This window comes from Giraffa tippelskirchi, chromosome 9 (assembly GCF_054371585.1).
Source record: "Giraffa tippelskirchi isolate mGirTip1 chromosome 9, T2T-mGirTip1v1.2.pri, whole genome shotgun sequence".
NCBI lineage: Eukaryota > Metazoa > Chordata > Mammalia > Artiodactyla > Giraffidae > Giraffa > Giraffa tippelskirchi.
Window position 1 is genome coordinate 15,127,286 of NC_137283.1, and position 144,179 is coordinate 15,271,464.

Here is a 144,179-nt window from a genome sequence, read left to right on the forward strand (position 1 = left end):
GGGTCTCTGGCATAGCAGGTGGATTCTTTACCGCTGAGCCACCGGAGTAGCCTGTTGATCTGCACTGTAATCTAGTTTATCCTGACTGACAAACCTCCAGATGGAACTGCCAGGTAGGTAACTGCATAAGGAAATCCTGTTGGGCTCCACGTAGGTGGCACTGAAATCTCTGGGATTAGACAAGGTTGGCAAGGGAATGAGCATGCATAGAAAAGAAAAGAAGTCCAAAGACTGAGCCCTAGGGGCTCACCAGTGTGTAGATGTTAGAAGAAGGAGCAGGACCTGGGGAGGTAGGGGGAAGCCAAGAGAATGTGTGATCCTGGAAGGCAAGTGTATAGGGCAGAAGAGGGACAAATCCGTCAGGCTCAGCCCAGAGCTGTTCTGACGCCAGCAAGGGTGGGGATGCTCTGGTGACCTGTGGTGGGTGAAGTGAGAGGCTGATTGGCACCAGCTCACAGCAGACAGCTGGGAGGCAAGCAGGAGACCGGAACTGTTGCAAGAAGGAGGGTGTACTTTTAGGGCCCTAGAGTGGGCTCCTAACACGCAGAAATGAATTGTCCCGGAGACACGTGGTGACAAAGCGAAAGACTATTGGGAAGGGGTGCTCGGGCGGGGAGCAGCAGGGGAAAGGAACACAGGAGAACTGCTCTGCCACATGGCTCTGGTCTCAGGGTTTATGGTAGTAGGGTTCGTTTTCGAGTTGTCTCTGGCCAGTCATTCTGACTCAGGGTCCTTCCTGGACGCCCCGTCATCTCTCACCTAAGGTGGATTCCAGCCGGAAGACTTCTGGGAGGGGCCAAAAGAGGGCGGAGTCGACCAACCGCCCAGAACCCTTTGCGCTGGAATCCATCTTGACTGAGAGAGAGACCGGACGGCAGCGTTGGGTTCCTTTCCAGGACTTCCTGTTGTGAGATAGCTCAGGCAAGTGGTTATCCTCCTGTCTGGCCAAGGTGGGAGGATTTCCGTCAACGGTACCCTGACAGAATTACATACCATGACAGAATTACAAGGACTAGTCTGCTTAAGGGAAGGAGAAATTGGACAACACTTGGGAGGGAAGTGGGGCTAAGAGGGTTATTGTTTTTTAAAGACAGAAGTAAGATGGTGTTTGTATGATGGCGAAAGGAATGGAGAAGGGAGAGTTACTGATGTGTTGAGTACTGAGAGAGGAAAGTTGGACCCAGTCAGTATGTCCCGCTCTAGTACCAGAGGGACGGGGACCAAGGCAGAGCTCAGAGGAGGGGTTGGGGAGGGGCCGCTGAGGGAGTTTCCCTCAGTGGCTTCTGCCTCCCCCGGGCAGTAGGAAACTGGTCAGAGGCAGGGAAGGGACTCGAGCCCGAGGTTGGAGGGACAGGAGAACCAGAAAAGGCAGAAAGCCCTGGAACAAAGTCAGGCCTGAGGTGGGGACGGGGCTGCTGCTTGGCACAGGGAATTCGTGCACCTGCTGCATTTCCTCCAGCCACTCGCCCTGCACGGTGAGGAACACATGTTCCTCAAAGTGAGGAACACGCTGGTGTCTTGGCTGCTCTCTCTGTTGTTCAGTCACTACGTGAGACCCCATGAACTGCAGCACGCCGGGAGGGGACATCCCTGTCGTGGAAATAGCGTATCAGAAGGGAAAATATCTAGAGCAAAGAGTGAAGCTAGAACCGGAAAACATTGCTCTTATGCCATCTGCAGTCAGATGAAAGTTGCCTGCCATCCAGTGCTCAGTCAACAAACATTCATCTTATTTACTAAGCACCTACTAAGCTGCAGACCCTGAGCGGTTGCTGAGGATATTAAAGTACGGTCTTTCCTTGTTGTTGTTGTTCAGTTGCTCAGTTGTGTCCGACTGTTTGTAACCCCATGGACTGCAGCACACCAGGCTTCCCTGCCCTTCACCATTTCCTGGAGCTTGCTCAAACTCGTGTCCATTGAATTAGTGATGCCATCCAACGATCTCATCCTCTGTCATCCCCTTCTCCTCCTGCCTTCAGCCTTTCCCAGAAACCAGGGTGTTTTCTAATGAGTCAGCTCTTTGCATCGGGTGGCCAAAGTGTTGAAGCTTCAGCTTTAGCATCAGTCCTTCCAATGGATATTCAGAGTTGATTTCCTTTAGGATTGACTGGTTTGATCTCCTTGCAGTCCAGGGGACTCTCAAGAGTCTTATCCAGCACTACCATTTGAAAACATCCATTCTTTGGAGCTCAACCTTCTTTATGGTTCAATTCTCACATTCGTACACAACTACTGGAAAAACCATAGCTTTGACTATACTGTCTTTCCTACTAGGCTGACGTGGCTGGAACTCATTCAGCGATGAAGAGGGAGCTTATCTTTCTGCCCAAAGGGAGAGGACAGACAGCCTCAGGAAGGGGCCTTAAAAACAAGCGGTCTCTTTTTTTTTTTTGAAGAAGGTGGAAAAGGCTTTCCTACGGAGGGAACAGCATCTGTCAAGGCTCCAAGATGTGATGTACTTGGCCTGCCAGCCATGCTTGCCATAGAGGAAGGTCCCACAAGAACTGCCAACTCTGCTCTCCTGCTCAGACCCTCTCAGTTCCTTGAATACACCTCACCTTGTTCCCTCTGCCCTACTAGCTCTTTGCAAGACTTGATTCCTTATCCCTTAGATCTTATCTCAAAACCCTGTAGGCCTCTACCTAGAGCACCTTTGGACTCTGTCTAGAAGGCCTCTTTCCTACTCACCTGTGCTCCCTCCTCCTGTTTGTTTGTCGGTTCTTCATCTGTCCCCTGCCCCGCCTCTAGCCTTTATTGAAGTCTAATTGATAAATAAAATCATAAGATATTTAAAGCATATAACGTACTGATTTGATATACATCCATGTTGTGAAATAATTCCCCCAGTGAGTTAATCACAACATCCATCACCTCAAATGTTTGATTTTTCATGGAAGAACATTTGAGCTCTACTCTTAGCAAATTTCAGTTCTACTCTACAGTGCTGTTAACCAGAGTCACCGTGTTTTACATTACATCCTCAAACCTTATTCATCTATAGCTGAAAATCTATACCTTTTTAACTTTTACCAGCCTCTCCCTATTTCCCCCACCCCCAGCCCCCAGCAACCACTTTTCTACTCTTGGTTTCTATGACTCACCTTCCTTTCTTCCTTTTTTTTTTTTTTAGATTCAACATATAAGTCATACCATGTAGTATTTGCCTTTCTCTTTCTGGCTTACTAGACTTAGCACACTATCTGCTAAATTCATCATGTTGTTGCCAGTGGCAGGATTTCCTTTCTTTTAAGGCTGAATGATTAACATGCCATTTTATGTAGGTACCATGTTTTCTTTATCTGTTTATCCACCAGTGGACACTTTGTTCAGTTGTTACCTGGTGAAGTCTCTGGCCAGGCCCAGCACACCTGCTCCCATTCCTTCCTGCGTTGTCCTTCACTACACTTCACCCGCAAAATTGTTGTTGTTGTTCAGTCACTGAGTTGTGTCCGATTCTTTGTGACCGCATGGACTGCAGCATGCCAGACTTCCCTGTCCTTCACTGAGTTTTCTCAGACTCATGTCTGTTGAGTCGATGATGCCACCCAACCATCTCATTTGCTGTTGTCCCTTTCTCCTCCTGCCCTCAGTCTTTCCCAGCATCAGGATCTTTTCCAATGAGATGGCTCTTTGCATCAGGTGGCCAAAGTATTGGAGCTTCAGCTTCAGTATCAGTCCTTCCAATGGATGTTCAGGGTTGATTTCCTTTAGGATTGACTGGTTTGATCTCCTCTCAAGAGTCTTTGCCAGCACCACAGTTCGAAAGCATCAGTTGTTTGGTGCTTAGCCTTCTTTATGATCCAAACTCACATCCATATATGACTACTGGAAAAGCCATTCAGTTCAGTTCAGTTCAGTTGCTTAGTTGTGTCTGACTCTTTGTGACCCCATGGACTACAGCACGCCAGGCTTCCCTGTCCATCACCAATTCCCAGAGTTTACTCAAACTCATGTCCACTGAGTTGGATGCCATCCAACCATTTCATCCTCTGTCGTCCCCTTCTCCTCCCACCTTCAATCTTTCCCAGCATCAGGGTCTCTTCAGATGAGTCAGTTCTTCATATCAGGTGGCTACAGTATTGGAGTTTCAGCTTCAACATCAGTCCTTCCAATGAATATTCAGGACTGATTTCCTTTAGGATGGACTGGTTGGATCTCCTTGCTGTCCAAGGGACTCTCAAGAGTCTTCTCCAACACCACAGTTTAAAAGCATCAGTTCTTTGGCCCTCAGCCTTCTTTATAGTCCAACTCTCACATCCATACATGACTACTGGAGAAGACTCTTGAGAGTCCTTTTGACTGCAAGGAGATCCAACCAGTCCATCCTAAAGCAGATCAGTCCTGGGTGTTCATTGGAAGGACTTAACGTTGAAGCTGAAACTCCAATACTTTGGCCACCTGATGCAAAGAGCTGACTCATTGGAAAAGACCCTGATGCTGGGAAAGATTGAGGGCAGAAGGAAAGGGGAACGACAGGATGAGATGGCTGGATGGCGTCACCGACTCGATGGACATGGGTTTGGGTGGACTCAGGGAGTTGGTGATTTACAGGGAGGCCTGGCGTGCTGCGGTTCATGGGGTCGCAGAGAGTCGGACACAACTGAGCGACTGAACTGAACTGACTAGACGGACCTTTTTTGGCAAATTAATGTCTCTGCTTTTTAATATGCTGTCTAGGTTAGCAATAGCTTTTCTTCCAAGGAGCAAGTGTCTTTTAATTTCATAGCTACAGTCACCATCTGCAGTGATTTTGGAGCCCAAGAAAATAAAGTCTGTCACTGTTTCCCCATCTATTTGCCATGAAGTGTTGGGACCCGATGCCATAATCTTAGTTTTCTGAATGTTGAGTTTTAAGCCAACTTTTCTACTCTCCTCTTTCACTTTCATCAAGAGGCTCTTTAGTTCTTCTTCACTTTCTGCCATAAGGGTGGTGTCATCTGCATATGTGAGGTTATTGTGTTTCTTCCAGCAATCTTGATTCCAGCTTGTGCTTCATCCAGTCCAGTGTTTCTCATGATGTACTCTGCATATAAGTTAAATAAGCAGGGTGACGATATACAACCTTTATGTACTCCTTTCCCCATTTGGAACCAGTCTGTTGTTCAGTGTCCAGTTCTAACTGTTGCTTCTTGACCTGCATACAAATTTCTCAGGAGACAGGTCAGGTGATCTGGTATTCCCATCTCTTGAAGAATTTTCAGTTTGTTGTGATCCACGCAGTCAAAGTCTTTGGCATAGTCAATAAAGCAGAAGTAGATGTTTTTCTGGAACTCTCTTGCTTTTTTGATGATCCAACAGATGTTAGCAATTTGATCTCTGGTTCCTCGGCCTTTTCTAAATCCAGCTTGAACATCTGGAAATTCATATACTGTTGAAGCCTGGCTTGGAGAATTTTGAGCATTATTTTGCTAGTATGTGCTTCTGCTGCTGCTAAGTCGCTTCAGTCGTGTCCAACTCTGTGCGACCCCATAGACAGCAGCCCGCCAGGCTCCCCCATCCCTGGGATTCTCCAGGCAAGAACACTGGAGTCGGTTGCCATTTCCTTTTCCAATGCATGAAAGTGAAAAGGGAAAGTGAAGTCGCTCAGTCATGTCTGACTCTTAGCGACCCCATGGACTGCAGCCTACCAGGCTCCTCTGTCCATGGGATTTTCCAGGCAAGAGTACTGGAGAGGGGTGCCGCTAGTATGTGAGATGAATGCAATTGTGGGGTAGTTCGAGCATTCTTTGGTGTTGCCTTTCTTTGGGATTGGAATGAAAACTGACCTTTTCCAGTCCTGTGGCCACTGCTGAGTATTCCAGATTTACTGGCATATTGAGTGCAGCACTTTCACAGCATCATCTTTTAGGATTTGAAGTAGTTCAACTGAAATTCCATCACCTTCACTAGCTTTGTTCATAATGATGCTTCCTAAGGCCCGCTTGACTTCGCATTTCGGGATGTCTGGCTCTAGGTGAGTGATCACACCATCGCAATTATCTGGGTTGTGAAGATCTTTTTTGTATAGTTCTTCTGTGTGTTCTTGCCACCTCTTCTTAATATCTTCTGCTTCTGTATCTTTGACCTACGGACCTTTGTTGGCAAAGTGATGTCTCTACTTTTTAATATGTTGTCTAGATTTGTCATAGATAGCTCCTTCTTCCAAGGAGCAAACATCTTTTAATTCCATGGTTGCAGTCGCCACAAAGTTGTTATTTTACTCATTTTCCTGCCTCTCCTACCAGAATGCAAGTACCACAAGGTCAGGTATTCTGGTCTCTTTTATTCATCGTGTAGCCCCAAGGCCAAACGTCCAGCATAGGGTTTTGTGCTCCAGAAATCTTTCTTGCTTCAGGGAATGAGGGAAGGAGACAGCATCTTGAAGAGATCCACTTCAAGGTCAGAGAGACACTTCTCCCCGCTCCCTCCACAGTTCCTCCTGCCCCTGCTTGTTTCCTTTATAGCCCTCATCCACTCTGAGGTTCTTTATTTTTTTCTCTTCATGAGAGGGGTTGAAGATCCATGGGGCTAGTTTTTCTGGTGTTCTTGTTCATAGTGGTTTCCTCCAACACCTGGAAAATGTTCATCACAGAGTAGGAAGTTAGTGAGCAGTGAAGAAATGAAAGAATGAATGGGTGTGTGTGACTGTCTCGCACACCTGGAGGTGGCAGGGGTCACACTGAGCATTGTGTTGGTGTGTGGGTGGGAGGAGCCAGCCCTTCCTATTGTGAGAAGTTAGGAGAAGTGCTTAGAAATTTTGAGTTATGTATGAGGAAATGTGTGTAGATATTTTCACACACACACAAAAATTCTGTAAATGGTGGTCAACATGTTTATTTTCAGTTTTATCTATCTATGTATCTTACGTAAGTGGGGGTTTCATAGAGAAACTTTATAATTCCTGGCTACAGCAATAGGCAGTACAGAGGGTCTCCAGGGAAACTTAGATATTTATTATACAGAGCATTAGATTTCTTAGGGTTTATGGCTAGTTAGTAACTGGCCTAAATCTCTTTCCAGAGCCTTCAGTGAGATCTATAAATTGCCTGGTTCTCCACAGGGCAGGAGCCCGATGTCTGTGAGAAATCACAGTTGCTGATTGCCTCCTCCCTGGGACTCAGAGAAATGAATTGTGTGCAAGGGGGATGATTTCCCTGCCACCTCCACCTCCAGGAATGCGACTGGTGGATTGGTCTGAAATCCGGATTTTTGGTCTTGCTGATATCAGATTGAGGCAGTCCTGAGGCCCCTCTCCTGTCCAGGTGGGCACCCTGGGCAATTGGGCTTGGGGGCCCTCAGTGGAAACATGGTTCCCAAGTCCATCCATTAGTGGGATTTTCTGGCTCTGTGAGTGTGAGCACTTGCCCCATGGTTCTGTTAAAGTGCACATATGTCTCTGCAGCTGTAGAGAAGGTTTCTGTGGACACGAGCAGCAAGGCGACATCAGGAGTGTGTCTAGTCGAAGTTCGCTTGTATCACTCGTGCAGCAGCCTCCACCAGTGAAACAGATCTGTGCCAGTAACTGCTCTTGCAGGAAGCCCTGTCCCTCTGAGAGATGCTTGCTTCTGAGTGGGCCAAGCAAAGAGGAACCTAGAGCCTGGCTTTAGCGCTGCACAGTAGAATCTCCCACAAATAAAATAAAGAATGTTCTAAGTTCTTTACTTCAGCCAGTCTCTGAGGTCCCCTTCCCTCACAGAATCCCTGTATCATCTCACTCAGGAACCACTTTCAGACACTTTCCACACAGAGTTATCTGGCTGAGCCTGAGGAGTGCAGTGGGGAGGGGTGTAGGCTGGGGTTGCTGGGGGCAGGGCACCAGAAAGTGAGGGCTGTTTCTGAAATTCATGGATCTGGGATTGCTTTTTTTTTTTTTTTTCTCCATTTTTTAATTGTTTTAAATGTTCATTCAACTGAATATGTTCCTTTTTTTTTTTTGAGAAGTATAGAACAAAATTATTTATTGGAGGACAGTTGCTTTACAAAAAATTGTGTTCGTCTCTGCCACACATTGCCACAAATCAGCCACAGGTATAGACATGTCCCCTCTCTCCTGAGCCTCTCTCCCATTTCCCTCCCATCCCACCCCTCTAGGTTGTCCTCCCTCTTTTACACAGCAAATTCTCACTTACTACCTGTTTTACATATGGTCCACAAGTCTGTTCTCCATGTCCGCGTCTCCATTGCTGCCCTGCAAATAGGTTTGTCAGTACTATCTTTCTAGATTCTACATGTATACATTTATAAACAATATTTGTCTTTCTCTTTCTGACTTACTTCACTTTGTTTAATAGGCTCTGGGTTCATTCATCTCATTAGGACTGACTTGATTGCATTCTTTTTTATAGCTGAGTAATATTCCATATACATTAATTGTGTATATGTATACCACAATTTCTATATCACTCATCTGTCAGTGGACATATAGCTGGCTTCCATGTCCGAGCTATTGTGAAAAGTGCTGCAATGAACACTGGGGTACACATTCTTTTTCACTTATGGTTTTCTCATGATATATGCCCAGTAGTGGGATTGTCAGGTCATATGGTAGTTCTATTCCTAGTTTTTAAAGGATTCTCCATACTGTTCTCCACAGTGGCTGTTTCAATTTACATTCCCACCAACAATGCAAGATGGTTCTGTTTTCTCCATATCCTCTCCAGCATTTATTGTTTGTAGATTTTTTAGTATTGGCCATTCTGACCTGTGTGTGGTGATACCTCATTGTAGTTTTGATTTGCAGTTCTCTAATAATGAGCAATGTTGAGCATCTTTTCATGTGTTTGTTGGCCATCTGTATGTCTTCTTTGGAGAAGTGTCTATTTAGGTCTTCTGCCCATTTTTTGATTGGGTTGTTTGCTTTTCTGGTATTGAGTTGTATGAGCTACTTGTATATTTTGGAAATTAATCCTTTGTCAGTTGTTTCAGATCCAACATTTCTAAGGAAGCCTGGGTGGGTGGATTTTCAAGTCCATGGTGACAGTCACCAGACACATTTCTTTTCTTTCATAAGGTCATGTTAACAAGGAGGCTATTTTGTTTTCTCTATTCTGGTATAATTTCCCCACAATGGTGAGACAGGGAAAAAGCCTTCTCTCTCTCACTCTGGCCTTTGCTTCAACACCACTTTGGTATAAGAAGGTGTGAACTGTAAGCGCCTGGCGGGTATCATTTTCCTTCTCTCTGTGAGTGGGAGGAGCTGCAGAAGATGTTAATTCACACACATCAAAAATGCACACTTTCCTTTGGCTGCCAAAGAGAGAGCAATGGAAGCTAGCACAGCGCTTCAGGCTAATCAGTTAACTCTTTGCAAGAGAGATTTGAAAGAAAAAAAAATCTCCAGGCTAAGGAAAGCCACCCCAGCTTCCAAAAACTCTAGCAACTTTTCTCTACTGTAATGATGTCAGAAATACTCTCAGAGGACACACCAGTGTCTGTCTGCAGGACCCTGGGAGGGGTATTAAAACTCCAGCTCACCCCTAGGCAGAGGCTGTCGCAACCAGTGTTGGTGAGAATTCTAGTTTAGATCTCCCATCAATCTGGGGGTTTGCTGTTATATTGTTGTCATTGTTTCTGCTGGGGTGGTACCTTGATTGAGACAGTGAACAGACAGTTTACACAGTGAACAGTTGAACCTGAATTTGAACTTGGACTTTGTCTCTTACAACCAAGGGATGTCCCGAGACTGGTTCTTCAGAAGCAGAGGCCTTACATGCATTGTTTAACTGGTAAATACTCCCAGAAAAACCCAGGAGAGACTGGGGAAGTGGGACCTTGCGGGGAGGGAGCTGGGCAGGGATGAAATATGCAGCATCAGCTAATATCCCACAGAAGGAAGGCTCTCACTTGGCTCCATTCCCTGGGAGCTCTGGGGTCAGTGTCCCATTGGGAGTAAGGGCCCTAGTTATTTATCCATTTCCCGGGGTCACAGTCTACCCACCTGCCTCCAGCTCCCCAACATAACACACCATCATAAACCACCTGGTATTTTGTGAGAATGTCCACAGGACTTGTGTACACAGGAAGGGGCTTGCTGGTGATGGAGATTTTACTAACTGCTGCCTGAAAGCTGTCCAGAGAGGTGGTCGCATCTTTCCCCTCCCAGCTGTGCAGGGTTCCTACGTCCCCACATTTCTAGCTTTGCCTTTCTAGTGGGTGTGAGCACACCTCTTGTTTGAATCTGAATTCCTCCGGTCACTGCTGCCCTAGAACTACTCTTCACGTATTCATTGGGCATCTGTTCTCCCCACCTGTGTGTTGCTTGATTAACCCTTTGTTTCCTCCTAAAATTGGTGGCATTAGAGTTGTTGATTTGTAACCGAAGATATATTTGAGAGTTTGGATACGTGTCTTTGGATTTTCGACACTGCAAATACCTTTTCAGTTTGTCATTGGTGTGGAAATGTTCTCTCATGTCCTTTAACCAGCCAGTCATGCATCTGTTTAGTCAAAAGTGTTAACTGAACATGTACTATGTGCCAAGCCTGTGTGAGGTACTTGTCCTAGTTTCCCTCTCCTTGGAGCAGACCTCAAGACTGGGAGGTGGGTGGAAGTAGTTCATTTGGGCTGTGAAGACAACACTTGTAGGGGTGTGATCTGGGGGAAGGGGAGGCAGCCAGTAAACAGTGTGTCATCCAGCAAGTTACCATGTCACGCGAGGGGGACTTCATCCTGCAGGAGACATCAGGGGCTTAGAGCCGCCCTCCTGGAGAGGCGAGGGAGCCAGGTTGTTTATACACCAGTCAGTTGTTAATTGTGGAGGGCGGGGAGAGTGTGAAGTCCCCAGCACTTCAGGCTTGCTGCCGAGGCAGTCAAATGAGCTCTAGCAGCAAGAGAAAGGTCTCCCACAAAGCAGTGCAGGGACTTGGAATCCTCTACCTCCTGCCAAGTGTGCGCTGAAACGGTGAGGGTATGTAGACAGGGCACCAGAGGGCCTGCCACCCTGCTGTGTCATAGCATCCCTAACCCAAACATCAGACAGAACCAAAACAGAAACTCTCATAAGCAGGCATGATTATAGACTTTTTTTTTAAAGATTGGCACCAAGGGTGAAGTAAGCGGCATGGAGTAAGTGGCAGAGCAGTGATTCAAAAAGAGAATTGACTGAGGAGTTTATAAAAGGCAAGTTCTAGGCCTGGGGTGAGGCTCAGAGATCTGCATTTTTAACAAGGGTCTGATGTAGGTAATTTGTATTAGTTATTGTTTTGTAAAACAAATGAGCTCAATACTTAGCTGAAAGCAACAAAACATTTTCTCCCTCAGTTTCTGAGGGTCGGAAATCCAGGGTGGCCTGCTGGGGGGTTCTGGCTCAGGGTCTCTTACAAAATTGCTGTCAACGTGCGATTCACTGTCAAGTTTGCTCATGTGTTCCTCGTGGGCTATTGGTGATGGAACTGTTCAGTGTCTACACCTACATGCATGATAAAAGTGCGTAGAACTTGGGAATTCCCTGGTGGTACAATTGTTAGGATTTGATACTCTCACTGCAGTGGCCCGGGTTCAATCCCTGGCCCGGGAACTAAGATTCCAAAAGTCACGGGGCGTGGCCAAAAAAAAAGTATGTAGAACTCAGTACACATGTGCACACGTGCGCACGCACACACACACTTGTACAAATAAAACTGGGGACAACTGAACCAGGTCCACAATGGGTTATATCAAAGCCAATGTCTTGGTTGTGATAATGCAGTGTGGTTTTGTGAGATGTTCCCATGAGGGACCCTGGGTAAAACGCACATCAGGTCTCTCTGTATAATTTCATACAACTGCATGTGGATATACAATGATCTCAAAAAGTTTAAAAAAAACCTCAGGCAAGAATATCCATAGCAACCTTATTCATAATCACCTTCAACTTAAAACTACCTCAAAGCACATAAAACCAAAGTACGGGTAACCAGCCTGAGTTAGATTGACCCAGTGGGACAGTGTAGAACAATAAACATAAAGTACAGCTAGCTATACAGAATGCCAATGAGTGGCACATGATGTGGAGTGAAAGAAGCCAGGCACAGAAAATACACACAGCGTGAGTCCTGAATGAATGAAATGGCATTCATATACATGAAAACCCTGGCAAAACCCAGTCTACATTATGAGAAGTCAGGAGAGTATTCCTTTTGTGGTTGGCTGTACTAACAGAGGAGAAGGCAATGGCAGCCCACTCCAGTACTCTTGCCTGGAAAATCCCATGGATGGAGGAGCCTGGTAGGCTGCAGTCGATGGGGTCGCCCGGAGTCGGACACGACTGAAGCGACTTAGCAGCAGCAGCAGCAGTACTAACAGAAGGGATGCCCGAAGGGTCCTCTCAGTCCTGGTAATGGTCCCTCAGTCATCTGCATGCTGGTTACATGAGTGGGTCCTGTCTGGGGAGATTCATCAAATCATACATTTATGATATGTGTGCTTCTCTATACGGGTACATCAATAAAAGTTTCAGAAATATTTAACTTATGAAATCAGTCCTAAATATTCATTGGAAGGACTGATGTTGAAGCTCCAATACTTCAGCCACCTGATGCAAAGAACTGACTCATTGGAAAAACCCTGATGCTGGGAAAGGTTGAAGGCAGGAGAAGGGGACGACAGAGGATGAGATGGTTGGATGGCATCACTGACTTGATGGACATGAGTTTGAGCAAGCTCTGGGAGTTGGTGATGGACAAGGAAGCCTGGTGTGCTGCAGTCCATGGGGTCACAAAGAGTCAGACACAACTGAGTGACTAAACTGAATATATGAACTTGAAGGGCATTATGCTAAGTAAAATAAGTCAGACAGAGAAAAGCAGATACTGTTTGGTATCAGTTATAAGTGGAATCTAAAAAATACAACAAACTAGTGAATATAATAAAAAGGAAACAAACAGATATAGAGAACAAACTAGTGAATATAATAAAAATGAAACAGACTCACAGTTACAGAGAACAAACTAGTGGTTACCTGTGAGGAGAGAGAAGGGGGTAGAGGATTAAGAGGTACAAACTATTACGTATAAAATAAATAAGCTACAAAAATATATTGAATTACACAGGGATTATAGCCAATATTTTATAATAACTGTAAATGGAGTGTAACTGTAAAAATTGTGAGGGACTATGTTGTACACCAATAACATATAATATTGTATAGCAGCTATATTTCTAAAAAAACAAAAAAAAATACTAAGTTATTTTAATATCTAGTATTAATTGAGTGCTACATGCCAGGTCCTTTCCTAGCCACTTTGTGTATTTTGTCATTTCAGTTTTTGAGGAAGTTTCCATTATTATCCCCATTATACAAATGAGAAAACTGAGGTGAAAGAAAGTCATTTTCTAGGGCTTCCCAGCTGTCCTGTGAAGGACATGGAAATCCCCGATGTTTATAATGACTTTGGATTCATAGACAAGGCCAAGCCATTAGCAACATCACTGAAAATCGTCCTGTTCACTCAGTAACACACGATTGCCCTGGTAACACTGAATGTGGCCCTTTGCCCAAAGGAGGAGGACCCCTATAAAGAACACTTGTGAAATACAAGCAGTTTATCTTTCACTGAAAGCCAGGTTAAGCCCAGGAAAAGGGATGAACTGTTAATTAATAAACACTATAATTAAGTAGGGAGGCCTCCATTCAAACCACCAGGATTGTAGTTGACCGTGGAAGTGTGAAAATGATCATGATTAATGAACTAGCTAATAGCATTGTCGCATTAATGACATTCTTTCATGTTTTAGCAGGACCACATGTGGTGATGGCAGATCTGCCAGTGGGCAAACCAATGTAACTTTCTTTAACTGTTTCTGATTTCTACCCTGGAGTCCCATTCAGGTGGTGAGACATTTTTAGTCACTTCAGGGCTTTTTCCCTTCCCCTTGTCCCCGGGGGAGAGTCCCGGGGTGACGGTATATGGTGTCCAGGCCTTGGCGGTGGTGAGGGGGCCCTCTGGTTCCGATTGTCATGTGTCCACCCCAGCAGCCCTGGATGACAAACTCCAGATATGACAACACACACTGACATTCTGTCACACTGGCTTCTGCCATGACATCCTTGTCCCTCCATGGCGGGCTGTCCTCACTCCTGATCTACTGCTGTGTTCTCCTTGTCTTGGCCACAGGCTTTGCCGAATTCCTCTTGTCACTTCCTTCAGGGCCTTCTCAGAGGGGGAACTGGCAATACTGACTATACTGGATGCTGTTGGTGCTGAGGTGGAAAACTCGGCCTCTGCACCAATGCGGAATCGAATCTTGGAGGCAGAGTTTGGAGTGAAGTAGAAAAGAATACTTTTATTTCTTTGCCAGGCAAAGGGGGACAAAGCACGCTCCTGCCTCAAAAACTGTGTCTCAACCTGGGAGGATTTAGTGAGGAATTTTATACAATGGTTTAAGGGTAGGATTGCTAATAAGGATTAGGGTGTGTGCAGGGTCAGCCCTCCTTTAATCTGAGCTCAGGTAATCTCGTTCTCTCTGTCTCTCTTTAAATATTTATTTATTTGGCTGCACCAGGTCTTAGTGGCAGCACACAGGATCTTTGTTGCAGCATGTGGGATCCAGCTCCCCAACCAGGGGTTGAACCCGGGCCCCCTGCATTGGGAGAGTGGAGTCTCAGCCACAGGACCACCAGGGAAGTTCTTCAGGGTAATCCCTTAATGAGCCTCTCTGGTTCCTTTAGTCTGGCATCAGGTAGTCTTCTCTGGAATGAAGAAGGCTGACATCTTCTATTTGTTGGGGATTTTAGTTCTGTAAAGAGCTCAAAGATACTGTTATGTGTATCCGTTGAGGTGGGACCAGGACCCTGCCCGAAGCCTGCACTGTTGCTTCTTGGCTGCTCCTCCCTTGTCTCTGTGTCCCCTCTCTTCCCTGATTACCAGCTGTTTGAATTTTGGCCTTTGGAACTCAAGGAACATCCGGGAGATTGCAGTCTGTTCCCTCCAAACAAGAAACGGGGGACACGGAAAGGCTTCTGTGTCCAGGAACCCCACAGGGTCCTGCTCGGTTCCAGTGCCCCATTCAGAACCTTTGCTCTGGGGCTGTGCATTCATCCCCAGGTGCTTGTGCACTGGAAGCTAAGACTTCACAGTCACCTCCTCCAGAATTGTCCTCGGATGATGGGAACACCTCACCTGGGGAGGGGACAGTTAGTTTTTCTCCTCAGGGCAGCCCACAAGCACGACTGATTGATGAGTGTGCAAAGCCCACTCCCTTGGTTGAAGATGGTGTGATTTCTTTTTCATGACATCAAATACACTGTTTTTTCCGACACCAATTCTGCAATTTACCAACAGTTTACCAACAATTGGTTGTCCAGCAATTCATTCAATAATGACGTTAACTCCCCAGAGTCAGACTCCAGGCTTAAGGGTTCAGTTCTACAAGATTGCCCATACTTCAGAGGCCAGCTTCAAGTGGGGTGTCCCGGCCACCCACACTTCTGCCTGGCCTCCTACAAATAGAGGGGATGCCCTGATCCCCTCAGGTTGCCAGTGTGTTAGAATCATGCACAGGAGAGTGCTTAACTTACTATTACTGCTTTATGGTAAAGGCTACATCTCAGGAATAGCCAAATAGAAAAGATGCAAAGGGAGAAGGAGGTGAAGGAGAATGTAGTTCCCATGCCCTCTCTGGGCCACCACCCTCTTAGGACCTCACTGTTTACCCACCTGGAAGTTCTCCACCCCATCACTTGGGGGTTTTGTAGAGGTACATGGCATGATTGAGTCAGTCATTGGCCATTGGTCAATCATTGGCCATTTGAATTTAATCTCAAGCTCTTCTCTCCTCTCCAGAGGTCAGGGAGTGGGGTTAAACATTCCAACCCTCTGACAATGGCTTAATCTTTTTGGCTACCAACTCCTATTCTGAAGCTCTCTAGAGTCCCCTAGTCACCAAAGATGCTCTTACACTCCCTTGCCTCTCCAGTCTCTACAACTCTCAGATCATTTCCATTGGTTAGGATGCCTTGAGATACAAGTAAGAAAACCTAACACAAACCAGCTTAAAAGATTTCTAGAAGCCCAGGGGATGGGTGGGCTTTAGGGTTAACTTAGTCTAAGCCCCAAGTCCCCAAGTATTGGCATCATCTTCTGTTTAAGGACAGGTAAAGCCCAGGCAACCCATCTACAGCTCACATTCAAGGGAAGAGAGTGATACAGAACCAATTCAGGAAGTCTCTTCATCAGAGTGAGGGAAACTTCCCCCAAACCTGCTGGCAAACTTTGCTTGGAATCTCAGTGGTCTGAATTTGGCCATGTGCTCATTTCTGAACCCATCTAGCCCAGCCCTGGAGCTGAGGATGGGATCTGCTTCCCTCCCAACTCAGGCTGTTTGTAAAAGGAGAATTCATGAATAACACATCAGGGCACTCCCCCCTCCCTGAGAAATGAGGGAGGGGGGACTTCATGCAGGGTGGACAGACAGTAATGTTCACACATGGTATTACTATCCAGTGGTTGGGATGGGGACAGGGCTCAGGGGGCTTTCCTGGGAACTCCTCAGGTTCAATATCAGCAATTTTACCTTGCTCAACCTGATACAACAGTCAGATGCTCTGTGAATGGTTACACAAGTTTACATTCTGAACGAATGGCTGGAGGGTTCTCATTTTTTGACATCTTCACCGGTACTTAGTATTACCTCCCTTTCTAATCTCATTATTACTTTAATTTTCACTCTCTTGAATTCTGGAGAGAAGGCTCATTTTATCATGTATGGGCAGACAGTTCATTTCTTCCGCAGTAAATCACCTATTTATAGATTTTCCTGGTATATCTCTTGCCCATTCTCTACATATCCTAGATCAGGGTCAACAACCTTTCTCTGTAAAGGGCTGGATGTGAAATATGTCAGACTTTGTGGGCTGCACAGTCTGTCACAACTACTCAGCTCTGATGATACAGCACAGAGCAGCCACAGAAAAAAACAGGCATAGCTGTGTTCCAATAACAGCTCATTTACAAAAACAGGCAACATATACTGAATATAATTCCCTGTGCTCTACAGCAGGACATTGTTGTTTATCTATTTTGTATGTAATAGTTTGTTTTTGCTCATTCCAAACTGCTAATTTATCCCTTTCCTGTCCCCTTCCCTCTTTGGCAACCATAAGCTTGTTATCTATGTCTGTGAGTATCATATTTTAGATTCCGCATACAAGTGATATCATATATTTGTCTTTCTCTGTCCGACTTACTTCACTTGGTATGATCATCTCTAGTTCCATCAATGTTGCTGCAAGTGGCATTATTTCATTCTTTTTATGGCCAAATAGTATTCCATTCTGTATGTATACCACATCTTTATCCATTCATTTGTCGATGGAGATTTAGGTTGCTTCCATGTCTTGGCTATCATAAATAGGGATGCAATGAATACTGGGATGCATGTGTCTTTTTGAATTATGCTTCTCTGGGGGTATAAGCCCAGGAGTGGGATTGCCGGATCTTATGGTAGCTCTATTTTTTCATTTTTTTAAGGAACCTCCATACTGTTCTCCATAATTTACACTCCCACCAACATTACAAGAGGGTTCCCTTTTCTCCAGGTCCTCTCCAACTTTTGTTATTTGTAGTTTTTGATAATGGCCATTCTGACCAGTATGAGGTGGTACCTCATTGTAGTTTTGATTTGCGTTTCTCTAATAATTAGCAACGGTGAGCATCTTTTCATGTGTCTGTCTGCCATCTGTATATTTTCTTTGGAGAGAAATGTCTATTTAGAGCTTCTTATTTTTTGATTGTTTTTTGGTTATTAAGTTGTATCAGCTCTTTGTATATTTTGGAAGTTAGGCCCTTGTCAGTCATATCATTTGCAGATATTTTCTCTGAGTTTGTAGGTTGTCTTTTCATTTTGTTTATGGTTTCCTTTGCTGTAGAAAACCTTCTAAGTTTGGTTAGGTCCCATTTGTTTATTTTTGCATTTGTTTCTATTGCCCTGGGAGACTGACCTAAGAAAACACTGGTATGATTTATGTCAGAGAATGTTTTGCCTATGTTTTCTTCTAGGAGTTTTATGGTGTCATGTATTAAAGTTTTTAAGCCATTTTGAGTGTTTGTACTTAATCTCCTTCACCCGTTTCACCCAGCTCCCAGCCCCAGTCCCTCTATGTGAGTCAGCTTCTGGTTTGTTTTCTTTTGTTTGTTCACTTGTTTTGTTTTTTAGATTCTGCATGTGAAATATGCAGTATTTTTATTTCTCTGTCTGACATATTCACTTGGCATAATATATTCTAGGTCTATCTGTGTTTTGCAAATAGCAAAGTTTTATTTTTGATGGTTGAGTAATATTCCATTGTGTGTGAGTGTGTGTGTGTATATATATATGTCACACATATATATATACATCTTCTTAATCCATTCATTTTCGATGGACATTTAGGTTGCTTCCATATCTTGGCGATTATAAATAATACTGCAATGAACATAGAAGTGCCTATATCTTTTTTGAATTAATGTTTTCATTTTCTTTGGATAAATACCCAGAAATGGAATTGCTGGATCATAGGGTAGTTCTTCCCCCAGTGGCTCAGCAGTGAAGAATCCACATGTAATACAGGAGATGTAGGTTTGATCCCTGGGCTGGGAAGATACTCTGAAGGAGGAAATGGCAACCCACTCCAGTATACTTGCTGGGAAAATCCCATGGACAGTGGAGCCTGGCAGACTGTAGTCCATATGACTGCAGAGTCAGACATGACTGAGCACGTACACACTTGGTAGTTCTTTTTAAGTATTTTTAGGAACCTCCATACTGTTTTCCATACTGGCTGCACCAATTTACATTCCTACAAACAGTGCACAAGGATTCCCTTTTTTCTGCATCCTCACCAACACTTGTTATTGTCTTTTTGAGACTATCCATTGTAGCATGTGTGAAGAAATGTATCATTGTGGTTCTGATTTGCATTTCCGTGATTAATCCCTTCATTTTAGACAATGCAAAATCTTCTCCAAGTTTTCACCCAGCTGCTAGCTTTGTCTGAAATGTTCTCTTTCTTTCTTTCTTTGAACAAAATCCTTAATTTCGATGTAGTCTAATGCTTCCCATTTTCGTCTGAAGGTTGTGCTTTTGGGATTATGTTAAAAGACCCATCCTTGTTGTCCCAACAACACAAAGATATTCTGTTCCTTTCTTTCCTAATAACTCCTTATTTCTGCAAGCTTTCACACTGAGTGTAGCCTTGGACATGTCAGGTATTTCCTTTTGTGTATGATGTGGGGTGTAGCTTTATCTTTCTTCCTGTGATGAACTACTCTCCTCACACACATAGCCAAACCATCCATCCTTTCCCCACTCACCTTTTCTTGGAAAGAAGAAAGGAGAAGCTGAAAGGCTTCCTCTCCAACCAAATACCGGTCCTCAGCGCTTACCCTGCTCACCATGCCCAGGCCTAATGGCCTCTTTCTGTTCCTCATTCACACTCAGGGCCTCTGGCCTCAGTAAACATTGGACAAGCTTTGCATGGACTGTTCCTTTGAAACTGTGTGTAATTATCAGTCAAATCCATTTCATTCACCTTCATGAATCAAGATCATTTTAAAACTTGCATGTCCTCTGAGTGGCTGTAGCCTAAACAATAAGATGTTTGCCCGAGTTGTTTTCCTTGGAGTCACTTGTGTGTAGTTTGAACTGGTTAAGACTGGATGGGACCATCGACCCTCTAACTGGGCATGTGCGAGTGTCCTCGATGACCCTTTGAACATGCAGAGACCGATAGGTTAGTTATGCCTGTGCAGAAGGATGACCACACCTTTCTCCAATCACCTGGCCCCATATTCCCCACCATCCCCAGGCTCCCTACGCCTCAGGCCGCCCTGTGTCTTCATTCGTTATCCCATAAATACCCCCAACCTCTTGGTTTTAGAGAGGGGGGTCTGAGATTTTTTTCCCAGATCCTCAGTTGGCTACTTTGGGAATAAACTATCTCTTTGCTGCAAACCTTGGCATCTCAGTGTTCTGCCTTGCTGAGAGTCTCTCAAAACGAACCTTCTTTGCCGGGGCTGCTCCCTTTCTGCACAAAGGGTCCTTCCTCATGCTTCAGACCTTATGTCAAATAACAGCTCACAGATGTCTTACCTGAATACCAGCTCGTCTGCTCTGCTGTTTAACCCAATTGGAAATTCCCACTTTCACTTGCTTACCTGTTTATTGTCTGGCTCTCCCTATCACAGTGTGAGTTCCAAGCAGGCAGGGGCCGGAACTGCATCACTCGCCAGTCACTGCCTCCACTGTGCCTGACACTTAGCAGACCTGAATTAGAGTTCTCAGAAAAACAGAACAAATGAGCAAGCGTAATTGATTTTTCAGAGGCAATGGGTCATTAGATTGCACCAGCGTTGTCCAGTAAATTCTCTTACCCTCTTTGACAATATACAGAATTAGAATTAAGGTTTGTCCTTCAGTCCCACCCTCCCGTGCACTTTCATCATTTAATGAAACGTCTCAGGAGCTGGAGTGTATTTATCACACCTGCATTTATTCACAGTTCGATGAGAGCCCTTGTTAACTCCCTTAAAATGTCTGATTGAATTTCATGTGGAAGCGAATGCCACAGATTAAATATATGTTGTGTGAAGCAGCTTCCCGTTTTATCACAGTCTGTGTGCTGCCAGAAAAGCATTCTGCATGTTAATTAAGATAGCTGGGGAATTTTTAAAAGATTTCTTTTTCTCTCTTTAACTTTCTAATGCATTCAGAGAAAGGGAACTAAGGCAACTCTTTGCAAAGCTGTAAAAAATCAGTGTCAAGTCGGTGGCTTGCGGGGTCCGGGGAAGGTTCAGTGACAGGCCTGGGCCCTGTCGGCGGGTGTCAGTGGCAGGTGGATCTTGAGAGCTGGCTGCAGAGGAGCTGGGGACACTGCAGGGAGGAGGTTCTGACCTCTGGCTTCAGTAGGAACAGTGCCCTTTTGGCTAAGATGGGAATTTCACCCAGGGATCAGTTAAGCAAGAGGGATGAGGTATGGGAAGTGATCAAATCCAAGAATCCAAGTGGACAAGATGAATTGGGATACTGGGAAAGTGGAAAAGCCCTACCTTCCTCCCAATTAGAATATCAGCAGAGCCAGGACAGTGTGGCAAGACTGAAGGGGTGCTGCCTACACCTACTTTGGATGCAGAGGAACAAGGGCACGTTGGTCTCCCTAAGGGGCCCAAATTCAGAAGGTGCGTAGTGATGTGAAAACAGCAGCGGCTTGGGAGCATGGGTCAAAATCCTGGCTCAGCCCCTTGCTTGGACAAGTCACTAACTGGTCCCCAGTATCTCCATCCCTGAAATGAGCATGGGGTCACTCCTGGGTCTAGGAAGCTTGGGTGCTGCTGGCACCTGGCCAGCCGACAGCAAACGGCACTCGCTGCCATTAGGCAAGAACCTGAGCTCACTTCTTGCTGGAGGACCCAGTGCCCTGACGAGTGTCTGATCCCCCTTTCACCTTTCTGCTCCTCCCATCCAGCCCTTGCTCACCATTAAAACACAGCTGGCCGTTTAGTGGCAGAAAAGATGTTGAGGATGACGTGGGGAGTAGTTCTAACTGAATGATCCCAGTGAGCTCTGGTGAGGGGGAAAACACTCTCACAAATAGTTCTAGAATACTGCTGCTTATTGAAGAACACCTGACCCGGAGCTTAGGAGCCAGGCTTCACCAAAATAGTGCTCCAGGTGGGGTGACACTGAAAGCCACAAGCAAATGTCTGCCTAAAACCAACGCCAAGTTTCTCCTCCTGCCTGACACCCTGTCCTGGGCCCTGTGTATTGCTCTGCCTTTCCCAGTTGTGACCAGCAGGGGGCGGCACCTCTCTCATGGCCATGTGCACAGTCCTCTGGGTAGGGTTCCCTGCCTCCCAGCCAGATCTGACTCCCTCCCAGTCTCAGCTTCCCGCCTCCCAGCCCCTCTGAGATGGGACCCTGGTGCCTTCTTCCTGTGTCTGGTAGACTGCAGGGAGGGGCCGTGGCTGAGAGCTGAGCTGGGATCTGCCCCGCCTCTGCCCCCCAGGCTGGGGAACAGGTGCCCTGGCATTCTTGGCACTGGGTAAACTGCTTGCTCTCTTTCCCAGTTCATTCCCCATAGGACAAGCCCTGTGAGAGACCCAGTCCCAGGCGGGTCCTGTCTCAAGCGGGGACAGAAAGGCCTTAAGGGACCCTCAGTCATGAGACAGCCCCATCAGAGACGAGACAGCCCTCTGAGGGCTGTGTGAGACCAGGGCTGACACGCACCCTGAAGATGTAATATGCTCTGAAGAGGTGACATGCCTCTCACCCCACAGAGGAGATACAGCCCCTGGAGTTCAGCACACCCCTGCCACTTCAGGCGTCAGAACCACGTCTGTGACCCAGCATGCCCCGCAGTGTCCGCCCCACAAGCCCTGCTCCTCGGTTCCAAGATCACAGTCCAGAGAGCAGCCGACAGACAGCCCACAGCAGAGGCCTGGAGCAGCTCAGCTCTAGGGCCCCAGCCTGAAGGTGGCTGCTACCCTGGGTGGGGTCCCTGCTCAGGAGGAAGGGGGCCTCCAAGCCCCAGCTCTCCTGCCCATCAGAATCTGTTGCAGTTTCAAGTCTGACAGACAGAGATAAGAGACAAGAACTGGTGAGAGGGAGAGTCATTTCTGATGCATGAATAATGAACTCATTTAATCCTGGGTTCCTCGTACGTCTCCCATTTAGTCATTTGTTCCATGTATTAATGGCTTGAGTTCTTTATCAGGCTGTGACAGAGGGGAGCGGTGAGTCACCACACCAGCGATGTGACGGTGACCTATATACCGGGACCCAGGAAGCAGGTCCTAATAGTCGGGTGTCAGCTCCACCCTCCATGTCCTCCTGTCTCTGCACTCAAGTGTGGGCAGGAGGCAGGCTTGGTGGCCTCTGGGCACAGTTGCCCATGCAGAACTTGTCAGCTGGGTCATAGGCAAGCCCTCCGATTATCTTAAGATCATTATTGGGGGGAAGATGGGATGATAGAAGTCTAGCCCCTGCCACGCAGGCCCCCTTCAGCTGCTCTGCGAGTGGGATAAGGCCTGGACGTCAGGCTGCCTCAGTCCTGCTCACATCCCAGCTTTCTGCCACTCTCTGTCTCTGTGACCCGGTGCAGCGCTTCACTGCTGGGCGTCAGAAAAAATGCTCCAAACAGTGAAGGCTCTCACCTCCGCCTGGCGGCCTGAATCTGTTCTTTGAATCAGAATCTGTTACCTTCAGCCTGTGTATTTTTCACACAAGGATACTGAGACTAGGGAGAGGTGAAGCGCCTTCAGGAAGAGGGTGAGAGAGTGATTGGTGAAGAGGGAAGGGGAGATGAGAGCTGAGAAGGCCGGGAATCGGGACACAGGACAGGCTCTGCTAGGTCAGCCCCTGACCTCCTCCTCGGGCATCTGGTCCTAAAGATGGCCTCACGCAGCATGAGCAGGCAGGGGGTGGGTGGCTGGGCAGACTGCAGTGGCCACTGAGAGGCAAGGAAGGAAATCATGGGGGTGGGGGGGATCTACTTCTGTGGACAGGACATTGGAGAGGGTGGGGAGAGGAGAAGAGAGGTGTGGGCAGTGGTATTTGCATAGTTAGTACCCCTGTTGGCATTTAACCTGCGAAACAAAGACTATTGGGTCCATTTTACAGGCAGATAAACTCAGGGCGGAAAAGTTATTAATATATGACTGACTAAGCAGCAGAGCTGGTGCTGGCCACCTGCTCTCTGATGATGGCTGTCCTCCATGGTGGTCTGGAGGTCACTGGGCATTGCCATGTGCATCACCCTCTTTGAGTCTCCTCCCACTCCTGGGAGAAAGGCCGGAACAAGGACCAACTACACACACACACACACACGCGCGCACACACACACACACACACAGACGGAATGCCTTATTAAAGCATAACATACAGACAACTGTGCATATTGTAAGTGCACAAGCCCTCTGAATAGTCATAAGAACTACAATTTTAACCTCATTTCGCCCAAAGAAAACTAGAGCTGAGGGAAGTTAGGTGATATCCTCAAGTCTGCTCATGTACTGAGCAGTGGGGGCAGCACTCCAGCCTACATCTCTCTTTTAAAAAGTTTTATTGGAGTATAGTTGCTTTACAGTGTTGTGTTAGTTTCTGCTATGCAGCAAAGTGAATCAGCTATATGAATACATATATCCTCTCTTCATCACCACAGAGCATTGAATAGAGTTCCCTGTGCTGTAGAGTAGGTTCTCATTAGTTATTTATTTTATACATAGTAATGTATATAGGCTTCCCTGGGGCCTCAGACGGTAGAGAATCGGCCTGCAATGTAGGTGACCCAGGTTCGATCCCTGGGTCAGGAAGATCCCCTGAAGAAGGGAATGAAAGGGAATGGCTACCCACTCCAGTATTCCTGCCTGGAGAATCCCATGGACAGAGAAGCCTAGCAGGCTACAGTCCATAGGATTGCTGTATGTCAATCTCAATTCATCCCCTCCCCTCCCCCCCTTCTACCTTTGGTGTCCATGCGTTTGTTCTGTATGCGTGTGTCTCTATTTCTGCTTTGTGAATAGGATCATCTGTACCATTTTTCTAGATCCCACATATATGCATTAATATACAATATTTGTTTTTCTCTTTCTAACTTATTTCACTCTGTATGACAGGCTCCGGGTCCATCCACGTCTCTACAGATGGCATAGTTTTGTTTGTCTTGGAATGGATTTTTATATTTAAAGTTTTGATTTTGATTTCTTTGGAGAGCAATGCAATTTAATGGAAAACAGCAATGCTTTTATCTTACTAACTTCATTACCACAAGTGGTTACATGAGAAGGAAGTTGGGCGCTGTAAGTCATGCACTCTTCTGGATTCAAACTCTTTATTTGGGGGATGAGACTTCTGTTGAAGTGTCTTAAGGAGAATTTGTTAAAAACTTGCAGGGTAGACTTCAGGGTGAAGTCTAAAGTTTGCAAAATCAGAACGGCTCCAGGAAGGAACGTGTCCTTGAATCGTTTATTTTTGCAACATTTAATTTAGCAGCCATTATTTACATCAACACTTTGGAGTATTTTGGAGAATCAACAAAGCCTTCTTAAGAGCGGACTGATCCTCTGCTTGCAAGTCTGTTTTCTAGCTGCGAAATGGCTTTTTTAATCCTACTTTTCAGAGGGAGGAAAACATTTCTGTTCAGTTAAGTGAAGGAAGAGGGGAGCTGTCTTCATGGTGTGCAAGGGCAGAGACCTCGCTGAGGATGATCTGGCCCCGCCACCGCGCCCCCCCCCCTTTAGAGGAGGAAAACAGGGAGAGGGTCTTTCTCTCGAGGCTGGGGGAATCGGGTCAATTTCCACTTGTCTATGTTTTCACGGGACCCCTGGGTAAAAGCAGGGGTGGGGGGTGCATTAGAAAGCCCCTTCCGGTTTCACAAGAGCATGATTTGGGACAACTAGAAACTATAACGTTTGAGTCATCTTTTCTCTCCAAAGAGACAGCTGGGGACTTTCCCACCTGCCTTTGGAGCAGAAGCAACAAAACCCCAGTTAATTAGCCAATATCCATCGACTGAGGAGGATCGCGTCTCGGTGTGGGAATGGCTGGGGAAGCACAGCCTGAAAGGAGATCCATCTGGCAGGGAAGGGAAGATGAATCCAAAGACCGGGAGATCGGGACCGGCTGGGCCACACTGGGCTTTGCAGACAGGGGGCACAGAGGGCCGGGATGAGCAGGCGGCAGATGTCACTCCTGCTTCACAGTCCTGCCCTCAGGTCCAGCAGCCTCAGGCAGACGGACAGCGGCTGGAGGAGCTGCTCTGTGCCCCAGGCAGGAGGGAGTGTGCTTTGCCAGCAAAACCTGCAAGTCATCCTGCGCAGCTGTAGGGCTATGGGGGCGGGAGGAGGGGAGCATCTCATCCGTTTTTGTTTCCCCGTAGAACTCCCTGCAAGGTTTCAGTGCAGTCTGAGCCACAGGCTGACTTTCTCTCGCCATCACACTCACAGACACACAGACGTTCTGTTCCCACCCAGAGGGTTCACTCTTCTGCAGTCACAAGCACTTAGAGAGGATGCATTTGGTTGGGTCCATGAAATGATGGCTGGATAGATTTCACTGTTTTAATGAAGCTAGTTGCAAACCTCTAAGAGTTAGGAAATTTCACATATAAGCCCAGTCTTCCTGCTTCTCTTGAAAGCGAGAAGCTCTGGGACTCTGGGCCAAGTCCCTGCATGGTCTTGGAGAGAGTGTGTCATCTCCAGGGACCGCGGTCCCTACTTCTCCCATTTTCCACACACCATGTATATATCTGGCTGTCCAGGGCCACTGAGTTCACGAGCACTCAGCTTGCACCTGCAGAGGTGGATGGCAAGTGGGTGGCCCTCTGCCTCCTGGACCACCTCCCCAGGGAGGGGTGACTCCTCTGCCTCCAGCATCCCAGCCTGAGGCCATCATGGCCCTTCCCACCCTATGTTGAAGTGATCCGTTCACACCACAAAGATTGTGATCATTTATGGGTGTTGGTTTAAATCTCCTTCCTCTTGTGTGGGCTCAGAGGATTTGATCTTCTTTGGAGACACATACTGAGACATGATTCCCCTCTTCTGTGACCCAAGGAAGGCTGAGTGGACCCAGTGATTTATCTTGTTTTGGAGATGAAGAAGCCAGGTCTCAGAACGGTCTCCCAGGGTGACACAGCTCACAGGCACACAGGGAGATCCTTCAGGCACAGCCTCGTTCCGGAGCACCATCCCCCGTGGGAATGGCCCCCGCAGCTCCTGCTGGCAGGTAATCAGGTGGTGGAGCAGCAGGGACAGTGACCCTGGGAGCTGATCTTACGCACAGCACAGGCACACCCGACCCCCAGATCGCCCTTCCAGAGGGTTCCCGTGCAGGTGGCTGCCCCCAAAACCTGGTGGCGAGCAGCTCAGTCAGCCCATGCCCTGCTTGGCCTCCACATTCAGCTCTCTCAGCACTCCACGTTCAGAGCACTGGATCGGGACTCAGCCGGAGAGGGAGTCAGTTACACTCACCCTCATTTCCAGCTCAAGGCCACCATCCAGGAGCCGCTTCCTCCGCAGGATGGGAAGTGGGCCAGGAAGACAGAGTAGGTAGAGGAGAGGGAAGGACTGTGAGAAAAAGCTTCTTTCTTTCTCCAACTCCCTTTCCAGTCTATTCAGGGGCATCCTCAATGTCCCATGGCCAGAAGGCAGGCCCTGCAGCTCTGGGTGGGTGTGGAGGCTCTGGGCTGACGTGGATGACAGCTTTGAAAGGGTGTCATGGAAGAACTCCTGAAGACTGTGATCTTTCTTTTTTTAATTTTTAAAATTTTTATTATTTTTTGTTGAAATATAGTTGATGTACAATTTTATATGTTTCAAGTATACAGTACAGTGATTCACAGTCAGTTATGCTTACACTGCATTTATCATTATTATAAAATATTTTCTAGAGTCCCTGTGTTGTGCAGTGTATCCCTGCACCTTATTTTATACCTAATTGTTTGTACCTCTTCATCCTTTACTGCCCCTCCCTCCTTCCCTCTCTTCACTGGTAACCACCAATTTGCTCTCTCTGAGTCAGCTTCTTTTCTATTATATTCATTAGTTGGTCATATTTTTTAGATTTCACATATAAGTGATATCAGACAGTATTTGTCTTCCTCTGTCTGACTCAGTTCACTTAGCATAATACCCTCTGGTTCCATCCATGTTGCTGCAAATGAAAAGATTTCATTCTTTTTATATGGTTGAGTATGTACTCCATTGTGTATGTGTATCACATCTTCTTTATCTGTTCATCTGTTGATGGACACTTGGGTTGCTTCTGAAGGGCCCACATAGGGTCTTATTAATAAGATGGCTAGTTACGTCAACCTCGAAAACAGGATAAATCAGGTGATCTGTGAGACTGACCAAACTGCCCAAATGGCATCCTGTTATCTCACTCACTGGCGCCTATCTTCTCAAAGCTGTGAGACCACCAGATTCCAGACCTCCAGCTCCATGACCATCCCTTCAGAGAATTTTTCATTGGTGGGGTATAAGAAGGACTCGGTCAGAAAGGGAGGACGCTGGTTCTCCTTAAGGGCCAGTCACCCTCTCTTTTCCCTCTAATAAATTTCCCTTTTCTTGCCTGACTGGCCGGTTCATTCTCTTTTTCTCTGCACTTGCCTTACAGCTTCCATATCTTGGCAGTTGTAAATAATGCTGCTATGAAAATTGGGGTGCACATCTCTTTTTGAAATAGTGTTTTTGTGGGTTTTATGTATATATACCCAGAACTGAAGACTGTGATCTTGAAGCACAAGTTGGCAAGCCCAAGGGGTGGTGTACGGTGTACGTGTGTTTGTGTATGGGTGTCAGGGGATAGGGTCCCCTTGTAAGGGCTCCAAGTGATGTCACGTGTCCTCAGTGAAGGGTAGATGCTTTGGGCAGTGCTGGTTGACCAGTTATCCTGATAACAGGATGCTTCATGTATTAGAAAAATAAGAAAGGGTTTGTTTTGTTTTTGCTCTGCCTGTACCCTTTTCTAGTTGCTGGGCTTCAAGTAGCCCAGAACCTCTCTGTCAAATGGGCGGACTACCTCCTGCCCTCCCTGCCCTTCCATTTCACTGTGACCTCAATATGACAGCATTCATGTTGTGAAGATATTTTGCAAGCTATCCAGGGCTTTGCCAAAAATGAAGTACATGATTAAAACCCAAATCCTTCATCATGATCATCCGAAGCCCAGCTGGCTGTGTGGGAAGCCGGCCTTCTCTGGGCACTGTCTGTCCAGTCCTATTTCATTTCCTCAACAATTGGCATCTCAGCCTTAGCTTTCTCCTTTGGGTTAACTGGAAGTGGCATACCTTCTCAGTATCAAGTGGGCTAGAAGACTGGGATGGGGGAGATCATGACTTTTCTGTTAAATACTTACACATGATTGTGTGGAATGCAGAAGTTCATGAATTTTAATGTTAAAAAAAGAGCAAAGAAATGTCCCTGTAGAGAGATGGGAAGTTGAGGCTGCATGGCGCTGCTTCCTGAGTGGACTTGGGGACTTCAACATTGTCCTCTGCTGTTAAAGATGTTTTAGTGGAAAGTGTGAGACACGCTGTCAAGTGGAGGAGGCTCTGTGCTATGCTGGGCTCTGCAAGAGGAGCAGCTTCCTTCCTAGGCTATATGGGAGTGCAGACAGAGGCATCAGAGGAAAGAGAGCTCTGGTCTGGTTGGAATGATGGGGAGCTTCCATCTGAGGAGGCTTCCTGGAGGAGGAGGAAGGGCAGGAGGTGAGATTTTAGGACCCCAGGAACACATACTCAGAAGTGCAAGTCAAGCTTAGTCACTGGCAGGAGAATCAGACCTGGGCCAAGGGTTTGGAGAGAGGGGATGTGGCAGATGCAAATAGGACCCCTGGTGAGGAATTTGGGATGAATATAACAGGTCTTGGAAGTCCCGGAAATTGTTTGAGCAGCAAAATGACAGTGTTGAAATTTGCTCTAGGGTGATTAATTTCGTGATGAAGATGGATTTCTAGTTGTTTCTTTTGCTCAGATAGTTGGCCAGACTGGGGTGGGGGAGGGGAGGTGGTCCCTGTATGGGTCTCTCCTTCCAGAAGAGAAGAAATCTCTTGGAGAGAAATATTCTCTTAGTTCAAACACAGCCAATATTTCACAACAACCTTTTATTTCTTCTTGTACTCAGATGGAACTGTGGCCCAGAGGGGCCAAGGACCTCGCCTCCTGTTGCCCAGCAAATTTGAGATGATGTTGAACAGCAAGAGTCACAGATCATTGGGGTAGATGGGTCCTGGCAGGTCCTCCAGAAAGGCGGGCGCCATGTGCATCACACAATATTGCCATGGAACTTGATGCTTTTCTTTATGCATGAACTCTCCACAGGAGCCCCCAGCCTACAGGCTGAGCAGATGGGAATGGCAGCAACCCTCTTCGTAACTGCTTGTGGGGGGATTTGGCCCCTCAGATCCTGTAGACCAGTAAGACTTCACAGTAGACTTCAAGTCTTGCTGAAGAATAAGATCCATCCCGCACCTGGACACATATCTAGTCTTTCCACCTGGAATGGAACACGTAAAATACCTCGAGGCTGTAGCTAGAGGCTGGTGGCTGAGACCCCCATGCTGGGCAGGGCACATAGCGACTGAACAAGTCTCAACCTCTGCCCCAACTGCATGCTCCCTGACCCACATCTTTTATTTATTTATTCGTTTGGCTGCCCTGGGTCTTAATTGTGGCATGCAGGATCTTAAGTTACAGCATGTGAGATCTCGTTCCCTGACCAGGGATCGAACCTGAGCCCCCTGCATTGGGGGCGTGGAGTCTTACTCACTGGACCACCAGGGAAGTCCCACCCTGCCCCTCATCTTATCCTGTTCTCTCCTTACCACTTCCTGGGCTGTCATCAAGAGTATGAATGGCAATATGATCAATACTCCAGCTCCATGTATATCTGTTAATTGACTCGTCAAACATGTATGAAGTGCCAGCTGGATTTCCAGCACCCTCTAAATGCTTGGGTAGAGGGAGGAACATCGCAGAGGCAATGCCCACTCTCCCTGAGGGAACTGGGAGTGTGGAAACAACCTTAGCGCACACACACGCACCCACCCACCAGGGCAGGCTGAGATCTGTGTGCACCACAGAGGAAAAGCCCAAATACTTCAGGAGAGGATTCCAGGCCATCAGTTTCAGCTCCAAGGGGTGGGCGACAGGGGAGAGCTCTCTGAGGATGGGACCTTTGTTCTCAGACCTAGAGGAAGAGACATTGGCTGTTGGCCGAGGGAAGGCAGAGGCTTTGAGGGGAGAGGGAGGATTAGGTGTGAAAGCCCCAAAATGAAATCCCAAGCTCAGGAGGAGGAAGAAACCCTCAGAGGCGGGTGTGGGTGGAGCTGGGACCAACTGGAACAGTATGGGGGTGTGTGTGACAGTATCCCAGCCTGGCCTCACTGCCATGGGCCTGGCAGATACTCAGAGCCCAAGGCCTGCCTTTCCTGACCTTGCTTAGATAAACCCCGATGTCGGCTGGGGCGGCCCAGCTCTGCTGTGATCAGGGCCTGGTTTAAGATTCTGGGGATTTCTTCTCCGTCTTCTCTGCTCTGTCTCTGTGACTCTTCTGATACCTTCACTTTTATTTTTATCCATCACAGAGCACACTTCTTTCTTGGTTCTACTCCCTAAGCAACCACAAGCACAAGACAGTCACTTCTAACAGAATCTTTATTAACGATCTGGGATTGTGAAGAGTCTTGTCAAACATGCTCCCAGACAAGTTAGAATTGAGGGCTCAGGCGCCCTGTTCTTAACCCTTGGCTGCTCACCAGCTACCTGGCCCCACTTGGCACCAGCCATGTGTCACCTTCGGCTCTCCTCTGCCTCCTCCCCATCGTCCTCCTCCGGAGAGCACCAGAGTCCTCTCTCTCTCTTGCTGTCCCTTCACTCCTGACTCCCAAAGGCAGCTCTCTGACTACCCAGGAGCTTCCCTCCTTAGCAGACAGTTGTGGCTCTAGGCAGCACACCCTCTCCCAAGCTCACCACACACATCTGCAGAGAAGAGACTTTGGAGGACATCCCCGCCACATCTGTCATTGTACGACCGAGGCCCAGAGCCCAAGGAGAAGGGGTGACTTGCCGAGACCCCAGCTGTGATCAGATCAGGGCCTGGAAGGCAGAAGCCTCTCCACACCATGTGAATTGTGTGTGTGTGCGTGTGTGTGTGTGTATGTGTGTGTCAGGGTGGGGGGTGGGGGGTGGGAGTGGGGTGGCACCAGGGCAGAAGTCCTGGGCTTGCTGTCCCCAGCTTGGTGTGGACCCCCAAGCAAGGCGAGGGAAGGCAGCAGACTTGCTGACCTGCGCTGTTCTCCTCCCCAGCCCCACGATCCCCGCAGCCATGCACACATGCCCAGCCCATAAATATCTTATTTTGTGTTCCTGCCAGCCCCCACTAATAGGGATAATGCTTCCTGAGGAGCAGCCCAGAGCTGCATTAGTCGCAGATGTTTGATTGATTTAAAACAAAGAGCCTGACCACCAACCTCTCTCTACGGTTTCTCTTCCTGCCACTTTGCTTGCAGGGTTATCTCTGAAATGCAATTAAGGGGCTTAAAAGTACATTTTCAGGAAGATGCAGAATTGATGAGGGGAGCTGGCCCCTGTGGGTGCCTCGGATTGTTCCAGCTCCAGGGAAGGGAGTGGGGACCCTGCCCGGAGCTGTGACCACGCCCACCAAAGTCGTGGGTCTCCAGGGTAAAATCCACAGGCAGCAGCCTGGGACGCTTGGTGGAAGGGGCTGCCTTTCCAGGGAGCTGCTGCCCCTTCTGGGATCCTGTGCTTTTCAGCTCTTTAGGGGAGGCCTCTGGGAGGGAGCCTGGGCCACAGGCCCACAGACTGTTCTGAGGGCTGCTAGCTACGGAACTTCCGGCGAACATCCTATGGGTGTCAGGTTTGACCAGGACCAAGCCTAGGGAGCTTGGGGCTGGAAAAAATGGTGTTTACCAGAATGTCTTTTAAGAAATTTTGCAGGGTTGACAGGAAATGTCCGAGATGGCGAGCATGTGGGTTGGAGAATGCCCAAGGGTGGCCCAGGTCACAGAGAGCGGCGCTGAAGGGCATCTGCTTGGCAAGTGGTGTGTGGAGTCGGGAACAGAGGCTGACCCTTCCCCTGTCCTCTGCTTCTCTGCTCCTTCCGAGACATCCCCCTGCATTGAACACACTGCTTGAAAATGGGAGGTTTAAAGGGATGCTTAGCCTGCGCAGCCTGGAAACTCTCCCCAGCCCTGTTTACTAGCACCTTCTGCCAAGGTCGCTGGAGAAAGATTCACCCTGGCCATTTCATTCCAGCCAGACCAGGAAGAATGGGCCAGGCATTGACAGTTGGAGGTGCAGAGAAAGGGCCTTTCTGCTAACGGTGCACAGGAAGAAGTGAGAATTTGTGGCGTAGATATGGAAAGTAGCAAACATTTGGTTTGCTGAAGCATCATGGTGAGTGAGAAGAATAGAGACAGCCGTGGTTAATTTCAGTGTCGTGCTCAGAAGTTTGGGATCTAGTTGCTTGACAATGGTGAGCCATAGATGGCTCTAGGGAGGGGAGAGGAGGGGCGAGGCAGAGTTAGAAAGCGGCTTCTCAAAAGACTTCCCCAGTGGCTCTGATGGCAAAGAATCTGCCTGCAATGTGGGAGACCCAGGTTTGATCCCTGGCTCAGGAAGATGCCCTGGAGAAGGGAATGGCTATCCACTCCATTTATTCTTGCCTGGAGAATCCCATGGTCAGAGGAGCCTGGCAGGCTATAGTGCATGGGGTCGTAAAGAGTCGGACATGACTCAGTGAGTCACACTTTGACTTTTCTCTCAAAGACTAATCTGGTTGGGAATGGGGAGAGAAGGCGAATGCATTTGTGATAATTATCAGCATCACTGAGTCTCTGAGGGGGAAATTTATCCCAAACTATAGAACACACAGCTTTGATGTTCAATGGGACAATTCCCTCAGTCACCTTACCTGCTGCCAACATGTCCTCCACCGTGTCTGTTTCTCCACCCTTCTGGAAACTTCCAGACAATTCCAGCTTTCCCTGGTTACCCACTCTGCTTCTTTGAGGAGCTCATGGCACTCAGTCACCCCATTCCACCATTATCTGCTGAACTTTCAGACCTTCCCCTCATTCATCCAAGACTTGGGCAACAGGATTGCTCTCTTCCTCTGGCCTTTGTCCTAGGAGATGTCAGCCTCTGGCTTCCAGGCCTCTCAGCCTCTCAACCTCCTCAGCAACTGTCTCCTTCATTCTTCTCAGCCCCCTCCCAGCTGCACCCTGGACCTCATCCTCACTGTGACTGCATGGCTTCCAAAGCTACCAAATCAAACCCTTCTTCTTATGTTAATCCAGGGTGTGGCACACACTGTGGCCCACTGACTGTTTTTGTGAATAAAGTTTTATTGGCACACAGCCCTCCCCATTCATGTACTTACTGTGGATGCTTTCAAGTTACCAGGGTGGAGTTCAATAGTTATAACTGAGACTGTATGGCCCACGAAGCCTGAAATGTTCACTGTGTGGCCCTTTACAGGAAGGACCTTGATCCATCTTAATACCTTCAGCCCACATTTCTCTCCTTTCTTCCTTGCCTTCCTGATCCAGGCCAGGTTCACAATGTTGATGCCTCTTTCTGCCATTATCCCCATTCTGTGGTCCCCTCTGGGTAAGCCCAACTACCCACTTCCTCTTTCCCTGCTGCAAGCTGAGAGCTACCGCAGAAACTTCCCCCACAGGGCAGACTGATTCCATCCTACATTTTTTTCTTTAATTTTATTTATTAATTATTTACTGTGCCGTGTGGCTTGCAGGATCCTATTTCCCTGAGGTGAACTCCCTTGGTTTCGTGGAGGTGATTTTCCTTCTTTCTTTTTTAAATATTTATTTATTTGGCTGTGTGAGGTCTTAGTTGCAACATGTGGGATCTTTAGCTGTGGCATGTGTGATCTGGTTCCCTGACCGGGGATTGAACGTGGGGGCCCTGCTTTGGGAGTGTGGAGTCAGCCACTGAACCACCAGGGAAATCTCTAGAGATGATTTTCTATCTGATTTCTGCTTACTCCTGGGACTTAGACTGGGAGCAGAGGCTGTGTCTGGTTTGGATCCCCACTGGGCCTCCCCCCTGCCCAGCTCAGTATTTGGCTCACTGTGGACACTAAATCAATATCCATTGAATGAGGGACTCCATGTGAGAAATATCTAACCCAATAGCATTGGGATTGGGTCAGTTCACTGAGCACAAAAGCAGTGATTCTTAATGAGAAGATGGGAACAGATGTCAGAATCTCCTTGAGAGGATTTCTAAAGCGAACCTTGTCAATGGTTTTATCTCCATCCTCAAGATTCCTTCTTGAGGGGAAAAGGGTGATGTGTGAATATTTTATTCCTTTCTCTCACAGGAAGATGAGTTATATGAATTTTATGGCTATTTGGTCGGCAGTAAAGAGTCCTTGGATGATGAAGGCTCTGGCATCACACCACCACGGGTTCACATTTTAGTTTTGCCATTGCACAGGCCTGTTTTTTGTTTTTAATTGAAGAATAATTGCTTTACAATATTGCATTGGTTTCTGCCATAGATGAACATGAGTCAGTCATAGGTACATATATTTCCCCTCCCTCTTGAAGCTTCCACCCCTTCCCACCCCTCTAGATTGTTACAGAGCCCTGGTTTGAGTTCCTTGAATCATACAGCAAATTGCCATTAGTTGTCTATTTTTCACATGTTAGTGTATATGTTTCCATGCTACTCTCTCCATTCGTCCCACCCTCTGCATCCTCCCCACCCCCTGCATCCTCCCCACCCCACTCCCATGTTCATAAGTCTGTCCTCTATGTCTGTGTCTCCAATGTTTCCCTGCAAATAGGTTCATCAGTACTATCTTTCTAGATTCTGTATATATGTGTTAATGTATGATATTTGTTTTTCTCTTTCTGACTTCCTTCAGTCTGTATAATAATCTTTAGGGTCGTGGATAGACAGACTTCTTTGAGTCTCAGTTTTCTACTTTGTTAATTAGGGATCAGAAGATCTATTTCTTAGGGAGATCTGGGGAAATGCTGGGTATCTGATAGTGAACAGAAGCCATGTGAGACTGACTGCCCTTCCCTTCCTGACTCACAGTCAGAAAGTTAACTTGTTTCAATGCCTTTTCATCCTGTTTGTTATTCCTTGAACAATGTTGCTGAAGACCCACCCAGGAAGCTTTATTTCGACTTCCCCCTCTTGCCTTCCTGAGTCTTGCTTTGGTTTGTCTTCCATTCTACAGAGATTCCTGAGAGGGAGGCTGAAAAGATGAAGTTGTTTGTCAGAGATTTTTGCTAACCATACAATTGGGTTTTCTGCAGAATGATTCATGGAACTGAATTTACAGCTGAAGTTGTAGATCTGTTTTTAGAAATTATTAGCAGGCATTAAACAAAAGCAGGCTTTATTAATAATTCACCAGAATAAAAAGATATGGCGTAATATCTCACAACAGTAACCTCTAATGTTGGAATAAGTATTCCGTTTATTTGTGGGTTTTTTTTCTGTTTTTTCTTTCCTTTGACACAAGAAAGACCCAAATCCTCTGTAAACTAAAAGAAAGAAAGGTCTAAACAGGGGTATATTTATCAGATGACCAGAGCATGATTCTGCCTCTAGAGTCAGAGACACAGGACACATTCTGGGTGCCTGTGCTGTGCTATGCTTAGTTGCTCAGCCATGTCCAGCTCTTTGCAACCCCATGGACTGTAGCCTGCCAGGCTCCTCTGTCCATGTGGATTCTCCAGGCAAGATTACTGGTGTGGATTGCCAGGCCCTCCTCAAGGGGATCTTCCCAACCTAGGGATTGAACCCAGGTCTCCCGTATTGCAGGCGGATTCTTTACTGTCTGAGCTACCAGGGAAGCCCAGAAATAAAGTGGAATCATCTGAAGCAAAAATAGGGAATGGCGGTCTATGTTAGGGGTGTAATGTTCTGCTTCTCAGGCCCCTGGTGTTTTTTGTTTTTCTTTTCTTTTTTCTCTGCTTTGCTTTAGCTTCAAGGCCTCATTAGTTCATGGATGTAGCAAACCCCACAGCCACACCCATACCTTTCGCTCTCCACAAGAGCACAGAGGAAAGGCCATGTTTTGAGGACCCAGAGAGAAAGTGGCTGACTGCCAGCCGGGAAGGGAGGTCTCACCAGAAACCAAGCCTGGCACATCAGTCTTAGATATCTAACCTTCAGAAATACGAGAAAAAAATGTCTGTTGTTTAAGCTACCCAGTCTGTAGCATCTTGTTATGGCAGTCCAAGCAGACTAGTACAACAGATGTATTAATCTTCACCAGTATCCCATAGCCCTTCTGACCTTAGATATGACCAGAGGTTTGATCTATGAAGCAGGAGCAGGAGGAACATCTGTGAGCCGTGGTTATAGAACATTATTAATCAGGACATCTTGCACTTTTACTGGTGTCAATGCTGTGAAGACTCAACTCTTATTTCAGTAAAACAGCTGAAGCCATCTCCAGCTTGCTGAAGTCAACCTTCATAACACAATGGCCTTAAAGTGTGTACAGGAGGATATATACCCAAGGATAACCAGGAATCACTTGGAAATGAAAGACAGTAACAGTGTACTTGCCTCCGTTGATGATAAAATATGACTCCTGTTGTCCGAACTTATAGTAATAATAAGGAAATAGGTGAAACAGAATAAGGAAGCGAAAAACATATCCCAGTGTGCGTGCGTATGTGCTAGGTCGCCTCAGTCATGTCTGACTCTTGTGACGCTATGGACTGTAGCCTGCCAGGCTCCTCTGTCCATGGAATTCTCCAGGCAAGAATACTGGAGTGGGTTGTCATGCCTTTCTCCAGGGGATCTTCCCATCTCAGGGACCAAACCTGTGTCTCTTAAGTCTCCTGCATTGACAGCCAGTTTCTTTACCACTAGCACCCCCTGGAAAGCCCACATCCCACATCCAGTATTTTTATATTTTAATGTATAAAACAATTGTTATCTAGTAATTCCCTAGTAGTCCAGTGGTTAGGGCTCTGCGTTTGCACTGCAGGGGGCATGGGTTTGATCCCTGGTCAGGGAACTAAGATTCAGCATGCCACATGCCTTGAGGTGAGGACAAAACAAAGAAAAAAGTAAAAAAAACAAAACAAAACAAAATCCCACAAAAATCAGAACAGCTGGTATTTACATGAAACGAGATCATGATATTTTATTTGATAAATAAGAGTGACATCACTGATTATCCATCAGTAGGAGATAAAGTTGGATTCTTATGTTACACTTCAGACAAAAATAAATTCCAGATGTATTAAAGACTTTAGCGTAAAAAATAAAATTGTTCCATATATATGCATTAGTATACTGTATTGTTGTTTTTCTTTCTGGCTTACTTCACTCTGTATAATGGGCTCCAGTTTCATCCATCTCAGTAGAACCGATTCAAATGTATTTTTTTAATGGCTGAGTAATATTCCATTGTGTATATGTACCACAGCTTCCTTATCCATTCGTCTGCTGATGGACATCTAGGTTGCTTCCATGTCCTGGCTATTGTAAACAGTGCTGCGATGAACATTGGGGTACACGCGTCTCTTTCAATTCTGGTTTCCTCGGTGTATATGCCCAGCAGTGGGATTGCTGGGTCATATGGCAGTTCTATTCGCAGTTTTTTAAGGAATCTCCACACTGTTCTCCATAGTGGCTGTACTAGTTTGCATTCCCACCAACAGTGTAAGAGGGTTCCCTTTTCTCCACACCCTCTCCAGCATTTATTGCTTGTAGACTTTTGGATAGCAGCCATTCTGACTGGTGTGAAATGATACCTCATTGTGGTTTTGATTTGCATTTCTCTAATAATGAGTGATGTTGAGCATCTTTTCATGTGTTTGTTAGCCATCTGTATGTCTTCTTTGGAGAAATGTGTTTAGTTCTTTGGCCCATTTTTTGATTGGGTCGTTTATTTTTCGGGAATTCAGCTGCAGAAGTTGCTTGTATATTTTTGAGATTAATTGTTTGTCTGTTGCTTCGTTTGCTATTATTTTCTCCCATTCTTAAGGCTGTCTTTTCACCTTGCTTATAGTTTCCTTTGTTGTGCAAAAGCTTTTAATTTTAATTAGGTCCCATTTGTTTATTTTTGCTTTTATTTCCAATATTCTGGGAGGTGGGTCATGGAGGATCCTGCTGTGATTTATGTCGGAGAGTGTTTTGCCTATGTTTTCCTCTAGGAGTTTTATAGTTTCTGGTCTTACGTTTAGATCTTTAATCCATTTTGAGTTTATTTTTGTGTATGGTGTTAGGAAGTGTTCTAGTTTCATTCTTTTACAAGTGGTTGACCAGTTTTCCCAGCACCACTTGTTAAAGAGGTTGTCTTTTCTCCATTGTATATTCTTGCCTCCTTTGTCGAAGATAAGGTGTCCATATGTGCGTGGGTTTATCTCTGGGCTTTCTATTTTGTTCCATTGATTTATATTTCTATCTTTGTGCCAGTACCATACTGTCTTGATGACTGTGGCTTTGTAGTAGAGCCTGAAGTCAGGCAGGTTGATTCCTCCAGTTCCATTCTTCTTCCTCAAGATTGCTTTGGCTATTCGAGGTTTCTTATATTTCCATACAAATTGTGAGAGATGGTAACGATAACCCTATATGCGAGACAGAATAAGAGACACAGATGCATAGAACAATCTTATGGACTCTGAGGGAGAAGGTGAGGGTGGGACGTTCTGGGAGAATAGCATTGAAACATGTATATTATCATATGTGAAACAGAACACCATTCCATGTTCGATGCATGAGACAAGGGCTCAGGGCCGGGGCAATGGGATGACCCAGAGGGATGGGATGGGGAGGGAGGTGGGTGGGGGGTCCAGGAAGGGGAACACATGTAAACCCATGGCTGATTCATGTCAATGTATGGCAAAAGCTATTACAATATTGTAAAGTAATTAGCCCCCAACTAAAATAAATAAATTTATATAAAAAAATAAATAAATGCACTATAATATCACCACAAAAAAAAATAAAATAAAATAAAATTGTGAACGAACCTTCCATTTCCCGCCAAGATAGCATAACTCTGTTTCTCCCATTTCCTCTTACAACTAAAAATCACAACACATTTGTGTAGGAAGACTGTGAAAGGTGGAAAAAAGAAGGGCTGCCTAAGAACCTCTGTGCTCTGATTCCACCTTTGCGTGCTCTGGTGGTGTCAGAGACTGGGGCCGACAGGGAAGTAATGTTCCTTCCCGCACTGTGTGGAAGCAGGGGTTCCCCACATGGTTCATTTCCCCTGCAGGGAGAGCACTGCGGGGAGCCGGTGGGGAGCCGACTTCCATCCCCCGCCAGTAGAGGGAGGCGGTGCTCCAGTCCTCTGCCTTGGCAGTATCAGGCTGTCCCGGGTGCCTGATCCTCTAGACCCACCCCGCAGTACAGGGCTTCCCGGTGGTGCCAGGCTTGTCCCTCCACCCTTCACCCTCTGCTCTGGGTGTCCGCAGGCCCCAAGGAAGGCTGGGCCACTGCGCCCACCTGGCATTATGAAATGGAGTGAACGATGAGTGGGAGGTGGGAATTGGCACTCTGCCTGCCACCCCCGCCCCCCCATCCCCGCAGGGCTCAGTGGGGAGCTGGACTTGCACATTTATTGGAGGCAAAGAGGCGGTGCAGGTCAGTCTCCCGGTTCTGACCAGGAAGCCCTCCCCGGGGCCAGGAGGCGGCTGAGCCCCCACCACATCTGTCTGCAAGGAGGCAGTAAGAATCGGTGTGCTCCTTTGGCTGGGGTCATTTCCCTAGAGCCCAGAGGGGAGACACACATGCCACACCTCCACATCAGATCTGCCTACTGAGAAACAAGATCAACTATGGTCCAGAGTCTCATAATATAATACCCAGAATGTCCAGAACACAATAGAACAGTCACTCATCACACCAAGAACCAGGAAATTGACAACTTGAATGAGAAAAGACATTTCAGTTCAGTCGCTCAGTCGTGTCTGACTCTTTGCAACCCCATGGACTGCAGCACACCAGGCCTCCCTGTCCGTCACCAACTCCTGGAGTTTACTCAAACTGATGCCCATTGAGTCAGTGATGCCATCCAACCATCTCATCCTCTGTTGTCCCCTTTTCCTGTGGCCCTCAATCTTTCCCAGAATCAGGATCTTTTCAAATGAGTCAGCTCTTCACATCAGATGGTCAAAGTATTGGAGTTTCAGCTTCAACATCAGTCCTTCCAATGAATAGTCAGGACTGATTTCCTTTAGGATGAACAGATTGGATCTCCTTGCAGTCCAGACACTGAGATAAATCAGATGTTCAGATGTTGAAATTATCCGATAAAGAGGTTAAAGCAGCCATCATGAAAATACATCAACAAGTACTGAAACATTCTCGTGAAGCAAATTTAAAATAGAAAATCTCGGGAAATAAAAAAGTTATTAAAAAAAGAAGAGCTAACAGAGGATTATAGAAGTGAAGAATACTAAGTGAAATAAAAAATAAAATTATAAAAATCCTAGAGAAAAAATTAGGTGACTATATTTCTAACTGTGAGGAGTCTGTTTTTAAAAATACATTAATTTTCTTATTTTGGCTGCGTCGGGTCATAGCTGTGGCATGTGGGATCTTCACTGCTTCATGCAGGATCTTTCATTGTGGCTTAGCTCCCCCCGAAGCATGTAGGATCTTAGTGCCCTGACCAGGGGTCTAACCTGTGTCCCCTGCATTGCAAGGTGGATTCTTAACCACTGGACCACCAGGGAAATCCCAGGAGTCTCTTCTAACTAGACAGAAAGGTGAGAAACTAAGCCTTTTGGTTAAGTTTGCCTGGTGCCCACAGGTAGTATCACATTTAAAGGTGAAAGATGGAAAGCTTTCTCCCTAAGATCAGGAACAAGACAAGATGTCTGATCTCACCATTTCTTTTTGACACTATACTGGAGATTCTAGACAAGGCAATTAGGCAAGTGAAATAATTAAAAGGCATTCAGATTGGAAAGAAGTAAAGCTGTCTCTATTTGCAGATGTTATGATCTTATATGTAGAAAATCCTAGAGAATAAAAAAAATACTAGAACTAATACATGAGTTCAACAAGGTTTCAAGATACAAAAATAATATATAACAATTGTGTTTCTAATGGACTGGCAATGAACAATCCAAAAATAAAATTAATTTAATAAAATTTAATAACAAGTTTACATGAGTATTAACAAGAATAAATACTTGGGAGTAAATTTAACAACAGAAGTACAAGACTTGTACACTAAAAAAAACTGCAAAACATTGTTGCAAATAATGAACGAAAAATGCTGTGAATGATAAAATCTCGTGTTATGGATCAGAAGACTTAATAAGGCTGGTAATAATGCCCTAGTGGATATGTAGACTCAATACAGTCCTCATCAAAATTCATGGTGTTTTATTTGCAGAAATTGACAAGCTGATCTTAAAATTCATATGGAAATACAAAGCACTCAAAATAGCCAATGCAACCTTGAAAAAGAACAAAGTTCTCAGTTTCAAAACATCCTGCCTTGTTGCAGTAATCCAGACAGCATAATACTGACATAAGGATAGACATGCAGATCGACAGAATCAAATCGAGACTTGAGAAATAAGTCCCTGCATTTATGGTCAATTGATTTACCACATAACTACTCTTTATAACTACTCTTTCCTTGTGGCTCAGACTGTAAAGAATCTGCCTGCAATGAGGGAGACCTGGGTTCAATCCCTGGGTTGGGGAGATCCCCTGGAGGAGGGTTAGGCTACCCACTCCAGTATCTTGGGCTTCCATGGTGGCTCAGAAAGAATCCACCTGCAATGTGGGAGACTTGGGTTTGATCCCTACGTTGGGAAGATCCTCTGGAGAAGGGAATGGCTACCCACTCCAGTATTCTTGCCTGGAGAATCCCATGGACAGAGGAGCTTGGCGGGCTTCATTCAGTCCATGGAGTCACAAAGAGTCATACACTGAGTGACTAACACTTTCACTTTTTTCACTCTTCAGTCTCTCTCTTCCCTCCCTCAACCAGTTCTCCTGCCCAGTGGTAAACTGAGCCCCTCTCCCTACCTGGCCTCAATGAGGCAAAAATGTAAGGCAATTAAACCGAAAAAGGATCGTCTTTTCAACAAGTGGAGCTGGGACCACTGAATATCCACATGCCAAAGAATTAATTTGAGCATCTAACTTATCCCATTTACAAAACTTAAAATAGATCATAAGGCTACATAGAAGAGCAAAACTATAAACCTTTTAGAAACAAAAAGTAGGAGCAAATCTTCATGACCTTGGATTATGCAATGATTTCTTAGACATGACACTAAACCATGTAAGTGACCAAAAAAAGGGGGGAAATTGGACTTCATCAAAATTAAAAATTTTGTGCTTCCAAGGACACCATTAAGAAAGTGAAAAGAGGGACTTTCTTGGTGGTGCAGAGGTTAAGACTCTGAGCTTCCATTGCAAGGGGCGAGGATTTTATCCCTGGTCAGGGTTTGCCAGGTGGTTCATGGTGAAGAATCTGCCTGCAATGCAGGAGAACTGGGTTTGATCCCTAGGTCAGGAAGATACCCTGGAGAAAGGAATGGCTACCATTCCAGTATTTTTGCCTGGAGAATTCCATGGACTGAAGAGCCTCATGGGCAACAGTCCATGGGGTTGCAAAGAGTCAGACACGACTGAATGACTATCACTTTTTAGGGAACCAAGGACCCACACGCTGCAGCACAGCCACACACACACACACACACACACACACACACACAGTGAAAAGACAAGCCTACAGAATGGGAGAAAATATTTGCAAATCATATACCCGATAAGAGACCTGTATAATGAATAAAAAAAAAAAAAAACTCATGCAACTCAACAATAAAAAGACAACCCAATTTAAAGGTGGGCAGAGATTTTTCTACAAGATGTAGCAATGAACAAAAAGCATATGAAAAGATGTTCACCATTATTAGTCATGCTGCTGCTGCTGCTGCTGCTAAGTCCCGTCAGTCGTGTCCGACTCTGCGACCCCATAGACAGCAGCCCACCAGGCTCCTCTGTCCCTGGGATTCTCCAGGCAAGAATACTGGAGTGGGTTGCCATTTCCTCCTCTAGTGCATGAAAGTGAAAAGTGAAAGTGAAGTCGCTCAGTCGTGTCCGACTCTTCTCGACCCCATGGGCTGCAGTCTACCAGGCTCCTCCGTCCATGGGGTTTCCCAGGCAAGAGTACTGGAGTGGAGTGCCATTGCCTTCTCCTTTATTAGTCATGACAGAAATGTAAATCAAAACTTCAGTGAGATACCACTTCATGCCCCCCAGGATGGCTATAATAAAAAAGATAGTTAATAACAAGTATTGTTGAGGCTATGAAGAAATTGGAACTCATACCCTGGCAAGGTAAAATGGTGCAGCTGCTTTGAAAAATAGTTTGTCAGTTCCTCAGAGTATTAAACATGGGGTTACCATATGGCCTAACAATTCTACTCCTAGGTTATATACCCTAGAGAAATGAAAACTTCTACACAAGTTAGACATGAATGTCCATACCAGTATTCTTTGTAATAGCCAAAATGTGAAAACAGTTGAACTTGTATCTTTGGGCTTCCTGGGTGACTCAGTGATAAAGAATCTACCGGTCAAACAGGAGACGTGGGTTGGATCCCTGGGTTGGGAAGTCCCTCTCCCTCTGCCTCCGTCGTGCTGGCTGTGCCTGAGGATCTCTATTGGGTTTTGAGGTAAGAAAACTTACTGGTTTTCCTCATGTAACCTCTCATATCTGTCCTTCATGTTTTGTTTTCAATTAGCAATAATCGCGCCTCGGATAAACCTCATTGGCTACGATACTGCCACTGCGCAAAGCTGTCCTTCATGTTTTGATTCTTTTTCCCCAACTTACCATATATTGACAAATAATTTAAATAAAATTGACACCCACTGAGAAAGTAGACCGGCTAGCCCCCAGTGGCCAATAAAACATGGATGTGGGGACTTCCTTGGTAGTCCAGTGGTTAAGACTCTGTGCTTCCACTGAAGAGGGCCTTGGGTGTGATCCTTGATCAGGGAACTAGGATCCCACATTCCTTGTGGCCAATAAAAGCAAATATCATCATGATAAATGTTAAAAAAAAAAATGCACGTGGCTGGATCTAGCTTATGAGCCACCACTGAGACTTCAGGTATCCCACACTGCTGGATGTATTAGCCTGGGATTCTCAGAAGCCCACCTTGAAATGGGGATTTCTGCACAAGGGATTTATAGGCAGTGTTCCCAGGAAATTTTGATGGGAGAGTAAGGAAGCAGGATGGAGAAGGGAAGGGGCCCAGGTAAAGGTGCTGGAACAAGCAGAATCCTGGCAAGGGTAGCTTTGCCTTGTCCTGCAGGAGACTCTGCTTCAGGGCAGGTCTTGCCAACTGTGGGCAAAATAGCTGTATGCTCTCTACTCCCATACTCATGGGCCATTGGCTAAGGGCTGACTCTGCGGTAAGGCAAATATCCAGGGACCTCCTTTTTTCCGTTGCACACAGACAATGAGACTCTAGAAGCCTGAGGGCAGTGTTCCAAGAAAAACTGGCAGGTTCTGGCTGTTGGGAGTGAAAGTACCCAGAGGAACCAGTGTGGGGGTCACTGAGGAAGCCACTCAAGGAGCGTCCTCTGCCCATGAAAATACCTGGGCTTGTGGTCACAGCAGTAATTTGGAAGAAACTGATCTTGAAAAGAGTGAGCTCTAGGGATTGACTTTCCCCAAATCACTTACAAAAAATGTCATACGGCCGGCAATACTAGTAACTAGAAGCTGGTTCCCTCATGGCTAATCTTGGCAGCCAGTACATTAGGAAGTACTTATAAGTTCATGACAGTTGACCCAAATGCAAATAGACCCGTGAAACTCAGAACAAATGATAAAGTCTGAAAATCCGAGCCAAGGATGTAAAGGCCATTGCAGATTGGAGGAGATTAAAGAGAAAGACACAAACTATGAGAAATGTGCTAGACCTGTCCTTGTTATAAGAATGAGGCCTAACTCTCAGCTAACATTTCTAGAAAAGAGTGGGAGAGAGGTGTAACTCCCAGCTGCTGGGAGAGCTGCAACTCCCAGTTGCTGCCCCAGATTCCATGAGGGCTCAGGCGTGGATGCCCCCAGCACCCTCGAAGGTGAACGTCTCCACTGTATTTCTGCATCAGGCCTTGGGAGGTCTTCTGCCATCTTGAGACCAGAGATTTTTAGATTTTCCATCAGGAAATATAATGGCTTTCTTGACAGTCCAACAGACAGTATGGGACCCTCTTTTATTTTCTGTTTTTTTGTTGTTGTTAATCACTCTAGCCTGACTCATGTGTTCTCAAAGTCCAGTTTCCTGGACTAAATAAATATTCTCAGTCTGCCCTTGAGAGTGACATAGTAATGAACTCAGGATTTTGGAATTCAACTCCACAAATGTTTATTAAGCATCTACTATGTGCCTGGCATTGTGATAGATCTTTGTCATTGTTGTTTAGTCACTAAATCATCTCTGACACTTTTGCGACCTCATGGACTGCAGCCTGCCAGGCTCCTCTGTCCATGGGATTTCCCAGGCAATAATACTGGAGTGCGCCGTCATTGCCTTCTCCAGGGGATCTTCCCACCCAGGTCTCTTGTGTCTCCTGTACTGGCACGGGATTCTTAACCAATGAGCCACAAGGGAAGCCTATGATAGATCTCAGGGGTATAATATTAATAAGATTTGGGGAGCTCTTTGTTTTGGAATTCCAGTAGAAAAACAACGACCAACAACTTGCTGGTGGTTTAGTCACTAAGTCGTGTCTGACTCTTGCGATCCCATGGTCCATTGCCCTCCAGGCTCCTCTGTCAGTGGGATTTTCCAGGCAAGAATGGAGTGGGTTGCCATTTCCTTCTTCAACAACCAACAATTTAGTGGTGACTTAATTCCCCTCCCCACTCTATAGAGAAATTTTTGGACCAAGGCTGAGTTTGATGTGAGTCAAAAGTTTTGTATCCATCCGTGTGTGTGTGTATACATATATGTTCAAGAAAGGTTGGTGAGGCAATTGTGAGCTCAGGGCCATTTGCAAGACTGTAAAACTAGAATGCAAGTGAAGCCCTTAGGTCAGAGAAGGGGAGGAGGATTTTATTGAACTGAAAGAACAAGAACTAATCTGAAAATACTTGTGTGTGTGAGATCAGAAGCAATTTGAGGAATTAACTGACAGATATATACTACAATGTTATTAGTGGTGTTTTCCAGGGGATAGGATTTTGGTTGAGTTTAGTTTTCTTTTACTTTTTTCTCTCTTTTCCTTAGTGTCTCCCTCTCTCCCTTCCTCCCTCCTTCCCTGCCATCCTTTCTGCCTTCCTTCCTCTTTCTTTTTTCTTATGCTTTGTTGGTATTGGATACATTTTCTATGCTATGCCTCTCTCAACTTTTGAAATCAAAAGGCTTTATTTTAAAAATCAAATCAAAACTGGGAGAGAATATAAGGTATGTTGTATCTGAGGCTAAAGGTCGGGCCAGATTGATGCCAAACATAAGCTAACTCTGCAATGTTCCCCTTTGTGGAGACTCCCATTTCTCCACATCTCTCCTCTAGACTCCCAGCACTTTGCTGTATTTAGATTGGTGACATCAGCTCAGGATAACCAGTATCTGCTTTAACAGATCCAATTTTAAAATGTCTATTTATTAAAAGGCTTTCCTGGTGGCTCAGTGGTAAAGAATCTGCCTGCCAAGTAGGACTCTCAGGTTCTATCCCTGGGTTAGGAAGATCCCCTAGAGAAGGAAATGGCAACCCACTCCAGTATTCTTATTTGGGAAATCCCATGGACAGAGGAGCCTGGTGGGCTACAGTCTATGGGATCTCAAAAGAGATGGACATGACTCTTTATTAAACTAATGATTGAAATAGTTTTTGAACCCCAATCCATATTCTTACCATTTCCCCCTCTTTAGAGAGTCACAAAAGATTTTTTTTTGTGAGAATGAAAATAATTAGGAAACCAGGAGATCACCCGACCAATTATTTTTTACGTTAAATAAAAACCTTTATTTAACCATCCCCTCTTTTCCATTATGATTTGTCATAGGATGTTAAAAATAGTTCCCTGTGCTATACATCAGAACCTTGTTGCTTCTCTCTTCTATTTGTATGAGGTTATATCTACTAACCCCAGCCTCCCACTCCATCTCTTCCCCCAAACCCCTCCCCCTTGGCAACTACCAGTCTGTTTTCTACCTCCGTGAGTCTAATTCTATTTCATAGATAAATTCATTTGTGTTATATTTTAGATTCCACATAAAAGTGATAACATATGGTCTTTGTCTATCTCTGTCTGACTTAGTTCGTATAGTATGATAATCTCTAATTTCATGCATGTTTCTGCAAATGACATTATTTCCTCCTTTTTAATGGCTGAGTAATATTCCATTGTATATATGTTGCTGCTGCTCAGTCACTACTAAGTTGTGTCTGACTCTTTTCAACCCTTTGGACTGTAGCCCACCAGGATCCTCTCTCCTTGGGATTTTTCAGGCAGTACTCAATTGGTTTGCCATTTCCTCTGCCAGGGGATCTTCCTGACCCAGGAATCAAACCCACATCTCCTCTGTCTCCTGCATTGCAGGCTGATTCTTTACTCAGTGAGCCATCAGGGAAGCCTGTCCATTCATCTGTCAGTAGACATTTTGGTTGCTCCCATGTCTTGACTATTGTGAATAGTGCTGCTATGAAAATGGGGGTGCACGTTATCTTTTTGAATTACAGTTTGGTCAGTAGGATGTGGTTGTACAAGTTTTTAAAAGCAGGCTATGTAAATAAATGTTCAAAATCATGGCCCCATAATGAGCCCGGCAGTGATTCAGGATTCTACCAAATGTTTTGGGGGTGACCACAGAGGATATGAATATATTTTTACAAAGCTCAGTCCCATCCAGCCTCTCCTTCCATTTACTGATTTGTGACAGGGTTTGAAGCCCTGGCACTGGCAGGGCTGTCCCCTCAACACCACTCAGCCCACCCACTCTAGCAGGGCGATGTGGGAGCCAGGGAGCTGGTGGACAAGCCAATCACTGAGTCTGCAGAAATGGGTCAGTCTCTTCTTTGAAAGAGTGCGTCTTGGCTGCACAGAGGAGAACTTGTGGGCTTCCAGGGTTGGGAAAGAAGCTTTTTTCTCTTCTTCAACCCTTCAGTCTTCCCACTTTCAGGAAATGACACCTCCACTAGAGATCCCAGAGCCTTCTCCTTGGCCCTTCCCTTCCCACGGCCATCCCATCACCAAGTCCTGCCCACACGCTTCAAGCTAGACCCCCAGTCTCTCCCTGTCTTTCATTCTCACCTTGGGCACAGCTACCATCGTAGTTTGCCCGGATGACCAAAATCACCTTCTAACTGGCTCTTCCAATTCTCTAGCTTCTCTCCAACCCAGTTTGCACTCTATGGCCTGAGAGTTATTTTTTGAAGAGCAAATCACAACATACCATACTGTTAATTTATTTTTTAATTTTATATTAGAGTATGTTGGGTTAGTTTCAGGTGTACAGCAAAGGGATTCAGTTATACATATATCTACTCTTTTCCTGAATTTTTTCCATTTAGGTTACTGAGTAGAATTCCTGTGCTATACAGTAGGTCCTTGTGGATTATCTATTTTATATATAGTAGTGTGTATATGTTAATCCCAACCTCCTGAATTATCCCTCCCCCTATCTTTCCCCTTTGTTAACCACAAGTTTGTTTTCTAAGTCTGTAAGTCTGTTTCTGTTTTGTAAATAAGTTCATTTGTATCATTTTTTAATATTTCACATATAAATGATATCATTTATTTGTCTTTGTCTAACTTTCTTCATTTAGTATGATAATCTCTAAGTCCATTCATGCTGCTGCAAATGGCACTATTTCATTAATTTTCATGGCTGAGCAGTATTCCATTATGTATATATACCACATCTTCATTATCCATGCATCTGTCCATGGACACTTGGGTTGCTTTTATGTCTTGACTGTTGTAAATAGTGTTGCTATGAATATTGGTGTGCATGTATCTTTTTTTTTCTTTTTTAGTACAAAAGACTTTTAATGAAACATCAAAGTCTTCCTCTCCATCCCATTTTCATTCCCCAGAGGCAGCTACCTTTAGTTATAATTGGGGTTACATGCAAAACTTTGAATAGTATGCATGTATCTCTGGCTTTTATTTTACTAACTTCAGATAGTATGTGCATCCTATATAGACTTAACTCACTCATATTACCCACACTTCTTTTCTTACCAGTTTTTGATAAATTATTTTTTAATTCTTCTGTTGGTTACTTTTATACTTTAAATTGTTTATTTAAGGCTCCAGTTCTTATTGTCAGTTTCAACATCAACTCTTAACTTCCTGATATGTTAGATAAGGGTGTTACCATCTCAACTCTTCTCTTCATCCTCCTTGTCCACCTCCCAGCTTTCTTTGTTTTACTTTTTGTTTTAAAAGCTTGGTTGAGATATAATTTACAGTCCATAGGGTTTACCCATTCAAAGTGTACAACACAATGTTTAAAGTGTACAACTCAATGGTTTTTTGTAGATTTACAGTTGTGCAACCGTCACCATAATCTTAACTTTAGAACATTTTCATGATCCCTCAAAACAAACCCCATTTCCATTAGCCATCCCTCCCTATTACTGTACAACCTTAAGCATCACTAACTTGCTTTCTGTCTTCACAGATTGACCTGTTCTGGACACTTCATGGACATGAAATCATACAATATGTGTCTTTTGTGACTAGCTTCTTTCACTTTGCAAAATGCTTTGAAAGCCTGTACCTTATTCTTTTTTATTGCCGAATAATACCTCATTGTGTAGATATACCACATTTTGTTTTTCTATTTTAGTTGATACATATTTTGGTCATTTGCTCTTTTGTTTTGCTATTGTGACATTATGACAACATTTTGCTATAAACTGTTAGATTTATTTTTCATTTTATTCTGTAACCGTATTCTGTAATCATCTCATATGTCTTTAACCATATTTTATAATCATCTTGTCTGTCTTGACTATGGTTTGATTCTAAAAGTTGGAAAACAACAAATATGATTATGCTGTTTTGTGCATGTTTCTTACTACAGGAGCCAAATAGTGCACTAGAATTATATTAACTTCTCTACAAAACTGACATCACAATGTCTTTTCTCCCTGAGGCATCTCTTCTAGAGCCTTCCACTTTCTCCCCCAATGTAGACTCACTGCAAGAGGTAATCTGGGGATTGATAATTCCTGGGTGGATCCCACATCTTTCTCTTTTTTGTTCATTCCTTTTGTTTTAAGGACGTTCATCCTCAGGTAACTTCCTCGGAAATAGTTCATGAAGGTAAATTTTTTACATCTTTGAATGTCTGAAGATATTTTTTATTTTAATTTCACATTAATTTGGCCAAGTGTAGAATTCTTCTTTCAAATCTAGAATTCTGAGAGTCTTGAAATCACTTGGTTGTCTTCTGACACCTAATATTACTGATGATAACTCCTGTGACAACTGGATTCTCGTTCCCTTGTTTATCACCCTTCCGCTCTGAATCTTTTTATGATCTCTATATATGTGGTATTCTGAACTTCATGATGATGGTCTCAAACATGAATCTTGCTTCATTCATCATGTTAGACAGGCTCATGTCTCTCTTCAGTTCTTAGCAATGTTTTGTCCTTTTTTTTAAAAAAAATGTCTTCTCTGTTTTTTGTTGTTGTTGTTGCTTCTGTTTTTTTTGGCAAAGGGTCATAAATGTTGAACCTTGGATGCTACTTTTCATCTCTTGTCTTTTTTTTTTTTTCTTAACATTCAGGGAGGTTTTGCTTTTTTTTTTTTACTTTTTCTGTTGTTGTTTAGCTGCCAAGTCTTGTCCAACTCTTCTGACCCCATGGACTGCAGCCTACCAGGCTCCTCTGTCCATGGGATTTCCCAAGCAAGAATACTGGAGTGGGATGCCATTTCTTTTTCCAAGCATGTATCTTTTTGAATCGTAATTTTCTCCAGATATATGCTGAGGGGTAGGATTGCTGGGTTGTATGGTAGCTCTATTTTTAGTTTTTTCAGGAACCTCCATACTGTTCTCCATAGTGGCTGTATCTGTTTATATTGCCACCAACAGTACAATAAGGTCCACTTTTCTCCATGGTCTCTCTAGCATTTATTGTTTATAGACTTTTTGATGATGGCCATTCTGACTGTTGTGAGGTAGTATACCTCACTGTAGTTTTTATTTTTAAAATTTTATTTATTTATTTTTGGCTCTGTTGGGTTTTCATTGCTATATGGGCTTTTCTTTAGTTGCCACAAGCAGTGGCCACTCTTCATTGCAGTGCATTGGCTTCTCATTGTGGTGGATTCTCTTGTTGCAGAGCATGGGCTCCTTGGGCTTTTGTAGTTGTGGTGCATGAGCTCAGTAGTTGCAGCTCACAGGCTCTAGAGCACAGGGTCAATAGTTGTGGTGCATGGGTTTAGTTGCTCCAAGGCATGTGGGATCCTTCCAGATCAGGGATTGAACCCATGTCTCCTGCATTGGCAGAGAGAGTCTTTACCATTGAGCCACGAGGAAAGCTCCCTCATTGTAGTTTTGATTTGCATTTCTCTAATAATTACTCATGTTAAGCATATTTTCATGTGCTTTTTGGCTATCTGTATGTCTTCTTTGGAGAAATGTCTGTTTAGATCTTCTGCCAATTTTTGATTAGGTTATTTATTTATTTTTTTTTATATTGAGCTGCATGAGCTGTTTGTGTATTTTGGAGCTTAATCTCTTATCGGCCATATTGTTTGCAAATATTTTCTCCCATTCTATGGGTTAACCCAAGGCAATCTGCAGATTCAGTGCAATCTCTTTCAAATTACCAGTGGCATTTTTTTGCAGATCTAGAACAAAAATATCTTAAAATTTGTACAGAAACACAAAAGATCCTGAATAATCAAAGCAATCTTGAGAAAGAAAAGCAGCTGGAGGAATCAGGCTCCCTTACTTCAGACTATACTATAAAGCTACCGTAATCAAACCAGTATGGTACTGGCACAAAGACAGACTTATAGATCAGTGGAATAGAATAGAAAGCCCAGAAATAAATCCACACACCTATAGTCTATCTACAACAAAGAAGCAAGAATATACAATGGAGAAGAGACAGTCTCTTCAATAAATGGTGCTGGGAAAACTGGACAGCTACACATAAAAAAAAATGAAATTAGAACATTATTTAACACCATACACAAAAATAAACTCAAAATGGATTAAAGACCTAAATGTAAGACCTAAATGTAAATGAACTCTCAGAAGCAAGCATAGGCAGAACTCTGACATAAATTGCAGCAATATCTTTTTTGACCCACCTCCTAGAGTGATGAAAATAAAAATAAACAAATGGGACCTAATTAACCTTAAAAGCTTTTGCACAGCAAAGGATAACATCCCCTGTTTAAAAGCTACCAAAGATGTCCCATCCCATGATACTCAGGACAACCTTCAGACTCCTCATTACTGCTCATTCTGCCCTCCAGTATCCACCCCTACCCTTGGCCGAGTTTGTCCTTCCCTTCTTCCCCCCAACTCCTACCTTTGTTGTGACCCCTTGAAACAACCAACTTGGGGACTTCACAAACACAAGGACCAGCCCTCCCCAGCAGCACCTGCTAAACTATCCTCATTCCTCAGATGTGGGGAGATTTCTCTGACCTTGGGCCCACTCCCAACTAATTAGGGCCCTCTGCTTCTCTCTCATAAAACTTAAGCTTTCTTCCTTGAAAAATTAGGGTACACTGTATTTACATGTGTAATTGAATTGATTCATTTAATATTTGCTTCCCCTTCTAGTCTATAAGCTCCAGAAGAACTAGCAGTGTCTGCTCATAATAGATGACCAGTGAATATATATTGAGGGAATAAATTAATGGGATCAAGGTGCTGTCTCCTTCTACCTGGACATGGAAAGCAGATTTTTCCCATCAAGGCACCCTAACAATTTCTTCTTCCAGTCTTATTAGCCTGAAACACTTAATTTATAACCCTTTAATAATCTCCCAGACTGCTGTAGTTCCCCCTGACAAAATCACCAATCTCCTTTCAGCTGAGAAGCCCAGCCTGGCATCTTATGTTTTAAAATATTTCTGGTCAGTGCTGAGAGTCATGGAAGATAGCCCGTGATTCTGACAGGCAGCATCCTTGTCAAACTCCACCATAAAAATCTCAAACTAATGCTGGAACTGACAGATAATTCAATTTTGCTCAAAATCATGGCTCGTGCTGCCTTGAAAATTTTCTGGATTTAGAGTTTTCTTGCTCCTTCCCTCCCTCCCTTTCTGTCTTCCTCCATTACTTCCCTGCCTATCTTCTCCCCTTTATTCTTTTCTCTCTTTCATTCAGTTAATGATTCACTCATTGTTTTGTTTTCAATCCTGAATGGAGTATTTCCTTTCCTGTCTTGAGATCAGAGCTAGAAGGCAGTAAATGTACTTAGAATGAGGATCCAAAGCCATTCCTCACAGTGGCTTTGAGTCTCCCAACAACCAAAGTGAATACATTCCTTGTGACCCTGTTTGGACCCTCTGCATGATTGCTGAGTTGGCTGTGTAACAACAGTCAGTGCCCTCTGCAGAAGGCAGCGCCTGTGAATGGGGCAACAAAGACCCAAGCTGGGTGGGGGCCCTTGGCATTCACATCAAAGAGGAGGATCTGACCGATGAAATCGATGAAGTGTGAAATGCTGTTCCTCACGCCGAGTCTCCATTTAGCACCTCAGCCCGGGGTTTCAGCAGAGAGAAAATCTTCTGGAATCGATACTACTATCATTTCACAAAATTACAGTATTGTGTCCTGAAAATGAGCCATAAATCAACCGCAGGCCTCACTTGCTGGAGGAAACAGCTTTGCTGTGAGAAAGCTGGTGATGGGAGCACATTTCAGGAGCTCAGGGGGTCTGGGCCTCTCCTACAGCTATTACCCACCTGGGGAGGCAGGTGACCTGGAGGGAGGGTCCTGAGCGCACAGCATCGCTAGAGGCAGGCCAGGGGTCTTGGGTGTGCTGGAAATACGGCTCAGCTGAAATCAAACAAAATCTCAGAACCTCCAAATCCAGTCAAGCAGAGACTGATGAGAGGAAATCAGGAGCTTCTGGCCTCTCAGGTGATCCACAGCCCACTCTTGGGCCCAAATTTCATTCTTCCTGGCATGGTCTGCTTTGGTGAGATGTTGAGCATGTAGATCTCAATTCCAGAAGCTGCCTGGGAGGCTGGTGGAAGGGAATTCTTGTTGGCTGTAGAGCTCCTGGCCCTCCACCACACAGGGTCGTGTTGGCTTGCTTTGTTCTCTTTGGTTCCTATTTGAAACATATTCACAAAAGGCCAGAGGTCTGAGCACTGCTGTCCTGGTTACAGGACTTTAGGAAGTCTATGGAAACAGTGGGCATGAGGGCAAGGGGTTATCAGAAGCCCCAGTCGAGATGCCTTAAGATGAACCATGCTGCCCAGCCTAGGGAGGTCCCCACGTGGCATCCACTGGGTGGGTCTTGCACTGCCACAGAATTGCAACCGCAGCAGAGCACAGACTCTGCCTTCCGCGTCTCATAGTCTTCCCTGGTCCTAGCAGAGTGCACAATGCCAAAATATGTAACCAGTGAGATCAAGAACTATATAGTCTTCTGATTGCCAAGACAAAAGGGAAAAATAAATCCAGGTCATAGAATTTTAATTATCTGGGCATTTATCTGCCACTGAATTTTATATGAGGGACATTAGAAAGCCAAATGAAAACTATTTCAACAGGGTTTCCATGAAAGATTAAGAAATATTTTTCATAAGCTGTACCATTGATCTTCTCTTTCCCCGTTTCTTCACCTGTAACTAGGAATAGTAATAAAGACATTCTCATTATTGTATCATATAATATCATTTATTAACATATATTCTTGTTCTGTAATACAATTGAGATATTAGAGTATTGTGAATTTTTAAAATTTCATGTAGAAGAACACCTTTTTCAAATGGCAAAGTGCCATGTGAGCATCATATTATCTTGACATAGGATCATCATTACCACTCCCCATGGTGTGCCGTTAATAGAATGTGGTTAACAAGGAAGTTCAGCTTTTGTCCAAAGCAGTGGGATCACCCTCAACACTCCATGCCACCCCCTACACAAAGGCAGGGAAGGCTCTGTTCAAATACTCCAAAGAGTCTCTTGTAGGAGAGCCTGCCTTCCCCCTAAGTTAAGCTGCCTCTGTTTCCGCTTTCTGTGAAAGCAAAAATAATTACACACGGTCTCTTTCTTGAGTGTTTTCCATGTGACAAGCATGTGTTATTGCATTGAATCCCCTGGTGCAATGAAGATGGTGCTATTAGCTCTCCGTATTTCACAGGAGAAAACTGAGGAATGTAGAGATTAAGTGACTGGCTCAAGGTCCCACTGAGGGGGAGATATGAACCTGGGTTGGCTTGACTCCAGAAACCACATTGTTAACTGCCAAGCTGTTCTGAGCATGCAAGAGACAGTTTCTGGCTCCTCTCCTATTATCAGAGGGGCTGTCCTTTGACTAGTGGGTACTGTGATTTGGGCCTGTGAACACTTCTTAAATGATTATCAAAGAGGTTTTCTCTATTAGTAAAGAAATAAAATGTCCAGTGTCCGTGAGAATGGAGGGAAATGGGCTGTCGTTCCTGGGAGGAATGTAAGGTGAACAGCCTCTAGGGGCGCTGTGGAGCACAGTGCTGTACGGAGTTCCACTTCTTGGGATCCATCCTACATAGATGCTCACACATGAGCACAAAGCTGCGGGCTCTTCACCACCTCCATTCTTGGGCGATGACTCCTAGGATCCCTGGTCAGAGGATCTTTGAAGAGACATGACCGGTGGCTCTGGGGACTCACCATTAAGTCAGCCTGTCTGTGTGCCACTCTCTGACTTCATGCATCCTCTGGATCATGTCCTGCCTCTGCCTTATGAGTCAGACTACACCTTCGGTTGCCAGGAACTGATGAGGTGGAAACAGTCATTGAGCCCTCCTGTTGCCCTGCTGGTCCCGGGACCACTGCTTGCCTTGTCACTCTCCATTGAACCTAGTGGTGTGATTTTGCTTCCCTCCCTCGAGATTGCAGAATGTCCTGGATGGGTCTCATGTCCCTGCAACAGAAAGTACAGGCTGGGAGAGCGAGCTTAGTGCTTCTTGATGGCATCAAGGCCACACTGGCATTTCTGTGCATTTCTACCTGGAACTTGGCCACACGGAACCAACTGCAGGTCCCCTGAACCCAGACAGAACTCTTTCCATCCATGACCTTGAGCATTTGGTTCCTTTCATTGCCTAAAACCTTCTCTGACCTCTCAGGGCTGGGGTTGGTCCCTGCTGTGATCTTCCTCTGTGCCCTCCATGTACATCTATCAGAGCTGCCAGCACTCTGTCAGATGTTGCTTTGCTTGTTTTTCTCCTTTGTGATAGTGTTAATCCACCAGCACGTGGTCAGAACTGTGTTTGTTGATGGGATGGATGAATGATGCCATGTCTCTGTGGGGTTTGCCCTCAGCACTTGGCCTTCTCTTCTCTATCAGCTGAAACATACTTAGCTCAAGTGACAAAGATGGGAGTTTGGATCCAGCTTCCCGTGGCCTCTGCTGTGGCCTCTCTGTGCCTCTTGTCTCTGTCTCCCTGCATCACTCTCTGGTTCCCTGAGTTGGAAAATAGGTCTGAAGTCCAGTTGGAAAAGGGACCTTGTCTTTACCAGACTGTAGGAAGTCTCTCACATTTTTCAGTCACGTCCTGGGTCACTGTCTCACTGTCACTTCATTTGCTGCTTGTCTAGGTGACCACTTCCTCCCCCTGTGAACCAATGGATCACACAAGATAGAGAAAACCGAAGGTGTTCAACCCAAAGGAAATGTGCTGCAAGTGTCACTTACCCGCAGTCTCTGTCACTTTTTCCCTTCTTCCTAAAGAAAGTGCTTCCAATTCTGTGTTTCTCTTCCACAGAGCTCTCCAGCCTGACATGTTTCCCCCTTGCTACTCTGTAGCCTGGTCCCTCTAGGAAGCCCTAGGGATGTTTGGTGGCCTACTTTTCTTTCCTTCCTTTGACTTCCCAGGCCATCCAGGAGAGTGCCAGCAGAGCAGGATCACAGAAGTCAGAATTAGGGGTCTTCAAGCATTGCTCCCCACCCTTCTCCATGTAGCTATAGGAAAGCCAGCGGGGAGCCTGCATAGCTTCTGGCTTGGGTTCTGTTCTGTTTTTCTTTTTTCACCTTTACTTTTTTTATATTTATGTATTTTTAATTGAAGGATAATTAACACTATGAAACAATATGAAAAGGCAAAAAGATAGGACACTGAAAGAGGAACTCCCCAGGTCGGTAGGTGCCCAATATGCTACTGGAGATCAGTGGAGAAATAACTCCAGAAAGAATGATGGGATGGAGCCAAAGCAAAAACAATACCCAGCTGTGGATGTGACTGGTGATAGAAGCAAAGTCTGATGCTGTAAAGAGCAATATTGCTTAGGAACCTGGAATGTTAGGTCCATGAATCAAGGCAAACTGGAAGTGGTCAAACAGGAGATGGCAAGAGTGAACATCGACATTCTAGGAATCAGCGAACTAAGATGGCCTGGAATGGGTGAATTTAACTCAGATGACCATTATATCTACTACTGTGGGCAGGAATCCCTTAGAAGAAATGGAGGAGCCATCACAGTCAACAAAAGAGTCCGAAATGCAGTATTTGGATGCAATCTCAAAAACAACAGAATGATCTCTGTTCGTTTCCAAGGCAAACCATTCAGTATCACAGTAATCTAAGTCTATGCCCCGACCAGTAATGCTGAAGAAGCTGAACTTGAACGGTTCTATGAAGACCTACAAGACTTTTTAGAACTAACACCCCAAAAAGATGTCCTTTTCATTATAGGGGACTGGAATGCAAAAGTAGGAAGTCAGGAAACACCTGGCATAACAGGCAAATTTTGCCTTGGAGTACAGAATGAAGCAGGGCAAAGGCTAATAGAGTTTTGCCAAGAGAACGCACTGGTCATAGCAAACAATATTGCATTAGTTTCTGCCATACATTAACATGCATCAGTCATAGGTACACATATGTCCCCTCTCTCTGGAGCCTCCCTCCCATCTTCCACCCCTTCCCAGCCCTCTAGGTTGTCACAGAGCCCCAGTTTGAGTTCCCTGAGTCATACAGCAAATTCCCATTGGCTATCTATTTTACATATAGTAGTGTATATGTTTCCATGCTATTCTCTTCATTTGTCCCACCCTCTCCTTCCTCCCCTCTTTCCATGTCTATAAGTCTGTTCTCTATGTCTGCATCTCCATTGCTGCCCAGCAAATAGGTTCATCAGTACCATCTTTCTACATTCCATATATATGTGTTACTATATGATGTTTGGTTTTCTTTTTCTGGCTTACTTCACTCTGTATAATAGCCTCTAGGTTCATCCACCTCATTAAAACTGACTTAAATGAGTCACCTTTACTTTTTGTTTTAATTGAAGTATAGTTAATTTACAATGTTGTGCTAGTTTCTGATGTACAACGAAGTAATACATCTATATATATATATTCTTTTCCTTTCTTTCTGTTATAGTTTATTATATAATGTTAAATATAGTTATATAAGTTATATAACTATATAAGTATAGTTTATAGTTAAAATGTTTTTTTAATTGGATTACAGTCGATTTACAATGTCATGTTAGTTTCAGGTGTACAACACATTGATTCAGCTACATATATATATATACATACATACACACAGGGAACAATATCTTGTTACAAACTAAAATGGAAAAGAATCTGAAAAAAATGTGTATGTGACATTTTAGTTTGTAACAAGACATTGTTCCCTGTGCTATACACGAGGGCCTTATTTATCTATTTCTTAAACGTTAGTTTGCTTCTGCTCATCTCAAACTCCTAACTTATCCCTCCTCCCTTGAGCTATGTTTTTCACATTGGCAGGATAGACAAGTCTTGGGCAACGTTGAAAACAAAAATAACAAATGTAACTGTGAAGGTAAACAGTTACTAGCACACTCCTCCTCACTGTTGTCTGCACTACAGATCCCTCCTCTCTGAGATGAATGGAGAGAGGAGGCAGCCACGCTGGCCTTTGATGAGTCATCATCAGAGACCGGGGGTCCAGAGTGGGGAGGGGGGGTCCACTCCACTGATGGCCTGATGCTGGAGCCACCCCACAGGCTGCCTTGGCTCATCCCCCGATACTGTGTTGCCCCACATACACCCACTTATTTGAGCATCCTCCTTCCCTCCCAAGGCTGACAAGAGGCAACCCACTGGAATCAGTAGGTGGAACTTGGATGGAGACAGCACCTTTTCTATCGTGATGTTCTACCAGGGTCTGTGGGAGTGATGACAAGAATTTCCTTCTGGCCCCTCTTAAGTTCGTGGCTCTCTGAGGCCAGGGACAAGGCAGGTAATCTCCTAGAACCTCATTTACCTCATCCTTACAAGGTGGGTGTCCCAGGAGTGGCCATCTCAGAGGACTTCTGTTGTAGTTGTTCAGTCACCCAGTTGTGTCTGACTCTTTGTGGAGTCTTACTCCCCAGTGTGCCATCTGGTGATGTCAGTTCTAGGCAAGTAGGTGCTCCAATCCCATCTTTCCTTCGAGGTGCTTGTCTTTAGAATTTGAGTTAATTCTTTAACCAGAGTCCTCAGTTTTCTTATGGGTTCAAGGGAAGTTATGAATTTGCACAATGTTCTGTTTTTTCTTGTTGTAAGATGAGGAGTGATGTTTTCCTAGCTTTTCACATCCTAAGTGGAAGTCAGAAGTCCATCTTTACTGTTTTCATTTCTAACTGAAGTATAGTTGATTTTCAAAGTTGCTGGTGTTCAGCAAAGTGATTAAGTTATATGTATGTATCAGTTCAGTTCAGTCTCTCAGTCGTGTCCGACTCTTTGAGACCCCATGGATCACAGCATGCCAGGCCTCCCTGTCCATCGCAAACTTCTGGAGCTTGCTCAAACTAGTGCCCATTGAGTCGGTGATGCTACCCAACCATCTCATCCTCTGTTGTCCCCTTCTCCTCCTGCCTTCAATCTTTCCCAGCATCAGAGTCTTTCCAATGAGTCAGTTCTTTGCATCAGGTGGCCAATGTACTGGAGTTTCAGCTTCAGCATCAGTCCTTCCAATGAATATTCAGGACTGATTTCCTTTAGAATGGACTGGTTGGATCTCCTTGCAGTCCCAGAGACTCTCAAGAGTCTTCTCTAGCACCACAGTTCAAAAGCATCAATTCTTCAGTGCTCAGTTTTCTTTATAGTCCAACTCTCAAATCCATACATGACTACTGGAAAAACCATAGTCTTGACTACATGGACTTTGTCAGCAAAGTAATGTCTCTGCTTTTTAATGCACTATCTAGGTTTGTCATAGCTTTTCTTCCAAGGAGCAAGCCTTTTAATTTCATGGCTGCCAAGGAGCAAGCCTTTTAATTTTATGGCTGCAGTCACCATCTGCAGTGATTTTGGAGCCCAAGAAAATAAAGTCTGTCACTGTTTCCATTGTTTCCCCATCTATATGCCATGAAGTGATGGGACCAGATGCCATGATCTTAGTTTTTGAATGTTGAACCTTAAGCCAGCTTTTGCACTCTCCTCTTTCACCTTCATCAACAGGCTTTTTAATTCTTTACTTTCTGCCATAAGGGTGGTATCATCTGCATATCTGAGGTTATTGATATTTCTCCCAGCAATCTTGATTCCAATTTGTGCTTCATTCAGCCTGGCACTTCGCATGATATACTCTGCATGTAAGTTAAATAAACAGAGTGACAATATACAGGCTTGACATACTCCTTTCCCAATTTTGAACCAGTCTGTTGTTCCATGTTCGGTTCCAACTGTTGCTTCTTGACCTGCATACAGGTTTCACAGGAGGCAGGTATGGTGATCTGGTAAGAAAGGGCTTCTGAGAGAACCAAAAATGATATTTATAAGAAAATACTTTATTAACCATAAATCAGTGGACCTCAGTGTATGGTCTGTGGACACCAGTGGGCTCTGAAACCCTTGCGGAGTGTCTCAGAGGTCAAAACAATCTTTATAACCACACTGAGACTTCATTCGCCTTTTTCACTAGGGTTGACATTTTTTACTGTTGGTACACTTGCAATAGTAGGTCAAATGCTGGCGCTTTGGTGTAAGTCAAGTAAGTATACCAAACTAGGGTAGCAGTAATTACATTCTTCACCCCTTGAACTTAAAAGAGAAAAAAAGGCCAGTTGCCAGTTGCAGTTAAGAATATCTTTGATGAAAACAAGAATATCTTTGATGAATCAGTAAAAATATTAATTTTATTGAATTGCAATCTTGAATACACACCTTTTTAATATTCTGTGTGATGAAAAGGAAACTACACATAAAGCACTTAAAGGACATTCTGAAGTTAATCCTGAGGAAAAGTGTACAGTTATTTGAGTTTTGAGATGAACTAGCCACTTCTTTTATGCAACACCATTTTTACATAAATGATCAACTTAACAGACATAGGTATTTGGCAGATGTTTTCTCAAAGATAATGAAGTGAACCTGTCACTTCAAGAAAAATAAATGACAGTATTTTTTTTTTTATCAATGACAAGATCTGAGCTTTCATGCATAAACTAGAATTTTGGAAAATTTGTATTTGCCTTTCTAAGCTTGGCAGCGTCCCAATGCTTTAACATTTTCGTGATGCTGTTTTAACATATGTAATGAAATCTTTCAAGGTTTGAAAGATCTGCAGTGAGTTCATTAAACCGATCATGTCTCAAGTGACTAATGCATGTTGCTACAGTATATGAAAGATCCATTGGAAATGGAAGATTTTAATGAAAATGTATGATTTTACAATTACTTGTCGAGTTTTAGTATAGTGTCAAAGAATAGCCAGAACTTTCTGAAAAGGCTATTTTAATACTCCTCCCTTTTTCAACTACATGTGTACTTCAACCAGAACAACATTTTTGCAGTAGACTGAATGCAGGAGTAGACCAGAGAGTCCAGTACCTACTGGGCCAGATAGTAAGAAACTTCGAGAAACGTAAAACAATGCCACTCTTCTCGCTACATTTTTGTTTGTTTTCAGAAATATGATCTTTTAAGAAAAAATATGATTTCATTTTAACATGGAAAGATTTTATGATATTTTAAAAGAAACTAGTACAATAAATATTTTAATTTATATTATGGTAAAGATTTGTAGATAGAACCCATATTAAAAATGCTCTATTTGGGTCTTAGGAAATTTCAAGAGTGTAGTGCTCCTGACACTAAAGGTTTGAGAACCGCTGCCATGGAAAACAGGATACATTTCAGGTCTTTTTAATTATTTCTCTCCCAGTTCCTAAAATGGATTTCTAATGGTGACCTCAGGCTACAGCTTCTATTCTCAGGGAAAGAGTCACCTGCTTGCTTTCATTTTCCAAAGTAAGGCTGAGGCACTTTCCTTGAGACTGAGGGTTCCAATAAAGTCCTCCATAAAGGGGGCCCTGTCATGAGTTCCTCTCAGGCCACACAAAGGCAGGGGAGCCATTCAGTTTTGTAGCAGGTAAATTTCCTTAGCTGCCATCATGGGCTCAAGAGTCCATCTTCAAATAACATATCGACGTGGCCATTCCGATCCACATCTTCGTTATATTTAGGCTGGGCAAACTTCGTGACCTGCTCCTCCCCCTGCCCCCACTTCCGCCTCTTCCACCAGGTGCATGATTACTATGGGAACAGCCACTTTGCAAACTGTGACCTTCCCCTGTGGCTACAGTTGTTTGGCCAATTGAAGTATATCTCTGTGATTTTTGGACATGGGATTCAGAGGGTCAGATCAGCCTCATTCCAGTTGTGTAAAGATATAGTACGTAAAACTTGAGAGACTTTATTGTCCATGTTTGCTGCCACGGACCAAGGAGCAGAAGATGGGAACGAAAAAGATTTTCAAGGAAAAGTCAAGACAAGAGATGGCAGGAGTAATGTTCTGCATCCTAGCCTAGTTGCAGTGTTTCCTCAGACCCAGCCACATCCCTGTGAGTCACCTACCACCCACGCCACCACTCCCAAGCCCCAGCTTTTGTTTGCTTAAGCAAGGCTGAGTTGCTAATCAGTACCAGAGACTACTCTGTTAGTAGCCTCAGCATGGCACACACTCAGGAAACAATAATTTGCTGTGCTAAATGGATGACAGATAACTTTGCATCCAATGGAGGCAGGAAATCAATTGTCCTTGGGTTTAAGCAGAACCTACTGTCTGGCATGTGTGAGCTTGTCTGGGTCCAGGTTGATGCTACCTGACTCCACACAGTAAAGTCCTTGGAAGCTGGAAAATGCAATTGTCCTAGAACTTTCAGAGGAGTCATATGTTTCCCTATTCTTATAAATTCTGGCTAATGAGTGGGTAGACGAAGATTTGTTGTCCTGAACACTTCTACCATTTTTTATGCTTTCAGAGAAAGATTATTTTCAAACTCAGAGGTTTTACTGAGGAACACAGAGAGATATTCTATCACTGTGCAACTGGCTGGTTCAGAGTTCTTCATCTGAGATATGAGAATAAAATTTAGGAATCTGGATATGAATGGGAAAAAAATTACTTCTACATTTTCACTAATCTCTAACTGTAAATTAGCATCTTCTTCAATTATTCATGTGGGTAGCAAACCACAGCCATTTAAGCAAAATCCACCTATAATAATTAAAATGAGTCATGGGTATGAAATGTATAGTGTATAATATATATAACCAGTAACCATGTAATACATTTATATGGTGACATATCATAACTAGACTTATTTTGCTGATCACTTTGAAATGTATAGGAATACTGAATCACTGATGTGTAACATGAAGTAACATAGTATTGCAGGTCAATTATACTTCAAAAACAAACAAACTCATAGTAAAGGAGATCAGATTTGTGATTACCAGAGGCAGGGTGGGGAAGGAGGAATTAGATGAAGACAGTAAAAAGATATGTCAACTTAAAAAATAGTCACAACCTGAAAGTTGAGAGTTATGTTTTATTCAGCAGAAATTTTTAGGACTTAAGCCCGGGAGGCAGCATCTCAATTAGCCTTGAGAGAACTGCTCCAGGGAGGCGAGGGAAGGAGCCAGGGTTATATAGAAGTCTTACAACAAAGGGCAGGTAGACAGAACATCAAAAGACTATTGTGAATTAAAGAAACCATTTTTCTCAAGTTAAGGAATTTAGCGCTTTTCTATGTATGGGAGGATGCAAGAGTCTGGGCTCACTGAAATCTTTCTTTTCATATGCACCTGAGCTGTCCTGGGCCAGGATCCTGAATTGTTCCTCTGTGCTCCCCATAGGGAGTGGCTGCAGCCAGATGGCTGCTGGATCACAGGTATTGTTCTCCTTCCTGGTTGCCCTTGGGGCTCAGAGATTCACATTTGGAGGGCGGAAATCTCTGATGACCGTGACATCCTTGTTTACTGATATGGCAAGAAATACTCCATTTCTCAGGCATAAAATTCCACCTATAAAATAAGTACTTGGGATATAATGTACAGCATAATAAATATAATTAACACTACTGTGTGTTTATATATTAAGTTATTAAGAGAGTAAATCCTGAGTTCTCATCACAAGGAAAAAATTATTTTTCTATTTCTTTAATTTTGTGTCTATATGAGATGATGGATACTCACTAAACTTACTGTGATGATCATTTCATGATATATGCAAGTCAGATCATTATGCTATACTGCTACAGTGTTGGAATACAAAGTCAAGTGGGCCTTAGGAAGCTTCACTTTGAACAAAGCTAGTGGAGGTGATGGAATTTCAGTTGAACTATTTAAAATCTTAAAAGATGATGCTGTGAGAGTACTGCACTCAATATGCCAGCAAATTTGGAAAACTCAGCAGTGGCCACAGTACTCGAAAAGGTCAGTTTTCATTCCAGTTCCAAAGAAAGACAATGCCAAAGAATGCTCAAACTACTACACAATTGCACTCATCTCACACACTAGCAAAGTAATGCTCAAAATTCTCTAAGCCAGGCTTCAACAGTTCGTGAACCGTGAAATTCCAGTTGTTCAAGCTGGTTTTAGAAAAGGCAGAGGAACCAGAGATCAAATTGCCAACATCTGCTGGACCATCAAAAAAACAAGAGAGTTCCAGAGAAACATCTACTTCTGCTTTATTGACTATGCCAAAGCCTTTGTGTGAATCACAACAAACTGTGGAAAATTCTGAAAGAGATGGGAATACCAGACCATCTGACCTGCCTCCTGAGAAATCTGTGTGCAGGTCAAGGGGCGACAGTTAGAACTGGACATAGAACAAGAGACTGGTTCAAAATTGGGAAAGGAGTATGTCAAGGCTGCATACTGTCACCCTGCTTATTTAACTTATATGCGGAGTACATCATGAGAAATGCTGGGCTGGATAAAGCCCAAGCTGGAATCAAGATTGCCGGGAGAAATATCAATAACCTCAGATATGCAGATGACATCACACTTATGGCAGAAAGCGAAGAAGAACTGAAGAGCCTCTTGATGAAAGTGAAAGAGGAGAGTGAAAAAGTTGGCTTAAAGCTCAAACATTCAGAAAACTAAGATCATGGCATCTGGTCCCATCACTTCATGGCAAATAGATGGGGTAACAGCAGAAACAGTGACAGACTTATTTTCTTGGGCTCCAAAATCACTGCAGATGGTGACTGCAGCCATGAAATTAAAAGACACTTGCTCCTTGGAAGAAAAGTTATGACCAACCTAGACAGCATATTAAAAAGCAGAGACATCACTTTGATAACAAAGGTCCATCTAGTCAAAGCTATGGTTTTTCCGGTAGTCATGTATGGATGTGAGAGTTGGGACTATAAAGAAAGCTGAGTGCTGAAGAATTGATGCTTTTGAACTGTGGTGTTGGAGAAGACTCTTGAGAGTCCCTTGGACTGCAAGGAGATTTAATGCAGGGGACACAGGTTAGATCCCTGGTCAGGGCACAAAGATCCTACATGCTTTGGGGGGGAACTAAGCTGCAATGAAAGATCCTGCATGAAGGAGTGAAATCCCGCATGCCACAGCTAAGACCTAATGCAGCCAAAATAAGAAAATTAATATATTTTTTAAAAACAGACTCCTCACAGTTAGAAATATAGTCACCTAAATTTTTCTCTAGGATTTTTGTAATTTTATTTTTTATTTCACTTAGTATTCTTCACTTCTATAATCCCCTTTTAGCTCTTCTTCTTTTTTAAATAACTTTTTTCTTTCCTGAGATTTTTCTACTTTTTAAATTTGCTTCACGAGGATGTTTCAATACTTGTTGATGTATTTTCATGAGGGCTGCTTTAACCTCTTTATCAGATAATTCCAACATCTGGACATCTGATTTATCTCAGTGTCTGGACTTCAAGGAGATCCAACCAGTCCATCCTAAAGGAAATCAGTCCTGAATATTCATTGGAAGGACTGATGTTGAAGCTGAAACTCCAATACTGTGGCTACCTGATGCGAAGAACTGACTCACTGGAAAAGACCCTGATGCTGGGAAAGATTGAGGGTGGGAGGAGAAGGGGACGACAGAGGATGAGATGGTTGGATGGCATCACCGACTCGATGGACATGAGTTTGGGTAAACTCCTGGGAGTTGGTGATGGACAGGGAGGCCTGGCATGCTGCAGTCCATGGGGTCGCAAAGAGTTGGACATGACTGAGTGCTGAACTAAACTGAATACAGTGTTGTATATCAATTATATCTCAATAAGACTAGAAGAAAAAAATAAAATCTTTTCTATAAAGGAAAGCAAAGTAATAGGGGAGGTGAGTCAAGAGAAAATTAAAATGGAATTATAATTACATTATATTCATATTTTCTCATTTTTAAACATTAAATATGTAGGGGGAAAATATCACAGATGTTTCCATGTCACATTAAAATGCTGCAGATTTCAAGAAATTCCCTGGTGGTCCAGTGGCTAAGTCTTTGTGCTTCCAATGCAGGGGGTGCAGGTTCAATCCCTGGTCAGGGAACTAAGATCCCACATGCCACATGGAATGGCCAAAAATAAAATTTGAAAAAAGGTAAATTAGTGTTGCAGATATCTGGGAAAACTGAGTTCATCATACTCCAAATTTAATGCATTTATTAGACCTTCCACTAGATTCTATTATCTCACACATACATTCCTTCATTAAACATTTTAGTATTTTGGTTAACTACATTTCTATTTATTCAGTGCATTTTGTTTCATGCAGTAAAAAGCCTAATTCTAAGAATGGGTTGATGGAATTCATCCAGCTTCAAAAACAGAACAAACAAAACAGGGAAAAACCGCAATACCCTAAACTAAACACTAGTTTAATTCACCTTCTTAGAAGCAGAATAATGCACAAGAAGTAGAGATATGGTAGAAATACTCCCAATAAGACTTCATGACTATGTAGGGTGGGTTCCATTCATAATATTATTCTAGTTATTTATTACTGGGTAATAAACACTGAAGCTTAGTGTCTTAAATTAGCAAGAGTCATTTATTTTGCATGGGAAATTTTAATCTAGGAAGACCTTGGAGGCAGTAGTTCCTCTCTGCTCCAAGTAGCAGCAGCTGGGGAAGCTTGACTATGGCAGGAAGTTCTACTTCCAAGATCAGTCACTCAACTGGCTGACAAGTTGGTGCTGGCTGTTGATGGAGAGTCTAGACAGGGCTGTCAGCCAGGACCTCTGCTTCCCTCGATGGGGGTCTCTCTATTGGTCCCTCAGGCTCCCAACTGCATGGTGTCTGAATGCCAAGAGATTATTTGAGACATTGAAGGCTGCTGTTGCTCAAGACTTGAGCCTGGAAATTAGAGCAGTGTCCCTTCCACTATATTTTCTTGCTAAGTAGTCAGAGGGCCCAGTCAGATTCAAGGGGAAGGGACCCATCTCGTGCTGTGGGGGATGTCAAATAACTTGTAGGCAGCTTTTCTCTATCACAGATGTGAACTATGATTTCCCTTGGAACTTCTTTTTAAACCATTTTTTTGAATTGAAGTATAGTTAGTTTACAATATTAGTTTCAGGTGCACAACAAAGTGATTCAGTTTTATGTATATGTTTTATATATATATATATATGAATTCAGTTATATAATAAATTCAGTTGCATATATATTCAGTTATATATATGTATGTATACATATATATATTCTTTTTCAGATTCTTTTCCATTATAGGTTATTAAAATATATAGTTCTGTGTCTGTGGTGTATAGTAGGTCCTTGTTGTTTATCTATTTTATACCCAGTAGTATGTATATGTTAATCCCAAACTCCTAATTTATCCCCCTCCCTTTCCTTTGGTAATCATAGTTTGTTTTCTGTGTGTCTATTTCTGCTTTGTAAGTTCGTTTGTATCTTTTTTTAGATTTCACATATAAGTGATACCATCCGATATTTGTCTTTGTCTGATACTTCACTTAGTATGGTCATCTCTAAGTCCATCTATATTGCTGCAAGTGGCATTATTTCATTCTTTTTTGTGGCTAAGTACTATTCCATTGTATATATGTACTACATCTTTATCCATTCATCTGTTGATGGGGAATTACTTCCTTTATAACATAAGATTTCAACACATTTAAAAACTCTTTAACGTGTCTAGTTTAGTAGTCTTTGCAAATGAAATTCTCTCAGGTGGGAGTGGAGGGAGGGGGGCATTATTATTCATTTTTTAATGGAGTGAATGCTTTCTTGGTAAGGTTTGTTGTAGGAGGCAGGAAGCGTTTGGAGAGGAGATCAGGGGAATAAACTGGGTCAGAAGACACTTGGGTTGGAGTGAGTGATTTCTAAATACTTTTTCACCAACTCTCCACCCAAGGGAAGTGGGTTTGCTTCAGGTTAACAGGAAGTCCTCCCTGTTTCAGATGGAAACGTGATGCTTTTCTTACAATGACCAAGTTCCTGTCTTCACCTAACTGACATGATCAAGTTCAGGGCTGCCTGTTTGTTTTGAATCCTCTGCCCTACAGTCCCTGAAGTCACAAAGAGTCGGAGAAGACTGAGTGACTAACGTTTTCACCTTCTGTCCCGCTTAGAGCCTGGTTTTTGCAGAGATAGAGGGTGTCCATTTTATGGGGCAACCCCAGGCCAGTGAGGGCAGATGCTGGGGATAAATACTGTTCTCTTCCATTCCACAGTCACACCAATTCTAAAGCACATTCCTCCTGCCCCATTTCCTCCTATACCTGTTCCATCTACATCATCTGATATAAACTCATTCTCTTGGGCTCCCATTTTTAAAAATATTTATTTGGCTGTGCTGGGTCTTCACTGTAGGATGCAGGATCCAGTTTTCTGAACGAGGATCGAACCCAGGCCCCCTGCATTGGGAGCTCAGAGTCTTAACCACTGGACCACCAATCCCTGGGCTACCATTTTTAAAGAATGTGGTTTGGAATTTGGGTCATTCTTTTTTTTTTTAAATCAATGATGTGGCTTTCTTGTCTGTCCTCTTTCTCCCCATTCTTTATCTGTGGTTTCAGAGAGGAGAGTGGGCACACAGATGCCTCCATATATTAATTATTATTTTTTCAAAAAACTTTCCCCTACTTGTATCTAATCTGTATTTTTCTATCTATAAGGAACCAAATCAAGTCCTGGCTTTCCAGGTTGCTATGCTTTGGACCAGCCCGCATTGTTTTCTTTCTCTCCAGTGATGTCTCTGTGAAGTCCCTGCGTACATGAAAGCAACATTTATAAGAAATCCAGGTCATCGCAAAATCACTACTTTTGAGAAGCATATATTCTTCTCTCTCTCACACTCACAGATACATATGGACACAAACACACACACAAAGTACATTAACACACCAACAGACGAACGGGAAATGCAGTAACCCAGTTTCATTTATGGCCTCCCCCTGAGTCTAACCCAAGGTCACGGTCATGTTGTCCTGAATTGTTTTACTCTTTAAAACCAGGCTTTGACTTTTCAAAACTTTTGAGTTATTTTCGCATAGGCATTCATATCAGATGGTACAAAGGGCTTTTCTCCAGTCAGGGAAGATTCACCCTGGTCCCACTCTGGCCTCTCCATGAGGCAGTGTCTCTGCCCAGCAGGGTCTTCGGCTCGGACCTACCCTCACTGCAACATTGGTGAGCCAACTTCCTGGCCTGGGTTCTAGCCCCTCCCCCTCCAAAGGTAGAAATCACATTATAAACATCCACTGCCCTGCAGTGAAGGAGCCTTTCCCCGGTGAGGAGGAAATGGCTTAGTTTGGCACCTCCCAGGACAGGGGTAACGAGGGGCTCTTCACCCAGCCAGTTGGGAAACCATCACCCCCATATGTCTAGAGCATAAAGGATCCTAGGATATAAAGGGACAATTGTCCAGGTCTTTCATTTTCCACTTTAATAAGTAAAAAGACTAAAGAGGCCTCTCTCTCTCTTTTTTTTTTTTTTGACTGTGCAGCATGTGGCACCTAGTTCCCTGACTAGAGATCGAACCCCTACCCCCTGCATTAGAAGCACAGAATCTTCACCACTGGACTGCCAGGGAAGTTCCGAGGAACCTATCTTTATGGGCAGTGGTTGCTACTGTCACTCAGTGCAGGAGCCATTTGTGGCAAATGGGAAATATTCACCCCAATCCAGAAAACTCTTGGAAGAGCTGGTTTTCCATCCACACCCCATCGGCCATATATCGGGAGACAAAGTGGATAACAAGCTGCAGCTGAGACTTCCCTGAATCCGTCAGGCCCTCCATACATGCATGGTGAGGCCTGTCTCAGTGCCCAGAGTTTTTGCTCCCCCTGTGGGGGGATGTATTTCTTATGTCTCCAGCACACTTGAGATTCTCTGCAGGAGCCAGGAGTACATATCAATATTTCGGTGTCCCTGCTTCTGTGGGGATAAAAACCATGCCATAGCACCGGGTGAGGATCAGGGGTAGGACTCTGTGTTGGGCCACCTGGGTTAGGGTGCTGACTCTACCACTTAACTTCTGTGCGACAGTTAAAGTACTCTTCCCTGTGCCTGCTTCCTCTTCAGTAAAATGAGGACTATCATAACAAGACCACCTCGTAGGATTGTTGTGATGGTTGATGAGATAACCTATGTCTAAAGCACAGTGACTAGCATGTAGTAAATGTTCAGGAAACATTAGTTGTTATTATCATGTGATTAAGCACAGAGTTGTGCTTTGCATGTGTGCGTGATAGAATCTGATTGATTATGATGCAACTCAAAATGGGAGCTGAGGCAGCATTTGAAGGTGCCTTGTCAAGACAAGACAGAGGGCAGGGGGACTTTTGGGAGAGAAACAAGGCTAGAGATGTCAGGACATGTTGGAGGAGCAGAAAGCTGTGCACCTGGACCCGTTTATCCGTTATAGCCCAAAGCATTTGCACTGCCACCCACCTGTTGGTAGGGCTTATGGGGGAAATAGTCTTCATTTTTACCGTGCTCTCCACTACCAGCTCTCCACACTTGTGGTTACAGTCCCAGAGCTCCGTGTTGGCATGTGTTTGTGCACATCCTTGTGGAGTGAGATTAGAAGTGGTGAGTGGATGTTTTCTTTTTTCCAAATGACTTTTTAAAATTAATTAATTATTTATTTGGCTGCGCCAGGTCTTAGTTGCAGCATGCAGAATCTTAGATTATCATTGCAGCGTTGTGGGATCTTCAATTGCAGCAGGTGAGATTTTTTTCTTTTCTTTTTTTTCAGTTGTGGCATGTGGGATCTAGTTCCTTGACCAGGGATCCAACCTGGGCCCCTTGCATTGGGAGCACGGACTCTTCCTTAGCCACTGAACCACCAAGGAAGTCCCGGTGAATGGATGGTTAGACAGCCCATCAAACCTCAGACAGAGCCTGCCCTCAAGGAGGCTGTGCAGACAGGGAGAGGACAACAATAATGGGGAGTGGCAAGAAGCAAGGTGAACTTGGATTTTGGTTTTGAGACAGATGTAAACTGGAAGCATCGTAAGTCTCATCCATCCCCATACTTCTCCTGCTCGAGCAGGAGCCGGTTAAGGGACTGGTCTCTGCCTGTTGAAGAGGTGGTTCCTCAGCATTTCAGATGGCGAAGGGGTGGACACTGCTGGATTTCAAGCTGAGAACTTCCCCTGGGAGGGGAGGGAAGGGGCCAAGAAAGGAAACCTGCCATGGTGGAGGAAGTTGAGTCTGTGGAGCAGCACAGACTCTGAAGAGTCCAATATCAGTCTTTACGTTGATCCATCTACACTTCTCCTTATTCAGGGCATCTGGCCTTGTTCTCTCTGTAAGGTGCCACCTTGCTGGGTTTCTGGGTGCGTGTCTTTGTCTTTACTGCAGAGGCCAGTACTGAATGTCCTAGATAAGTTTCTTCTCCCTTCTCTCAACACTCAACACTGTGCCCTTGGACTTCTCCCTGAATTATTCTCCAGCCCACACACCTTCTCCTAATTATTTTCACTTATTAATCAAATCTGAGATAAGGGATGCTTCTTCATCAAAGCCTCCCTGACCCCCAAGCCAGCTCATGGTCCTTTGCTGTAAGCTTTCTGAGCACCCTGAATTCTCCTTCAGGCAAACAGGGCCTGTTTCCTCCTGGGTCATTTCTCTCTTCTCGGGTTATTTTGGGCTGGAGTGGGAGCCCTCCTTTGTGCAACAGGGCGCTCTGTAGGTCCTTCCACTCCATTTTGTCATTACACTGGGTTGTAATTGGCTATTCATGTTCCACATTCATCTGTGAGCTCCTTGATAGCAGGAACTACATCCATCAGCTATTGCTGCAGTAATGCTGAGTAACAAACCATCCTGAAAGGTCAGTTCTTAAAACACGTTTGTTTTTTTCTTTTTTAGTTTTGCAGGTCAGCTGGCTTTGGCTGCATGCTGCAGGTTGAATCCAGGTCTACTCCACGTATCTTGCATCTCCTTGAAACCAGTGGCTTGAGATCCCTGGAGCATGCTTTTCTCATAGTGAATGGTGGGAGCTCAGGAGAAAACCATCTATGAGGGCACTCAAAACTTCTGCTCACATCACACCCACTCATGTTTTTCTGACCAAGTTAAGTCACCTTGGCATGTCCCAACTCAGTGAGACAAGGAGGTATCTTGCCCCAAGGTAGAGGAGGAGAAGAATGAGTACAAGCTATTAATGCACAATAATTAACTCATCACAGGAGCCATGAAGTAGGTGTCTTTAAATCTCGAGTATTTAGCATGGGACCCACCATAGGAGGGTATTCTGTAAAGGTTGAATGAATGAATGGAGACAAGCAGAGGGTTGTGTTCTCTTTCCTGGGGGTAATAAGGATGTTGGGGCTCACAGATTCCCCTCACAGAGAGACAGTATCACCCAGAAGTAAGTGGTCATCCTAGAGAGTAAATTTCCTCTCTTCCTTTTATTGACTGTAGCCTTGGCAAGTTACTTAACCTTTGTGAGCCTCATTTTTTTTTTCCTATAAAATGGAAATGATGCTGCCTGCCTCAACAGGTTATTGCAAACATTAACTGAGATCATCTGTGTAAAACACTGAGCACCACGCCTGGAGTTGCATAAACATTGTAAATGCTAGCAGCTGTTATTACCAGTAGTATTATTACTGCTACCATCTTGTAGTCTGCCAGTCAGGGAGAAAATCAGCTGAGTTGCTGTGAATTAAATAGAAGAGAATCTGCTGGTCTGGGCATTAACATTTCCAATGTGACCCATGTTCGCCTTGAGTCTTAAGTAGTTCCCATAATAACCTAGACCTAGGAATTGTAGGAAAGGAAGAGTATACAAAAGAATGGGTGATAGGCAAGAACCTAAATTCTCTCTCTCATGCCTGGGTATAGAAGTATGGGGCCTAAGAAGAAGAGCTTATCTAAGGACATCATGGCATCCCTCTGTCCAACATGTCATGCAGTCCTGCAGGGAGCAAGAGAGTGGACTTCTTAAGGGCGACTCAGTTAGAGGGCAGCTCTGGAGTGGACATGAGGATAAGGTGGTATTCCCCATCATGTCCCTGGTGCTCCAGGTGTGTGGGCAGGGTGGCATTTCCGAGCCCATAGCTGGGCCCCCTAAATGGTGGGGGTATTCTGTACCTGTAGCACATCCTGCCAGAAAGGCAGAATCCAGGGAGGGTGGGGACCAAGGACCAAGAGGGAGCTTCATGGCCAGCGTGGTAGAGTAATGTGGGTCCTGGCAGGCAGGTGAGCAGGGCGGTCTGGATGCTGCTGTTGCCACAACATCCTTAGAAGACTGTGCCCCTCAACCAAGTTGGTATGACAGGTGTGGAGAGAGCGTTAAGCTAGATGCACTGGGGGTAGAGAAGGGGCAGGTGGGGCCATGGAGTGATGAGTGGGCAGCTTTCTTCTGTCCCAGCCATGGTGCCGTGGGAGACAGGGAAAAGCAGGCGTGTGGACGTGATCCCATGCCTGTCCCTTACCAGCTACTTGAAGAGGGCACATTGTTTCCTTTCCCTGGGTTTAGTGCCCTTCTCTGTTATACAGGGAGGTTGGATCCCACTCTTTCACTCAACAAACATTAGTGGAGCTTCCACAAGGAGCCAGGTGCTATTCTGAGGCCTTGGAGATACACCTATGGAAAAGATAAAGGTTATCAATGAAATTAGATTTGGCCTTATATAACATAGAGTCCAAAGAACAGCATCGTAGATGAAAGAGAGGATTCACTTATTTGTGTCACTTAAATCAAGTCTAAAGACCCCAGATCAGAGCTGGCACAGTGGCCTCAGAGTCACCAGGGACATAGGCTTCCTTCCCGTGAATCCTTGAGAACATTTGAGATGGTTGTTTTAAAGATCTTGCTGTCAATTCCACCATCACTATCCCTCCAGGCCTATTTCCAATGAATTTTTCCCAGACTTTGGGTCACACTATCCTGTTTCTTCATCTAGTAAGTTTCAGCTGGATGTCATGTTGTACATTTTGAACTTTACATTTTTGAATGCTGAATTTTGTTTAAAAGCCGATGGACCTGTTTGGGCTTGCCAGGTGGCTCAGTGGATAAAGAATTTGCCTGCAATGCAGCAGATGCAGGAGAAGTGGGTTTAATTCCTGGGTCAGGAAGATCCCCTGGAGGAGGGCAAGGCAACCCACTCCAGTATTCCTGCCTGGAGAATCCCATGGACAGAGGAGCCTGGCGGGTTACAGTCCATAGGGTCATAAAGAGTTGGACACAACTGAAGTGACTGAGCATGCATGAGCCTTTTTAGGGCAGGCAGGTAAGTACTTCCTTCTGAAGTTTGTTTTCAAGCTTTTTAATTTTCTTAGAGTGAGTCATGTTGTTGTTGTTTAGTTGCTAAGTTGTGTCTGACTGTTTTGCTACCCCATGGACTGTAGCGCATCAGACTCCTCTGTCCATGGGATTTTCCAGGCAAGAATACTGGAGTGAGTTGCCATTTCCTTCTCCAGGGAATCTTCCCAACCCAGGGATCGAACCTGAGTCTCCTACATTGGCAAATGGATTCTTTACTACTGAGCCACCAGGAAAAGCCTAGGGTGAGTCATAAACAGGTTTAATCCTAAGATTAATTAGTGCTGCTGCTAAGATGTGACTCACTTGAAGTCTCCACACAAAGACCCAAGAACCTGAGACCTTCTTTATAAAAGTGGATCAGAATTTGATCGTCTCTCAGCTCTGTAAACTGTTTTGCTTACAGCTCCCTGATTTTTCTTTCCATAGCTTTGTGGGTCTTCATTCTCTGTTTATGTGATTTAATAATCAGCAACAGATATATGGGATCCCTGTACATTTTTCTGGAGCTATTTATTTAAGCAGAATCTCTCTGTCCAGTGCCATGTCTTGAATTTCCAGCCCCTTCATCTTTTCTGAATGGCAACCCCTGTCTCTTCAACTGAGAAAGAGCTCTGCTCTGCTTGGATTCCCTTCTCAGCAGAAAGCACCTCCAGACAGAAAGCCTGGGTGATAAGAGGCTCATTTTGTTTGATCTTTTTCTCAGAGATGAGTGTTGCCTAATGTCTGAAAACTGTTGCCTTGAATATTTTGTTCAGTTTCATAGTTCTTAACAGTGAGAAGATAAGTCTAATCCCAGTTACTTCATCATGGCCAGAAATAGAACTTCCTAATATCTTTTAACACCCATATCAATTAACATTAAACTGGCTACACAGTTTAAAATGTTGAATTAAAAAATGAACCAAACATCGATCTACTGAATTACTACTCATAAAAATTGCATGCATATGTACCTTCATGACATGGTGCTAGGCCCCAAGGCAGGTGGCAGTTTATGGAACAGTCTATTCCTAAGAATTCCATCTCATTAAAATGCACGATAGGTTAAAATATATTCATGAGAAGCACAAAATAAGATTAACTGTGCATACAAGTGTGGTTTTAAATGCATTTAAAACAAGTCACACTTTCTCAGGCATTTAAATAAGTCTGATGGGGTCCCATAAGAGGTGAGAGAAGGGGATGGAAACAAGTCATGTTGATAGCAGAGGCAGAAACAGAGTCAAGAATTTTTACTCATTTTCATAGATTGTCATCTAGGGGATCTGGGAAAAACTAATCCAGAAAAATCAGTCTACTGTATTAAATATTTCTTCACAGATTCTGTCAGGGCATAGCTTTATCTGTTCTGAGAGAATTGCCATGAATACAGCATTCACAAAGAAAATCTGTTTACATATTCCTGGAATGTTCGGAAAGTTTTTAGTTTTTGCTTTGTCTGGAAGTGAACACGTACTATGTGAGTTTTTCAAAAGCTTTCAAAACCTCTTTTCTTTTTTCTTTTTTTAAATATTGGGGTATAGCCAATTAACAATGTGATAGTTTCAGGTAGACAGCAAAGCGACTCAGCCATACATACACATGTATCCTTTCTCCCCCAAACTCCCCTCCCATCCAGGCTGCCACATAACATTGAACAGAGTTCCCCGTGCTGTATAGTAGGCCTTGGTTGGCTATCCATTTTAAATATAGCAGTGTGTACATGTTGATCCCCAGTTCCCTAACTATCTCTTCCCTTGGGTAACCATAACTTCATTCTCTGAATCTGTGAGTTTTATTTTTTAAATAAGTTCATTTGTATCATTTTGTTTTAGATTTCTCATATAAGGGATATCATATGATATTTCTCTTTCTATATCTGACTTCACTCAGTATGACAATCTCTAGGTCCATCCATGTTGCTGCGAATGGCATTACTTCATTCTTTTTAATGGCTGAGTAATATTCCATTGCATACAGGTACTATATCTTTATCCATTCCTGTGTTGATGGACAGTTAGGTTACTTCCCTTATTTGGTTACTGTAAATGGTGCTTAATGAACACTGAGGTGTCAAAATCTCTTTTCTATTGAAAGCAATCGCTTGTGAATTTTTCCTTCTCTAAAACCCCAAATCACCTGGCCCAATGACATCTCCATTCTCACCTCTCCATACTCTCCCCTTTACTACCATCTACAGCTGGCCTCAGGGCCTTTGCCCATGTCTGGAAAGCTCCTCCTCTCCTGACCACCCCCACTTTGCTTGACTGCCTCCTTGTCATCTTTTATGTTTCAACCTAACTGCCTCAATGAGGCCTTCCACCATCATCCACTTTAATAACACTATCCCTTTAATTCTCCCCATGAGATCCTGTTCTTTTCCTTCAGAAAATGAGTGCTGGTTTTTTCCTGGGCTGTTTGTTTTCAGATCCATTCCCCTATCCTTCCTCTGACCCCAGTCTTACCTCTAGGGGACTGACTCCTTTGAACTGTATTTCCCAAACTTCCTTGCTTCCTGATTTCTACAGAGGCTCAGCCTTTGGGAGGTACTGATGGATGTCAGAAAGGCAGGAGGAGGGGGCAAGGTTGGATTTTCTCCCTTCTCTTTTGGCGTTGATTTCTCTATATACACAACGATTGAAGTTTCCCTGTGTCTTCCATTAGTACTAGGCATCTACTCATTCCATGGTCCCAGTCCTCCTTGAGCAGCTCCTATCTTGGTTCCTCTCTCCCAAATGGCCCCAGGTTCTGGACTCTGACAACACCCACCCCCGCCCCCCACCACCACCTTCTCTCTGACCCTTTGTAACGGCTTCCTGCTGCTAATAATCTTTGGATTCCTTCACTGTCCTAGATTTCTCAGCATTTCCATCACTCACGTGAGTAACAAATCCCCTGCATTCAGTTCTCTCTGATCTGTATACACTGAGTGGCTTCTCTCTTTCCTGGTTGGACCCTGACTGATAAAGCATGCATCTCAAATTGTAGATACAAATGTATTGACTGCTGTGTTTTTGTTTTGTTTTGTTTCTTTGCTTCAGGTCTTAGTTGCAGCATGTGGTATCTTTTTTTGTTTTTCCAGTTGCAGCATGCGGGATCTAGATCCCTGATCAGGGATGGAACCCAGTCTCCCTGCATTGGGAGCATGGAGTCTTAACCGCTGGACCACCAGGCAAGTCCCTCAACTGCTGTGTGTTTTTAATCTACTATCTGAATACCTCCCTCTCCCCCTCCCACATACTCTATGAAAAAAAAGAACGATGTCTGTTATCTTCACTACAGGGTCTCTAACACCCAGAATAGTGCTTGGTTTTGGGTGCTTGTCCAGTTAATATTTGTAGAATAAATGCTTGAAAGGGAAGGCGGCAGTGATGATATCAAACATACCATCAACCCCAAGTGACCCAAGTATTTTCTTACCTTGGCTCAGGTCCTGTACATTGTCGAGAGCAAATCATAGTCAGCCATCCCTCATGGTTATGCAAAGAGAAAGTTTTACTGTGGGGAAACCAGAATGATGAGCCTTGCTGCTATTATTGTTTTTGCTTTTTCTTTTCTTTTTTCAAATTCCACTTTAGTGGAGAGAAAACTTTCTCATTTCCCATTTCAGCTCACTGAATTATTCATCAAAAATGTTCCAATGGTATTTCCTCCTCTGTTAGAGTTTGGCAGTTCCAGAAACACTCTGCCCTGGAGTTGCAATCAGAGCAATTAGCAGCCCCTTACGGGACCCAGCCTGTTCATGCCCTCAGCTTCCCAGCCTGGGTGGTGTGAAAGGAGAACCAGCCCTGCCTGGAGCCAGATAGATTTTCCTGCAGGGGTGGGGCTGGCCTGAACTTGAAACCCGATTGAACCCCTGCAGGCTCCCCCCTCTCCTTTGTTGGGAGCAGCAGGTCAAGTAACCATCCTGCTAAGAGCTTAGGAGTTCTGCTAAACACCTCCCCTTGTCTGATGAGCTGATTCCTTTGTGCCTCAGGTTCTCTGGCTCTAGAACGGGAAAGGCAACCTTTGCCTTATGGTGTCATTGGGGTGGTGTGGGGTCCACCTTGGTCCTGAGCAGTGTCCACTACTGGGATTCCAGTGGTCTCTGCCAGTTGGTAGAAGGTTTCTCCAGAAGTCAGTTTGCCTGGAAGGATGATTTCCCTCCAGTCGGCATTCCTATTTATTTCATTACAAGCTTTTCATATTACATGACTTCCATCCCTGCTGTCTCTCATCTGCATAAATCCACCCTTGTGGATTCACATCTGTGTCTTGGTCAGAGCAGTGAAAAATGGAAGAGCCGTACAATAGCTCTTTGCACAAAACAGGAGATAGCATACTTCCCACCATCATAGATCTCTTTGGGGGTCCTGTGTGGTACTGTCAGCAAGAGGACACCTAGGGCGCCAGCATGAAGATATGGCTCAGTGATGCTGGGCCCCACACTTCTCCTTTGCCCTGGTGGCTCTGCCTGCAGGAGACGCAGGTTAGATCCCTGGGTCGGGAAGATCCCCTGAAGAAGGGAATGGCAACACACTCCAGTATTCTTGCCTGGAGAATTCCATGGACAGAAGGGCCTGTCAGGCTACAGTCCACAGGGTTGCAAACAGTCGGAGGTGACTGAGCGACTAACACTTTCCCTACTTTTTGTCTCCTTTGCCACAAACTTGCAAACCACCTTTCTACTTTGCCAGCATCCCCGATAGGCTCTGCCACCAGGGGGCGCTGGAGAGACCGGAAGGTTGTAGAAGGAGGATGCTTGTCCCTGTCTTCTGCTCCCATGAGCCGCGCCTCACAAACCTGCTTCTTCTCCTCAGCACCAACAGCTCTTTCCCAAAGCAGCCTCTAAATCCACACTGCAGTTTTCCCATTTTCCAAATCTAGCTGTGTTGCTCACTACCAGGCCAGAGACACTGCACAAGCTATCTGTCGTGTCCTCTCAGAGTCCAGGTCTCAGCCCCAGGGGCAGGCAGCCTTTGAGCTCAGGACACCCACTGGCTGCTCCTCCACTTCCTCCCAAGATACCGGGGTCCCAGCTCCACCAGGTACCCCCTCCAAACTCCTAAATGTTATAATAATTCTAATCTCTTGCCTTGGTGCGTGCCCCCAGCCAGAGGGGAAATAGCTGCTTCTTGCACTTGCTACCTCTCACTACCTTCTTAATGTTACAATGAACAATTCTTCCATACGATGTTATATGTGAGTTATAGCTCAGTAAAACTGGAAGAAAATGAAGGTTCCCATTAAGTCATTAAAAAGGAATTCTTCATAGTAAATTCTGTCTGTTCAGATACCTGGTGCTTCCTGACTCCTCACAGGACCCTAACTGATCCCGAAATGGGAAGCAGGGCAAGCAGTGCACAGCCCGTGAGGATGTGGGCAGAGGATATGGGTCAGGGTAGGAGAGCAGTGGCACCAGTCAGCTCTGGGTGAGCCACGACCAAGATGCCCTCTGGGGACCACAGAAGCACATGTGCAGGGAGTCTGGGTCTTGAAAGCACAGCACGAACCTGGGAGCCACAGGCTGAGAGGTCCAGGCATACTTGGCCAAAGGGGCTTGGTAGCCAGGAAGCCCTCCCCACCACAGTCTATCTGAGAAAGCAGGGGAGCAAATGAATGAGTCCTCAGTGGGCTGGCCTGTGGAGAGAGAAGAGATGACTTTTCTAAGGCGCTCTGGTTGGACCTGTCTCCCATGGCCCTCAAAATGTCCTGTCTGCTTCCAGTCCCAAGGTTTGACAGAGTACATGATCTGAGTGGCCCACTGTGGACCAACCCCAGGCCAAGCTCAAGTGCTACTGCATTCACGGGGCTCCCATTATATGTGTATATATATATACACACACATATATGTATACATATATATATATAAAACACCTCATAAGCATCTCTCTTGTCTCTGCACTTACAGCACTGATGGTCAGTACTACTCATGAGGCCTGCGGAAAAGGTCCTAGAGGGATAGAACTGTTCTCTGCACTCAATGAGGTGTCAGTGTGAAAAGAAACCCAGTAGTGACTAGCTATCTACCTGCCTATTATCTACCTATCTGTCTATCTAATTGGTTCCTCATAGATGTTTGATAAGTAATAACTGAGTGAGTGAATGGATGAATGAATGGACGTCTCCCCTAAGACTGAGAGACAAGCAGTCTGGAGCAGGGCCATCTGTCGCCTCTTCCCTCTTGTGTTCTTGATGCCCAGTGATACATGCGATAGTCACTTATCTTGGGTGAGTTTATGACCGAGGAAATGAGGTAAGGTGGAGAGGAAGGAAAACTAGAACACAGAAATGACCCAGAGATGTGAATCCTAAACCAGCTGGCCCACCTTGCCTCCACCTCCTGGTGCCTGTGCCAGGTGTCTGCAGTTTGGCCCTGGAGAAGCCTCTCCCACCTCGTGTCACCCTCCCCTGGCCTCCTGGCCTCTCTCCTTCCCTGCCATCGCCCGGCCCGCACCACCACAACCCTGCCTGCAGCCCCGCATCACATTAGCAGCTGGCTGTTGCTGTCAGAGTCTCCGGGAAGATCATCTATCCGGAAATGTGCGTGCGAATTACTAAATCAATAAGCACTGCTAACCTCTCCGTACACTGCCTCTCTGCAGAGATCACTGCAGCCCCGCAGCGTCTTGAATGAATATGAAGGAAGCAGAATAAGCTTACTGGGCATAACTCACAGGCCCAAGGAGGGGGCAGCCACACTCCCCTGCGATTCCACGGATAAGCACTCTCCCACCTCCACTTTTGTTCTTGGCGTTGTGTTTTAGCACTGACAGAGCTAAGTTGTAAGAAAGCACAGGTCTTGCTGTGTGCTCAGCCTTTGAAACTTCAGCCCAAGCCAGAGGTCACCTTAAAAGGCCCACCTCACAATCCATCTATGTCATGTCTTTCCCTCACCAGTTCAGGGAAGGGTAGAAACTTTCGTTTGTTTAGGGCAGAAAGTTTTGTCTGCTCATCCAAAACCATTTTAAAGAAGAAGAAAACTATTTATTACATGAACATTCAAAATTAAAGGAGGCTATTCTTTTGGGGTGTTTTTTTTTTTGGTTGCACCAAGCAGCGTGTTATATCTTAGTTCCCCAATCAGGGACTGAACCTGTGCCCCCTGCATGGGAAGCAAGGAGTCTTAACCACTGGACTGCCAGGGAATTCCCCTGTTCTTTTTGTTTAAGTTTTTATTGGAGTATATTTGCTTTGCAATGTTGTGTTATTTTCTGCTGTACAGCAAAGTGAATCAGCTATACTGTACATATATTCCCTCTGTTTTGGATTTCCCTTCCTTTAAGGGTGGACTGTTCTGATGGTTAATAATGACAGCTAGAACTTACATTGCATTGATTGCTTATTTCAGATAGAGTGTGGTTTAAATGCTCTACATATGTTAATTCACTTGATACAACTACTCTATGAAGTGGTGATTATTATTATTGTTGTTATCCCCATTTTGCAGATGATAAAAGAGAGGCACAGAGATGTTAAATAACCAACCTAAGGTCACACAGCTAGAAAGTGGAAGAGGTAGGACTTTACTCCAGGACCCCTGCTGTAATAGGTCAGTTCAAATCTAACACATATTTTTAGCAGAATGACTTAGAGGTATGCATTTGCTCCTCCCTCTCCACACCTCAAGAAGTTAACTGAGCACTCTGTGTTTCCTCTCCTGTGCCTTTTCCAGTGCAGATGGGAGAAACTGCTCAGGGACCCCCATTCCTTCTGCTCCTTGTGTGAGGCTGCATTATTCTGGAGACATTACATGAAAGCTTCCTTCCTGCTCCCCTCTGTGACTGCTTAGACTGGGAAAACAAAAGGAGGATGAGGGGTGTCCTGCGTGAGGATTCCCATGAGTCCCATGAGTTCAGTCCTGCTTCCAGCACCTGGGTCTCTCTACCAGAGGGCCAGCTGCCCTTCCAGCTTTGCCACTGCGTAGGGAGAGCCAGGAGTGTCCCTTGGGGTGGCCCTTGGCCAAGGACTGACAGGCAATGGGGTTGGGGGGGTCCCTTCCCAGCCCTCCTGCTTCTGCTGGGCTTCCTTCCCTTCCTAGTCTCATTTTCCCCTCCCTCCGTGGAGTTCCCAGGGAGCACTTGCTAATACACCGCATTCACTGGGATCCCCATCTCTCCTTCTGCTTCCGGGAACCCTGCCTAAGACACCACCTTCTGGGCTAATGCGCCAGAGAGGAAACGCTTTTTCTGAGTGTGGTAGTGCTTGGAGCTTGGAGGAAGGGCAGCCAGGGCAGGGCGGGAGGGGAGCAGGTACCCCCCTCCTCTCTTCTCCTGCACCCTGGTCTCCTGCTGGTGCTGCCCATAATGTGGCTTCTGCCACATTCTAGTGCCCAGAGCACATCACACGGCCTGCCCAGATTCAAGGGGTGGGGAAAGAGACTCCAGAGAGAGAGGTGAAGTTGGGCCATTTGTATAAGGCACTGTCCCATCCATGGAAAGGCCTTCTGTTCTCTGGATGTCATCCTTGGGACCAGCATGGGGCCTGCCACCAGGAAGTTGACAGCATACAGTAAGACCCCACATACAACTCTGAAAAAAGGAATAAGAGGCCAAGCCTCTGAGCCCTTTCCCTCCATCACTGGTCTCAGTGTTGGGCTTCTCAGCCTCTGCAGAGCAGGGGGAAACCAGGAGCTCAAGGTGCCACATCCTGCCTCGGACGGGCCTGCTGAGAACCGAGGGAGGGTTTAACTGGCTGATAACAGGGCTGGCCCTAGAGGTCTGGGAGAAAATGCAGAGAAGGGAGAGAATCCTTATTCCGGGATGGTCAGTTCTGTGAGCAACGCGTCTGACCCACCCCCCTATCCTGACTCAAGATCCCTCCCTGCTATGCAGAGTGTCTCAGGTTAGATCTTGCAGACACCAGCTCTCCTAGTGATGCTGTTACTAGGCTTTCACGTCTGCAGAAGTGCTCTTCCAAGAGATTTTTGTTATCGGGTGGGGCTTTTTCTTAAGGTATTTTTTTGTCCCTGTCAGTTCATCTAGAGAGTTGTTGACAAGACTTTGTAAGAATAAAATTGTTTCAGAAAGAAGGAGGAGGAGAAGAAGAATGAGAAAGAGAGGGAGAGGGGAAGAGTCATAAACTGCTGGATCTTCAAGGCTTGAAGAAATTGTTCCAATTCTTTTTTTTTCTTTTTGCAAAGGAATAACTGAGCCCCACAATGAAAGAAAGTGAAAGTGTTAGTCACTCAGGTGTGTCTGACTCTTTGCAACTCCATTGACTGTAGCCCACCAGGCTCCTCTATCCAAGGAATTCTCCAGACAAGAATACTGGAGTGGGGTGCCATTCCCTTCTCCAGGGGATCTTCCTGACCCAGGGATCGAACCCGGGTCTCCTGTATTGCAGGTGGATTCTTTACCATCTGAGCCACCAGGAAAGCCCCAACAGGAAAAAAAAAAAAAAAAAAAAACTGGTCAGTTTTTCCTCAGTCAGCTAGTGACACAGTCATGGGGACACAGGAGGCAGCCAGATGCCTGGGATGGGCTGATCAGGGGCGGGGCAGAGTCACGTGATCCTCAAGTGCATCCCTCCCTCTGGAGTTTTCTGCAGGTGAAGGAATGAGGTGAGGTCTCCACATTCCTGTCCCCTCTCCCCAGTAACCAGGTCAGGGTCCGCGGTCCCGCCATAAGCATTCAGTGAAAACCTTACTCCCTCTCTGCCTGCCTCCCCACTTTACACGGTCCGCCATCACCCAGCAGGGCCCGCCCTACGGCCCAGAGCCTGAGGTCCACCGGTTCTCTGAGAAAATAAAGAAATAAGGTTAAGAACAAAGAGCTCTCAAGTTTCAGCCAAGGTGTGGGCTGGAGTGGGAGCTGTCTTCTGCCAGGAGGTAATGGCTGTAAATCAGACCACACTGGATGGAAATTCTGCTGCGTTTTGAAGTCCATTTGGTCTTATTGCTTATTCAGCTTCTTAATGCATTAATGATAAAACATCAGGGCGAATATGTATTCCAAAAAAATTGCGTTTAATCAATACTGCACTTACTCCATTTGGCTACGCTGAAGTGGTAAACAGGACTTAGGCGGACTCCAGGGCACAAAGCGCTTCACCATCTCAAGGCCTTTCCCAGCACAGGGAGGATCTGAGGGGCGGCAGTTCCCAGGAAGGAAGCAGCCAGCCCGGAGGCCCTGTGGCCAGATAGCTGGGAACACAGACAGGCCTTCTAGGGAGAACCAGCCCCCGGGGCTGGTGCTGAAAAAGGCCAGGCCCTGCCTCAGTTGCATGCCCTCTGCCCCCTCAGCTGCATGCCCTTCCCTCTCTTCCTGCAACTTTCCCGCCTATGAAATGGGGCTATGGCATTAGCATCACTCCCCCAGGGCAGGTGTTAACAACATCTCTGGGATGGGAGAGGTGTTTGATAGATACAGGTGTCATTGTAAGAAGCAAGCAGGTTAATAGGTGTTCAGGGCTCCTGTGGCGCTGGCCATGGGAAATGCTCCATGAATGTTAGTTATTGTTTACATTGGTGCCCACTTCACCCCACACCCACCTCTTGGGATCCCAAAGCATTGTCTTCGGCAGGAGCTACTTGCCTGGTTTCAATAAGGGTTCGAGTCCAAGACTAAGCTCCTCATTTTATAGAGAAGGAAATTAAAGTCCAGAGAGGCTAAGTGAGTTGCCCAAAGTCACACAGCTGGCAAGAGGCAGAGTTTACTCTTCTCATTCCTGAACTCTGACTTCTGACTGTGCCTGACTTAAGTGATCTGGAATGGCAAAGAGGAGGGATCTCCATGAATAGGATACTCTATAAGTATTTATGCAACATTGATTTAGAGAAGGGCCTGATCTCTCTGGGGGGAAAGAAGCTCATTAGCAGGAACCCACGTTGCCCCTTCCACTCAGCTAAACCAGGGCCCTTCATTAAAGGAGACCCACCTGCCTCGGGAGGCAGTCTAGAGACCGTTGTAGTGTTTCTCAAGCATTTCTTCAGGAAATGCTTACTGAGTGACCTCCTGTCAGCCACCAGGCCACTGCACCGTGTCCCCGAGGGGCGTACTTTCCCCCAAGCAGCTTATCAAAGGATTCCTTCCAAACACATGCTGCTCTGGGTCTCTGAGAAAATCCTGCTAATACAATTTACCCCTTCCTGTTCCACCTCAGGCACCTCTGAGAGCGTGACTCCCTGCTGCCATCATCTGCCCCTTTACCCGGCTTCACACCAGGGCAGCAGCTCCCTGGTATATAAGCAAAAGCACATGAAACAATGGCACTTTGATTGAGCAGGCTATTCTTGGGTCAATACCATGCATTCTGGAAAATTCTTGAAGTCAGCAGGCCTAGGGTATGCTGATTACCAAGGTAGACCCTTGATAGCTGCTCACTAAAGCTAAAACCTCTTTGCTCACAACGGTGGCTAACAACTGGACCCACGTCCCCTCGGAGCCAGGCTTACCCTGTCTCCTGCTTCTTCCTCAGGGAATGTCTTGTGTTATCTTTGTTCTTTTCTTCAAAACAACCCCCAGCCAGTCCATCTCCAATCAAGAGGCTTCTGTCTCCATTCACAGTGGGGGTAGGGGTGATAGCAGTGTCACAGATCAAGCGCCCCCAGATTCTAGGGACCAGAGGAGGGTGGGTGGGTGACCATTCAGACTAGTGGGCATTTCACACCCAGGTCTGCTGTGTCCACTATACTGACCACTTCCCCACGTGTCTCCTTGCCTGACTTCATGAGGTAGACTGTGGGGCCCAGCCACCCCAGAGCTGGTCACAAGACCAAGATGGATTTTTTATTTTATGTTGGAGTATAGTTGATTTACAATGTTGTGTTAGTTTCTGGTGTGGCAAAGTGGTTCAGTTAAACATATATGATGATGTTGTTCAGTTGCTAAGTCGTGTCCGAATCTTTTATAACCTCATGGACTGTAGCCTGCCAGGCTCGTCTGTCCATGGGATTTTCCAGGCAATAATACTAGAGTGGATTGCCATTTCCCTTTCCAGGGGATTCTTCCTGATCCAGGGATTGAACCTGGGTCTCCTGAATTAGCAGGCAGATTCTTTACCACTGAGCCACCTGGGAAGCCCATACATATATGTATATATTCTTTTTCAGATTCTTTCTATTATAGTTTACTGCAAGATATTAAATATAGTTCCCTGTGCTAGACTGTAGGACCTTGTTGTTTATCTATTCCATAAATAGTAGTGTGTATCTGGGCTTCCCAGGTGGCACCAGTGGTAAAGAACTCTCCTGCCAGTGCAGGAGACGTGACAGACACAGGTTCAATCCCTGAGTCAGGAAGATCCCCTGTAGCAGGGCATGGCAACTCACTCCAGTATTCTTGCCTGGGGAATCCCGTGGACAGAGGAGCCTGGGAGGCTACAGTCCATAGGATCACAAAGAGTCAGACACGACTGAAGCAACTCAGCAAGCACACATACACGTGTGTATCTGTTAATCCCAAACTCCTAATTTATTTCTTCCCTACCACCTTTCCTCTTTGGTAACTAGAAGTTTATTTTCTATGGATCAAGACAACAATTTGAACTGCCCACAGGCCTCGTGAGGAAGCAGTGCTCGGCGTCTGGGTGCTGCCCTCAGGACTCAGCAGAGTTCTCCTCCTGGGCACACCGTCCCTCTCACAAGCGGGACACACAGCGCAGTGCAGGCCTGAATGTTGCTCATGCTGAAAGGGCCTGGCTCAGGGCAGCCAAATCCATTTGCAGAGGAGGGGCTGTCAGAGTCCCTATTTGTCTTCTCGCTGCCCTGCAGCATCTTGCATTAAAGTCTCGGCAGCCTTCCAGCAGAGTTTTGCTTTTAACTTTATTACAGTGGTTGGGCAACTTGGGAAATCTGAATTCCACTGACACATTTACAATCATCTCGCTTGTCAGCCCGTGGGAAAAAATGCATCTCATAGATACAGGGTCCTCCTGAGCTCTGGGCTTCTTGAAGGATAAAGACTCCATCCCGTTGGATGGGAAAGGGGAGGGTCACTGGGCGAAATGGTTCTGACGATGAGCACCTTTCCTGAAGCTCCTTCTCCCCTTGGCTTTCGCTGAGCGAGCCACTGTCCTTAGCACAGTCCTTTGCGTTGGCTCTTTGGGACACTTGGTTCCCTTCGGTTACCCCCATCAGGTTCCCATGGTCACCACCACTTTCTTCACAGGGCCTGTGAGCTTTCCAAGGGCTGCAAAAAGTGTTCCAAGGGCTGGGCATGGGGGAGCGGGTGGCTGTTGGCTACACAAGGGAAAAAAAAGTTTATTTGAAATTAAAATTAAACAGCTACAAAATTTTGCATTTTGTTGGCAAGTCAACTGCCACTCAACTCGTGTGGGATTGGCACATGTGAAGTCCATCTGTGTGAGGTGTGGACAGGTTGTGTGGGAAGAGACCCTAAGAAAGTCAGGAGGCTGTACTACACTGTGTCTGTTGGGGAAACGGCTTCCCACGTGGCGTAGTGGTAAAGAATCCGCCTGACAATGCAGGAAACGCTAAGGATGCAGGTTCAATCTCTGTATCGGGAAGATTTCCTGGAGGAGGAAATGGCAACCCACTCCAGTATTTTTGCCTGGAGAACTCCATGGACAGAGGAGCCTGGCAGACTACAGTCCATGGGGTCACAAAGAGTCAGACATGACTGAGCAGGCATGCATTGTTTGGGAAACAGACCCCAGGCCACGCAGTTGAAGTGAGAAGATGGATGGAGGGGGCGGCAAAAAGGGGGCTAGTCACAAAGGCTGGAAAGTTTGCTGCCAAGGACACTGGAGAGGGTGAGGCAACCCAGGGTTTAAATGCAGCTGGAAGGCACCCCCACCCCTTGGGACAAAGGGGTAGAGGGAGGAAAGGATATTCCAAGACCAGGGTCTAGGGGCCACCCGACTGGACCAAGGAACACAGTGGGAGGGCCCAAATGGGGGCAGGGCTGGAACAATGAAGGAAATACAGCCATTATCTGGGACAACACCTAAAGAAGGGAGGGGAGGTGGGGAGCAGTACCCTGGCTTTCCCCTCTGGTCTCTGCCCAGGGCCTCCCTTCCCGTTAGTACATCTCACTGGAAACTCATAAGAGCTCCTGGGACACTTATTTGTAGGACTCATCCCCCTGCCCAGTCCAGAGAAAAAAAGGCGGGACAGGGATTGGAGAACAAATAGGCAAATGGCCCTGACCATTGTTTAAGAGGGACTTTGGGACATCCCTGGCGGTTCAGTGGTTAACGCAGGGGGCAGGGCGGTACGGGTTCCATCCCTGGTCGGGGAAACTAAGATCCCACATGCTGCACAGCTCAGCCAAAAGGTTAAAAAAGGGGGGGGGGGACATTAATAAATAGAGGCATCCTATCAGAGTGATGGATGTCATGGGGGACTCGGATGCTGATCATAGAAAGAGAGAAAAAGAACTGTTAATGTTAGCTGAGCTTGGATCTTGAGGACTCAGTCTAGGGAAGCCTTTTGAGAGGAAGTGGGCTGCCTTAGGAGGCAGAGAAGGATGGTTTCGTGCCCACAGTGTGCTGCTAGGCTGAGTGGTTTGACTGATCTTGGCTGGGCTCAGCTGCATCTGGATGAATCAGGCTGAATTCAAGGCTTCAGGCTGGGGTCAGAGCCCATCCACAGGTCTTCATACTGAGGTGCAAGCTGAAAACCAAAGGCTTTATGAACAAGCCTTCCTGGTGGCAGAGTGTGGATGTTGCAAGAAGACTGGCAGAAACATAACCACTGCACCTGCGGCCTCAGCTCAGAACGGCACTTTCCCTTCCATCCTCATCATGTCAGCCATGGCAAGTCACATGGCCAAAGCTAGAGTCAAGGGTAGAAAATCTGTCCATGGAAAAGTCATGTCAAGGGAAGGAAGGAAGGAGGAAGGAGAAATTGCTGGGCAAATAACACAACCTGCCTCAGATAATGAGAATCTTTTCAGAGTGAGGTGATAGTAAATAGCATCGTGGTTAAAGACATAAAACTGATATGGGTTTGAGTTCCAACTCTGCTACATCTTGGCAAATGACCCTGGGCAACCTCTCCGGGCTTCAGTTTCCTCATCCAGAAAATGGAAACAGTAATGTGCAGTAATGAAACAGACCCTCCAGTGTGGTTGTGAGGGTGAGTGGGGAAGGCAGATGTGACATGCTGGCATCTAGTAAGAACCTGATAGGTGCTGGCTGGGATGCTGTTGGAAAGAATCTATTGAAAATTGTGCCTTCTGGGGACAAGGCATGCAGCAAAATGAGGGGAGGAACATTTCAGGGAAATAATTTGAGAATCTCTGCATGGGAGGTGCATGCAAAAAGGAAACTGCTCAGTAACTGAGTCATCCACGGAGCTCTGGAAACAGAAAGCCTGCAGGCTGGCACTGTTCTCCACTGCAGAGTTGACAGCTTGTTGGAGAAGGGATGGCAGTAAGTGGGGAAAGGGGAGAGGGGTGATTTCCTCTCCCATTCACTCACCCACAGCCCGGTGCACACAGAGGTGCAATTCCTGGATCAACCTCAGCTGGCTTGTAGAAATGCTGGTTCCCAGGAACTACCCTGCAATTTGAGAATGTAAATATATGCATTTGCTTCATCTCTTCTTTTAAAGAAAGACACAAACCCCTCCCCAAATGCATGGTTCTACATCAATTTTTATTCCTGTGTCTCCCCAGATTAAGCCCTAGGCTGTTGAAAGGGGGAAAATAAATAATACGGAGACCAACAAGACCAAACTAGCAGATCACAAGTCTTGGCGGTCATGAGATGCCCTCTGCCAGGTGGCAGGAGAGTGGTTGTGGGTTTGTGGGTGTGGGTCTGTGGGTCTCTCCAGTGGCACAGTGGAGGGGCACAGCTTTTGGAGTCAGATCGCCTGAGTGCAAATTCCCTCTCTTTGCTTCCCAGATATGTGACTCCGAGTAAAGGAGCCCTGATGATTCAGAATCCATATCAGCTAAAAGCAGTGGTGATAGTTCTTAACACAGGTTCTTGCAAGACTCGCATGAAATACCCTAGCTCCTGAAGCACTTGCTGGGCTGTAGCAACACACATTGCTTTTCTTTGTGAATATTCAACACAGTTGATACTCCATTAGCCAAGGTCAAGCATAGTTTTTATAAAGATTTTCTAAATTAATTTTTGGCTGTGCTGGTCTTCGTTGCTGTGCGAGGTCTTTAGTTGCAGCTGCTGCTGCTGCTACTAAGTCACCTCAATCATGTCCGACTCTGTGCGACCCCATAGACGGCAGCCCACCAGGCTCCGCCGTCCCTGGGATTCTCCAGGCAAGAATACTGGAGTGGGTTGCCATTGCCTTCTCCAATGCATGAAAGTAAAAAGTGAAAGTGAAGTCGCTCAGTCGTGTCCAACTCTTAGCGACCCCATGGACTGCAGCCTACCAGGCTCCTCCGTCCATGAGATTTCCCAGGCAAGAGTACTGGAGTGGGTTGCCATTGCCGTCTCCAAGTTGCAGCAAGTGGGGGCTACTCTTTGTTGTGGTGCACGGGCTTCTCATTGTGGCGACTTCTCTTGTTGTGGACCACGGCTCTAGGGCGCATGGGCTTTAGTAGTTGCGGCACATGGGCTTAGTTGCTCTGTGGCAGGTGGGATCTTCCTGACCCAGAGATGGCACCCGTGTCTCCTGCATTGGTAGGTGGATTATTAACCACTGGACCACCAGGGAATTTCCAAGGCCAAGAATTTTATTCCCATGTGTAAACAGTGTTTGCTTTAAGGGGGTGCAGGGAGGGATGGGAGGTGCATGGAAGAAAACATCCCTGCAGGCCAAACTCAGCTAGGTGGCACCTGTCTGCCGACCCGCCGCTTTGGGGGCTCAGCACTTCAATTAGTTGATATGTCTATCTTAGTTTGGAATCTCCCAAAGTCAACCCTGAGATGAAGATTCATATAGAAGCAACTGATTAGGGAATGATTTATTAGCTAGTGTTTTTTTCTAGAAAAACTAGTAGGGGAGTGGGAAAGTGGGACCAAGAAGCAGGGGTGTGACCCTAAGTCTGGGGGGTAGTTTGGCTTGGTCCCACTGGGGACCATGAACATCATATTTCAGAGATCTCTATCAGGGTCAAAGGAACTGGGAGGGTTCATCAGTCATTGGTCAGGGATGGCCCCAAGAGGGTGCAAGTTCCCAGGCATTTCCAGCAGTCCACACACACAGAAAAAGTGGGTTTCGGTAGCCTGCAGGGTGTCTTCAGGTGCTGGCTGTTGGAGAGAAAGCAGGAGGGGTCCCAATGCACACAGACATGGAAAGAGAACCCGAGGGGTTTGGGAAGAGCATGAACAGCAGCTGGTATAACACCCAAAGATGACTGGGTGCTGGGAACTGGCTCATGTGAAGCAAAGTCCCAACAGATGGCCATGTCTCCAGGGAGAAGCAGAAGCAGCAGGCACTCCCAGTATTCATGTCCAAGGATCAGCTCATGTTCCCCAGGGAGGAACTCCTGCCTTGAAAACAGACTGCAGACTGAGGATGCACTCAGCTGGAGGGTGGGCTGGACTTTATGATGGCTGAGTCCTGGCGCTTCAGTGGTGATAAGAAAAGGATGGAGGGTGTGCATGGGTCAGGATCCCACCTTGCCCTGATGGGGCTGTATGCTAACACTTCTGGTGTTGCCAGCAATAGTATGGGGTCAAAAGAGGCATTTTGCATTTGGAAGTCAGAAGGAGCCAGATTCAAACCCTTGCTCTTTCCTGTACCAGCTGTGTAACCCAAGGCAAAGTTACTGGCCTCTCTGAGCCTCATCTCCTAAGATCTGGCTGAAATGACTGTCCTCCCACTCTTTGTGGGGGTGGTTTCAAAACCAGCATCCTAGGTCGCTTCCTTCCAGAGCCAAGGGATTACTGCTTGATCTGAGGGGACGTCACTCAGAAAAGAGAAGTGCTTACAGCCTGTGTCTTCCTCACGTCTTTGTGTGTTGGTTGCTGAGTCGTGTCCGATTCTTTACAACCCCATGGACTGTAGCCCTTCAGGCTCCTCTGTCCATGGGATTCTCCAGGAAAGAATATTAGAGTGGGTTGCCATGCCCTTCTCCAGCAGATCTTTCTGACACAGGAATTGAATCCTGATCTCCTGCATCGCAGGTGGATTCTTGGCCACCAGGGAAGCCCTCCTCATGTCTGTGCTTAGTCACTCAGTTGTGTACGACTCTTTGCAACCCCATGGACTAGCCCACCAGGCTCCTCTGTCCATGGAGATTCTTCAGGCAAGAATACTGGAGTGGGTTGCCATACCCTCCTCCAGGGGATCTTCTCAACCCTGGGATCGAACCCAGGTCTCCTGCATCGCAGGCAGATTCTTCACTGTCTAAGCCACCAGGGAAGCCCTCACGTCTAGCCTCCCCAGTTTTGAGGCTCACCTTCTCCTTCATCTCAATCCACTCCTAAGTGAGTCCTCCTTGAAGCCTATCCCTTGCTGCCCCAGGCCAGGCTGCTGCCTCCTGTCCTCACCCCCTCCTTCATGCACCCACCAGCCCTCTGCCTGTGTTCCCTCAAATGCCACCAACAGGATGTTCCTGCGTGCCAGGGAATTTCACTCAAGGCTCAGGAGGAACGATGCGGGGATCATGACAGAACACAGCACAGGAAACAACTTTCAGTGTGGTCCTGGAGATCCTGGGCCTGAAAGCTGTCAGTTCTCCCCCAGCTCGGCAGCTTTCACTGGGCCCTCCATCTCCCCAGGACTCTGTCCCTCAGCACTGCTAATTCCCTCTCCTTCGAGACTCCACCCCCACCCCTTCCCAGAGCACACCCCCACCTCCCACCACACTGGGCCTCCACAGGGCAAGTCTCAGGGTCTGTGACTCCATCGTGCACCCCCCCACCATGGCTCTGTCTTAACCCCTTTCCTCCTGGTCCGGGCCCTGGAGCCACAGTTTTCTCAGTCATAAATAAACAAAAACACCTCCCCTGATTATTTATGTCCTTTCTTTCTTCCTTTCTTTCACAAAAATACAGCACACCCAAGAGGCTAAGAGGGACCTTTTTCCAAGAAATGTCAGCTTGTTTGTAGCAAGAGCATCCTTTCCCATCCTCTGATCACTGCCACCACTCACACCTGCCTCTGAGGTCCCCTCTTCCCCAGCTCCTGAAGCTCACCCCACCCTAGACACACACACACACACACACACACACACACACACACACACACCACTCCCACTTGCCTCTGAGGTCCCCTCTTCCTCAGCTCCTGAAGCTCGCCCCACCCTAGACACACACACACACACACACACACACACACACACACACACACACACACACACACACACACACACACACACACACACACACACACACACACACACACACACCACTCCCACTTGCCTCTGAGGTCCCCTCTTCCTCAGCTCCTGAAGCTCGCCCCACCCTAGACACACACACACACACACACACCCTGACACACACACACACACACACACACACACACACACACACACACACCCTGACTCTTCTTCCTCTGGCTTTTGAATTCCTCCAATCAAATCAAGTCTGGGCTGGAGCCCTCCTGCCTCTTTAAGGTGACTTGGCATTTCTCTGGGTGGATCCATTTTGCTGGCTTTATGGCTTAACTGGCAGAGGGACGGCTTATTTCCTGATTTCTGAATTCTCCCAGGCACATCTCTGTGACCTCTCCCCGCTTCCCTGCACGGGGGAGGGGGGTGACGTGGGGTGCAGAGTTTATCCATGGTCATCGGCACCCATGCCCCCGCTCCTGCTGCCCTCAAGTTTTCACAGGCTGCCCCTAGGCTTTACCCCATCACCTGCAAGGCTCTGGGATATTTTAAGGTATTTTTATTACAGTAAGAATGCATGTTCATTGTGGAAGGAAAATAGAAAATATAGATAAGCAAATATAAAAATCAATCTTAATCCACCATGTAGAAATAGTCTCTGCTAACGTTTTGATGGGTATTCTCCCAAGTTTTATTTCCCATGAATATACATGCATATTTTCAGGACTCTTGGTTGCATGTGACAGAAACTCAAAACCCATGTTATGGCTCAATATTTTCTGCCCCGCCCTGCCCTCCGACCCCCATTCATGTGTTGAAGTTCTAACTCCCAGTATCCCAGGAGTAAGGTATTTGGAGACAGGGCCTTTGTAGAAGTCTTTAAGGTTAAAACAGGTCCTTGGAGTGGGCCCTCATCCAATATGACCGATGTCCCTTAAAGAAGAGATTAGGACCCAGACAACCATGGCAGGAAGCCAGGGAGGAAGCCTCAGGAGAAACTAACCCTGACACTGAGATACCAGACTTTCAGCCTCTGGAACTGGCAGAAAGTACAGTTCTGCTGTCTCAACCCCCCAGCCTGTGGCTGTTTGTTAGGGAGGCCCTTGCGAACTCATGCACCCCTTGAACTAGCTGCAGCCCCAAGGGGGATTTGTTTGATGGATCATACAACAGCAGGAGTGAAGCTGGGGTGCAGGTGGGTCACATGGGAGGATGGGGACCCGGGCCGGGATTTGAAAACCACTGGGAGCAGGGAAGGAAGCACGCCTTGCCCTGCTCCTCCCTGGCTCTGCTCCCTGAGTCAGCTCCCTGCAGGAAACCGCTCCCCGGTCTCCAGGGTACAGCTTCCTCCCCAAGGAGGGACAGGTCTTTGGTCTCACTGCTAGATTGCAAGTCCTAGGGACAGGTTTTAATTTGTTTTATTTTGGCTGCGAGGATTGTGGGATCTCAGTTCCCCAACCAGGGATTAAGCCCAGGCGCTCAGCAGTGAAACCCCAAGTCCTAACCACTGGACCCCCAGGGAATGCCCTAGGGATAGGTTTTGACTGGCCTGGCTTTGGTCAGAGCCCACTCCAAGGCCGTTCAGAGTTGTACAGGACAGCAGCGCCGTCTTGTCAGCGCTTCCACGACACATTCTGGTCCTGCTGGTGGAACTCTCCTCGCACACATCATTCAGGTCACGTTGCTAAGGAACCCAGCTGAGACTAGGTTGAGGCAAGCGAGGTCAAATTTACAGGGTACCAAAAAAGTCTGTTAGCACAGGAAATAACCTACTCAGGCACTATTAAAAGAAAATCAATAAGCAAAGTATGGGCCACAGACTATCTGCCTGTTTTACTGAGTACAGTTTCCTTAAGACACGACACTGTGGGTTCAGCCATCATGCAGTACTTTGCTGCAGTCACAACAGAGTCTGCCAAAGACAGAATGAACTTCCCTGAGACACCCCTGACTTTGGGGCTATATTAGTCAGAATTCTGCAGGGGAACAGAGTGAATGGGTTGCATACATATGTAGGGAGAGAGAAAGAGATTTTTAAGGGACTGGCTCATACCGTTGTGAAGACTTGGCAAGTTCAAAATCCACAGTGGAAGCTGTAGGCTGGAGGCCTAGGAAGGAGTTCTAGTCCAAAGATGGTCTGCTGGCAGAATTCCTTTTTCTCCCAGGGAACTCGGTCTTCGATGCGTTGCCCACCCACATTCTGAAGGGTTATCTACTTTACTCACAGTCTACTCATTTGAATGTTAATCTCATTTACATCTTGAATAATGTTTGTTCAGATATCTGAGTATCACGGCCTAACCAAATTGACACCAAATTAACCATCTCAGATGCCTTCTATTATTATGGAATTCATGATTAGCACTTTATTTGCTCCAGGAACATATTCCTTTTCTCCACAACAAAGGAAGAGAGTCCTGCATTTGAAAGAAGAGGCTATGTTTTATGTTTTTTTGCATGCTCTGATGTTTTCTAGAATAGTACTTTGTACAAAGGAGACATCGTATATTTGTTATTTGATGTGTGTGTGTGTGTGTGTGTGTGTGTGTGTGTGTGTGTGTCTGTGTGCGCGCGCTAAGTTGCTCAGTCATGTTCAACTCTTTGCAACGCTATGGACCATAGCCCACCAGGCTCCTCTTCCCCTGGAATTTTCCCAGCAAGAATACTGCAGTGGGTCACTATTTCTTCCTCCAAGGAATCTTTCCAACCCAGGGATCAGACCCACGTCTCCTGCAGCTCCTACAATGCAGGCAAATTCTTTACCACTGAGCCAGCAAAGAGCAGCTTTGTTGTTTGATGGATAACTATTACTTTGGCTAGTTCTTTTTGGCCTCAAAAATTTTTTTGATCAAAAATTTGTAGGGCCTTAGGAATAAATAGGTTACTTTTCAAAATCTAAGTACAAAGTTTGTACTTGGTACCAAAGTACCAAAAATTCGTACCAAGTTTAGGTACAAATATCAGAAGAAGAGTCTTTTCAAGAATATTTTCTCTTCTTCCAACTCATGCCTTAAAAGTACATCTAGCTTCTGACCCTTGAGAGAACTCTGTATATGAGGAGTCCAAAGCCCTGGCAGTCCTTATCCCTGGAATGTAGGAACTCTTCCTCTTACAGTTTCTTTCTCAAATCCCTAATCCTAATAATAATGAAAGTGATTTATCAGATTAAGACACAGATTAATCCTGTCTGAACAACTTGATGTTATCATGTTTAATTTCAAATTTAATTATTTTGGTATTTAATTACAAAACAGTTAATTACCTTATTGTAATTATGTGTCTTTTTCAAGTAGAAAGAGGCCAGAAATCCCTGGTAAGGGGCCACCCTCAGGCAGAGCCATTTTCTACTTTATCTCCAACACGTATCAGCCCTGCTTCTCAATTTTCCTGCTTCTTAAGCACATCCTATTTGTGCTTGGTCTCTTCTTTATGCTCCCAAAACCAAATATCCAAAGCCACGTCTTGCTGCTTGTGTTGATTTTTATAGACAGGGCCTCCAAAGCCTTGTTCCTTGACAGTATCAGCTTAAACAGCCTTCCTCTGCCCACCTCCACCTTCTTAGAGCCAGGAGCTTGTGTGTGATCCTTTTAAGACAGGGGTTGCTAACCTCAATGTTTTTAGTGTCTCCCTGCCTGTGGGCACCTAACACCAGAATGGGGCGCTCATCATCCGGTCCAGATGGACGCTGCTCCTGGCTCTGCTGCAGGGCTGCAGGGATTGCCAGCTTCATCCTTTGGAATGAAGGGTCCTGGGGGAGGTGCCAACATGGCTGCTGTGGTGGGGATTCTCTGGGGCCTCAGGGCACTGGCTATTTGCCCACTGGCACAGAAGAAAGGCAACATTTTTCACAACTGAGATGACTCTCCCAGTGCATCTGGGCTCAGCCCCATCCCTGCCCACAGGATCAGGCAGGTTAGAATATGCCTGAAAGAGATGGAGGGTCTCACATGTGGTGGGGGTTGGGGGTGAGGATGGGCCTGCAGAACCACACCCTGCATCCAGGAAACAGCCTGGGGATGACCAGGATGGGCAGTTTCTTTTCAAGAGAACCCACCAAATTCAGACGTTTTTATGAGAAAATTTCAGATTTTAAAACATGGGAAGCCAACTCTTTTTTTTTTCCATATACCTGTGGGCCAACCTGTGTGTAACTGAGGAGTGGCCCCCATCCCCTACTTGAAGTCACATCTACTCCATCCTGCATGGGGCTTCTATTTTCCCATCTTCTGTTTAAAAGTGTGGATGATGAACCACAAAGTCCTACTATGTAGCACAGAAAACTATATTCAACATTTTGTTATAACCTATAATGGAGAAAAATCAAAAAAAATATACATATGCATATATTTGTGTGTGTATGTGTGTGTGTGTGTGTGTGTGTGTGTGTGTGTGTGTGTGTGTGTATGGGCTTCCCAGGTGGTGCTAGTGGGAAAGAAACCGCCTGCCATTGCAGGAGACAAAAGAAACGTGGGTTTGATCGCCGGGTAGGGAAGATCCCCTGGAGGAGGGCATGGCAACCGACTCCAGTATTCTTTTTTTTTAAATTAAATTTATTTATTTTTTTAATTGAAGGGTAATTGCTTTACAGAATTTTCTTGGTTTCTGCCAAACATCAACATGAATCAGCCATCGGTATACATATGTCCCCTCACTCTTGAACATCCCTCCCATCTCCCTCCCCATCCCCCAACTCTAGGTTGTTACAGAGCCCCCACTCCAGTATTCTTGCCTGGAGAATCCCAAGGACAAAGGAGCCTGGCAGACTATAGTTCATAGGGTTGTAAAGAGTCGGACACGACTGAAGCGACTTAGCATGCATGCATGTGTGTATATACGTGTGTGTGTGTATACATACATTCAAATGGGTGTATCTTTCCTTTTCTCCTTTGTTTTTCACTTCTCTTCTTTTCACAGCTGTTTGTAAGGCCTCCCCAGACAGCCGTTTTGCATTTTTGCATTTCTTTTCCTTGGGGATGGTCTCGATCACTGTCTCCTATACAATGTCATGAACCTCCGTCCATATTTCATCAGGCACTCTGTCTATCAGATCTAATCCCTTGAATCTATTTCTCACTTCCACTGTATAATCGTAAGGGATTTTATTTAGGTCATAGCTGAATGGTCCAGTGGTTTTCCCTACTTTCTTCAATTTAAGTCAGAATTTGGCAATAAGGAGCTCATGATCTGAGCCACAGTCAGCTCCTGGTCTTGTTTTTGCTGACTGTATAGAGCTTCTCCATCTTTGGCTGCAAAGAATATAATCAATCTGATTTTGGTATTGACTAGCTGGTGATGGGCTGTCTGGGGAGGCTTTACAAATAGCTGTGAAAAGAAGAGAAGCGAAAAACAAAGGAGAAAAGGAAAGATAAACCCATTTGAATGCAGAGTTACAAAGAATAGCAAGGAGAGATAAGAAAGCCTTCCTCAGTGATCAGTGCAAAGAAATAGAGGAAAACAATAGAATGGGAAAGACTAGAGATCTCTTCAAGAAAATTAGAGATACCAAGGGAACATTTCATGCAAAGATGGGCACGATAAAGGACAGAAATGGTATAGACCTAACAGAAGCAGAAGATACTAAGAAGAGGTGGCAAGAATACACAGAAGAACTGTACAAAAAATATCTTCACAACCCAGATAATCATGATGGTGTGATCACTCACCTAGAGCCAGACATCCTGGAATGTGAAGTCAAGTGGGCCTTAGGAAGCATCACTATGAACAAAGCTGGTGGAGGTGATGGAACTCTAGTTGAGCTATTTCAAATTCTGAAAGATGATGCTGTGAAAGTGCTGCACTCGATATGCCAGCAAATTTGGAAAACTCAGCAGTGGTTACAGGTCTGGAAAAGGTCAGTTTTCATTCCAATCCCAAAGAAAGGCAATGCCAAAGAATGCTCAAACTACCACACAACTGCACTTATCTCACACGCTAGCAAAGGAGTGCTCAAAATTCTCCAAGTCAGGCTTCAACAGTATATGAACCATGAACCTGCAGATGTTCAAGCTGGTTTTAGAAAAGGCAGAGGAACCAGAGATCAAATTGCGAACATCCGTTGGATCATCAAAAAAGCAAGAGAGTTCCAGAAAAACATCTATTTCTGCTTTACTGACTATGTCAAAGCCTTTGACTGTGTGGATCACAACAAACTGAAAAATTCTGAAAGAGATGGGAATACCAGACCATCTGACCTGCCTCTTGAGAAATCTGTATGCAGGTCAGGAAGCAACAGTTAGAACTGGACATGGAACAACAGACTGGTTCCAAATAGGAAAAGGAGTAGTTCAAGGCTGTATATTGTCACCCTGCTTATTTAACTTATATGCAGAGTACATCATGAGAAATGCTGGGCTGGATGAAACAAGCTGGAATCAAGATTGCCGAGAGAAATATCAATAACCTCAGATATGCAGATGACACCACCCTTATGGCAAAAAGCGAAGAAGAACTAAAGAGCCTCTTGAGGAAAGTGAAAGGAGAGTGAAAAGTTGACTTAAAGCTCAGCATTCAGAAAACTGAGATCATGGCATCTGGTCCCATCACTGCATGGGAAATAGATGGGGAAACAGTGGAAACAGTGACAGACTTTATTTTGGGGGGCTCTAAAATCACTGCAGATGGTGACTGCAGCCATGAAATTAAAAGACGCTTGCTCCTTGGAAGAAAAGTTATGACCAACCTAGGCAGCTTATTAAAAAGCAGAGATGTTACTTTGCCGACAAAGGTCCGTCTAGTCAAGGCTATGGTTTTTCCAGTGGTCATGTATGGATGTGAGAATTAGACTATAAAGAAAGCTGAGCACTGAAGAATTGATGGTTTTGAACTATGGTGTTGGAGAAGACCCTTTAGAGTCCCTTGGACTGCAAGGAGATCCAATCAGTCCATCCTAAAGGAAATCAGTCCTGAATATTCACTGGAAGGACTGATGTTGAAGCTGAAACTCCAATACTTTGGCCACCTGATGGGAAGAACTGACTCATTGGAAAGACCCTGATGCTGGGAAAGATTGAAGGCAGGAGGAGAAGGGGATGACAGAGGATGAGATGGTTGGATGGCATCAGCGACTCAATGGACATGAGTTTGAGTAAACTCTGGGAATTGGTGATGGACAGGGCGGCCTGGCGTGCTGTGATCCATGAGGTCACAAAGAGTCAGACACGACTGAGTGACTGAACTGAACTGCACTGATACATACATATAACTTAATCACTTTGCTGTACACCAACAACTTTGAAAATCAACTATAGTTAAAAATGAAAAAAGTAAAGATGGACTTCTGACTTCCACTTAGGATATGGAAAGCTGGGAAAACTTCACTCCCCACCTTACAACAAGAAAAAAGCAGAACATTGTGCAGATTCACAACTTCCCTTGAACCCATAAGAAATCTGAGGGCTCTGGTTAAAGAATTAACTCAAATTCTAAAGACAGGCACCTCGAAGGAAAGATGGGATTGGAGCACCTGCTCGGCCTAGAAAAGATGTCACCAGATGGCACACTGGGGAGTAAGACTCTACCTTGACTCTGCAGTGACTCCCACAGGCTACATGTGGATATTGTGAGATCTTGGAACCCCTCCTTGGGAGCCATAGACACAGGGACTCCGCCCCCCTCACAGGCTCCTATCCTCTGTCCTGGAAGGTGCTTATAAAAAAGATACAGGAGCAGAGAGAGAGTCTTGGTAAAGCGTTCCCATGGCAAGGGAGCAGCAGCTGCTGCAGGAAAGGCCAGCAGTCGTTTTATGTTGTGGGAAGGACAGCAAGCCCTCCTGCCTTCAGATCACCCATGGCAGCAGGGGGAAGAAAACAGAAAAATAAAAAAACAAAACTCCTAAGGAAGAGCCAGAGATCCATCCTGGACCCAGATTGCGAAAGGTCTCCTACAGCCAGGGCACTGCAGAATCCTCTGGAAGACCTCACTCCCCAGGCGCAATGCCCCATGCCTACCCAAGACTGAGGTCAAAACAGAGCAGTGTCCATCTCCCTCCCACATGCTATGATGAGGACAACGAGTGTCAAGTAACAAGTCACAGCGTCTTATTACTAGGAGAGACGTCTTCTCTGAGGGGCAGGTGCAAAGGAAATCCTGAAGCTGAGGTTGGACAGATATTGAGAAAACCCTCTGGAAACAATTGAAATGCCCTGCACCTGGGGAACTGATAAAACAAACTGTAGTACATTGTACAACGGGCTTCCCAGGTGGTGCTAGTGGTAAAGAACTCACCTCCCAATGCAGGAGACAGAAGAGACAGCGGTTCGATCCCTGGTCAGGAAGATACCCTGGAGGAAGGCATGGAAACCTTTTTGTCTGGAGATTCCCGTGGACAGAGAGCTTGGTGGGCTACGGTCCATGGGGTCTCAAAGAGTCGGACATGATCAAAGCAACTTAGCACGCAGGCACATTGTACAACAGGATACAAAACAGCAACACAAAAGACTAAACCCCTGAAATATTGCATCACTCGGATGAATGTCACGTGCATTATGCTAACTCATACATAATATAGGATTCCATTTCCATGACTTCCTGCAAAGGCAAAACTGTAAGGATAGAAAATATATCAGGCTCCCCTGTCCATGGGATTCTCCAGGCAAGAATATTGGAGTGAGTTGCCATTCCCTTCTCCAGGGGATCTTCTCAACCCAGGGATCAAACCCATATCTCCTGTGTCTCCTGCATTGGCAGGTGGATTCTTTACCACTGAGCTGGCTAGGCTTCTTTTAGGTGTAAAAGACAGAAATTCAACTCAATCTAGCTTGGGTCCAAGAGGAATTTGTTGAGAGGGCTGTATCTCTCACAGACTGGTAGCCTGGGCACCAGGGGTGATAGGAACCAGGGACTCATTTCTATCTCTTGACCCCCTCCCCCTTCTGGGGACCTTCTCTCTCACTGAACACTGGCTTCCTCTGAACATGGCTGCCAGCATCACATTTCACCAAAATTCCAGCTGAAAAGTTCCCACGAAGCACTCTGATTGGTCCAGCCGAGGCCAGCCAACAGTGGCCAAGGAGCAGAGTCTATGATGATTACCTTCCATTCCATGTGGTGGGAGTGGAAAACAGATGCTCCCTCCAGAAAGTGGGATGCTAAGCAGACAAGACATTAACTGGCTATTGCAGCTTCTCATCATCTTATGGCAATTAATTTTCTTTTTTGTTCTCCAAAAGAGGTTGGAGTTCTACTTCTGGCTTTAGTTCATTTCAGCTTCCTGAAATAGACAGGGGGCTACTGTGAGGAATGAAAATAAGACAAGGTCCTTCCTCTCAAAAACAAAACAAAACAAACAACAACAAAACACCCTGCATCCCAGTCTAATGAGGGAGGCAAACATATAAACATTTCATTACAGAATCCCATGATAACTGCTCTGAGAACACAGTGGGAGGGAGCCACATAACCAAACCTGGGGTTTCGGACAAGGTTTCCCATAAGAGATGATTCCAGTGCAATTTGAAATTGGAGTAAGAAGGGGAAGGGCATTCCAAACAGAAGTGTAGGATACATGAGTATAGGGGAATTGTTCTTACAGTGGATGGATTATGAGTCCCTCAATGGGGAGTTGTCAGATCTTTTTATGAAAAGGACAAAATGCTTTTTAAAAAAGCTCTTCATAGTTTTCAGAACACTTATACCCCCCCCCCTTTTTTTTTTGCCTGTCCAGCAGCCACACCTAACAGAAACATAACCAAAAATGGGGAAATAAGAACACAACAAACTTCAAAGGAAAGGATGAAAACAGATTTTCTTCAACAGTGCTCAGCTCCCATGCCACTCCCACCTCCCAGGTCTAGGACTGGCCTGCAGGTAGGCTGATGTTTCAGAGTTAGTGGTTGGTGAGATGGGTGTGGTGGAAACAGAAAGTGGGCAGAAACTTCCACGTTGCTAAGCAGTGCCTTGCGGGACCTAAACTGGGTAGGGAATGTGGATGAGAAAGTGTTAAGAAATGGGACAATCGAGGAAATGAAGTTGAAGAACCAAAACACTGGGAATAAGGTCACAAAGTATTGAAGGGGTAGAGACTGAAGTCTGAGATTGAATGATATCTGAGATTGTGCAGTTCTGAGAGGTAGGATGTGCCACAGAGTGTTGTCGTGTCAGTGGTTTGCTGAAGAAGGAGGCAGAATAGCATCACTGGTGCTATCAGAAGAGGCCTAGGATCTTTGAGACAAGATATTGTATGTATGTCAGCATGAAAGCTGAAGCCACAAGGTATACAGATGAGTTTGGAGTAGAGCAGAAAAACAAGTGGCAGATGCCAAACTTTTTTAGGAAAAGAGAGGGAGTGAGCAGGAGGTTGGTATAAGATGGTGACTGGGAGGGGAAAGGAAGGTGGAGCCTGATGACAGAAACTTCAAGAAGGAGGTGTCTGCATGGGAATGGAAGACAAGTGTCCATGAGCAGCTGTGGAGTCAGAAGGAGGCAGCTGCTACGCCACTGACTGCAAAGCCAAATGGAAGAGCTGGAGACAAAATGAGCAGCCCACACCTGGGAGGTACAGGCACAGCCTGGGCCAGGACTGAAGGAGCCAACACAGGGAATATTTAAACATTAATTAATTTTTCTTGAAGTATAATTGGTTTACAATATTACATTAGTTTCAGGTGTACAGCAGGTGATTCAGAGTGACTTTTTTGCAGATTATGTTCCATTAGAGGTTATTACAAGATACTGAATATAATTCCTTGAACTATGTAGTAAATTCTTGTTGGTTATCTATTTTATGTAAAGGAGTTTGTATCTGTTATTCCAATATACTTGATTTGTACCTCCGACTCCTCTTTGGCAACCTTTTTTTTTTTTCTCATCTCTGAGTTTGCTTCTGTTTTGTAGATAGATACATCTGTATCATTTTTTACATTCCACATAAGTAATATCATATAGCATTTGCCTTTCTCTGACTTTTCTTACTAAGTATAATATTCTCTAGGTCCATCCATGTTTGTGGCAAATGGCAATATTTCATTCCTTTTATGGCTGAGTAATATTGCACTGTATATACACACATCATCTTAAGCCAATCATCTGCCGAAGGGCACTTGGGCTGTTTCCATATCTTGGCTATTGTAAATAGTGCTCCCATGAACATTGGTGTATATGTATCTCTTCAAATTAGAGTTTTCATTGTTCTTTTTTTTTTTTTGGCTATATGCCCAGGAATGGAATTGCTGGATTGTATGGTAGTTCTATTTTTAGTTTTTTAAGGACCTTCTATCCTGTTTTCCATAGTGGCTGCACCAATTTATATTCCCACCAACAATATAGGAGGGTTCCATTTTCTCCATATACTCTCCAGTATTTGTAGACATTTTGATGATGGCCCTTCTGACCAGTATGAGGTGACACCTCACTGTTGTTTTGATTTGTATTTCTCTAATAATTAGCGATGTGGAGCATCTTTTCCTGTGCCTGTTGGCCATCTGTATGTCTTCTTTAGACAAATGCCTATTTAGATCTTCTGCCCTTTTTGATTGGGCTGTTTGTTGTTTATTTTTGATATTGAGATGTATGAGCTGTTTGCATATTTTAGATATTAACCCCTTATCAAATATATTGTTTGTAAATATTTTCTCCCATTCTGTAGGTTGTCTTTCTACGTTGTCAATGTTTATGGTTTCCTTTGCTGTGCAAAAGATTGTAAGTTTGATTAGGTCCCATCTGTTTATTTTTGCTTTTATTTATTTATTTTTTTTTGCCTTGGGAGACTAACCTAAGAATATATGGCTACAATTTACATCAAAGAATGTTTTGCCTATGTTCTTTTCTGGGAGTTTTATGGTGTCATATCTTACAATTAGGTCTTTAATCCATTTTGAGTTTATTTTTTAAGATATTGTGAGTGGATATTCTAATTTCATTGATTTACACATATATGTTCAGCTTTCCTAAGACCACTTGTTGAAGAAACTGTCTTTTCTCCATCATATAATCTTGCCTCCTTCATCAGAGATTAATTAGCTGTAGGTATGTGAGTTTATTTCTGGATCCTATTCTGTTCCATTGATCTGTATGTCTGTTTTTATGACAACACCATGGTATTTTGATTACTGCAGCTTTGTAGTATAGTCTTTTGCACTGAAGTATTTTAGGTGTTGAGCTTCCCTGGTGGCTCAGATGGTAAACAATCCACCTGCAGTGTAGGAGACCAGGGTTTGATCCCAGGGTCAGGAAGATCCCCTGGAGAAGAAAATGGCTACCCACTCCAGTATTCTTGCCTGGAGAATCCCATGGACAGAGGAACCTGGTGGGCTACAGTCCATGGGGTCACAAAGAATCTAATGAGACTAAGCACACACATTTTAAACGTCAGCCTGATTTCTTCTAGAAAAAAAATATATATATATATATATTTTTAAAAACAGCCTCACTGTATCGGACACCTATGTGCCACCTCAGATTCTCGTAAGTGGCCATCACCATGCCAGCTTTGGCCATGATGGGCTCTAGGAGGCAACTTGATTCTGCCACCTGAGGTCTTCGGCTGCTCCAATGACGTCCAGACTCTGAGGACCCACCATGCTGTTGGGTATGAGACCGTGCTTCCACAAGTGGCTCCTGAAGTAGGCAGGTGACGCAACCCAAAACACCAGGGAAATTAACTCTATGGGGGCAGCCTTGGCCAGTGAAGGACAAGAGATGGCAGAGCAGCAGAAGGCAAATCCCTTCTCCATTTCTCCTTCATGGACTATTTCTAGGCATGGTGCTTCTATATCATCTGTTCAGAGACACCCTACAGATCATCAAGTGACTCGCTGTGTCTCTTCTTGAAGCAAGACCTGCTCAGGAATGAACCACCTTGTATTTTCTCCCCACCCTTCATGGAGCCTTCCTCTCCCCTCACTTTTGCTGCCATGGGATTGCACTTTCCAATAAAGCACTGGCACTTACCTCTTGCCTCATGCTGTCTATTCAGGTGACCTGAGCTGTGTGAATCCAAGTAGGATTTTTTTTCAATTCTCATCCACAGCAACTTTTAAACATATATATATATACATATATATATGTATATATATATATGTATACACACACACACACACACACACATACACATATATATATATGTATATATATGTTTGTTTGTCTGCACTGGGTCTTAGCTGCGGCATGTGAGATCTAGTTCCATTCCCTGATCAGGAATTGAACCCAGGCTCCCTACATTGGGAACGCAGTCTTAGCCGCTGGACCACAGGTCAGTGTCCCATTGGTGAAAGCATCACATGACTGAACCCATATTCCAAAGTAGAGAAATAAATGCCACCTCTTTCTTCTTAAAAAAAAAAAAAATGTTTATTCATTTATTCAATGGCACTGGGTCTTAACTGCAGCATGTGGGATCTAGTTCCCTGACCAGGGACTGAACCTGGGCCCCCTGCCTTGGGAACACAGCGTCTTAGCCACTGGACCATCAGGGGAATCCTCATCTTAGCAACTTTAAAGGTTAATTTCAAAAGGATAGTGGGATACTCCCCTTACCTGAAAAGACTGTCCAGAGGAACAAAGCGACTCACTGGAAGAAGCTGGGAAGTGAAACACCTGCATGGGTAAAGGGGTAGAAGCAGCCACCATGCTCCTGTAGATACTCAGCATTTGGGCACAAGGTCCAGCTATATAGCCCAGAGTCATCAGATGTGCAGAGAGATGGCAACTGAGCACGAGCAAGCCGAGGTGAGCACAGAAGGCACGCGCGCCTTGCAGCTTCACCATGCCTGGATTCTGGCTCGCCCTGCCCCTGCTTGCTAGGCTGTGGGCTAGTAGGAGGCCTCTGGAACATTCCCACCAGGTGGAGAGGGGCAGCACCTTGCAGAGAGGGAACTTTGAACTGGATCGTGATTGAATTCCTTGATTAGACTAACATTTTTATTGGATTAGACTGGCCTTTGCCTGAGTGGACTGAATTCAGTGTTTCTGCTGCCAAGTGGGAATGAGAGCTCATTAAAGAAAGTACATGCAATTATTATTATTTTTAAGTGCAGTTGGACTCTCCCGGGCCCACTTTAATTTGGCCAAGAGCCCTGTCCTTGACTATGAACTCTGAGGAGAGCCAACCAGACTCCAGCGCTTGGATAAATAGGGTTTATGCTTCTGTGGCTGGAATAATGAAGCCATGGGTAAACTATCAGCATGCTGTGCAGTGGCTGAGTCTACACGAGAGGCCGGCTGTGTGCTCCTGGCCATGAGAATTGTGGGGATGAATGAAATGTCAGCACATCAAGTATATTTTCATAACACACATTACTGTCCAAATTCATTGTGGTCACCGTCCAGATTTCACCATTTGCTGGTTGTTGGGTAAGTGGGATGTGTGTGTAAGGTTTGCGTGTGTGTCTGTGTGTGTGTGTGAGTGCATGGTGTGTACAAAGTCATGGTTGAGAGCCCTGGCTCTAACATCAGACAGATCTGGCCTGGGTCCCAGCCCTGTCACTCACCAGCAACACAAACTTGGGTAAAAACTGAACTCAGTCAGAAAGGTGCTTTTGAGTGCCATCACAGTGAAAGTGAAAGTCACTCAGTCGTGTCCGACCCTTTGCAACCCCACAGACTGCAGCCCACTAAGCTCCGCTGTCCATGGGGTTCTCCAGGCAAGAATACTGGAGTGGGTTTGGCATGGCTTTCTCACCTGAAAAATGAGGATAATCATACCAAACTTACTGGTCTGTTGTGAGAATCCAAATTCCAGCCATCACGTACCTTCACAATTCGTGCCACATCCATATCCCACTTAGGCTGACTGTTCTCTGCTTCAGCCCTTTCCCAACCCAGATCCAGTTTCCACCGAAATCTATACCCTGTGGACTCCCCCCAGGCTCCTAGCCCACTGGCCTTAGGTGGCTCAGCCCTTGGAAGGGGCTGACAGATGAGACCTCAGAGGGAGAGACGCTGGGGTATTCCTCTCCTGGCCTCCTAACTTGAGTGCCTTGGCTCTGCCCACAGCTGAGCCCCCTCAGTGGTTCCAACTCTCGGGGAGGGGGGAGGTTCCCGGTTCCCTTCCTCGACTCTTCAGGCCTCGGGTGGTAATAGCCAACCCCCAGGAATGCCCTCGGAGACTTCAGCGTTCTTTAGGGTTCCTTGTACCCTGTCCTAGGAATTGTGCAGATTCTCTTCATCAAGTTTTGCCATGGAGACTGGAGACAATTCTTTTTCCCACCTAACCCTGGGTGATAGACTCCTGGATTATTGTTTATGTGGTGTTTTCTTATCAAACTCACATTTACAAAATCGAAATAATTTTTTAATAGGAATTTTATGTCTCCCGAGTCATTGTGGACTTGATATGCTGGCTTTAACCTTTCTAACCACATTAAAATAAACACGTACCTTTAAAAATAAACAGGTTCAGGGAATTCCCTGGCAGTCCAGTGGTTAGGACTCCACGCATTCACTGTGGAGGGCCCTGGTTTGATCCCTGGTCAGGGACCTAATACCTGTAAGGTGTGTGGCACAGCCAAAAAAAAAAAATGTCTTCACCATGTCCCACCTAAAGTCAGCTCTGGCACTACCCTGGTAGCCTTTGGAGGCCCCTCTGGGAAGGATCGAGTCACTCCGTGGAACTGCTCAGCTCAGAGACACTCCCTTTTCTGTGTGAGTGTTGTTCTGAAAATAAGAATCCACATAGTCACACACGGCAAACACACACCAGGCAGGACCGTGTTCCTCCTCAAACTACCTCTGCTATTCACATAAAATATAACAGTATTGTCCCGTTGCTAATAAAGTCTGCATGCCTCCTGTTGTGACGGTTCTCTATACGAGAATCATCTTCCCTCTCCTGCAGAAAGGGCAAGGAGTTCATTTTGAAAAAAAGAAACTATCCGCAATCACCCCCAGTGCAAACAGAGTCTTTCTGAAGTCTACCTTCAAATGACAAGGATTTAAAAAATAAATCTGGTGGAATCTTGCTGGGATTTTCAGACTGAGAAGCTGAATAGTTAAGACAGAATATATCACTCTTTGTTAAAAAATAGAATATGCCCAGAAAGCTGGATTCAATCTCTTAAGCATCTTTTCTCCTTCCTCCTGCCCCCTCCTGTGTACTGTGAGTTTCTTCAGCTCCACCCACCACACCTTCTGGCCACACACACACTTGCCAACTCACACGTGCACGCTCATACACGAGCATGTATGAATACACACACACATTTACACCTGCACACCGCTCCCGGGCGCGGTGGCAGGATGGCAGTTCCACCTCCCTGCCCTCTAGCATCAGGGAGCAGGCAGCTTCCTGCACAAATTGCCTCCGGAACAAAGCAAGCTGGCCTGCGAGAGGACTTCTGTCACGTCTGCCCGAGCAGTGCTACTCAGGATCAAGCAAGGCTGATGACAAAACTTTTTTTTAAGGGTTCTTTTTTTTGGCTATTTAAGTCACAGTAGATGAGGAGCTGACCAGAGATGTGCAAAGGGCTACCCTGTTGAGTGTCTTATAACTTCAGCTTGGTTATAGGAATGGAGACAGGGAAGGTGACTTTAAGAAGTGCTATGGCTGATTCATGTTGAGGTTTGACAGAAAACAGCGAAATTCTGTAAAGCAATTATCCTTCAATAAAAAATAAATTAATTAAAAAAATAACATTCTGAAAATCACAGAGGATAATTTAGGGACTAAATAATAAAGGTAAGACTACATTTCATTAAAAAAGAAGAAGTGCACTTTGGTCATTGGAAATCTTCCTCCCTCCCTCCATCACTTCCCTCCTTCCTTTGTTGAAAGTAAGCCTGTCTCGCACCCAAATGCCAGTCCCTCCTCTTCTCCACAGAGGTGAACACAGCTCTGCAGAAGACTGTGCTAGTGCAATAGAGAAACACAAGAATCTCTTATGAACCCAATGCCAGCTGGGATTCTCTGGCCCTGCTACGTGAAGGTAAGAGGACTGAAGACCTCCAAGTCCACAGTGAGGGGTCAAGCCCCACATCCTCCACAGATGTCTGCAAATTCCCAGCACTAAGTCCCCTCCTCTGGACCCCTCTGCTTCTGGAATCCAGGGTATTGTCTCATACACCCCTCGGCAACCCAGATGCAAAATATCAATCCTTTTCCTGATTTCCATATAATAATCCACTCTTACTAAGTACAACTTCCCGAACAACTCCCCCCCCCCCCTCCCCGTATAACATCCTCACTTCACCCACCACAGGGCATAAGGGGTGTTTGGCCAAAGGGTCCCAGCTCTATTTCAAGGGGAAACCTTGAATCTATCCTTTCCACCACTCCAATAGACAGTCTGATTTTTCACATATAAAAATCCTTATCAGAGAAATCTCCAGTTATAGACAAGGTGAAACATATAGATTCCTTATTTAAAACACCAGTCATTTATTTCAATAACCAAAGCAGCATCAAAAACATTCTCAAAGTTTCCAGTGCATTGTGAGTTTCTCCAGTGAAGTATGGCATTAATGTACCTTCTCTTTGAGGGTAAAAGATGCAAAAGAAAAAAAAAAACCACAAAACCACAACAATGCTGTGGACTGAATGTTTATGTCCGCAGAATTTACAGGTTGAAGACCTAATGGTATTTGGAGGTAAGGCATTCGGGAGGTGATTAGGTCATGAGGGTGGGGCCCTTAGTGGGATTAGCATCCTTCTAAGAAGAGAACTAGCCCTTTTGTCTTGGTCATGTGAGAACATAACAAGAAGAGGGTATTCATGTACAAACCAGGAAAAGAGCCCTCACCAAGAACCAAATCTGCCAAGACCTTGATCTTGCATTTCTCAGCCTTTGGAATTGTGTGAAAGAAATGTTTGTTGTTAAGCCACCCAATTTATGCTCATTTGTTACAGCAGCCTGCGCTAAGACAACAACAAAAACGAACGATACAGCAAGATCTCTTGAGGGCACGAGTGAGAGGTGAAATTACAAAAATTCAAAATGGCCAACTTTTATTGATTTATTTATTTTTAACTTTTTATTTTATATTGGAGTATAGCCGATTAACAACATTGTGATAGTTTCAGATACACAGCAAAGTGACTCAGCCATGCATAAACACATATCCTTTCTAAATGGCCAACTCATTTAGAACTCACTTCTCAGAACTTGCTGAGAAAAGCCAAGGGAGCTAGCGACAAGGTCAGTAGCATAGCTTCCCCACACTGGCCAGAACTTAACATGGACCAGGTGCTGTGCTCTGCATCATTTTAAAATTTAATTCAGTTTCTACCAAAGTAATAATACACATTAAAAAAAGCTGAATTGTACTCTAAGGGCAGTAAGAAAAATAGCTTTCCTCTTCCCATGCCTCCCATACCAAGTCCCAACTCTTTAGCAAATAGCTTTTTACGTATCTCCATTTTCCTGAGCAAAAGGAATTATACTGTTGCATTGATTTTTCCATTTTAAACATAATCTCCTGCATTCCTGCTATGATGAGGGTTTGAGCACATATACCTTCACCTTATCTCTTTTCTCTCCTACATCCTCCCCATGGAATCATATCATATTTTTGTTAAATCAATATGCAGTGAATATATTATCTTTGCTAAGCAAACATTGGTCAAGCTGCTCAAGGAAGTATTACATTTCCTTTCATATATGACTTTTTGTTTTCCCTGGAGTTAATCATTGACTTTTTTTCACTTGCATAATTCCATATACACATCACTAAATCTCCAGAAGAGATGTAAAATTCTCTTCCATATATTCAAACACATCAGTTTCATCTGTATTCTTGGAGATATCCTTCCCAGAGCTATCCTTCTCCCTGCCCCAGTTTGGGTTGGTGGGTCCCCATCCTTGCTGCCCAGTGGTCATTCTAGAGCTTCACTCACCAAACGGTGAATTCCCTTTGACTCTCTTTTGTGTTAAATCCAGTTTCTGGAAACAATGGCTTCATCTTCCTTTGCTAATTCTTTCATTTTGGTATAGCTTTACTAGGATCCAGAGACTGCCCTTGGTTGCTTGCTTAGGTATAGTGTTCTAGGCTGGAAGGACATTTTCCTTGGTATTTTGAAAGTCGTGTTCCCTTTTCCTCTAGATTTCAATGTTGCTGAGATGATGTCACTCTGACCCCTAATGTCTTGCATGTGACCCTTGTTTTGTTATTTCTGTTCCTACTCTCCCAGAGGGTTTTTTTTTTTTTATTGGTGTACAGTTGATTTACAATGTTGTCAGTTCCAGGTGTATAGCAAAGTGAGTCAGTTATACATATACATATATCCACTCTTTTTTAAAGTCTTTCCCCATCTAGGTTATTACAGAACATTGAGTAGAGTTTCCTGTGCTATACAGTCAGTCCTTATTAGTTATCTATTTTATATATAGTAGTGTATATATGTTAATCCCAATCTCCTAGTTTATCCCCTTGCCTTTTCCCTTTGGTAACAACCATAAGTTTGTTCTCTACATCTGTGACCCTATTTCTGTTTTGTAAATAAGTTCATTTGTCTCATATTTTACATTCCACATACAAATGATATCATACAATATCTGTCTGACTTCACTTAGTATGATAATCTCTAGTGATTATCTCTAGATAATCTCTAATCTCCATCCATGTTGCTGCAAACGGCATTACTTTGTAATTTTTATGGTTGAGTAATATTCCACTGTATATATGTGCTGCATCTTCTTTATCCATTCCTCTGATGAAATTTATATTGCTTCCATGTCTTGGCTATGGTAAACAGTGCTGCAGTGAACATTAGATGCTTGTATCTTTTTGAATTATGGTTTTCTCCAGATAAATGCCCAGGAGTGGGATTGTTGGATCATATGGTAATTCTATATTTAGTTTTTAAAGGAACCTCCATATTGTTCTCCATATTGGTTGTACCAATTTATATTCCTGCCAACAGTGTAGGAGTGAATGCTTTTCTCTACACCCTCTTCAGCTTTTACTGTTTGTAGACTTTTTAAATAACGGCCATTCTGACCAGTGTGAGGTGATAGCTCACTGTAGTTTTGATTTGAGAGGAGTTTTTAAAATCTGCTCTTTATCCCTTCAAAATTTCATGAAAATGTGTTTTAGATGGGTCTCCCTCCCCTTTAAAAAAATTCATTGCGCTGGGTACTTCCTGGGCCTGTTCAGCCTGGAAAATAATATTTTTTAGTTCTGGGATATTTTAAATACTATTTTCTTTGATAAGTTTTTCTTCCCTATTCTCTTTGTTCCCCATGGAATATCTTTTATCTTCTGTTGGACCTCTTATATTGCCCTAGTGTTCTTTATTCCACTTTTGAGACACTACTTTGACTTGAGCTCCATCCTTTTTATCGCTTTTTCTTTTTCATTTTCAACACCTCTACTGTCCTTTGAATACTCTTCAGGTGCAATTTCTTCTCTGTCTTCAAGGGTAGAACACCATTATCCTGTTTGCTTAGCTCCTTTTCTTCTCTTGTTTGTTTTGATGTTTGCTTTCTGTGTTGAAGGTTTCTCTTGTGATCTTCACCTGTCCCTTTATTCTAGGAAGGTGGCATCCAAGGTTAGTGGCAGTGGTTTGACAACTGTGGGGGTGGGCTTGACAACTGGGGATTTGCTGAGGATGCTCAGGCCCTGCTGTTCCTTGGGCAGATTCTCCAAAATTCAGTATGTTGGCTTTTTGTCTGGTTTCTCACTGGGGGATGTATGCCTGGCAAGCAGCATTCTGGGAACCTACTTGAGAAAGACTGAAATGGGGCAAAGCCTCACGATTAGACTTAACCTCACTTCTGTCCAGGGCCTCACCTCCATCCCCAGTTGTGGCCTGAGTTGGAAGCTGCCCTGATCAGTTTCTCCAGAGGCTGAAACTCCAGCTTCTGCTGGGGCAGGCATGGGCTCAGGCTCTGTGGGGCAGGGACGCTGCTGCTCTCAGACAGATGCATCAACTTCACAGCTACCTTCTCTTTCATAATTACCATAAAAATGTATGCATTTCGAGAAGGGATCTCAATTCTATAACAAATTTCTTCTAAACAATGCAAAAAGAATATTAATTGGGCAAAGATTTTATGCCTTTTGAAAGTGTATATGTTACTGAAGATTTCATAAGGCAGGTGGGGGAATGTTTATGCCACCTGTCAGGTTTATAACCCATACAACCAGATGAGAACACCCCAGGTGTCCCACTCTCAGAAGATCCAGGGGCCACCACTTCCTTTGGCTTTATGTCCACTCAGCTACTCTAGCCTTATTCCTGCTGAGGCTCCTTCAAAAGCAACACAAAAATCCCTCTCCTTGAATCAAAAAGAATAACCCCCTCTCTCTCCTGAAACCACCTACCTTAATGCTCCAAACACAGATCAATGCCTGTTCCCAAACAAAGACAGCACTGTTTCTTAAAGGAACTTTGATACGTTAAATATTCCTACTTCATTAGACCGTGAGGAGAAATCTGGGTTTACAAAAGTAATTATGTTTTTGTGCATTTCTATGTGCTGATTAAAGCATTCCAAATGCACCCTAAGGGGTCCAAGCATCCAGGAAATTTCTGAGGCTCTAAAATGACCTTTATTTACTCATTCCACCTTCCTCCCACCCCCACCCGGCCTCTCATATTCTCACCACTTTTCTCCACCAGCAGACACGGGTATCGCATATCAAAGGCAAAGAATAGTTCAAGAGGAAGTCTGTACTGTCCTTATTTTATAAATTGGGTTTAATAATTCATCTAAAAGAGAATTTTTAGCAACAAGGTTTGCATATGAAAAGGGAACAAGTCTTCCCTAAATAGGCATCCGTTACTCTTGCTGCAATGCTGAGTGGAGAGAAAAAAGGCCAGTCAGGTCCAAACGCATCTCTTGGATTCACTAAGGACATCGTGGCAAAAGAGATCTTAGAGCAAGCTTTGCAAAGAAAGGAATTTCAATCACACCCTAAAAGTCTTTCCTTTGTTACTGCAAAAATCCACCTAGAGGTCATTGCGACAAACATGTATATTCCAAAACCATCTGCAGACTGTGGGTATTTGCATTTCCTGGTCATAAACCACCACCTGTCCAGACTCCCCCTATTGCCTCTAATACCAAACTAATGGCATCTTGTTAAGTCAGATGGTGATGGGTTTGACGGTCTCCAGATTTCTAAGGGAGCACACAAAGCTGTTCAGAATGTCGGGGACCCCCTCATTCACACAGCCACGCCGCTCAGCGTGGCTGGTGACTTTAAATGTTTGTCACTCCAACTTGCTGATTTCGGCGGGGAGGGGAAGCTGGAAGAATGAAAGGGGTAGAAAATTAACAGAAACCTCTAATTGCCTAGGTTTGCTGCCTGGAATATTTCTGCAGTAGCTCTGCGGCAGGCAGCACTGTCCGTGTTTTCTGACCTGACCATGTATGAATACCCAGCAAAAGAAGCAATTAATACTTCCCTCCACCCCCACTTTATAGACAGCATCTATCTTCCTGCCTTAGAAAAAAATAATGGTTTGAGAATTAACTTTCCTAGTTTCTTTTTCCAAAACGTCCCTTTTTACCTGGCGTTTCCCTGGCCTTCCCTGGTGGCTCAGCTGGTAAAGAATCTGCCGGCAATGCGGGAGACCTGGGTTCGATCCCTGGGTTGGGAAGACCCCTTGGAGAAGGTAATGGCTACCCACTCCGGTATTCTGGCCTGGAGAATTCCATGGACTGTATAGTCCATTGGATCTCATAGAGTCTGACATGACTGAGCGACTTTCATTCACGTCACTTTGCAGAGTCTCATTTAGCCAGAGGAGCATCTGAATCAACTGAATTTCCTGAATATTTCAAAAATCTGCAATCACATAGTCTTTTTCTTGAAACCCAGCACATTCCAATGATATCACCTAGATTTTTTTTCTTTAAGGGTATAATTTGTTTGTTAATAAGGATTGTCTTACAGTGACACCCAGACTTGAGAAAGAAAGTGGGCATGTTCATTCTACCTGGAGATTTGTGGACTGAGCCCACCTTTCTGGAGGGCATTTGATCCCTTTAAAAGTGTGATGCACTTTGACCCAGCATTTCCATTTGTTCTAAGGGATAGTCACAGGCTTGTCAAAGCTTGCTGCCTTCTGGGGTCTATCATTTATAATAGCAAAAATTGGGGAGCAATCTGAGTGTCAAAAATAAGACTACTGATTAGTCAAGTTATGGAAAAGTCATACAATAAAATACTGTGCGGTCATTAAAAAAAATTGTAGAATATCTGATATGAGGTAAGGTTCTTGATGTTAAATAAAAAAGAAAATAGAATGTACATTATGATAGTTTTTAAATTTTCTTTTTATAGGTAAATTTTATCATGAAAATAAATATGCTTAGAAAAAAATGACTGAAAACGTTGCAAAACGGTGTTCAACATCACATGGTAAATAGAGGGTGGAGAAAGGGGAGGATTTTTAATTTCTTCTTTGTGTTCTGCATTTCCCCAATATATTACATCATTTGCATTCAGGAAAATAACAAATCAGAAACAAAGAATCAACTGTGCTATCAAAGTATATGTATTGTTACATTTAAACTAAAAGATGCTACGAATCAGTTTAAAACGCAGGCGCTCTTCATTTGATCAAGCACCATCTGAGAGACTCATTTGCCAGACCAGAGTCAATGACTTTGATGCTTTAGATGCCGGTTGTGAGCTGCCTCGGGGTTTTAGATAAGCTGAAATGACGGTGCTTTAAATAGAGGTGAAAAGGATTCCTTAACCAATGCTTTTCAAACAGGAGTCTGGGGGCTGTCACGTTTAAGAAACTAGGAGGAGTGGGTTAAGATGTAGACAGTGGCTGAGATCGATAGCTGGGCGACTTAACCTCTCTGTGCCTCGCTTCATCCGGAAATGGGAGGTAATAATACACTACTTTCCCGGGTTGTTGAGGATGACCTGAGTGAACGGAGTAAAGCACCGAGTAAAGTGCTCAGAACGGTGCCTTAACGGAGAGCAAGTGTCGGCTCTCACTAGACACTGCAGGCTCACTGTCTGCCTAGCAGAGCAGACCCCTGCATGCTCTGCTCTGCCGCGCTTGGGCGCCAGGCATCAGGACCCAGCGAAAAGCGAACGTGCTTTGACCTCAGCGCGCAGTGCAGACCTTGTGTGAAGCAGACACAATGCGCGCGCGCACGTCTGCCCCGCGCCCCACGTGCACGCCCGCGTGCCCCGCCCACGCGCGAACACGCCGCTCCGTGGACCCGGCGCGGACCAAGCCCTGCCTGGTGCCTCCGCTTGGGCTTAACAGGCAGATATGAAACATTTCTTGCCTTCTCCAAACACCAGCTGCGGCAGAATGGAAAGGAAAACTGAATGAACGAAATAAAACAGACTTTTCCACATCCTGCCTCCTCCAACCGCTCTTCGCTTTCCAAGCGCTTTTTCAGGGTCACTGCCCAGCTGAAAAAGCCAGAAGAGATGGAGAGGACAGGGCGGGCAGTGAGGGAGGAGTGGGTTAACCAAGGGGGATAGGGGACCAAAGTCCCCTCCTTGTATTGCCCCCTCGCCATCCCCGCCCCTCGAAGATGACCGGCGCACGAGCTCGGGTCCGGGTTCGTGCGGGGTCAAAGCGCAGAGCCACCTCTGTCCCGCCACTTAGCCAAGGCGCTGGAGCTTGTGCCTGGGGAGCTGGGGGCGAGACCGTGCTGGCGACCTTCTAGAGCAGCTGCCAGGGCGTTTGCTTCCCGCTGGTCCGCAGACACACCCTCAGGGGACCGATGGGAACCGGTACTCCAATTCCTGCCCTCTTCTGGACCGTCCAGTCAGCCGTAGGCACCACATCCTTGGTCCATCTCACCCGGTGATTCAAAACGGCCTTTTAAAAAGAAAACTGAATTCGCCATTAAGAACGCTTATATGAAAAATTGAACATCGTTTTTGTTTTTATGATGAAAACATCAGGCACAAAAATCTTATTGTTTTCTTTCAGCAACCCAGAGCTGTTAAAAAAAAAAAAAATTACAATGAAGCCAGTCTTAAAAGTTTTCTTTTAGGCATCGTACATTCCGTACGATGTGTGTTAAACTCCTGAATGCTAAAATTCCGTTGAACTCTTACTTGTCATTATCAGATGAATCTGAATATTCACATTGAATATTGAACAAACTTTGAAAAAAATAAAGACAAAAGTAAAATAATCAGATAAGAATGCCAGAAGCCCACGAAGTATTCTGTAGCTCTCGGTCTCCTGTTTGAAATCAATTTTTTAGCCTTTTACTTCTTCCTGGTGGTTTTTTGTTTTGTTTATGGTGTGTTTTTAAATCCATACATTAGAGTTTACAGATAATGTGGTCTCTCTTTAGAGCTGATTTGACCCCACTCCCCTTTTGGCAAAACTTCTTTGTTTGCATTTCTCTTGTGCTCCCAACAGGTCTGTATATTAACAACATGCCTCAGTTTTGGCGCAGCAGCCTCATTAATTATGTCAGCAGAGAACTGGCACTAGGACTCCTCAGCGCCTGATAATTCCCATTTCCTTCCTGCTGGCATTGTTGCCTCCTAACCACCAACCTACTATCAGCAACCCTTACTTTTCCTGTCTTCTCAGCCTTGCTTCCCAGTCCCATGCTCCAATCTGCCCACTTCCCAAGTCAGTGAAGAACAGAACTTGAGGTCCTAGAAAAATGACACAGCCGAACTCTATGAGTATTATCATTATTATTATTATCTGGCCTGAAAGAAATTTTCTGGGCCTACAACCCAGGAGATCAAACTAGTCAATCCTAAAGGAAATCGATCCTGAATATTCATTAGAAGGACTGATGCTGAAACTGAGGCTCCAATTCTTTAGCCACCTGATGTGAAGAGCTGACTCATTAGAAAAGACCCTGATCCTGGGAAAGACTGAAGGCAGGAGAAGGGGATGACAAGAGGACGAGATGTTTGGATAAAATCACGACTCAATGGACATGAGTTTGAGCAAGCTCTGGGAGATGGTGAAGGACAAGGAAGCCTGGCATGCTGCAGTCCACGGGGTCCCAAAGAGTTGGACAGGACTGAGTGAACAAACAAACAAACAACCCATATCCTTCTGGCCCTCTTTCATAAACTTTAGATAATGATGTTGATAACAATGGTTACCATTTATTGAGTGTTTACTGTGCTTTCAAAAAAAAAAAATGAATTGTTTCATTTAATCCCTAAAACAAGCCTAGAGGCAGCTATCATTATCAATACCATTTCAGAGAAGAGAAAAACTAAGGCTCAGTGAATTAGGGGTTCCCTGATGGCTCAGCAGGTAAAGAATCTGCCTGCAAATGCAGGAGACACTGGAGATGTGGGTTTGATCTCTGGGTTGGGAAGATAACCTGGGGGGTAGGAAATGGCAACCCATTCTAGGATTCTTGCCTGGAGAATCCCACGGACAGAGGAGACTGGTGGGCTACAGTCCACGTGGTCACAGAGAGTTGGACACGATTGAGTGACTGTGTTTGTTTAGCCCCAGGGGTTAGTCTAGTGCACACAGCATGACATGAGACAGCCCCATATGACACCGTTTGCAAAAGTGGCTGGAGGCTCAGAGGCGTGACATTTAGAAACCACTTCAGAAAGTTAAATAGAATGATGTGGCTGAACAAAAAAGACACTTTTCTCTGAGGGTGTCGATTCCGCTCATGTGCATGCATGCGTGTGTGCTAAGTTGCCTCAGTTGCGTCCAGCTCTTTTCGACCCTTGGACTGTAGCCCACCAGGCTCCTCTGTCCATGGGATTCTCCAGGCAAGAATACTGGAATGGATTGCCGTGCCCTCCTCCAAGGGATCTTCCAACCCAGAGGTCAAACCGCCTCATTGACAGGCGAGTTCTTTACCACTAGCGCTACCTGGGAAGCCCCAGTTCCACTCACACAGCCCATCAAATACCATTATCAAACAGAAAACTGATAACCCTGATTTTGTTTTTATTTTTGATTATCCAAAAACTTGCAGTAAAAGTGTGAGATTCTGGCCTGTAATTTCCCCTTGAGGCCTAACATGCCTTGCTTAGTGACTAGGAAAATAGGGTATAAGCAGTTGTTTTCACAGATACTACTCCTAATTTTAGTATTACACCATCCTTCAGGAGGCCACAGCCTCTTCCCAACAACATCTGGCATCTGAGTGAGCAACCCAGGGAAAGTCCTTTAAAGAGCTGAGGGCTCGCTCGCCTGCCATATTGAAACAGATCAGTGGTCCTGGCAGGAGTTCTTTGACTAACCTGAGGGCTCAGCCATTATTCAAAAACATTTATAACATGTCAGCTTTATACCAGGCACTGAGCCGAGGCACTGCAGATCCATAGACATGGTCTCCATTCTAATTTTACTTAAAATTAAGGTTTTAAATAAATCAGAACAGCTGACTCATGGAGCAGACAAAAACCAGGCTGGAGGGACATTTCCTTTCATGTTGGAGAAGGGTGGCAGCAGGAAGGATGCAAACGCATTCCCAAGAGGAGGCTGTAAGGATCAGATTTGTCATCAGTTACCAAAGATGCAGAGACCTTCTCAGAAACAGGAAGGCCAGGAGCCTTGTCCATACCACAGGGCAAGGCTAATGGCTTGTAAATTGTAAAACTTGGTGTGCCTTATATGAAAAATCCAAACTGTCTCGAGCTATAAAATGTGGCAGTGCCCTTTTCCTCTCACCACCCCCCCCCAACACACACACAATCTTACTCTCTAGGGATAGATGGTACTGTGAACAGCTTAGTATTGAATCAAAGGGAACTAGTGCTTCTTTCCTAAATGTGACACAAAAAGAAAATATACCAAAGAACACAGCCCAAAGTATTAATAAAATGAGGCCACGGAACTTATGCTAACTGGGCTACAAGATCCTTCCTGTGGGGTAAATTATTTGGGCTTTATCCTTTCTGCTTGGAAAGAAAAGCCTAAATATTTGCTTGTCATATGGAATTTAGGACTCAGTGGCAGTCACTATGTAAACTGTCACTCCATCCTATGGGTAAGGCATTACAAGGTTTTGGTTAGAGGCCAGATGTGTTCTCCTGGTTGCTGTCACAGTCAAGCCTTAACCAACCTAAATGTCTTTATATGAAATTGACTTATCAAACTAGTAACATGCAGAACCTTAGAGAATGGAACAGGTACATGTTAAGGCAAGAAGGAGAAACTTGGGCTGGTGAAGCAATTCCCAGGGTAGACATTGTAATAGGGACACTGGGCAAGTGGGATTTTGGGGGGAATTTGAAAAGGAAAGAAGGGGCCATGGCTCAAGAGGTGGGTGAGGCTCAGGGCAGAAACTTCACTCACTTTGCAGTTTTGCCTTGGAGCAGACATAGTATATAGTAGTCATTACAGTAGCAAGTTAGATTGGGATTTTGTTGTTGTTCAGTTGCTCAGTCATGTCCAACTCTTTGCGATCCCATAGACTGCAGCATGCTAGGCTTCTCTGTCCTTCACCATCTCCTGGAGCTTGCTCAAACTCATGTCCATTGAGTCAGTGATGCCATCCAACCATCTCATTCTCAGTCGTCACCTTCTCCTGCCTTCAGTCTTTCCCAGCATCAGGGTCTTTTCCAATGAGTTGGCTCTTTGAATCAGGTGCCAAAGTATTGGAGCTTCAGCTTCAGCATCAGTCCTTCCAATGAATATTCAGGATTGATCTCCTTTAGGCGTGACTGCTTTGGTCTCCTTGCAGTCCAAGGGACTCTCAAGAGTCTTCTCCGGCACCATAGTTGAAAAACATCAATTCTTCAGCGCTCAGCCTTCCTCATGGTCCAACTTTCACATCCATACATGACTACTGGAAAAACCATAGCTTTGATTATACAGACGTTTTTTGGCAAAGTAATGTCTCTGCTTTTTAATATGCTGCCTAGGTTTGTCATAGCTTTTTTTCCAAGATTGGGATTAGTTTTAATTAATTTATATCCACACAGATTTATCACAGTTTCTGCCTCTAAACATCCTGCTCCAGAACCTTGACCTTGAAGGGATCAGAACAGGTTCTGAAGGCTGAGTAAGGAGGGGTGGTCACAGTTCCAGAAGCCCCGCACCATCCATTCTCCCCTGTATAGTCATTACAGAAGACACTGAGTGTCCCAGCCTCCCTTGCTCAGTGTGGCGCTGTGACAAGATTTTGCTCCAGGGTGATGAGTGGGAGTGATGTATGCATTCTCTCTGTAGTGCCCTGTGGTATAGGCTGCCTCCCTCAGAGGCAACCTGGCCTCTTCTGCAATGATTATACAATAGGGGAAGGTAGATGCCCAGGTGGAACTGACATGCAAGGATTTTATTGGGGGAAATGTCAGATGAGGCTGGGAGACATATCTGGAAATCTTCGAGCCAGGCCAGCATCAGAGGTATCCCAGATCTCCTAGGAACCTGTATTAGCGTTCCTTTCTCCCTGGTCATTGACTCAGACAGCCCACAGAAAGCACAGCCTTGGCACAAACACAGCAATGAGCTTCAAGTATAGCTGTCAGCCTGGGTCACTGCACCTCTCAAGTTGGAGGCAAGTCTGCTAGGTGCATGCTCGGGCCATCACTGAGGCCAGCCAGGAAGGAGGCATTAGGATGCTCCAGGGAGCAGTTGACCACTGTGGGGAAAAGGCACAGTCCTGCTGGCCCCATCTGGGAAACTAGGGAACAACCCTCTTCTCCACCTGAGAGGCATGGAAGGTGGGAAATATACTCCTGTCCTCTCAAAGCTGCTGAGATGCTGGCCTTCACTGCAGCAGCTAAACGCTTACAGTAACTAGCCCAGGTTCAAGCCCCTGAAGTTGCTAACAAACTGAACATATAAGTGATCGGGATTATGCTTCCTCTCTCTCCACACTCCTCTCCTGCCTCCCCCACTCCTCACCTGCTGGAGAATGGAGAAGTGTGAAATGGCCCCAGAGTGAGAAACACAGAGCAGAGGATTCTGGGGAAAACCAGCTAGAACTATCTACCCCTCCCCCACCCCAAGGGCATACTGCCAAGGCCCTGATTATAACCACCTCTCATCTTTACAGCTCTGTGTGAAAACATCAAGGGGGAAAAGTCTAGAAGGAAACATACCATAGCAATAACTGGCTCTACTGAAGTGGTAGAATCATAGATATTTTTCTTTTATTCCTCTTGACAATTTTCCATAATGAAATGTGATTTTTTACCTCTTTAAATGTTTATATTAAAAAACAATTTTTCTGCTTTTCTCTATGCTTAAACACTTCCATAATAAAAATCATGTTTTAAATTTCAAAACAATTGTTACCCTTACCGTTTCTACCTTTTTTTGCTTAATATCCTCCATTTCCTTGTCTTTCCTTCCTTCTCCCTGCCACCTGAAAAAACCCCAAAAGTACCATCAGCTCTAAATCTGTGGTGATTCATTAGGACATATGATCTTGGGCAGATGGCAAGCCTTGGTTTCTCCTGGCTGAGCAGTTCACTGAGTCTAAGGAGAGATGGTGGTGGGGTCTCTCTTGAGGGGAAGTTGGCAGATGAAATCAGGTCTGAGTTTGTGTTAGTCCTCTGAAAAAAAATGTCACTGCCTACAGCCAAACCAACTAGTTAGTTATCAAATCTAGCTCCTCTGCCCCCTAGCAACAACAGCCGGACCACATTTCCCAGATTGCCTTGCAGTCTGCCATGTCCAGGTGATAATTGCAGTCCACTGGATCTGAGTTAGTCACTCAGTCGTGTCCGACTCTTTTCAATCCCATGGACTTGCCAGGGTCCTGGTAGCACGCCAGGCTCCTCTGTCCATGGAATTCTCCAAGTAAGAATACTGGAGTGGGTTGCTGTTCCCTTCTCCAGGGGATCTTCCTGACTCAGGGATCAAACCCTAGTCTCCTGTATCACAGGCGGATTCTTTACTGTCTGAATGTGCCATTTCCAGAACTCAGAATGGAAGGAGCCTGATCCCTAATCACCACTTGGATGGGAGTTGCCCACTCAGCAGGAACACCCATGCTGGACTTGATTTGGCAGAGAAATAATTGTGTTAAACCTCAGAAAGGTGTGTTTTTTTATAGCAGCAAGCTTACTGCAATGAGTACCTTTTTCATTTCTCTTGCTAGAGTGGCCTGGTCACTATGCGCTAGATCCATTTAGTCTGAGGTGAATTTAATTGCAGAGAGCAGTGGATGGAGCTCCTCCTTTTAAGACTTGCAACCTGGCCTCTTCTGCAATCATTATACAGTAGGGAGATATTGCCCTTAATGTTCCCTATGAAGTCTTATAACGTCCTCCAAATTTACGGTAGCTTTCTTCAGTGGAAGCAGCTCTAGATGGGGAGCCTGGATTATCTATTCCTAATTATTAGCAGGATGATGTAACCCTGCAAGCCTCAGAGAGTATCCAGTTCATTTTAGAGATAGACAGTCACAACAATGCTAATAACTAGCTGTGGCTGAGTGGAGACCAAGCACCTTGAACAGATTAACTCAGGGAGGTGGGTGATACTATCAGCATTTTGAACATATGAGAAACTGAGGCTTCCCAGGTGTCACTAGTGGTAAGGAACCCTCCTGCCAATGCCGGAGATGCCTGAGACAAGGGTTCCATCCCTGGATTGGGAAGATCACCTGGAGGAGGGCATTGCAATCCATTCCAGTATTCTTGCCTGGAGAATCCCTGGACAGAGGAGCCTGGTAGGCTACAGTCCATGGGATTGCAAAGAGTCAGACACAACTAAAATGACTTAGCATGCACACACCAGGCACAGAGAAATGAAAACACTACCCAAGGCTACAGCTAGAAAATCTCATATTCAAACATAGGCAATCTAACTCCGGGGCCGGAAACTAAATTCTCAGGGTTCTAAAATGCTGAGATACGCCCCAGAAGGCAATCTCTCTGTGGTTGCGATGCTCTTGGTGCTGCTCTTGGCGCCTGGACTTGGTGGTTTCTGTATCCCCCAGCTGTGTTCCCACCCTGCTCTGGACAACCTTCTCCCGCTGACAACTCCTGCTCTGGAAATATACAGCCTTGCAAGGGATGACAAGATCTCCCCTCTTCCTTGATCTCCTTAATCTGATTAGACACAAATTGTAATAGGCCTTGATTCAGAGAACTTCCTTTTGCCAAATTAAATCCCTGGAGATCTCACACACAGACCTTGATTTATGAACACCAGACTCTTTCAGTCCTCTGTGATTTTCTTTACTGAAACCATGCAAGGCCAGCTCTCAAGCAGAAGAGAGCTGGTGATCAAATCTTGGTTTCCGATGAATTCGGGGAATTCAGGGAACATCGGAGGTTATGTGACTCAAATGCAGAGTAAATCACCCTGACTTTACTCACCAGAAAAGCAATTAGAAAATGACAACCAGACAAAACCTGGGCTTTAATTAGACTGATTATTGAAATACTAATACAATTCTGTTATGACTATCTTCAGTAATTCGGCATTTCTCTTACAAATTGACTCATCTATTCTGAATTTCTCCAACTGCAGTATGTGGTGCACCTTCCTGGACCACTGTGAGGATTAAAAAAAACATTTAATACAATTTATTAAGGACTCGCTGTGTTCCAAACATCATGCCAACGAATACCACCTACTTATCGTTCCATCCCCAATTTAGAGATAAGGAAATTGGCACTCAGAGAGGTTAAGTTACCTGCCCAAAGTGTGGTAGGCAGAATAATGACCCCCATAAAAAAAGAAAACCAAGTATGTTCTAATCCCCAGAACCTTTGACAGTATTACTCTGCAAAGCACAGGGACGTGCAGGTGTGATTAAGGTAAGAACTTTGAGACGGAAAGATTATCTTGGATTATCTAAAAGTAGACCCAGAATAATCACAAAAGACCTTAGAAGGGAAAGAGGTAGGCAGTGGAATCAGAAAAGGAGATGTGACAAGGGAAGCAGAGGGCAGAATGTGGGGCCGAAAGTCAAGGAATACATGAGCATCCTAAAGAAGCTGGAAAGGCAAGGACATGGATTCTTCCCAAGAGCCTCCGGGAGGAACATAGCCCTGTCAACCCGGTGTAGACTTACAACCTCCAGAACTATAAGATTTGTGTTGGTTTAAGTCTCTTAAGTTTGTGGTGATTTATTATAGCAGCCTTCAGCCCCTGTAGGAAAATGCTACATGTTATATAGATGCTGAGTGGCGGAGGCAGGATTTGATCCTGCTCCCTGTGGCTGCACAGACCATGCTCTTTATGTATAGGTTCAGTGGCCTTGAAATTTAAATAGATGACCTCTAAAATACAGTTTTCATATTACAGCAAATGTGATATTAAGAAACAAAATATAAAACCCAAACGATTTTTTAAAGATAAAGTATGAGATATCAAAAAAAAAAAAAAAAAAACCCACCAATACTGAAAGAATCCGTTTATCTTTTCTGGGAATTAGGACTCATAGCTCTGATGTAATCTGCAACACATAAATTTAATTTTTAATTAAAGACACAAACCAATATTCAAACTAAAGTACAAGAACTCTTTGTTCTCTTTTTGATACTCCACCACATTGCTATTCTTGAGTTCTAAAAATAATCCTGTGTTCTTGAAATAAATATTGTTGCTTCTCTGCTTGTTAAAAAAAATGATAGAGCAAAAGAACAGAATAGAGGGCACAATAGAACCAGGTTGTCTTTATGTGGTAAGCTGGTATACTAATGAACATGCTATTACAAGGGCACAGGAAAAGGATGGATTGTTTGGTTGATGATGTTCAGGAAACTGGAGTTTTAAAAACATAATAATGTATGGGCAATAAAGTAAAACTGGAGCCCTATCTCATACCTGATTGATTTAAGTTTCAAATCTGAAAGGAAAAATAGTAAAGCCAATAGAGAAAAATACACAAGAATATCTGTGTAGCCAAGAGTTGGGCAACCATAAGACTTCCCCCACCAAATCAATAGATTTAATTATATTAAGTGAAAAGATTTCTGTTCAATAGATAGATATGATAAACAGGTCTCAATCTGGGAAAAGAGTTGTGCAATGATTTAAAAAGATAAAAACATAATTGCATGCTCTTTAAAGAATTCCTGAAAATTAACAGGAAAAAGACAGGAAACCCAGAAAAGAACAGGCAAAGAATATGTAGAGTGAATTCACGGACCAGATTCTCAAACTCATTAATAATCAGAGGAATGCAATGAAAACAATGGAAAAAATATATTACACCCACCAGAAGAGAAGAAAAATAGAAAGGTAATTAACAATAACAGTTGATGAGGTTTTGAGGAAATGGGCATTTTTATGCACCGCTGGTGGGAGGGTAAGCAGGACAGTCATTCAGGAAGCCTATCTAGTATATGCTCTAGGATCAGGGACCCTCCTACTGGATCTTTATTTAGTCTGTCAGGGGGCACATATAAGGTGGTCATGTCTGTGTTGACCGAGTCGCAGTGAGCTGGAGGCAATCCAGGGGCCCATTCTCAGGGGCATGAGTAAAGTGACTGGGACACACACCATAGCATAATCTGCAGCAGCAGCAACGCACTAGCTGTACAACATGCGTATGTCTTAAAACACACTACTGAGTGGGAAGAAAGAAAGAGACACAGCAAGTTCCATTACCCAATACTATATACACCAATTAAAACACAAAATGACACTGTATATTCTACAAGGAAACATTCTACCAGACAGAGGGCTTTTATCAAGCACATTGAAGTGGATGCCTGTGGGAAGGAGGGAATAGATTGTGGATAAAAAGGAAAATACATCAATTGAACAAGAGTGACAACTCCTACGGAGCAATGATGCCAGTATGCTATAACCTGAGTTCTCTCCACGCCTAAAATAATAGAAATAATAGGCTTTCTTTGGGGAGGAGGGACATTTTTCTGCAATAAGTCACGCCAAACTACAGGAGTTGATCCCAGAGGGGAACCACTTTTCCCTGTCATGTTGGTTAGAAAATGTGAAGTGTTGACAGGTACCTAATATCTCTGAATCTCTAAAACACTCTTGGAGTTAAGAAGAATGGAAACAGGGTAACTCGTATCTGGCAAAGCCCTCTTAAAGTCAACTCACTTAAAATGAGAACCAAACTGTCATTTCAAGTAATGAAAAACACTAGACTGTCATCTTTTTAAGCTTGAAAAGTAAAACTAAAATTTAATAAGTTGTGTTTTGTCTCATGTTTTATAAAATTATATTTTCAATGCAGCTCTGATCTGCTATATTACTACTATTTAGGACCAGCCACTATGCAATAAGTATTTGTTGAATGAATGAATGAACAAATGATGATCAACTCTTAGAAACATCAAAGAATGAATTGTTACTTTCCCCTCAGAGCGTTCCATAATTTTCTCAATTTTTTATTTTAAGTAAAACTGATTTATAATATTATGTTTGTTTCAGGTGTACAGCAAAGAGATTCCATTATATATATTTTTTCAAATTATTTTCTATTATAGGTATTATAAGATATTGAATAAGGTTCCCTGTGCTATACAATAAATCTTTGTTGCTTGTCTATTTTATGCATCAGTTCAGTTCAGTTCAGTCACTCAGTCGTGTCCGACTCTCTGCGACCCCATGAATTGCAGCACGCCAGGCCTCTCTGTCCATCACCAACTCCCGGAGTCTACTCAAACCCATGTTCATCGAGTCGGTGATGCCATCCAACCATCATGGTGGAGAGGTCTGACAGATTGTGGTCCACTGGAGAAGGGCATGGCAAACCACTTCAGTATTCTTGCCTTGAGAACCCCATGAACACTATGAAAAGGCAAAAGGATAGGACACTGAAAGATGAACTCCCCAGGTCAATAGGTGCCCAATATGCTACTAGAGATCAGTGGAGAAATAACTCCAGAAAGAATGATGGGATGGAGCCAAAGCAAAAACGATACCCAACTGTGGATGTGACTGGTGATAGACGCAAAGTCCGATGCTGTAAAGAGCAATATTGCATAGGAACCTGGAATGTTAGGTCCATGAATCAAGGCAAACTGGAAGTGGTCAAACAGGAGATGGCAAGAGTGAACGTTGACATTCTAGGAATCAGCGAACTAAGATGGACTGGAATGGGTGAATTTAACTCAGATGACCATTATATCTACTACTGTGGGCAAGAATCCCTTAGAAGAAATGGAGTAGCCATCATGGTCAACAAAAGAGTCCAAAATGCAGTACTTGGATGCAATCTCAAAAATGACAGAATGATCTCTGTTCATTTCCAAGGCAAACCATTCAATATCACGGTAATCCAAGTCTATGCCCCGACCAGTAATGCCGAAGAAGCTGAAGTTGAATGGTTCTATGAAGACCTACAAGACCTTCTAGAACTAACACCCAAAAAAGATGTCCTTTTCATTATAGGGGACTGGAATGCAAAAGTAGGAAGTCAAGAAACACCTGGTGTAACAGGCAAGTTTGGCCTTGGAGTACAGAATGAAGCAGGGCAAAGGCTAATAGAGTTTTGCCACGAGAACGCACTGGTAATAGCAAACATCCTATTCCAACAACACAAGAGAAGACTCTACACGTGGACATCACCAGATGGTCAACACCGAAATCAGATTGATTATATTCTTTGCAGCCAAAGATGGAGAAGCTCTATACAGTCAGCAAAAACAAGACCAGGAGCAGACTGTGGCTCAGATAATGAACTGCTTATTGCCAAATTCAGACTTAAATTGAAGAAAGTAGGGAAAACCACTAGACCATTCAGGTATGACCTAGATCAAATCCCTTATGAGTATACAGTGGAAGTGACAAATAGATTTAAGGGACTAGACCTGATAGACAGAGTGCCTGATGAACTATGGACAGAGGTTCGTGACATTGTACAGGAGACAGGGATCAAGAAAATCCCCATGGTAAAGAAATGCAAAAAAGCAAAATGGCTGTCTGAGGAGGCCTTACAGATAGCTGGGAAGAGAAGAGAAGCAAAAAGCAAAGGAGAAAAGGAAAGATATTCTCATCTGAATGCAGAGTTCCAAAGAATAGCAAGGAGAGATAAGAAAGCCTTCCTCAGCGATCAATGCAAAGAAATAGAGGAAAACAACAGATTGGGAAAGACTAGAGACCTCTTCAAGAAAATTAGAGATACCAAAGGAACATTTCATGCAAAGATAGGCTCGATAAAGGACAGAAATGGTATGGACCTAACAGAAGCAGAAGATATTAAGAAGAGGTGGCAAGAATACACAGAAGAACTGTACAAAAAAGATCTTCACGACCCAGATAATCACGATGGTGTGATCACTCACCTAGAGCCAGACATCCTGGAATGTGAAGTCAAGTGGGCCTTAGAAAGCATCACTACGAACAAAACTAGTGGAAGTGATGGAATTCCAGTTGAGCTATTTCAAATCCTCAAAGGTGATGCTGTGAAAGTGCTGCACTCGATATGCCAGCAAATTTGGAAAACTCAGCAGTGGCCACAGGACTGGAAAAGGTCGGTTTTCGTTCCAATCCCAAAGAAGGGCAATGCCAAGGAATGCTCAAACTACCGCACAATTGCACTCATCTTACATGCTAGTAAAGTAATGCTCAAAATTCTCCAAGCCAGGCTTCAGCAATATGTGAACCGTGAACTTCCAGATGTTCAAGCTGGTTTTAGAAAAGGCAGAGGAACCAGAGATCAAATTGCCAACATCCGCTGGATCATCGAAAAAGCAAGAGAGTTCCAGAAAAACATCTATTTCTGCTTTATTGACTATGCCAAAGCCTTTGACTGTGTGGATCACAATAAACTGTGGAAAAAATTTTATGCATAGTACTTTGTTAATCCCCACCTCCTAATTTATCCCTTTCTCCTCTCCTTCCCACTTTGGTAACCATGTTTGTTTTCCATTTCTGTTTTGTATAAAGATTCATCTCTGTTCTGCATTGCATTTGTACCATAAGCTCCAAAAGGGACATTTCAATGGGAACCCATTTCATAAGTAGTCATTCAGAAGTGATTATCTGATCATTACATTCACTTTTGCTTGCCATGCAACCCTGTTCCTCTGAGGATCCAGATAAAGAAAACTCAGGTTACAGAGATGCTCTGGACTGTCCCCACTTTGCAGACATGAAAACTGAGACTTAAGGAAGTTAAATGGCTTGCCCCAAATCTCAGGACTTGAAAGTGGCAAACCACGAAACACAATGGGAGAGAGACCATGACATATGGGTCATATCCAAAGAGCTCCAAGAAACATAAAGAAGTGGGGTAGGAGTAGCAGGAAGGGCTGATTGTGTGCTAGCTCTGTTATAAATAATGGCCTGTAATAATAAAATAGTCCTGGCAAGGACTTAATTTTACATTGAGCTATCCTTCCTCATGCACCCTTTCTCTATGAGACATCAAGGAAAACTGCACTTGTCAATAAGGGATATTTAAAATTTCCCTGGTAGTCCAGTGATTAAGACTCCACACTCCCTTATGCAGGGGGCACAGGTTTGATTCCTGGTCTGGAAACTAAGATCCCATGCACTGCATGGCAAGGCCAAGAAAAAAAGAAAAAGAATATAAAAAATAAGGAATATTTCAGGGCCCCAGTCTCCTTTGAGTTTCTGCTGTCCTCAATCCTCCTCTCCAAGGAGGCCGAGGGAGGCACTGAGCGTTTACTCTGTCCGGGCAACAGAGAAGGATGGCGATGGAGACCTGTCTGGTTTCCTTGGGCTGAGCTGTGGCTTCTCCTTAGCCTCTGGGGACCTGGTGTCTCCTGTCCACTGGTCACTGCCTGCCCTCTTGGCACTGGTCAGTGCTATGGCTGCTGGAGCCCGGGACCTTCTCTCTCTTCACTGATTCTAAGAGCCTGGTAGTCCTCCCACTGTCTTGCTATAGCCCTGAGGCTTAGTTGCTGGCCCCCAGTGCCCAGCCTTCTAGAGCCATGGGCTGACCAAATCTCGGCCTTCTAGGGTATGTGACAACCCAAGGGCTCAGAAAAGCACAGGGTTTCCCTGCAGAGAGCATGCGACACCACCACCTTTTCAGTGGCATGTCCCCTAGGGTGCTAGGGGAGAAACATTCTGTTCCCACGTCCCTACGGCAGCAGTCAGCATTTAACCAGAAGACAGAAGGTACTTGGGGATTTAAAACGGAGGGATTCAATGCTATTCGCCCAGAACGTCCCATCCTCACCTTCTCCCTCAGAGTCCATAGGACTGTTCTATGCATTTGTGTCTCTCATTCAATAGCATTGAAACATGTATATTATCATATGTGAAACAGAACACCATTCCATGTTCGATGCATGAGACAAATGCTCAGGGCTGGGGCAATGGGATGACCCAGAGAGATGGGATGGGGAGGGAGGTGGGAGGGGGGTCCAGGAAGGGGAACACATGTAAACCCATGGCTGATTCATGTCAATGTATGGCAAAAACTACTACAATATTGTAAAGTAATTAGCCCCCAACTAAAATAAATAAATTTATTTAAAAAACAAAATAAATAAATAAATAAATAAAACAGAGGGATTTTAATACTGGCCAGTGGTGACACAGATGAGGGAAGAATTAAAAAGCCAAAAAGGGCAGAGTGAGGCACTCAGAGATCAGCAGCTGCGTTAAGCCACCACTGCCCTCAGGAGGGGAGGTGAGCGGAGCCCAGGGCCTGCTGGCCCCCAAGAGATTGGACCCCACAGAGACCTGAAGCAGAGAGGCAAGGGAGAAACACCCTGGCATCTCTCTTCCCCCCAGCTGCCAGCCATATCCACCCAGAGCATCTGGTTAGCTGGGAGCCTGGGAGACAAAGAGCCCCAGGGGCTGCCCCTCTGAGATGCAGGGCAGGGCAAAGAGTGACGTGGATAGGAGGGCAAAGGACCCAGGGCCAGCATGACCCCCCTTCCCAGAGGGAAACAAAGCCCCTCCTCTCTTCCTATACAGCACAGCAAGCCCCTTCCACACTTTTGCCTGAAGGAGGCAGGCCAGGATCCATGCACCTTGCTCTCTTCTCCCCAGTCTGCTTCCTGATTCCCATGATCCACTGGGGTCCTGATGGGCAGCAACCCACTTCCTCTGTCATATTCTGAGCCTTTCTACTCTGAGCTTATAATAACACCTTAGGGGGCCCTTGCTCTTCGGGGTTTAAAGGTGGTAAAAAGATATTTCTCTCCCTAAAGTCCAAGTTTCAAGACTATTGCCTTAACATGGACAAGCTTTGAGTCTCAATACTGATCAATAACATCTGTTCCTCCTTCCTTGGGGGCAGTAAACTTCATGGTTCATGTTAGCCTTACAGGTGGGAGGCTGCCAAAGGAAATGATAAAGGAGAAAATGAAAATACATCAGCTAATAGCCCAAGAAATAGTGTTCCCATGACACTCCCACTCAGGGTCCCTGCAACTCTACCTGGAGTGTGGAATGCTCCAGCAACCCCATCAGGGCGTTTCTCTCATTGGTCCCATTCTACAGATGTGGCGCCACTGAGGCTGAGAGATTAATTGCCCATCCAAGATTTAAGAAACTGGATGAGATTTGAAACCAGGTCAGTTTTGATGTAGCTTTTTAACATTTTTATTTATTTACATGTGGCTGTGCTGGGCTCTCATTGCTGTGCACCAGTTTTCTCGTGACCAGAGAGGTGCTACTGTAGCTGCAGTGCACAGACTTCTCTTTGTGGTGGCTCCTCTTGTTCCGGAGCACCGGCTCTAGAGTGTGCACTCAGTAGTTGTGGTGCACAGGCTTAGCTGCTCCACAGCATGTGAGATCTTCCTGGACCAGGTTCGAACCCACATCCTCTGCATTGGCAGGCAGATTCTTAATCACTGGACCACCAAGGACGTCTCCTAGATCAGTTTTGGATTTTCATTTCTGGCTGATTCTTTCTCTGTCCCCACCTCTAGTTTCTAAACTCTAAACTCTTTTTTTTTCCCCATTTAAAAAAAATGGTGGTAAAATACACACAAAATTTACCATATTAATCATTTTTAAGTGTCCAGTTGAGTGGTATTTAATGACATTGCATTCCCATCACCACCATGCATCTCCATAACTCTCTTCATCTGATAACAGTGAACTTTTATACCTGTTTAACAATAATTCCTCCTCCCCAGGTCCCCACAGATACCACTCTACTCCATGTCTCTATGATTTCGCACTACTAACAGCACCTCATAGAAGTGGCATCATACAGTATTTGACTTAATAAGTATTTCCTCACTGATTTGAAATGCCACATTTATCATATACTAAGTTCCCATAGACATTGGAGTCTCTTTCTAAATTCTTCATCCTATTTACTCAATCTATGCTGGCATCAAACCTTCAATTACTATAGCTGTTTTTCATAATTTGCTTGGTTTATTTTTTCATATAAATGAAGAACCTTGTCTCTTTCTTCCCACACCTATAAAAATCCATTTTGATTTTATCTATATATCTATCTGACACTTATCCAGGCCTTACTGAGTACCAGACACAGTTGTGAAAATGTTAACTTTACAAGCCAATTTAAAAAGACACCTTTATAATTGTTATTCTTTTTAACTAGTATTTGTTGTTTTCACTCACTGGCTTATTTCACTCAGCATAATGTTCTAAGTTTCATTCATGTCGCAGCATAATGCAGAATTCCCTCCCTTTAAGGCCAAAATCTATTTCACTGTATGGATGCACCACATTTTGCTTATGCGTTTATCTGTCAATGGACATTTGGGTTGTCTCCATGTTTTAGCTATTGCAAATAACGCTTCTATGAACATGGGTATACAAATAGCTCTTCCAGATCTTGCTTTCAATTCTTTTGGATATATACCCAGTGTAATTGCTGGATCATATGGTGATTCTATTTTTAATTTTTTGAGGAACCAACATACTGTTTTCCACAGCAGCTGTACCATTTTACATTCCCACCAACAAAGCATAAGCGTTCCAATTTTTCCACATCTTCACCAATACTTGTTGTTTCAAGGGTTTTTTTTTTATGGTAGCCATCATAATAGATGTGAGATAGCTCTGTAAATTTCATCATAATTTTGATTTGCATTTGCCTACTGATAAGTGATATTGAGCATTTTTTCATGTGCTTCGTGACCATTTACATATCTTCTTTGGAAAAATGTCTATTTAATTTCTTTGTCCCTTTTAAAAATTAAGCTTGTTGTTGTTGAGTTATAGGCATTCTCTGTATAGCCTGAATATTACTCTCTTATCAGCTGTGATTTGCAACTATTCTCTCTCATTCTGTGGATTGCCTTTTTACTCTGTTGTTGTTGGCTTTCCATGAGAAAAATTTTAAAATTTCCATGAAGTCCAATTTGCCTTCAAGTCTTAATTCTCACTCACAATACTCCTTCCAGCCCACTTCTCACCACCATTCCCTTTTCAGCTTGTTGGAAAATTTCACTCAAGAAATAACACAGTTGGTGATCGTCTCTCTGATGGTCAGTCTCAGCTTGGCATTTTCACAAGGTCATGAACCAGAACTACTGTCATCACTAAGTCTTTATTAACATCCATCTGCACATATGTTACAGCCTGGGTCCACCCTACTCCAAAAGGAGACCCTGAGATGAAGACTTGGGTGCAGTAGTTTATCTGGGTGATGCCAGGGAGCAGGAGTGAGGGAGAGTGAAACGGGGGGAGAAGAAAAGCCACTAGAAAACTGTCATCTTGAGGTCATCACTATGAGCAACGAAAGACCCCACTGGGACACTCTTGGGAGTTTAAAAGATGCTTCTCTCAATTGTCCCTGATGGATAGAAACATTTATCCATTAGCTCCCACCCTCCATGGATTGGACCTCTCCTGTACGTTTGGGCTGTGCATAGTGGCTGCAATGTGATGACCCCCAGATTCCCCTGCAGAAACAAGAGTTATACTTCCAGCTGCTGGAGGTGCTGCCCAAAAATGGTCCTCAGCTATCAGCCCTCCTGGAGATGTCTTGGGAGAAGAAAATTGCCTCATCCATGGACACGCTTCCTTCCAGGGAAGCCCAGACTCTGGAATATAGAAGCCCATCACTGGAATATAGAAGCCTGACGCATCCCCCTAAATCAGGCAACTCTGCAGGGCCATCCCAGCTTCAGAGCATCCCGAGGAGCTGATCACAGATGACTTCTTCCTCTGTCCACATCTGCCTCCATAACCTCCCTTCCCTCAGGAGCTGATGAGTACTTCCTAATAAGCATCCTGCATGCTACCCTGCTTGGGGGAGTCTGCCCTACCACAACCTGTGTTGGTGCCTTGTCTGCATACTTCTCCTCCAGACCAAGAGAACTGCAGAAAAGGAAGTAGAGGACACACAGCTCATGGAGTCATGCTAAAAGCCCAAAGCGCAAGAGGACTTGAAGCTCACTCAGGACTGCTCACCATGGCTAAGACCGCAGTCAAGGCTGGCAGGGTGTAAGGCAGGGCTCAAGAGGCCTCTGATACCACATGAATTGGAGTTGGTTCCAAAATCATGAAACAAATCTGGGTCTTGCCCTACTGAAACTTAATGACAATAATAACCTAGTGCCATTATTTCTGAGCACCGTTGTGTGCCCAGGAAAAACGATGTTAATGGGGAAGAAAAGTGGAAAATTATGATATCAAAAACAGTCATAATGAGAACAGACATAGGCTAAGGACATGTTGGCCACTGATCTCCACACCCCGCCCCTGTCCCCAAAGAAAAGCCCTGTGACTTTTGTAAGCCCAACAGCTGACTTCTGGTGTAGTGTCTTCAGTCTTGCAGGTCTGTCTCCCGCAGTGATGCTGGTAAGAGCCAGAAAACCTCAACATTCCACTCACTGTCTTCCAAGTGCCGCACGGAAAATGCCTCGTCACTAGGGAGGGCATGCTTCCAGTTCTTTTTCTCCCAAGTCCCTGCAAGAAGCTGAGGCCTATAGTCAGAGGAAACAAAAATTCTTTTCTCCGTACTGCCAACGAAATCGTACCAGAGAATGCAAAGTGGCCTCAGAAGGAAGATTATACAACACTGAGAGTTTGGCATGGAGGAAGGGCTAAGGACAGTGGTACTGAACTCATGTGTGCTCACCTAGGTCTTTGCTGTGCGTGATGCTCCATATTTTGTTTCCTTTTGTTTTAATCACTGTTTCATGTTATTCAGTAATTCATTTAAAGGAGTTTTCCATAATAGATGACAAGCCAGAAGAGACGTAAAAGCAGCCTAAAAATTCTAATAAAGGATAGAGGAATTTTATTTTACTTACCTGGCTAAGAAGAAAAGACAAGGAAAGATCATGATAATGAAGAAAATAATTGCTGCAAAGATAGGGGAAATGCTGACTGGACCAAGAAGATACTGAAGGACCTTCAGAATAACTGAATTGCATTCAAGGTACTTAGTTGCTTGACTGTGGGCCAGTGGCTCCTTCCTAATGGATATTTATGAAGCATGAGGGTCTGGGAATCCAGAGGTGCTCTCATTACATCTAGGGAAACAGACAGTCTCTTAATAAGACAACAAAGGTGAATAATTGCAGAGGGGCATGCAAAATACCTAGTAGCATTTTCAGATCTGTTTGTTCGGCATAGAGCCAAACAGAGTGGACTTTTCAACCTCTTTCCCCTCTTCCAAACAAAAATCAAGCTAATAGTATTTTGGAGAAGGGATTTTGCACATTGAGTCCCCACCTTGGCAAAAGTGAAACTCAGAATTTCCTACAGCAAAAACTGGTGGTGAAAGCTGCTGGAAAGTAGGCACCGCATGCTACCCTGCTTGGGGAAGTCTACTTGGGGAAGTCCCCTGCTTGGGGGCGATTTGACAATGTCAAGGACCCACTGCTAAAGGAAAGTAAGCGTCATTGAGGATTCTCCAGATCATCCACAAGAAATAGGCAAAATTATGTGGTTGTCATGTCACCACTGATTACCTTCAATCTAGTCTCTGGTTTATCCAGCTGGCAGAGGCTTTGACTGGATTAGTCAAGCCATACCATGACTATCTCATCCTTGTTCTTTGAAGGAAATTAACCTGCCATAAGTCCTTGTGAGACTGCAGTTTCTGGAGGGCAAGGGGTGAGTCCTGTTCTCGCGTGCCTGAGCTGTGCTTAGCATATGGCACACGCGCAGGATCTTATGGCTGACTGGGTAAAAGGAAGCACAGGTTCCTTCATAATTCCTCCTCTTCCCCATCTTCTCCCCACTCCCTACCCACAAATAACACAGGGGCTTGTTTCTCAAGATCAAATGAGCAACTGTTGAAATTTGCTTTAGGCTTGGATTTTCCAGATAATCATATCCAAGAGCTCTCCAAAGTAACAGGTTAATGGGAAGTAAAGATCAGAAGTGAAAGGCACCAGTAGTCCAACAGAAGAAAACCTAAGCAATTAGAATAAAAATTCAGGAGGTAGGGGGAGCGTAGAGCAGAGGAGGATCAGTGATGCTGGATTTTGGAAAATTTAATAAAACGTATAATTGACCCTCATTAGATTTATTCACATTACAAAGAGAAAGCTGTTTGCTAATGAGAGAAGCTTTATTCCCCAAATTTCAGATCATGAATTCATTTCCCTTCTTCCTTGCTGGCTTGGCACATTTTTAAATGGCTCCGTTAAAACAGTTATTAATCCAAAATTAAATATCCATGACAATTAATCCCTCCAGAGCCAAGGAAAGTTGCCACTGCTTCCTGCTTCATTTTCTCTGCCACCAAGTTGTGAATTTGCTCTTTCTAAGTCTACGTGTGAGTTGTATTAAAGCAGAAGAAATATATTCTAGGTTAAAGAGAGGCTAATCAATAAAAAGAAAATAGAGACGGTGGAAACATTTGTTACTTGAACCATAGGTTGGCATTTTAACTTTGTTGCTGTGTACGTCCCTTTAAGGATTGTATTTAAAGATGAAAGAGCAAAAACTTTTTATTATCAGCTGTATACCTCCTGTAATAAATGAATGATAACTGTACCTCATCAATGGTCTCAAGGTTTAAACGAGCTAACCTCCGTGAAGGGCTTGGAACAGTGCAGTGCATCTGTCCCTGCCAGTTGTGATCATGATTCTCTTCAGTAAGTTCTTTCCGGGCATTTTGACTATTATTTTGGCATGATGTCAGATAATATTTTTTAAAAATATCTGTCCAACATTTAATTTGGAAAGGCTCTGAGAAACTAATTTTCTACTAATAAACGTGTATTTTCTTCTATCTGAAATAAAAGTAATTTCACACATCCATTACATGCAATCTTCTGGACCAGAAAACTCCTGGCAGCATTTTAAGTGGTTTAACTCTTGGGATCATAAAACGTTCCTTCCATGAGACGTTTTTCTGTTCCAAAATTTCAGCAACAGCAGCCAGTCAGTTCAGCTTTGGTCAGCTGACTTACAGTCAGTGATCTTGGCATGTCACCTCTCACAAGTAACTGACAAGCACTTGTCACAAGAACACACAAGTTACCCAAGTAACTCACAAGCATACACAGTGCAGCCAGTCTTGGTCATGTATTTCTAGTCCAGATGTGCCTTCCTTGACAATGACTTTTTGTCAGTTGTCACAAATCACAAGAGAGATAAATTGGACTGAGGGTATTTTATTTCTATTTGAGGACAGTCTTTTTTATTTTATTTTTTTTCTCCAGAACTAAGCCTAATTTACATTTTACCAGTTACACACAATGCCATGTTTGGAAACTTGAGTCAACAGCCAACACATTTTCTGAGGTGTATTTAAGCACTTCTTACCGCTGGCACTTCTAATTAGTGACCCTAATGGTCCACCCTTTAATTTAGCCTCAAAGACCCCCAGATTAACTCCTACCTCATTAACACTGTCTTCAAATTCTCCATCCAATTAAGTCTTACTATTTTTGCAAAAACCAAAACCTTCGAATTGTTTCAACATAGTATCGGCTGAAAAAAAAATGCATAACCTAAAAATTGAGAATTATGTTCTATTTAGCAGACAAAACTGAGGACTTAAGCCCCAGGACCTAGCCTCTTCGCTAGTTCAGAGAGACTGCTCTGAACAGGTAAGGAAGAAGCCAAGTAGTTGGAACATCAAAGATTACTGTTAATTTTTAAAAATCAGATAACTCAAGTGAAGGAATTTAGCGCTTTTCTATGTACAGGAAGATGCAAGGGTTTGGGTTCACTGAAATCGTTCCTTTGACATGCACCTCAGCCATCTGGGCCCAGCACCCTGTGCTTTAGCATTCTGAGTCTCCTCAGGGCTCACCATCAGGGCAACTGTAATGTGATGGCTTAATGGCTGCAACATCATTTGTTTACAGTGGTAAAGAATCCTCCTGCCAATACAGGAGACACAGGTTTGATCCCTGGATTGGGAAGATCCCTTGGAGAAGGGATTGGCAACCCGCTCCAGTATTCTTGCCTGGGCAATCCCATGGACCGAGGAGCATGGTGGATTACAGTCCACGGGCTCTCAGAGAGTTCCGGACATGACTGAGCACCTGAGCACAATGGCCGGCCACAGATCTTCACTCACAGTAGGGCCAGTGCAACCTATAGGAAAGCCGGGAGAGGTAGGTGGAGGCTCAGAGGGCTACGGAACAGCAGAATAGGGTTTCTGGATGCAGATTTCATTCTGAGCTGGAAATGACCCATCCTTTGGGTTCCAGTAAAATCTGAGTCATTCATCTGCCAATGTCTCAGATGTAAACTGGAGCATCTCCCTGTAAGTAGTCCCCTTGACCATGAAACAGGCAATTTCTATCCTTGTCTCATATTTCTTCCTCATAGCCATTTTGTGAGGTAGGTAGCTATATGGCTCAGAGACAGTTTAACCAAAATAAAGGTCTTATTTCCCCCATGGAACATAAAGTCTAGAGAAGTAGCAGCCAGTAGTAGCTGATTCAGCTGCTGGAGACATCGTCAGGAACCCCAGGACCTGCTCCACTACCCCTGAGTATGTGGCTTCCACCCTCATGGTCACAAGATGGCTGCCCCTCCTCCAACAACAGTATTTGTGTCCCAGGCAAGAAGAAAAAGAAGGGCAGAGAGAAAAAGGCATGGGTCAGCTAAATCTGCTCATATTTATGAGGAAAGCAGTGAATCTCCTTGAAGCCACCCCAGCAGGCTTGTGGTCATCTCTTATTGGCAGGAAACCAGCTCTATGATCACCCCTGGGTGCAAGCGAGCCGGGGAGGGGGAGCACTTTATCTGGGGCATGTCTCCCAGACATGGTTGGGGTTCCACTGGCAAAAATGAAGGGGACTGAAAGTAGGCGGGGAGCAGCATCTGCCTCTATACTATTATTTCTATTTTACTGCTGGGGAAACAGCTTCAGAGAAGCTTCAAGGCTTACTCAAGGCCATGCATCTGGTCAGTAAAAGACGTCTGAGGACTTCCCTGGATGTTCAGTGTTTGGGAATCCACTTTCCAATTCAGAGCCATCAGATTAGATCCCTGGTCAGGGAACTGAGATCCCACATGCCTACAGTGCAGCCAGAAAAAAAAAGAAAAAAAAAGAGCCAGACTGCCTCCAGAACCCTCATCTATGCTGGACATGTGAGCAGTGATGCCGTGAGGAGGAACACGAAAGACCCTAGTTGATATTCCTCCTCCACCATGATACAGACAAAGCAGAATTACACATGGCAGGAATGGTTGATCTGTTTGTTTATTCGTTTATTTATTCCTGTGTAATTATGTGTGTGTGTGTCTGTGTGTGTGCGTCCATTCCTGGGTAATCTCTTTTGTTTATTTGCCAGTGATGTGGATATAATTTGTGCTTCACTAGTGCTTTTACCCAGGGAACAAAGTCCAAGTGACTTAATCCAACTGTTTACTTAGTCAGTGGGGGAACGGGAACAGTGCCAGACTTCTGATGACTTGAAGGGGGATGAGCACTCCGCTCTGTTGGAGACATGACCCTCCTCCATGAAAGAAATCCTAGAAAAATCAAAGAAGTGGGACACCTCCAGGGTCAATAAACAATATCTCTACCATGTTTCTCTAATGAGGTTGACTCAAGAATTAAAAATTACTTTCGGGAGCTGTTGGGTCTGAGTCTGACTATCCAGAGAGCTGGGAGCTGCCCTGCAGAATGGACTGGAGTGTGACTTTGTTCCTTCTTCAGGGCCTGGGTACAGCCTGTGGGCTGAAGTGAGGGTGCTGCCATCCTTTTGGGGCATTTCCAGGTGGCTTGCGGAGAAGGCAATGGCACCCCATTCCAGTACTCTTGCCTGGAAAATCTCATGGACGGAGGAGCCTGGTTAGGCTATAGTCCATGGGGTCGCTAAGAGTCGGACACGACTGAGCGACTTCACTTTAACTTTTCCCTTTCATGCACTGGAGAAGGAAATGGCAACCCACTCCAGTATTCTTGCCTGGAGAATCCTAGGGACGGCGGAGCCTGGTGGGCTGCCGTCTATAGGGTCGCACAGAGTCGGACACGACTGAAGCGACTTAGCAGTAGCAGCAAGTGGCTCGGTGGTAAAGAATCTGCCTGCCAATGCAGGAGGTACGGGTTAGATCTCTGAATCAGGAAGATCCCCTGGAGAAGGAAGTGTCAACCCACTGCAGTATTCTTGCCTGGGAAATCCCATGGACAGAGGAGCCTGGTGGGCTAGTCTAGGGGGTCAGAAAGAGTTGAACACGACTTAGTGACTAAACAACAACAAGAGTTCATTGCGGTCTCTCCTTCGCCTATTATTATATATAATAATATATATATTAATAGCTTTATCCCAGTTCAGGTCAGAGTCACAAAATCAAATCCACAGTGATTGTTGGCACAGAAAGGCGGACCCATAGCCAAAAATACTGTTCTACTGACTTAGCTACTCCCTCTGGTGCCACAGTCATCTCCAATCCTTGGCTTGGGGAGGTTCACTGCTGGACCTCACCTTTCTTCTTTCCATGAGCTCCATCAGATTAGCCCCTTCTCACCCTTCC

General features: G+C 44.8%; 1 long non-coding RNA gene and 1 pseudogene across 2 annotated transcripts; one reads left to right on the forward strand and one right to left on the reverse strand.

Moving 5' to 3' along the window:
• Positions 1-836: 836 nt before the first annotated feature.
• Positions 837-107,557, forward strand: LOC145520687 (uncharacterized). 2 transcript variants are annotated; one of them, XR_014064721.1, is made up of 9 exons: positions 837-921; positions 7,000-7,241; positions 70,794-71,096; positions 72,048-72,630; positions 73,166-75,534; positions 75,725-75,811; positions 78,631-78,720; positions 104,340-104,479; positions 107,035-107,557. It is a non-coding gene; the product is annotated as an uncharacterized LOC145520687 (long non-coding RNA). The 2 variants fall into 2 exon arrangements; XR_014064722.1 differs by lacking the exons at positions 104,340-104,479; positions 107,035-107,557 and adding an exon at positions 81,439-82,852.
• LOC145522153 (U4 spliceosomal RNA) lies at positions 44,153-44,235 on the reverse strand (annotated as a pseudogene).
• Positions 107,558-144,179: the final 36,622 nt, after the last annotated feature.